This window comes from Chamaea fasciata, unplaced genomic scaffold, assembly GCF_029207755.1.
Source record: "Chamaea fasciata isolate MVZ Bird 193981 ecotype frontalis unplaced genomic scaffold, bChaFas1.0.hap1 SCAF_9, whole genome shotgun sequence".
Classification (NCBI taxonomy): Eukaryota; Metazoa; Chordata; class Aves; order Passeriformes; family Sylviidae; genus Chamaea; species Chamaea fasciata.
This window is the reverse complement of record NW_027094094.1, coordinates 4,697,793-4,841,971: the sequence shown is the minus strand read 5'-3', so window position 1 is coordinate 4,841,971 and position 144,179 is coordinate 4,697,793. Positions and strand designations below refer to the sequence as shown.

Below are 144,179 nucleotides of genomic sequence, written 5' to 3'. Positions count from 1 at the left end.
GCACTGATACATTTTCCACACTTTCATTTTTGTCTCGTCATAAAACTGTATTTTAAAAGATTGTTTTGTGTTAGTTTCCCAGGCTTTGAAAAGAGAAAGGAGACTTGGCTTAGCAGGTCATTCCATCCACATCCAGCTAATTCTGCGGATGATATTGACCTCCTTCAAGAATATTACTAAAGAAATACCACTACAGCTCCTGATTTTTCCTCCATTTTCCCAACTCTCTGGAGAAATGTGGCTTAATCTCAGTTCAGACGGTGCCTTTTGATCTGAGCTTCAGTAGGCTCTGCTCAAATCTCATTTTCTTCACACCCAGCCTCTGCAGAGTCTCTCCAAAGTTACAAGTGGCCATCCGGGCTTCATCCACTCTCAAAGCTGCTGCTGCTGCAGGGAATGTGACACTGAAGGATGTGAGCAGATTGAATTTGCAATACATTGATCTCTGAGTCTGCATTCATTTCCAGACATGGATCAGGTTTTCTTTTTCAGGAACACCCTTCATTTGTAGAAAGGATGTAAGGACATGCTGATATTATGCCTCTTTGTTGCATACAGTTCTCCATAAAATCTCACTGTTGAAACACAGTTCTGTTTCTAAGACAGGTGCCAGAAGAGTTGGAGCTAATTAGCTACTGAGATGTCATTTTACCTTGAGGTTGCAACATAGCAAAATCAATTGCCTCTTTGCTCAATTGTATAGGAAATATTGAGAAATGATTATCTGTGTTTACTTGGAAACGCTGTCACTTTATAAGGTTTTAGACCCTTGAATATCTCAATGAACTCAGAAGGTTTATCAGACAATAGATGTTTAACAGGCTGAACTCCCATTTTACTCACAAAAAAAAAAAAAAAAAAAAAAAGAAACACAAGTTAATAAACCAACAATTGGTTGTAAATCACAGCAAACCAGATGCTACTGTGTAGTGAAGAATAATAAATTTGGCTCTTTTTATTCTTTAAATCTGAGAGCTTTTCCACAAAAGCTGAAGAAAATGACTGACGTTTCTCTGACATTTCACTATAAGCATTAAGCTGTTGCGGAGACATTTCTTAATTTCTTTTGAAAATGCTGGTTTCCGAGCCTACAGATTCAGAGGTGCCCCCTTTGGCTGAAGATCAGAGCTACCTATGGCCCCTGGGTCACTTAAAAGCCACTTTTTTTTTTTCTTTTTTTTTTTTCTTTTTTTTTTTAAGTTCAGATTTGGTGCCAAATCCTGAACTGGGTTCTCTGGGCAGTGGAAACTTTGAGAGTCCAGGCTCCATCCTCCCCAGCTGAGGACTGGTTGAACTGGGAAAAGAATAGGTGTGCATAGTTAGTCAGAATTGCCCATGGAGTACTGAAGCTTGGGAGATGCAAAATATATCTCTTTTTTTCCCCTCCCTGTTCTTCAGAACTGCTTTGGAAGTTCTGCATGTCCAGGCTTCAGCTTGCAGGTGGAATCCTTCAGTATTGCAAGCTCTGCCTGGTGGCTGCTGCCCTGCCTACCCTGAAAATACACAGAAGCTGCCATAAATTTCAGAGATGGAGAAACACGTTCTTTCTTCTCGTTCCCTCAGATGTGATAACTGCTGAATCCATGAGGGAAGGACCTTGTAGGTAATGGGTTTTCCAAAATAGAGCTGAAAAAAACTTATGAGATGCAGATTTGGTCCGATAGAACATTTTCATGAGGAAGATTAGTTTTCACAAAGCATCTATTATGAAGCATTCTTTGGCCTCAGATAGGTTTTCCAGTCCAAACTCAGGGGAAAGAAAGGATCCACTCTAAAAAGTCTTGTTAGAATAACATTCCCCTCTGAATATACCTTCAGATCAAAATTCCATTTCAATCCATTTTGGAAGAAATGCCACGATCACAGAAGAGTTATCTACCTCCCATTTAGGATTTTGGCTTCTCTTGCTCTCCACATGGTGGAGGTGGCTCTGCCACAAGGTTACTTTACCCAACAAAGTTCTTCAGACATCAATATTCCAACCAATGTCGAGAGAAAAGCTGGGAATCCTCTGTGCCAGCGCTTTGGATTGGCTTGATTCACTGTCATGAATACTGGGAGGCTCTGACTTACAACCTCTCCCTCCATCTGTGAGCAGTGGGAATTATTTTCTTGCATGGAGTCAAGCCTAAGTGAATAAAAAGATGTAATACTTGGAATGTACACACACTCCACGGTGTAGTTGGCAGCACAGTGGTTGTTTTCCAAAGGTAAACATCAGTATCTGTTCACCAACCACCAAGAAATTCTTTGAGGTAAAAATGTTTATCTACGACAAAAGTTCTACAGCTGTTTCGGTTTCCCAGGATTCCCCAAATTAACATCTCCCCCCACCCCACCCCAGATTTTCAATTGCATAAATACAAACACTTCTGTCTGCCTTGGCATTGACTTTAAGGTTTAATAGTTCCCACCTTTTCCTATGTGGCTCCCTTAATAAAACACGTTTTGTGTGTTACCAAACAGAAGAGATGACTTGGGAATTATGGTTGGTTGAGAATTGTCAGTTTCCACTACACCACACATTTTGCTGACACAGCACTGGGCAGTGACACATCATTGCTTTCACCCCTCCATCACTTGTTAGCTTGGCTTTCATTTCCATTTAAAATAGAAATATTTTGGTAGTAAAAGGAGAAAATTTGCTTGCTTCCATAAGAGTTTTTTTACAAACCTAAGTATTGTGAAGCATCACTCAGTAGAAATTCTGCTAAGATATCCAAAATGACAACTTTTCCTTGCATTAATCTTTCAAAGGGGTGTTCGGCATCTCTCAAAATTCCTTCTATATACAGGATTAACTTTTTTTTTTTTTTTTTTTTTTTTTTTACCATTTCAGGTAATGATTCTTGAGTTGCCCTGTAACGTGCAGGGAAGTCTGGTGAATGTTAGGGTTGTTTGGCAGAGAGGAAGTGACCGCACCATTGACACTGTCCAGGAGTGAGTGGTGATAAACCCTGGCACAGCGGCAGAAGGAATGGCCCAGCAGAGTGACACGAGGACTTGTGGAGTGCATTCTGCAGTGGGAGGCAGGAGGAACTCTAAACATCACCAGCTCAAATAAACCCAGTCCTCTGCAAGCTGCAAGCAAAGTTCAAGAGTGAGCGTGTTGGGGATTGAAGTGAGATGTTTTCCTCTACTACATTTTTAAATCAAAATTTAAATATGTCAGCTTTACTTTAAGTATGCTACACAATACAATTAGAACTGCAATCAGCTCAGAGAAGTCCAGTTGTAGCTACCATCTTGAATTTATCTTTCAAGAATTTCCTGCTGTTATTATCTCAGGACTCCAGCAGTTTAATTGAGGCTGAATCGCAGCTCACTGCTAACCAAGAGAAACAAGAATGCACCAGATATTTCCCTGGATTCTGATGGGCTGCTCATGTTTTAACTTTAGGTTCCATAAGTTATGTGAAGTTCTACGTGGTGCTCATGCTCCCATGCGCTGTTCATGCTGAATTATGGCTGTCATTCCCCTTTTAGCATGAAATATGAGCCGGTTAATATATTTACCTTATTTCCTTTCAAGCTCAAAATTCAGAAAGGACTGAAAGAAAAAAATTCTGCCTATGCGTGATGAAATATCAAACAAAATATTGGTATCTAAGAATGTATTCATAAATTAAGCCATTTTTTGAGCTTTCATTAAGGAAATATTAAGTTCCAATAGATACTGACCTGCCACGGGCATGAATTCCATCCATCCTAATCTATCCATCTATTCCAAGTAATAGCTTGCATCCCATCACATCTAAGATAAACTTTTGCTAATGAGTTCAAGGGAATCAAAATATTTGCTTTGGCATCCTGGATATTTATATTTCACAGACCCAGCCCATCCTGACATAATCAGCAGCAGGACAGCACATTAACCTTTCCTCAGTGCTCCTAACTCAGCAAGTTTGATGGCCAAGCACCAAGTCAGGTAGTCCAGATAATTATTTAGGAAAACAAGAATGAAAGTCTTGAGACAGCAATGTGAGATCCTAACCCGTGCAGAGAAAGATTAAATACAAATTATATTTAAACTAGAAATGCACTGGCCTAGGCTGGATTTTTTCCTCCTATCTCAACAGTTAACTGTAGTTGTTCGCTCAAGAAATGGCTGATTAAATTCTCATGCCAGTGCATTAAAACAGAAAATTAGGATTAACTTTATCAATGGCAAATAAATGACTCAGACACTGGTGGCACCAATAGTGCAGAAGAGTTTTTCTGTCAGTTTGTGGCATGTAGATAATGTTTATAAATATCAGGACAGCATCTCTCTACTTGAACTTGGCAGTTCCTCATAAAGTAATTTTTTTTTGTGGAACCTCCTCTCTCTTCTTCACTCTTTACAACTTTTTTAAGACTTCACCAAAGAAATACCTGTCATGCACGGAAATACTGTAAAACTATCTCCTTTGTGCAGTCTTCATCCGGGGTCTGTCACAAATTGAAAAAGTATTTCACACTCAAATCTCTGTGGTAGCTTTACAGAGATATGAAATAACAAGTATATAAAACATCAAGACAGTTCCCTTAGAACATCAAAACAAATTATTCCACAGAGAGGCCAGCATTAACCTAAGCTGAGATGGGGTCTTCAGCTACTCAGTCTTTATTTTGTGAATTAGTCTTGGGGATTTTTTTTACTGCTGGTTTTCATTGGGGGTTTTCTGAAGCTATTTTCCGCAGCTGGCTGTCAAAACTTTTTCTGGAAAGTATTGCTGATATAAACAGACTACTGATCTAATTGTGCAGTAGCCCTGCATTTAATTAAACTTACAGTGTGTCTTCACATTAAGAAATTTTTTTAGCCCTTGAAATGTGCATATAAAGCCAAACTCTTGGTTTGATGGAAATTTCTCTTTGGGAAGAAGGTGATGGTTCAAAATGCCATATTTCAAAGAGTTGTCACACAAATAAATACAAAGCTTACCTCCCCTGGGAAATACCATATAATGGATTTAAAAGATGAACAAAATCCCAGTGTTTATTCATTCCAGTGGATAAAAAGAGCAAACTCACTGGCTTATCACAATGGTCAGTTGTACAAAAAGCTGAAACAGACCATTTCTGACAGCCAGTGAAAAGTAACATTTGTGCCCATTAAAAAAACCCCAAAACACAACCAAACCACTCATGTTGTATTTCATAATGAAAAGCCAATAGAAGTCTCCAGCCAAGCTTTTTTATCACTGAACTATCTTGATTTATTCTTTGCTTGAAGTTCTCAAAATGAAACTTTCAGTCTCTAGCTCACTAAAAATAGCCTTGCTGCAGCTGAGGCAGGTAATGCTGGAGCATCCAGCCCTTGGGAGAACAATTGGGGCATTACTCTTTTGTTCTTTGGAAAGCAATCATGTCTTCTACACATTCAGGTCTGCAAATTCTTGGTAATAAATAGTCCATCTGAAGCTGATTTGTGAGATGGATTTGCAGAACCTGAACTTTTTCTGAGAAAACTCAACATTGCTAATGGAAAAATGTGCCCTCTCTGCACATATTGCAGTTCAAATAGTTGTATTTATCTATTAGCAGTTAAACCACTGAGAGATGCTGTGAGACCCTTATAATAAAATAGTCCCGTTCTCCAGCATTTAAAAAATTATTTTATTTTATTTTATTTTATTTTATTTTATTTTATTTTATTTTATTTTATTTTATTTTATTTTATTTTCAATAAGGAATTAGGCAAAACTCTGTCAGGACCAGTTTGCAGTAACTGTCTGCTCTGAGACCAGTTGACCTCTCCAGGTTTCCCCTTACCTATTCAGATTCTGAGAGTTTTCACTTCAGAAAATCTGTTACTTATATAGGTAGGTACAGCATTGCTAGTTTAAATATAATTTATGGAGTTGGTTCTGAACTTGGACAAGGCCAACAAACACTCACAGACCTGGATGTCAGTTCTTGAGCTACAACATAAAGACATTCCTGACCCTCTGTGCAGAAAAGCATTCAAGATAATATTATAATGACCTCCAGGACAAAAGACATAAAAATACAGAGAAAAAATTCTTAATCTTGCAGACACTCCACACATTTCTTTGGATTTACTGTAGCTTCACGCTAGTGCTGTTTTGAGGTCAGGTTTGTGGGGATTCATGATGGCCACATATATATAACTTTGGAGTCAGGTATATATTTTTGCAGCCACTAATGTATTAAGGGAAAATTTCCTTTTTCTTACTTTACAGTTTTCCATGCTTTACCCAATTATCTTTGAACATTATTTCTTCACCCAAAAGCAACGTGGAGTTGGAAAATGAAAGTGGAAAAGCTGCAATCTGTTGGATCCCTCCATGTGCACAGGTCCTGAAATTCCTCATTGTCCTCACCCTTTCTTATACACAGCTTCATAAGCTTCCCAAGAGCCCCACGGGACTATTTGACTCAGAATTTCACACAGCAGACAAAGGGAAGGAAAGAGGATAGAGACATCAGAATTAAAGATTGAATGTTTAAGGGATTCTGTTCAGCAACTGGGCTCATTTTAAGCCTTGGTGTTGACACCGTTAGACCTAAAAAAAAAAAAAAAAAAGTATTAAAAAAATCAGCTGCTGAAAGTTCTTTAAGCCTCAGAACTGGGATAAATGACTTTTCGGCTATGTTGCAAACTGCATCAGAAAAGGAGGACGTTGTCTTGCTTTGAGTGTATTCTAAATTAAAAGCCATAAGGAAAATGTTGTGCTTGTGTTCTGCAGAACAAAGTACATGTTGCGGAGTATACTCCTCAATAATTCAAACTTTGAAAAGTATGGCTTTTCAAGCCTTAAAATAACAAAAGCTACACTCTTGCAGAGGTTATGCCACATGGGGGTGTTCATTTCCCTTTGTCTTAGCTGCATAAAGTCAAAATCTACCCTATACAGTAAATGATGTCTGCCCTATTGTCTTGTATAAACACTCTTTTGTTTTCCTTCGGCGCAAAGCTGTGTTTAAAGAAAGGTCTGTACAAATTCCAATAAAGAAACCAGTGTAGGAAAACTGGATTCGTAAAATGGGCTTAGAACAGCTCTACTGTTACCTCTCCTGGTGCTGCAGAGCCAGCAAAGTCAGATAATATTTTATTTGGAGCTGAAATGAACTGTTGTGAACTCTGACAAACCAGCACTTCAAAGCATTCTGAGCATACTGCCACCAGCACAGGGAAATTTATCGTGACTGGGAGCCTGACTCCAACCCTCCTTGCACCATCTTTACTCGGCCGACTTCAGCTGGGTGGAAGAGCAGCAGAAAATCTTTCAACCCTCTGTTGTCTGTGATCTAGAGAAACATGCCAGAAATAAAGGTGGGAATCGTACTCAACACACCTATTTTAATCCCAAGAAAAAGCAGCTCAGGCAAACCTCAGACAAAAATCTGGGCAACTTCATGGGTGGCCCAAGCAGGACTCAAGAGAACTGATGAAAAGTAAGATGTCAGATTTGGTGATACTGCTGAATCTTTAGAAATTCAAACTTTCTGAGGCTGGGATACAGCCCACATCATTTTATTGTTTTTACTGAGCCATAGAAATGCATCGACATGGCTAAATTATAATATAAACCCCAGTAAAATTATTTGAGGGCTTTAAGAAAAGATACATATTTTTAAAACCTCAAGCCCACTCTGGATTTCATGGAGACTGGTGTGTAGCAACCTGACATTATTACGATGATAATTTATTAATGATCTGTAAATTTCAGTGCCCCTCCGGCTCTCCTGAGACAACATCAAGATTTCTCTCTGCTATGCGTTTCACAGACACAAAGAATGGATTTTTTTTGTCCTCATAAATCAGCAGAATAATGCAATTGCTGAATGCACATAAAGGCCAGAACACAAGAGGATTGTTATAAAGCAGGGAATAAATCGTATTGCCAGTTATCCCTAAATGTTCCCTTTTTGGAGCTTTACAGGGTTTTTTTAATCTATACTGTGCACAGATATCCTCAGACATGAAAAACAGTTGAAAACTTGTTAAATTCCTTGATCACACAAGAGTGAGTGAACAGTAAATACAGCGTAGCCACCAAGAAGAATTCAAAGGACTTCGAATCTTTAGATCTGATGTGCAATTCAGCTGACACATGGCACGTGAAATTTAACATAAAGTAATGCAAATTGGTTACAGAAAAGCAGCTCAGAAGTAAAAAGCGAAAGGGGAAAGAACACAGAGGGGCTTAATAACAGTGGACACCCAATAAAACAATCATAGGAGCTGGCCTGCTGCCAGCACAGCACAAATATTCACATCCCTGGAGCTGATGGAGCAAAAACCCCACCAACACCCCACAGGGGAGCAGGGTTAATCTCAGCCACAGCTATGATGTCATCAAAAGCTATTATTTCGTTCCCATTTTTAAAAAAAATTTAAAGCTTGAGCACAGCCAAGAGGAGTCACACAATGAAACTGCTCTCTCTGTGTTAACATGTGCCAATGGCCTGGTGGTTGGAATGCAGATTTAGGTGAAAATAGGGCTGGAATTTTTAGGGATTTATCAGCATTGTGGACTTTTCAACATGATAGTTTTGGAGTGGCCTGTCAGGGCTAAAAGAGGACCCTCTCTGCAGTGAAGGATCAGACATCAGCCCTGCGCAGAGCACCGCCACAAAGCCTGTGTTCTGAGGTACCTGCTCTGGCCAGTGTTACCTCCCTAGTCCAAAACCTGGCATGATTAGAGAAATACGTGAAATTTTGGGGCTGTAAATAGTGAATTGCTGGAGTCATTCTTTAAAGTTCCAATCAATTTTTTTATTTTTTTTTTTACTTTTTCTTATCACTTCCAACTCCCTTCAAATTCAGATTACGTGTCCCTAATGAGATTGCATTAAACACTCTGGTATCTTTGCCATTTTCTGAAGTTTCGTAGACAAAACACTTTTTCATTTCTCACTGTCCCGCTATCTCTGAGCATTCAGAGACACAAATTGGGATGCCAAAACCAGCGAAGAATCTCACATTTGTACATGCAAGACAAGAGAAGTGCTTAACCCTGCCTCTCTGCAAGTGCAGCTTTGCAAAACCATGCTGCCTCGATAGTTTAAAACTTCCTTTCACTGGCCACTATAATGTGCTTTTGCAAATCTCTTGATGAATCCCAGCTTAGTTGAACTGTTCAATTACAGCTTTATCCTAATCCTACTTGCTAAGCATTAATGCCAGCAACCTCCCACATCCTAATCCTGTCCCACTTGACACTGACCCATGCTCAGTCCCACACGATGTGTGTGTTAGCACAAAGCCATGCAAGCAACATATTAATCAGGAATGCAACAGGAAAAGGAAAGAAATACAGCAGGGAAGAGTTTTTCAGCAAAAAGACACCACTGGCTCCACGCACAGGCTTGGCACACGCAGGTTTAGACGCATCTTAAAAACAACATAAATGCATACACGAATGTGCTGAATGGTTACCAGTCTTGTAGCTAAGCTCTCAGAAGGTCTCTTGATCATGATTTAAAACAAGAGAAAAATCCAGTCTGAGGTCAGATTGAAACTATTAGAATTAGATACAGTCTTAGAAAATGGAAAGACTTTTATGTGTGATAGGCTCCCATCCTCTCTAATTCACTGCAGACTGGGAAAGTGATTCCTTCAGATCTGCTGCTGACAGCTTAATATTCCCAACGATAATGTTGTCAGGTGATAACACAGAGCCAGCCTATACACTTTGATCTGAATGGAAAGTTTGCTTTAACTGAAACATTCAGAGAGATTCTACTTGGGAAAAAAGGTCTCAGCTCAGCTGAAAGATTACCTGAAAAGCATCTAATTGTGGTCAAGTTGGAAATGCATCGCCCTTGAATAGGTCTAAGTTGCCTTCCCTGAACAAACCCTGAACAGCGACCAAAATTCTGTCTCCAAAAACATTACTGAGGCAGACAAAGGCACACAAGAACAATCCTAAAGAACCTCATACCCAGTTTTAAAAGTGAGTGTGCTGTCAAATGTATTCTCTCAAATTTCAGGAACATGAATATATGGCTTGTAGAAACTCCTGGTTTAAATGCCTCTCCACATCTTTCCTTCACTAACCACGAGACCAACCAAATTCCTGTAGGTTTCTACATCCACACAGCTCAATGTGCTTTCAATTATTTTCCTGGCACGGTTAAAGAAGAATTTCGATAGTGTAAGGCCTTTATGTCAGGATAATAAAACTGTGTCTTTTAGAATGCTATTGATACTGCTCTGCTCATGACCAACACTGCAATTGCACCACTGGAAGGCTGGACTGTCCCTGTGGGTATCTGAGCAGGAGGGAAGAGCTGAGCAGCACTCCACCATACTTAGGGATTAAGGACAATTATTCCTTGCCTGTGGGTAAAAAGGGCACAGAGGACAGGGAAAAGTAAAATGATGCAGGGGCATCATTCTTCTCCTCAACTACTTACCAACTTTTGGAAAAGGTAGAAGCACAATTGTTGCATGATTAGTAGGAAAAGTGCAATTTCTCCGTCTTCCAAGGAGCTCTAAATTTTAGGAGGAAAGGCCAAGCAGGAATGGTCAAGTTTTCCACTAGCAGCCTATTTGCATATTCAGAAGTTCTCTTGTCATTGAGAAAATCCTTAAAGGCTTTCAGTGCAGAGAAGCTGATTTATGCTGCATTTGAACGCATGCCGTAATTGATCTGTCCCTGTTTTCCATGTCCTGTTTCTGTTTCCAGTGTAAGGAGCACTCTGCTTGAGGGTTTGCTCAGAAAACGAGAACCTTGTCTCTGCAGCCTTCTAAAATATCACATCCTGAAACTGAGGGATTTGAGGTGGCAAGCAATGTGGCACTAATGGTTAAAATCCACCAACACAAACTGGAAATGGGATCTGAAAAACAACCCAACTGTTTTGGAGATTATTACGCGTTAGAAATCAGGGCGTAATTTGAAAATTGCTTTCAGGTATTATGTTTACTAAAATTGCTTTTCTACCCTGACTGAATTGCAGAGTTATTATCACCTACCACACGCAGCAGATAAGCTGTAGCATTTGTAACCTGAGCATTATTCATATCATAAGGGTTTCATTAAGAGCTTCCATGTGATACTCTGGTGTTTATGTGCACACACACGTGCCCCACTGCTCTGTGTGTGCATCATCAAATTACTTTCCTTTTAATTGCAAAATCCAGGTTGCCTTTGTGCTTAATTCAGGCATCATGGAGAGGGAGGAAAGAGCAGCATAAGAATAAGAGAAACTCGATTTCCTGAAATTCTAAGCACTACTAGCAGTGTGCATTAAATGCACGTAGCGGAGTGGTCAGTAAACTGGAAAAAACATAAAGAAGCAATAACGACTTTAAAAAAAGAAATTCAGTACATCACCTAAGCACAATAAACCACTTACTAGCATAGAAACTTGAACTTCATCAAGGAGAAATACAACAGCAGCCCTTTCAGTTATCAGACCCTTGATTTGGCAGGTGTGACAGACCTTGACAAATTTCTCATTAAGTTGTGAATCATTAATTTTAATCCTAGTACACATCGTGAATGTTTCATCTTGGAAATCTGGACTCAAAAAAGAAATATTGTCAAAGGACTGCACCTACAGCTATAAGGAACAAAGTCTTGGTGAGCTGGAGTCACGGTGCAGTTTTCACACAAAGCAGGGCGACACCAGGACCTTCTTCTCACTGACCCCACGGAATTCATTTCCAGGGGAGTTTCAAGACTAAACCAGCTGAGTTTTGTTTTATCCTCCCCTATACAATGGTTTAAAGTTTCTGACTTGAACATACCTCCAGAGGCAGCAGGATTCTCCCTGCAAGTGCAGACTCCCAACCAGAAAAGCAGAAATGGTGCTGGCTGTCAGCAAGTCTGTGTGGAGATCCTTTTTGAATGAGGCATTCAATCCCCCTCAGATTGCCACTAAACCTGCTGGCCGCCTCTAGGATTTTGCCTGGACTTACACTTTCTTTATTCTCTTGTCACCTTTGCAGGGGTTTTAAGTTTTGGAAGCTACTATATTTTTTCCAATTTGACCCAACAGTGGCCTAAAGGTGGTTAAGCACATATTATTATCAGCCATTGGGGAGTACTGCAGAAAAGGCTACAAAGATAGAGCTATCAAGTCCACGTGAACTCGGTTAAAACATGTTTTATTCATGTAGAGATGATAAAAGACCTGTGGAGTAAGGGTAGGTCATGCATCACCAAAAAAGTACACATGAAAGTTGTCCCTTGCACAGTTCTCCCCTTTGTCAGTCCATTATTTACCATAAATACACCATTTGTCACTACCTATGTCACTACCACTAGCCTGTTTATGTTAATAAAAAGCAGACTGAATAAAAACTGCTCTCAAACACACAGAGAAAGCATCCACTGATTTCGGAGTGGTCCAAGGCTACTAAAACCCCGTGTTTGGTTGAAATATTTACACATGGACATGTGCTGCTCCAGGTTTTCTAGATCTTTTTAAAGGGATTTTTCCACATGGTCTTCTGTTAAATTTTCTGGTGTACAATGAACTTTTCTCAGCCCAGATAAGGTGGAAGCTTAACTCACCAGATAAGGTGGAAGCTGTGCCTTCTGAGCACCGGCAACTCTCACGCTCTGTTGCTGGGTGCTAAAAGTGCACTAAAAAACTAACCAAACAATAAACCACTCCAGACAGTAAGGAATAAACGTTTTCCTGCCTTCTCTAATTCCTTTTACTGCTCTTACTATATATAATGGATGCTATACTGCTGAAAACCACAGAGAAGGTGTTTCCATCTGTGCAGGTCTATAACATATGAAATATGTGAAGTGAATGATAAAAACGGTGGAAGATTTGACACTTTACACTGTCCTCAGCAATATAGTTACTTGCCTGTGTTTATTTAGCATTTCTTGTTAATTTGTTTATTCTTCTTACAGAAGTAAGAAGCCTTTGCAACCTCTTCCACAACGTAAATCTGACAGCTCCCCCTGCCACCCTTCCGATTTTTTTCTTTAAATTTCCCAGCTTGCGCTCTGCCCTCTTTGCCTCAAAACTCGACCACGGTTTTTGGGAGTTGTTTCTGTACATGGCAGGGCTGCCAGTGTCTGGAGGCAGGCTCTGCATGGGCAGGGGCTCCCTGCAGAGAAATGGGAATGTTTTCCCTTTCCCAGAATGTTGTGTCCCCTGGCTGTTCCGCTCAGTGTGCGGTTCCTGGCCAGAGGAGCACTTTGTCCTATGTGTCATATGCTTGAGCCCTCCCTCCTTCCTGCTTGGGATCATGAGATTACTGCTAACAATAATAATGTCAACATTCCCAATTTACAAAATAAAAGGCACAGAGATTAAGTCCTTTAATTAATCCTTGAGGGGAATAATCCGGACATTGCTACCAGAGATACTGATTTTTTTGGGATGAGGGGGAAAAGACCTCAACATAGTTTAAAATAATTTTCAGAACGTTGCAAATCACCAAAAGCTAAGTGGCAACAAACCCTCTCCATTTTCCTCAGCAGGCATTCGGAAGCAGCAACTGCTCAGGGCAATCCCAAATCCACTTTTTGGGCTCTGCTCTGTCCTGATGCTGGATGATGGGGCGTAATCAGCACAAAACACAAACAGAGGCTGTCACAGATATAACAGACGCTTTCCCAAACTCAGATGGAGTTCACTGGAGCTGGTCCAGGCACTGGGGATTTTTCAGTCCAGTCCCATTTAGGAGCACCCTTCAAGGTTCTCAGGGCTATGGACGTGAGGGCACAGTGTGGTACCAGCTCATGCTCCTGCCCAGAGGACGCTGCTCCCTGTCCCCTTGGAAGGAACAAACCAGATTTCACTGGAGTGGACAGAAATCTTTATCCTGACCTTTAATGAGGGCTAAATTGAGTCTTTTTCACACAGCTCCATGACTTGGTATGAGTAAGAACATTACATCTTCTTTTAAGGGTATTTAGTCACTGTTGACTTTTCCAGTATTGGTGCCAGCTTTTCTCATCTTGTTGGAAAAAAAAAAAAAAAAACAAACCACAGTGAAGACCCTGGCAGTGCTACAGTGGAGGTTTCATGGTTGTAGAAATCCTAAAACTATCATGTATTCTTCTAACACATGTGTTTGGGAGTGCTAAAACACTGACTTCACCCACAAGTAGTTCAGCATTTTACCAAGTTCCTCTTCCCTGCCCTCAAGAACTTTCTATCTTAAATGGCAAAAACAAAAGAAGTGAAGAGAACAGAGCAGAACTGAAAAATATTTCTTTTTTAAAAAAGACTCTGGTCCTTTGTTTCATCATTTTTGTCAGTAGTTGTAAACAACTTTTATTGGGACATTAAATGAACTAGTATGTCTATGAGAGAGTACTGAAAACGATATATAAAACTCTGCATAATTACTTTTTAGTAATAAAATCTTTCTTCTGTCCTTCAACAAAGGCCAAAGGTTGAAAATTCTTGGGAATTGTTACCTGGGCTCTTATAGGAGTCAGTCCAAATTCCATTAGCTCTGGTGGGAGGTGGTTCAGACCCACAGTTTTATTCTGTGAAATGAATGGAATAATTTGCCAAGAAGACGGCACTGATTCAGGAAGATTAGTTGTAGAATTAAATATGAATATAGGCATCTTTAAAATTATACCCCAGCAAGGCTGGTGAACATTTCTTACCCTACAGCTAGAATACATTTCTATACTGAAAATGGTTCTATAGCGTCAATAAATATTTACACCAGCCCTGATTCTAAAAATATTAAGAAAAAGATTTTGCTACATGAAATGCAAGGAAACCCTTGGAACATGGATTTATTGGATTTTTTTAATTAAATTAAGTACATTTAGGAGTTTCAGTATTAAGGAATGCGTGATTACTATTGCTGTACTAGGAATAGGAGTTCTACTCAGACAGCGATGTTGATGAGTCTGAAAAGAAATGATCCAAAATCTGTGCAGACATTCCTGGGACAGCAATAGGAAGAGCAGCACCTACAAATTCAGTTCCTGAGAGGAGGAGGAGATTCAAAGAGCTCAACTGATACGGGGAGGACTGTGGGTGAGCGAGGATAAAGGCTGCAGTGGACCAGGCAGGGGTCTCTGGGAGTATTTTGCTCCATGACTGGGAACAGTAGGATTTGAAAGCATTTTTCCATTAGAAAAAAAAAAAAAAATACACAAAATGACAACAGCGCGAGGCCCAGCTTTCAAGTCCGTGTATAAATATCAGTGCTGGGTTCTGAGACTTGTGGTCCTTAAGACCTCCTATTTTATTTCCAAACAGCATACCCCCTGCCAAGAAGTTACATTTTTTCCCTCTTTAAATAAGCAGCTAGGGTAATGGCGTGATGAACAAGTTTCATTTCTTTCTGCTCAGTTTTTTCCATCTTTAATACAGCCTCCAGCAGGCCAGATGGCACCAATGCAATTGCTAGTAAGTCAATACATCTGGCTGCATTCCTGAAATGACAAATCTGATGGATAGAGCCCCAGCCCCTATACAAAGCCTCTTTTCAGAACGCTCTCCCTGGTACTTGTCTGCTTTAAGCAAAACCTAATGTGTGAAAACAAAATAAAATTGAGCTCTTTCACCACCCCGCGCTAACGTTTCATTTGCAGTGTTTTTATTAACGCTGCCCTGCTCCTGTACCTCGGCCCTGCTCTGCCCAGAGCTCACTTTTTGGCACAAGACAGGCTCTGTTCAAAGCCCTCCCTCCTCTGGAGCTGCCAGCAGTTCAAAGCAGGTTACAATAAACACTCCGGGCTTTGCTCATTAGGAGCAGCAAGATTGTTTAGGAAATTGTCCTCAAAGAGAAAACAATCTGAGAAAAGCAGAAATGGAGCAAATGTTTCTTTCAGCCTCAATAATCTCTCGTGGGGCAAACTGGGAGTTAGGAATAGGTGTGACCTGCTGGCATCAGCAGAGCAGGATCAGCCAGCGAGGCACTGTGCTGCTGGTGCTGCTGCAGTCCCAGCCATGCAAGGTGCAAGGACTTGCACAGGATCCCTGGATTATTCCCGAATCTGCAGAGAAACCCCTGGAGGAGGTTGTTCAGACTGACAGGAGGGTGTGTAGGAGAAAATCTACACCAGCAAGTCAGGTGTTACCCATCTCCAGAAAACCGCAGCCTGCTGCACGTCAGGTGTCCTCCACTTCTCAGACAGCATTAGACCTCATCTTATTTTAGAGGTATGACTTGGGAAAGCAACCAGCACCAGATGAAACACAAAAAGCCAAAAATATGCAACTCCACCAAAGAACTGCTCTGTCCCCATGGCTGTTTCACAAAAACAGAGCACTCTGTGAGGTGTGATGCTCGTAATTTGTGTTTATCCATCACTGACAGACTTGTGGAAAGGGAGAATTTATTTCTGTGGTAACTGCAGTCCCTGCCATGATAAATATCAAACAACTGACTGTTTTAAGTCACAGCCCCCATGCTACTTACTCAAGAAGTGGCTCAGTCCTTGAAACACTTACCCTTTAAAAATAGCACTTTGTCTCCTGACTATACCTGCTAAAGGCACTGAGGTGGCTCAGGGAGTAACAAAGCTATAAAGAAATCAGGATACAGAAATCAAGAAACTCATATGATAAACACTAACTGCAGAAGTTAACAACTAGTGAGTAAAATGCTGTGTCCAGTGGGTTGAAGATCCCTCATTCCATCACAAGTACAAGCCATGATTTTGAGTCTGAGCAGCCCCATGGTGAGCATTTCTGTCTGCAACCTGAGCTGAAGAGTCTCAGTCCAGAACATTAAGAGTACAACAGGCAAAAAAATTCTGATTTATTGGGTACAGTCATTGGGCATAGAGACAAAAATGACGACAGTGCAGCTTTCCCAACCTTTGTACTCTGCACCAGGGCTCGGGTTCCCTCAGAACTCGGTGTTTTCTCCTTAAAGGGGCAAAGCAGCTCAGGTGGAGCATTTCAAGCACACCTCCTGCAGCTCAGAGCTCATCTCCAGACAGAGAGCATCGTGTGTTCAGGGGCTTCAAAAACCGCTGCCCTGTTCTTCTTAAGGCTTTTAGGATTCATTCCATCTCAGCTATATCCCATAAGGAGAATTAAGTTACTTGCAGAGGGGCCTTTTGCATAGTTCAGTAATATCAAAAGTTTAAGCCCTATTTAAGCTGATTTCATTGTTTTAACTTTATTTCTTATGAACCACGGAAATAAAAATTATTTTCTGGGATGTACAGCACAGACAAGGACCCATCTGTCCATTTCTTTGTACGACAGCATCCTTGGCCTGGTTCTCCTATGTGTTTGGGGAAGAAAGGAGAGGAGTTGTGAGGTTTTTTAGTCTCTTTGCTAGATAATGTGGGTAGCCCTAAAAATCAGATTCACATTTTTTACATTTTTTGGTGAGCAGCGAAAATAAAATCCTGGGCTTTATCAGTAATTTATGTGTAAATAATTTCAGCATTATTTTAAAAACAGCAGTACAAAAAAAATACTTCACATACCTCAAATATCCTGAATCAGCAATAATAAAAAAAGAAATTTTTCCTCACCACATAAATTAGAATGTAAATATCTATACACAAAGTTACACGTGGAAACACCCAGCCAATGGATTATCAAAAGTTAACACTAAGTTTAGGATACAAGACTGGGTCTTCACAGCATTGTTTTCAGTGGTGAAGACATTGAAATTTCAGACATCAGAGAGATCTATAGAATTATTCTCAAAATGTTTTACCCAAGAGTTAACAAAAAAACCCCAAAAAATAGCTATCATTATGAGGAGTGTTTAGAAGAGGAAAACTGAGAATAAGAGAGCATCCCTTTAAGTATAAGGGGCTCTAGGATTGGAAGAGAGTGAAGGAGTCTCATTCTGCACAGCTTTCTGTCATGTTTCTCTCACTGTCTTACTGTTTGTAGTTCTCATTTCTTAACCATTATTTCACCTTTCAATCTACTGCAGCCATTAATTATTTGACTTTTAGACTCCTTTAATATCTCCAGGTTGTTTGTCTAGCTCTCCTGTGACAAGATACTATATGTGAGTGAATATTTTCTATTTTCTCCACTCGCTTTTATCAAATGACACATTTTAAATTGCCTCATTTTTCCATGCAATTTTTGCCTACCAGTGTAATTGCTGCAAGGACTTAAATCATGTCATATTAGAACATTCTGAAATAGCAGTAATGATCTAAAAATAGAGAACACTTTTGAAACAGCTTTCACTTATGGAGACTCCAAATTATTCTAATTTGGAAATACATTTAAGCAAATTTGGGTATGTTGTGCAGCCAGTGATTTTTCATCACTTTCATTTTGCACGGCCACATTCCATGCTGATCATCTGAAATCAAAACTTCACTGGCCTTGTCACCCTCCTTAACTTGCTTAGTGAAACAGCACTGAGAAATTGCCCTGTTTTTGAATATTTATCCACTGAGTCATGTACTGAAGCCTAAAACACAGTGATTGAGGGGGAGTGTCCACACATTAAGTCACCTTTCCAGGATTTGGCCAGGGAGAAAAGGAGCGCACACTGGCTATGTTTGGAAAGACCCCGGGGAGAGAAGAGGAATCAAAGAAATCACTTTGAATGTGCTGATAGTAACATGAGCATGAAAACCCATGTTTTATAGGCACTTACGTCCCATTGGAGTTTTTTTTTTATATTTTAAATCTTCCCTTACATATTCAGGTGATAGGAACTGTGGAAAACAGATGGTACCCAGCCCTGAGGATACCAATTACTAGAAAATTAGCATAGCTGAAAATTATATAATCCAAGTGAGCATGGAGTGTATGTTAAAGCTCGTGCATTATACAAAATAATAAACAATATACTTGTCTTCTGGTTGAGTGGCTGGGCAGAGGCCCTGGAGATGGTTACTGCTCTCTCCAGATTTGATGCAGGCTCCTTTCATCACTGGGCTTGATGAACTTTTCCAGTCTTTTCCGACTCCTGAGAGTAGTGCAGCCCCAGAATTCCAGCCGTTACTGCAACATTAGTGTTAATAGAAGAGAAATAAGTCCCAACCATATTAGCAATGCAAATGTATCTGAACTTTGGCTGGTTGTATTAGATCCAATGCCATTATGGAGAAAACCAGTAATCCCACAGTAATCTATTCCTAGGAAATTTAATTAGGCAGCTCGGTGTGGGCACTGCTGCACCGTGATTAGCACATCACAGGGATTCACCATCATTAGCAAAGGTAATGACTGTTTATCTCATCCCTCAGGATCATCTACCAGCTCTGAGAGCTTCACCTCTCTCATTTTTCTAGTCTGAGTGGAGTCAGGAAGGTCTGGGAAAGGCTGTGGGATTTGGAGATTGCTGCTTGGAAATCTGTGCTCAGTAAGGAGAGGCTCAGGCATAACTGACACGGTTTTGGTCTGCAGTCTGACCCACAAGGTTTTATTCCATACAGGAAATGATGCTGGAATCACAGTTTGGGTCTTTGCCTGCTTTGGTTGATTTCCTTGGGTCCTGGGTACCTTTATTCCTGTTTTTCAACAAATAACACAGGACTGATAATCAGTTTTGACTGATGTTTTGAGGGGTTCTGAGGTTGTTTCGTGCAGCAAAATGTAGTGGGTAAGAGAGTCCTATCTCTTGCTCTCACTGCACCTCTTCAGATGCGGAATAATTGTCCTGGATTCAGATGTCCTCCTCCATGGAAAGAGCCCCTTGGCACCTGATACCCTGGTGTATCTGTGTAAGAGATACCATGTTATCAGTGCTGCTCAGAACAAAGCAGCCCATTGTTTTGGGTTTACAAAAAGTTATCCGGATTAAATCATTCACCGAAGACCGTGGTTCTGGAAAAAGAAACTGCGGCATATATGAGCATAATAACCAAGTATGTGTCCCCGCTATTTGGGGTTTCGTTTCAAGAGAAAACAGAAAATTGGAGATCATATCTAAGCAAGAGCAACCTGTGGCCATTAGAAATAGAGGTGCTTTTCAAGGTCCATTAAGCACTAATCATACCTGAGATTAAGGCGAAAAGGGGGAACCACGGGTCTAAGATTGTTTAAAGGGTACATTTCATATTAGTAAGAAATTTAAGACAGAGAGACAGGTCAGGCTGAGTTCTGTTTAATTTAAAAGATACTCATCTCAAGCGTTAGTCAGAGGTCTCGGGATACTGGATGTCGTTCTTGTAACAGTGCAGAATAAAAAAGTGAGAAGAATTTCGGGAGAAGAAAGAGGAATACAGTCCTGATTCAGGCCTAATTTTCCAGCTTTTTCCAGCACTGGAGCGACTGGTGAGAGATTAGGAAAGCTAAACTACAACACTTTTGGAGTTATACAGCATAAACAGAACAGACAGCTGGGGATGCAAGCATCACAAAGTCACCCCAGGACAGGGACCAAGGCACTCAAGGGCCCCAGCCAGACCTGCTGCTCCCTCCTCAGCTCCAGCCCAGCCTGACCTGGGCTCTGCATCCCCCTCACCAAACCCTCCCTGGAAAAACCTGACCCCGGTGCACCAGGGCCAAGGCAATTCCAAAATTCCTGCTCCGTTGGCTGGGGGGAAACAACCTCAAAACAAGGTCAGGGAGGGAAAAAGCGTCACCTTTGAAAGAGAAGGAGGTTTCTGTAGCACATTATCACGTCAGGTAAACAATGGTGACACCAGAGACAGCAGAAGTTTGCAGCTGTATTATAAACTTTCTTCCATCCCCCACCCTGCCTAGGAATAAGTCATCCAAACAAGCCCTGGCAGTTTTGACTGCTCAAGAAACTTTATGGCTGAGAGCTGCACAGATGATTTACTGCCACGTCCCCTTTTTCCCCTCAAGCTTGCACTAAACTAGAACGTCACAATTGTTTAATGGAGGACAGCACACCCGCCTTTTTCTTTTTCTTTTTTCTTTTTTCTTTTTTTTTTTTTCCTTTTTCCTTCTCATGAGGAAACTTGTTTTACGGTTCTTGTGAAAGAATCTGTGATGTCTGATTACAACATGGAGCTATAAATCCAGGCCTTTAGAAACAGCGTCTCTCTCTTTTTCTTTCTTTTTTTTTCTTCTTTTATTTTTCTTTTTTATTTTTATTTTTACACTTGTTTAAATGAGCCAACTGTCTAGGTATGAGAGCACACGACTGGGGAGAGAGAGGAGATAAGACAAAGCTCCCTGCTGCATCCCTGACGTAGCTGTGATGGATGCTGCTCTAGCAAGGCACAGAGCTGCTACTTAAAGCTGTTTATAAACTTCAGGCCAGCTGGTTCGTGCTGGTGAAACAGCCTGAAAAATGAAGCCCCAGGCCAAGCCCTGATGCACCGAGGTATTGCAGAGGAGATACCATTTTAAGTATATTGCCTTCACCAGTCCGAGATTTATGGAAATTATACATATATATATATTTACAAGAGTCTTCACTTCGTCCATGAAAATTAACGTAGAAAAAGTAATTGTTTTTGTACTTACTTAAGTAGAAGACAAGCTCAAAGGAAATGCAGCCACCACTTTTATAGGAACAGGTGTTTCACTGAATAAAATGCTTCAAATTCAGTACAAAATATTTCATCTCGGGTTCTGAAAACTGAAAAATCACAATTCTCCTTTCTCCAGTTTCAGGTTTTCTTTTCCTCTCCCTTCTCTTATTCCTTTCCCTCTCCAGAAAGGATGAAGCAGTATGAGACACTAGAAATTCAAGAAAGTCCAACTTTTTTGTTTCACTAAGATTTTTTAGTTAGAAAAAACTGCAGACATTAAGATGGTATAAAAGTGGATTGAAGTGACATGATTTAATGCTTAACCTCTAATTTGAAGCATTGTTTTAAGTCAAACATTTTATGTGTAGATCTCTCAATAAGATATAATCTCTCAAATAATCACAGAACAATCAAAAAATACTCAAGGTGATTATTTTCTTCAATGAAGTTTTCATTCATCTCTAAATACCACCGAGATCTTGGGGAAATAACTTGTTTATGTTTTCGTTCATTGTGACAAAGGCTTGATTACACCATGGGTTTTGCTGTTGATACTAATAATTTATGTTTCAGATTAATATACTGCTGTTTCAGAAACAATGGGGCTGACCTCTTCTGTTAGGAGCCATCAAAGAAACAGCAATGTTTATTTATTTAAAAGGAAAACAGCCTGCTCTCTAACTTGCTTTGCTCGAGATAGAGCAAGATATCAGCAACGATCCACAAACTGCATTTTATATTAAAACCCCAGAGCTAAAATTTAAATGTAAATCAAGGTTTGAATTTTATTTAGAGAAAAACTCCTTAGTATTTTTTTGTTAAATCAGTTCTTCTCCAAGATCAGCTTTCAAACTGAGTTTTTAGCACCTTGCAAATAGGACTCCAGTGGTGTTTACCTGTCACTCTGAACCAAATCCCAAATGACTTTTCAGTTTCACCGTTTAAGATTGAGTCCTTATGAAATTCAAAGGAACTCTAAAACGAGGCTGATACCTGGTGTCTGTATCTGGTTTGGTCTTACTATTTTTAGAACAAAAAGAAGCAGCAGGGGGACACATGATTTTATTTTGAGTCCAATCACTTTTTATAATCTTTTCTTTGATGCCTTGGAACTATATCCAAATGCAGTAGAAAATGAAAAGTCATTTGGCAAAACCCAGCAGAGGCTGCGAGTGCAGGGGCAGAAACTCCCACAGAGCTTTGGAGAGCAGGGAGACGCTCAGATCAAAATTCACTATCTCAAATAAAGACCATCTCTAGTAAGTAACAGAGCAGTGGACTGCCCTTCTCTTCTCTCCCAGCTGAGCCGTTAGAGGGGACATGTGTGAGATTAGATCCACACCCACATCAGGATTTTAGCTGCAATACCGTTGTCCATAAACAGGAGCGGGTAGCAAATATGGATTATTATGCTTCCTGCAAGTTCAGAATCCTTAAGCATTTTATTGTGCTATTATGACCTCCCTACTCCCCATAAAAAAAAATAGAAATATAAATACAAATAGTATACATACACACTATCCAGGTAGCCTCCCAAGCCAGCCATGTGTAAAGTTAAACTTTCCACATTAACGGATTTGTCGTGAGCTAAAATAAAATCTAAGACTTTTCATGTAGACTTATTTTTAAAAAAAAAAAAAAATCAAATAGTTTGCAAAGAGATCAGAAATAGTTATGTAAGGATCCAGGGACACTGTCACTTCTGGAAATGCTAAGGCGAGGAGAAACTTTTCAGGCTGGGAGAACACTGCCTGCCTCTTAGGAAGGGAAACCGTTAAAGTAAACAAGATTCTCTCATTTCAGAAGTATTTGAACAATGGTTAGTTTCAGTTTAGCTGCTGAACTTTCCACAGGCTGGGTGTGCTCACAGCACAAGGTGTACCAGCCCTGGAAAACCATCCATCAAGCTGGAACAGCTCTGCATCTGCTGGTTGAGCTTTTTTGGACTCGGGCTGCACAATTTTAAAGCAGAAAGTGTCAGAACTCTGCTTTTAGCCTGGATCTGCAGCCTTTAAAGCCCAGCACAATTTCCTGCATCCCACCACCGCCATCCCCCTCACCTTTCACAACACACACGCTCAGCTTTTACTCACCACTGCCCCCAAAAATCGCTGCACACACATTTCTGGCTCCCAAGGAAAACATCAGGGAGTGGGTGTACTTCCTTCAGATCGCATTGTGCTCAAAGATAAGCCAAGCACAAAACAAAGAGCACTTTATGAGCAACTGGAACAGCAGCTTCTGAGGTTTCCAGCCCTTCACTAAGTTTAAAGTGAAGTGGATATTAATGACAAACTTTCTTGATTGTCAGCTCTGCCACGGCTTTTTGCTGGGTGGATCAGGGGAGGACAGAGCTTGCTGATAACGCTGAGTTTGTGGTGTTGGCCAGTGAGGAGAAGGTCAGAAATGCTGTGGTGCACATCTGCTGGAGCAAGTGTCACCTAAAATATGGACAGAGAGGGAAATTTACCCAGCTTTGTTACTTTTCAGTACATGTCAGAGCTCCACAAAGCCTCCCAAGAACCTGGCTTGCTGGGGTGGAACATCCTGGGTGAGATGTGTTAGGAAAGATGTGCTCCAAATGGAATTTACCTATGTTGCATTGAATCTTTCATTATAGAGGGATCTAGCAAGCTTTTCTCAAAAATATCCTCTCCCACTTCTGATGTTTGCAAAAAGCTTCTGGCACTTGGCAAGCAGAGCATCTTTGAGTTAGGAAAAAGACCTTTTATTTGTCTCATCAAATTCTTTTTCGGTTTGTGTTGATATGATATTGTTAAAAATCTCCATTTCCTTTCTCCAGCCTGCCAAAATAGCAATTAACTGCAAAAGGTGGCTGATTAAAGTCTCAAAGCAGCACAGAGTTTGGAATGATTTTAGCTCCAAGTGATAGTCTCTGCTAGTGAAACCATTTGTTTTAAATCCTGTTATCTGGAATGTACTACCTAGGAGCAGCTTGTAACACACAGAGATTAGGAGCAGTGCCTTAGAAAAGAACTATGAAGGCTGCCTTTAAATCCTGGGCTTTTTTTTTTTAAAGGAAGAAGAAAGTACCACAGAGAAGTTCTGGAACTGGACTTTACTATGAAGTTGTGTAGAATAACTTGCCATCAGCTGAATAATTTCTTGCTAAGACAGCACAGAAAATCAGGGTAGTTTGGCTTTAGGGGTATTTGTAAGTATTACAGTGGATATACCAGCCCTGACAGACAGGGGAAGGGTTCACCACATTGTTTTTTCCTCAATATAAAATTTGTATAATGCTAGATTGCCACTCTGAAGGATTTGGCTGGTTTAGGCAAGAATACACCAGAATTAACCTCTGGAGAGATTCTATCAAAGCTGTCCCCAAGTCAGTGTTGGCACCGCACATGGTGCAGCATTTCCTAGCGACAACAGCAAATCCAGTGATGACAGATGTAGAGATTTCTAAAATTACTGCAGAAATCCTTCCCCTGAAGCATCACCAAGCCAGTGATACCTGCAGAGTTTTAGGGTCTCTGGATCCATGAGTTACACCGGGTACAAGAAATGACAGAAGTCACAGAAGTAATTTGTTGGGCTTTAATTTTTTTTTTAATCACAGATATTAGCAGGCTCAAGACGTGAAAAATTAGCAGTCATGTGGTCCAGAGCAACTGTGCTGCCCTGAGGTTAAATATAATGTGGAAAAGGGTGGAATCCCTCAAATGGACTCTTATGTTTACATTATGTGTTATCAGAATCCAAACCAGCACAGAAATATCAATACCATGTTTTGATTTTTCTCTATTTTTTTAAATGATAGTTCACAAGCGCAAACCACGAAGAAGAAAAAAGTAGGGGAGAATACAAAAGCTGTCAAATAATTTGGTTACAAGCCTTATGATTGCACATATTGCATTTTATATCTATGTAATTCAGATAATTAAGCATCAGATAATCCACACAGACTCTGCTTCGGCCATGTCACAGGGATAATATTGTCACAAGAATGATTGAGAACAACTGGCCTGGTGTAATACGTGGCTCTTTAAAGCCTGCCAATCCCCAAAAGTGGGGAAAAGACCCAAAAATGCTTATTTAAAATTAATGGCATAGGAAATCTAAAATGACATGCATTTAACTGCATAAGAAGGAACAACATTTCTAATAACCTGTGTTTCAAAGGTCTGCTAGGCTGAGACAAAACCTGACTTTGAGAAGCAAGGTACCACAGAGAATACAGGAAGCAAAGTACTGGGAGTGGAAGGAAACCACTTTTTCCCAACTACCAAACCTGGTTTGTGTCCAATCATTCATCGTGGGCAATCTAGAAAGACTCTTTCTTGCCACCACACTCCAGTTCTCCCAGAAAGCCAAAAAATCAGTGACATGATAAAAGATGTTGGATCTGTCACTGTTAGCAGGAAATCCTAAAGAAAATAGACCTCTGTAAAACTCAGCATTTAAACATGGCTGGGTTTTGAGCTTTCTTTGACATAAATAACTGAGTTCTTTCTAATTTCCTCCCGTATTCTAAAAATTATTTGGTACTTTTTCTAAAAGCATCAATGTTTAGAGTGATCATATGAGAACTTCAGGCTTCATGAGAAGAAAGGTCTCGTAATGATAAACTCTAAAGGTCCAAACCCCAGAATTTTAATTAAAAAATATCTCAAGTTTTAGCTATTCTAGCACCTAGCTAAATATTAGAGATGGGAAGGACAGACAAGAGGTTTTATATATTCAGGTTTAGCAATATCTGCAGACATAATTTTTATAGTCAGAGCAGATGATGCTAGTTTTAAGTTCAGCACTTCACAGTTTAGATCCTCATCATGCCATAATGTAGCAACTTTGCAAAATAAATAGCGTCCTTCCAATAAGTACCCTTACTGAAAACATATACCTGGATGAGAATTGAAGTTATTATAAAGCAGTTAAATATTTAAATCTAGTGTTCTGGGGCTGTTATGGAGTTGGACTTGCATTAATAAGAATAGCTTTGACTCCTTATATATTCATGCAGCACGAACATCAGCCTTGACTCCTGAATCCCTGCTCTGCGCCTTCCCAGGTCCCCTGGAGGGACAGTCAGATCCCCATCTACTGCAGGACACACGGACAAGTTCCAGTCCACTCCCTGAGCACCCTGGTCAGAGCTTGTTCGAAAACCCAGCTCTACAGAGATGAGGCAACGGAGAGGCTTTTTAAAAGATTTTATTCTATGATCAATCTCACAGAAAGGTGAGACACAGTAGATGTAAAACTTAACGCCATTTTGTCAGAAGCGAAACTATTTCTTCTTTACAATACCTTATAAATGTTTTTTAGACTATTAATTTTTGCTAAAAATTAATACTGCTAATACTTCTAACACCAATCACTTATTATTTTACCCCACTCGGTCTTGCTGCAACGCATCTCTCACAGTTCTAATTCTCCAAAATATCTGGTCTGGTTTTGAGGCCATCGTTTGAAACTTGTTTCCAGTTCAATTTCTCTCTCAACAATGTCTTCACTATTTCTTGGCCTTTCTAAATCAGCACATCTTACCTCAGAGTTTGCATACAGATGGACAAGACCCTGTGAGCTTTCAGTCAGGCTTTGAGAAACCTCGACAGAGGTTTTTGGAGGCATGGCCCATGTGCACATCTCCTGTGCAGAAAAGTTTCTTTGTTCAAAGCTCGCTGCCTCTTCTTCCTCTCTCCAATCATCTGCACACAGCTCTAACTCATGGTGCGTGTGCTCTTTGCACATTTCCTCTTCTTAGAGAAAAAAAAGAAACCAAAAGCCTCTCCCAAAAAACCCCCCACCCAACAAAACCACCACTTTTATGGCCATAAGCCAGGTCTTACACTAATAATGGGATTTATATTAAAACCAGCAGTTGGGTACCTCGGTTCCTGTTTTCTAGTGTCCTGTGATGAACAGAGCAGCCATAAGCTTTGCTACATTTGGGATTCAATATTGTCTTATTTCACCGGACAAAGACTGAACGGACCCTCCGTGCCTTGGTACAGCATGGTCATTTTGCTACATATTTATTTCAAGCCCCAGTGTAGCACAGAAATGGGGAAAAGCAGAGCCAAGGATTAAACTCTTAGTATGGAAGGGGAAGTTTTAAGCAGGATCAGCTCAGGAGAGGCTTTCAGGAAGAACAAAGGAATGATCAAAACATGGAACTTCCTCAGGACTTGGTTTGTTAACGTTACCACGGGTTGGTGACATGAGGCACGAAAAACAAAGAGGTCCTTTAGCCATGTGAACAGATTCCACGAAAAATCATCCAGACTGAGCCTCTGCACATGGCAGAGACTTCACAGCTCCACATTACTGCTTCTCCCTTGTGGACAACTCCAGTTTGCAGGAGAAAATATCCACCTCTATAACCCCCTCCATCATCGTCATTCCAAAATTTTATAGGTTTATGTGAGTATGGTGGGATCCTTTATTTTAACTTCCTCCACAGCAAGAATCAGACTTTTGGACGTGGAGAATAGCAAGTTTTTAGGTTTTAGAAACTTAAAGGGAAGTGGCTTTGGGGAAAAGCCTCTGGGAATGGGGTGTAGGTGGACAGTGGTGGTGGTTGCTGTACCTAAACCTCAGCAGGTTCTCCTGTCCCTTCTCAGGTGCCCTTCCCTGTAAGCCTGCAGGAGTCCTCATCCCCAGGCTCAGCTTTCCAAGGAGTCATGAGGAGGACAGGAGAGGAGAGACAAGTACAACTCCTAATCTCCTTTGTGGAGGAATTTTAAGAATTTAGGCAAATATTCATCAGAAACGAACCGGAGAGCTCGTTTCACCTCAACCATTTAGAAAGGGGAAGGAGAAAGGTCCCAGACACATCTGAGGTCTCAACAGTTCCTGAAATATCCAGAAAAAAAAAAAAATTAAAAGGACCTGAAAATGCAGGTCTCAAAAATAGCTGACATATTTTTCTCTTTGCCTATGGTAAGCACAAACCACAGGAGCAAGTTGAAACCCTGCCTTTTCCTTGCCCAACTATTCAAGTGAGGCAAAAAATTTTCTCTCTCCAAGGTGAATAAACTTCAGCCATAAGTAAAGTCCTGCTTAAATATTGACACAGACCAGTATATTCTCCACTACCCAGTGTTTTGTTAGCAATTAAAGTATTAGATAACACGGCACATGTACACAGCTGGATGGAGAAACCTCAAATTTCTGAACAGCGTCCCAGTTCCTAGAGTCGGCGTGGAGTCCAAATGACCTTTATCATGCCAGTGTTAACAAATTTAGATTAAGTACACAGATACTAAATTCCTTGCATGATTTATCGACTATGTAATGCTAATTTTTGCACCCATACCATTAGTACAGGCTCATTTTACTCGGTGCTGTATGAAGTACCGCATCAAGCATGCGGCAGTGTTGAAGACGAACGGGGATGTTGGGGTTTTTTTTTCTTGGACTATTTTCCCCTCTAAAATAACCTGTGAACACCCTGATAAGTGAAAAATCACAGAGCACACCTTGCAGGTCAGGTGGGCAGAGCAAGGGCAGTGCTCTGAGTGGGATGGAGCAAGGACCTGCTTGGATGCTGCCTAGAGGATGAGGCCGAGGTCCTTCTGCATTCTCAGGAGAGAGAAAGAAAGACGACAGATGGAAACAGCAACTTTCATTCTGTAAGTCAGAAAGGAATGAGAAGTCTGACAGTGGAAACAGATCTGTCCTGCTTTATTTAAAGCAATGCTAAGCACAAAACGATTGGCTTTGAGATGCAGGTAAAAGTGAAACTCAGAATGTTGCTCTGCTTTCCAAAGGTTTCCAAGAGTTTAAAGCTCTTGTTAGAAGCCTTGTTACGACATCAAATTCCAAAACAAACGTATCTATTTCCAGATGTCCACCAGTAGTGCTTCAATTACATTTGTGTTTGTCTATGCACATAGATAAACCTGATAACCCTGAATATGTCTTTCTATTCAGTGTTCTGAAATAATTCCATTTTCATTTGTAGGTCGAGTCTGGCAATCAGGATGTAGCAACATCAGCCTTCCTCCAAAAATAAAACCAATTTTAAAGGTTTCTGCTTTCACACCCTCCACACATGATCATCCCAACATCACTGTTCACTGCACCAGTACAGCATTTTGTAGTGGTCTGCTAGAAATTGTATTGGTGAAGTCATAAACGTTATAAAGCTGGAAGCAAAAAACGTGGGTGCAACCATTGTCCAGATCTGACTGTAGACCAGGATTCTCAAAGAGCCCTTGCTGTGATTAGGTGATTTCACACCACTCATTGCAAAGGGAACTCTCTGCCAGCTGATCTGATTCCCCACTAAGGCATAAAACAGCTCCCTGTAATCCAGAATAATTAATCTGACCCTCTCAGCCCTACAGCATTTGAGACTCACTATCACTGTCTAAAAACCCACTCCAGCTCTGTTTCATGGGGTATTACTCTTAAAGAACAGCAGAGCAGCACTGTAGTCAAATGGAATATTTATCCATACTCACACTGATAAGGAGAGGCAGCTGTAAATAACATCTATCCTGAAAATAAAGTTTTTAAGCATGGTGCTTTAGCAGCTGTCTCTTGTAGGCTGGAAGCTGCTGCGTCTCTGACTCTCCTTTCTATGAAAACTCAGAATAATTATTTTTAAAATTAACCAAACACAGGTTTGTATAAAAAGAAATCATTGAGGTATACAATTCCCTGAATACAGCTGTGAGGTCAGGAGGTCAGACACATGCTGTGTGCCAATAGCAAAAGGTTAGAGTGGATTTTTAAATCCATTATGCTCAAGAGTATGTTCAAAATCATGAAGAAAAGGTTTGCTTTTCTTACTTGGCACCCTCACAGCACATGAAAATCCTGAACACTAAACATAGGTTTATACTAGAAGACAGCTCCTTTTTCTATGACAGAATTATTTTTTAATCAAATGCCACAACCAGATACCACAAGAATAACTTAATGATGTAGGAACACAGAGTTGGCACAAAATAAAGTGCAGCTCACAACCTTGGACTGTGTAAACTGATGCAACTTCCTTGGTTATCCATTTATACCCTTTTATTCATTTACTTTGGTAATTCAGAAACCCAATTTATGATTTAATATGATCTCAGGAAAGAATCCATAACCCTCAAACATCTGCAGTGATAGTCAACTGATCAATACAATGATGGCATTCACATGAATTTCAGCAGAGCACAATTGAGGGCTTGTGCTGAGCTCTGAGATATGTGTGATAAAATATTTTGGTTTAAATCACTCTCGTCTGAAAGGTAAACCTAACCTAGCAATTCAGGATTCTGACTTCTCCAGAAGGATAAAGGAAAACAGATTTACAAGGCTGCAGTTGGGAATCTCAGTTTTCTGCCTTACGACAGTTATTCTAGAAACTTAAGATTGCATGTTGGGTTTTGTGCTTACTTAGGAGTTGAATGAACAACCTGATTCCTCAATTGAATGTTAGAGACAATAAAGTGTTTGACAGGTTTCACTTCCTTGAATGAAGAGACTCACTCCATGAACAGATTACAGCCTGTTTGGATGCTCTCCTTAGGAAAACCACAGCAGGAATACTTCTCTTTCATTTCTTCATTGCCTTTTTTAATCAGCTGTTCATAGAACTGCTAAACTGTCTGTGCTGAAGCCATTTTCTCTGACACTGACCCACTTCTGTCTCCCCAGATAAATTTTCCAGCCACTGCTACCAGTTTCTTGTACCCCATTCCCTTACACCAATACCCACATTTACCCTGTGTGAGACAGCCTGGGGACAAACCCTGAGCACAGCTTGCACACAAGCACACAAACAACACCTAAAATCACAGAAACTTTCACCAGTGGCAGCAAAAATCCTGCTGTGGAGCCCCAGATGCCCTTTTCCACTCCCATACCATCACCTGAGATCTGCCTCTCCTTTGGCAACAGAGACTGATTTCAGGATTGGTGTGACCACTCTGCGGATGAAATGCAACCTTCAGCAAAAGGCAGGAACATTTTCTATGATTTTCTATGCATATATTCTATGCTTTTTCTTTTTCCCCCTAAAATCATTCTCCTGCTATGCTTCCAAAGCAAAACTGGCAGCACTATTCCCTTCCTCAGTGTCACTGCAGTGGCTGTTGTGATCAGACAGAAGTGCTGCACTCACTTTTTACTCCTTTCTTGTTGCAGTGTTGGGCTAATATCTGCCATACAAAAGTGGCAAATACAAAACTCAACTTCTGCTGACGCAAATTATTTTAAAGGTTGTTTTTAGGTGTGGTCAGAGATGGCAAGACTGCAATGCTCTTGGTGTGTAAGGTCCAAAGAAGGAAGAAAAAAGCCAAAGTGAATTCACCTCAAAACCCAAGCAAATACTCATGGAATATTTTGGCAACTGTTCACCAGGTCTAGTCTGCATCACATTTTTAATCCGTGTCCATTTCTCATTGCCAAACCAGTGAGACACTCCTGCTGTCTACAGTGTTGTCCAGAAAGGACAACATTTTTGTAATGCAGAATTTGGAAGGGGATTAAACAAACAAAAATCCCTCCAGAATTAGTTGCCAATGGTTAGAAGTGATTTCTTTCTCTTTGTTTTCTCCTCCTTGGGACAAGTTTGGCTTGAGCGTGTCTGCATCAGCATGGAGGTGGCCCCAGAAGGTAACCCAGACCCATCCTGCTGATGTAAAATCAGTTTTGTGTTAAATTCATGAAGCCTGTAGCCACTGAAATAATACTGCTGAGAAAGAACAAGCAAAATATGTAAATGGAGCACACTTTATACTCTAGCAAATATTTTACAGTATGATCAGGGATGACTGAGAGTTAACAGGAGATAATAATTCCCCTTCTGCATTAAAAAAACCCCCATGCTTGCTCTCTCTCCTCATCCTCATGGTTTTGATTACCTTAGGATAAACAGATTGTTCAGTAGGAGATAAACTGAGGACAACACCTTCAAGTTAGAAGTCTGGTTTATATCCTTAACCACTGAGTTTGGCAACTACACTTTGTTATTTATGTCCCCTGATCTCAGTTTGCATGCCAGGTTATAAAAAATTCCAACCAAAACAAACACATATCAAAAACCTTGTCAATACTGTGATGATTGCAGTCGTGGCTAAATAACTTTGGATGCCTCTTTAAATCCCCAAAAGTCCTCACTGGAGTTCCTCTATTGCGGCTGGCAGAGGGGGGTGCTTCAGCCACTCGATCCTTTCAGACTTCTGAGGTTGCTGACATTCTCACTGCATTCTGTGCCAAGTTTGTATTACTGTATCTGTAACTTAAAAAAAAAATATGGTTTTAGGCATCCAGATATCCTGCTGGTCATATGTGAAATTTGGAAGCAAATATCCAATGAGAATAATTTCTCTAAAGGCAGCTCCAGTAAGTTTGCATTCATTTCGGGGTATTTTGTATCTACCCCTTAGATCCTCAATGTCAAAACTACATATTTTTTTATACATTCATTTTCCTCTTTATCTAAAACAAAATTCAAATTGAAGATCCAGTCTTTTCTGATACAAACAAGAAGCTGCTGGGCTGTGTATGGAGATTTCTTCTACCCTAAGAAGGCAATTACTCCAGGCACTTAATTCCACCCTTATCAATTAACTCTTGTGATGGAAGGAATTTTATCTAGTGGAAACTGGACAGAGATCTGGCCTGAAAACTTCCAGCATTTTGCCAATGAACTCGTAGCAGGGACACTACTGTGCATATCCAAGGCCTCCAACTATTTCAACCTTAACAACTCCTCCAACCAAGTATAAATAAAGCACAAAAAAAACTGTCCAGCAAGTTTACAAATCACAGAGCCAGACTCAATGCAACTGAAGGGGTAACCCCTCATCCATTGAACAAGTCACCCAAAATCTTTCTTTACCACATATTCTTCTTTAAATCTCATCAGGGAATCTGAGTAGAAATTAAATTTCTCTTCTAGAGCAAGTCATTGCTCAGACATGGCAGGGATGTTGTGTCAGTACATGGAGCTCATCAGAACCCTCCATAAAGCGTTGGAAAGAAAAAGAAATCCAGGAGGTTTTTGTGCCCTATCTGCAAAGCTAAAGGACAGATGTACCAGCAGCAGATGATGCTGGTCAGAGAGGGCTGAACACGAGTGGGTCCTTTTCACTGCCTGCCAAAACAGAGCAGCCCTGGAATGTTCCTGTAGGAAGGGGAAGAATTAGAAGTGTCGCTCTGAATCCTGCTGCTCCAGCTGCTTCTCAGACTTCTGACTCCAAACTACAATCCAGCTGCTGGTATTTTCATTCCAATTAAGTTCTGAGTGTTTTTTAAACAAAATATTTTCATAGACCGACTATTAAACGATTTCATCATGATCTGATTTCAAACAACAAATGCTTACTGAGCTGCAGAGATGGAGTCTGAGAGATGAAGAAACGTGTGTTTGGAGATTATAAAAATGCTAAAAGGATTTAACTTGGCAAGCAGAGGCCTGAGAGCTCAATTTGACTCAAGGGATGCCAAAGTATTGAGGGCTGTGGTAAACAGTAACCCAGACCTCCTCCATAAGCTGTCCATTAATAAGGGACCTGAGGGACACATTATAAAATTAACAATTGGAAAATTTAAAACGAATCCAAAATCCAGCTGAGTACGTGCAATGCCCAGGTCAATGCAGTAGCTGTCTTCAGAAGGTCATCTTGCAGAGAACCTGGAAGTGAGGTTTTTGGTTCTAAAGTAAAAGTAGGATGCATTTTTTAGGAGGTAAAGGGGGAACCAGTAACACCAGGATGAGAGCTGCCTGCTGCTGAAGCCAGTAGTGCTGCTGTGAGTCCGGCATATGAGTCTTGGGGAGCTTTCACAAGGATGGGGTTCCTTTTCGGGGAAAAAAAGGCAAATGAGGGAGAAGACACTTTTCCCCATCAGCTGCTTCTTCCCCTGGTGCTGCTGCTGCAGGCAGGGATGCTCTGGTGGGGGGTTCTGCAGCAAGAAGCAGAGAAGGTGTTCAGAGAGAGAAGAAATCCTACATGTAACGATCCTGTCAAGGAGCTGGATTTGGAGTTGCAGGGCCCTTCTCCCAATCCTCCAGCAGCCCTTCTGGTGACAGCGAACTGCTCTGGGCATGGAGCACCAGGAGCAGCAGCTGTTGGGCTCCGTGGTCCAAGACCTTGGTCCAGAATTGGATCTCAACCAGAAAACCACTTGTCACAATGTGAACGCTCTCCATCTCAGAGCGCTACTGCAGGATTCCAGAGAATCCAACACCTTTCTATCAATTATGGCAAAACCATCACGATCTAGATGTCTGCGGCCATTCCATCACCAGGAGAATGTTGCTGGGTTTTTTTCAAAGCAGTGTGATTGAAGTCAAGCATTGCACCCTCCCCACCTCTCTAAGAACAGCATAAAGTGGGGATTTAGAGATGGAGACACCCTCTCCACCTCTTTACCCTGAAACCATAAGAAACTCAATCATACGGCCCCCAGCAAAAGGCCTACTTTTAATGGCATCAAACGTCCATGGGCTTGGCTGAGACAGATCCTTGCTCCTTTTTTAATGCTGAGTCTGGAGTACTGGCTCCATTGCAGAATTAGAAGTAGTTCAGATAAATATAAGTTTATAAGGAAAAATAAATACACAAAAAAATGGGAACTGGCCTTTGTTGACTATCCAACACAGAACTAGATGCCAGAAACTCCAAAATATTTATAGAGTGACTAACACATCGAGCAAGTAGAAGGACAAAAACTTATTTTTTTAAAAAAAGTTTGTTTGCTTATTGTTGTGGAAGTTGATTCCCTTTCTTTTTCCCCATTATCAGAAAACTGTCAGGATTTTTTCCTGGGTAAAGCAGGTCTTGGGACATCGCAGCTTCCCAACTGTGTGCAGGAATACATTCTTTTCTTTTTGGTAAGAATCAGCCCAGTATGTGAACTGCACAGGAGCATAGGCTGCTTGAGTGTCTTTCTCTTTTCACATTATATGAAGAGCTCATAGTAATTTACATATGTTTGTGGTGGTAACAGATAGAACAAAAATACTGACAATTGTTAATGTGTGCAAGCTCAAGGAATACCAAGCATTTCTCCTCAAAAGTCGTACAATGGGTGGAAGAATAAAAATTTACTCTTTTTTGTTTCATTACCTGTCTATCACAGCTGCTTTGAAGAAAAAGGATTACTACAAAGAACAAAGAAATAAAAGGAAAAGTAAAATCAGGCTGCTTCTGGTTGATGGTAGTCTCCTGGAAGTCTGCTAGTGGACTAAGGCTATATATAGAAACACAGTGGAAATCAAGAACTCCAGAGCTGTTTAAGAAAGGGTTTACAAATCCAGCAGGCAACTCTGTCATGTTTGCATCGTATCTTTGCTGTTAATTAATGAAGTGGGGATGTTCCCCCCGAAGAGGAACACGCTGTTCATGTCTGCTGTGCCTCTCAGAGCAAAAGCAGACACTGGGACTGCAGAAACCACACAGACTTAGTGACTTGCCACTCGGTCATCTGATGCTCCTTTCACCCCCCACTTCTACCCCAGGACTGAAAGTAAACCCCTACAAACTTCTCTTCTCCTCGGCTCTTCATTTTTTTTTTAAATCCTTTTAGAATCATTGAGGGTATATTTTGAGAGGCTGAAAACACCGTGGAAAAACCTGGAAAAACAACCGTCTCCCCTTTGTTTTCACTCCAGGCCTCTCGAAGCCCCAGCACTAATGACATCTGAAAAGGATTTTGTGAGCAGAACCTGGAACCTTCAGCCCAGCTGATTGATTGTGTTTAATTGCCTTTTGGTTCCATCCACCCAGAGCCACAAATCTGCTCTGTGTCAAACAGAGGGAGTCGATTAACGGGGCACCGGCTGTCCAGTCAGGTTACAAAAGAAATCTCAACAAAACGAGGAGTGTTTGAGGAGGTGTGTTTTTTAAACTCCTGATGCGGTGGGTGCCGTGATGAGGGCAGGAGGTGCTGGAGGCTCCAGCAGCACAGACAACAACTGTGGCACCAGGAAAAGCCAGGGGCTGCTGCCTCTCCCCTCCTCATCTGCCTGCAGGGACTGAAACAAAGCCGAAGGAAAACCACAGCAGGTTTTTCCTCCTTTTTTTACTGTAACACCAAGGGTGAAGGGAGCTCAGCACACACGCTGGGGGACTGAGGAACCAGCTGACACAGGCAGAGAAACAGAGGTTACAGGATTCCAGTCTGCATCCAAGTGATATCCTTCACAATGAGGGCTGTGCAAGAGAGGCCAGGCATTAAACTCTGGGGTGATTTTAAGACTTGCTGGAAGCATCCTGAACGTAAACTGTTGTTTCGCAAATATTAAGTCAGATGAGGATCCAGAGTAGTTGTCAACAATGAAGCAAAAAGTCAAATGAGGGGCAAGTAAGGCACTGCCAGACACTAAGGGAAATAACATTTTTCCCTTTTTACCATTTTACCATCTTAATCTGGTTAGTAATATTTTTATTTTCTCTTTCAGAACCCTGTCGTGACTATGTCATTTTATAATCTATTATGTGATTACTGAACATTTATATAGCATTAGTCTCCTGATGTAAAAACCTGCAAACACATTTTTTAATTTCTTTACAAAATGTCTCGTACAGACCTAGTGTGCATCCATAATTAGAAATAAATATACTATTTTAAGTGAAAAATATGACAAAAGGGCTACTTCATTCTAAAGAACAAATCAACAGATTATATTTCCTTTACCAGTTGATAAATAAATATTACAACTCCACTGACATGACTGAAGTCTTAGATTACATCAGCTGAAGAAGCCCCACCATTTGTTATAACAGCTGTCAGGGAACAGGACTCAGAAATTAAAAGGGAGAGAGAAAATACGGATTTGAAAAAATTGATTGGCAAATTTTTATTACTCACAATTCCTAGCAGAAACCCAAATGTTTGGGGTTTTTTTTTCTCAATTCTCTGACCTGAAAAATGCAAATACTTTTTAAAAAGAGACTTACTGAAAATAACTGAAATGTACTCAAGAAAAATGGTAAGAACGGGGGGTATTATTGAAAGACAAAGCTTCATCTTTCTCACTGCAGGCCAGGATTTCCCCAGGAGCTTTCAGGCTGGTGGCAAACTATTCTCAAGCGCTTTTGGCACTCAGGATTTGGCGCTCTTGAAACTCTGGGACTGCGTAAGAAGATGAAACCCAAATTTCTCCAGCATTGTCACACCCACTCTGTCCAGCCCTGGGTGTAGCTGCTCTTCTGGACACCCAAAGCATCATTCCCACGGCAGATCCCTCACTCACTGGATTTAGCACAGCAGTATTCAGAAGGGAATTTGTGTATCTCTGTGCTGACAAACTTTTGGAATATAAAGTCCTGCACGCTGCTGAAAAACCCTAAAATAAATTATAGTTGTGCCAGGGAAACACGTCTAGACAAAATATTGCACCTTGGCTACTTTCTCTCAGATGTCTTTAAAACAGTCCTTGGGAGTATTGATTTTTGTTCCTGCCATAAATTGTATTTCCCATTGGATCCAGTATAAGGGGCCATAGATTTCCCCAGGCAGCAGTGGCACCAGGGCTCCTGTTTGCTGGCCTGCTTCTCCACCCTCTCAGACAATTCAAAGGTGTGATGCCTCAGCAGAAGAGATGAGCTGCTCCTCTGCCACAGAGAATTTATTATTATTCCTCCCTGGAAATAAGGACTTTGGAAAAGTTTTCCCAGTAATACATTATTTCAAGGAAAACAACCTGGTCCCAGCACCCAGTGCTGGGTAAGGGAAATGGGACCAGGTCCCTCATAAACCATCCCAAAATATCCTGGGCACTGGCCTTGCTCACAGCCTCTGGTCCCAGGGGACAAATGCTGGAGCATCAGGATAAAACCTGTCAAAATACTGGTTGACAGTCTGAGCAATATGAACATCTTTGATCCTTCAAAGTGTATTTGCCAAGGTAACCTCATCTTCAGCCTGAACTGGAGATAAAACCTTTGAAAAGCAGAATTATTTGTGGTACCTGGATGTCACTTAGTCTGTTCTGGTTTGACACAGTCTAAATACTCCATTTCTTACTTTGACTTCATTGTCTACTATTAAATAGCTGCAACATAAAATAACTTCATTTCCTTCACTCTGATAAAGTCAAAATATTCCAACTTCTGCAGGGCACTCACGCTCTAGAAAGCTTCTGACAAAACTCTGCTTTCCACTGCACAGGAATCCAATCTGAAAACCTTTGGCCAGCTGTGATAATCACAAACAAGCCAGGACCTGACATTTAACATCCTTAATGGGGGGGATCTCTCTCGTTAAATGCATGGCTAAATTGAATTTACTGAACAATACATTCCCACTGACAGCCTCCACATGTGCCAGCACAGCTTTCCAGGACTCTGCTGCAGATCTGGGTTACCTTTGGCCAACAGCACAGATTTGCAAAATCACAGAGAAGTTTCAGCTGGAAAGGACCCTGGAGATTGTCTTGGCCAACCTTGTGTTGAAAGCAGGGCCTTAGATGAGGTTATCCTCGGCCCTGGCAAGCCAAGTTCTTGAATATCTACAGCCAGGAAGACTCCACTGCTTCTCCAGGCAGTTCATCCCAGTGTCCAAGTGGTCCCAAAGTGAAGAAATTGCTTCTAAAATTCGGATAGAAACACACTGAAGCAACTGGTACCTCTTCCCCTTGTTCTCCCAGCACTGTCTCCATCTCTTCTCTCTCCTAGGAGCCTTACAGAAAAGCTGGGTAACAGGTAAATCTGATAAAAAGGGATGAAAAAGACTTTCTCCACAGGATCTGTTGCATTTAAGCTGCTTGCAACATTCAGGACTCGTGGCAACAAAAGCTCAGAAGTAACAGACATTTTCACAGGCACAGGAGTGACCGTCTTCCCAAGAACAAACTGTCGGAGGTACCTCATGCTTCATCCCAACAAACTTATTACATTTACTGTGGAAAAATCAATGAAGTTTTTCTAATTATTAGATCAAATTATACAACTACAGAACTTCCTGATTAAGGAATGGAGAGATGACCTCTCAAAAACAGGTGTTGGTTGGCTTTTTTTCCCCTTTTCTACGGCTGGGGGAGGATTTTATGAATAGCAACTATTTGCTCTTTTTTTTCCCCTCAAGTATGTCTGGCTGTTTAAAAAAATGTAAATATAACTAAAACATATTAATGTTCCTAGGATTTGTCTTCTGACAATTCTTTGCTTTTCCTAAACAGATACACACTTAAAATTTCCTGGACTACAGAAAAATCTCTAGAACTCATCACTGGTATTAACCTCCTCTTGGTTTATCACTTTGAGATCACTGAGCCTTTCACTAAAGTGATGCTGTCTAAACCTCAGGGCTCTGTGGAATGTTTTTCTCCTAGCAGAATTTTCTCCTATGAAAATTGCTACACTGTGCACACAGCTTTCTTTGCTCACCTTGCTTCCAGAAATAAACTAGTCAATTTATTTGTCTTTAGACAAATTTGAAACTCATAACACAGCTGAACTCTTACTTTTGTAAAGGCAAAATGAACCAGATATTGGATGGTACAACATCAACAGAAAAAAAGAACAAGCTATATTCTTATCTGATGCATATAGCCTGAGATACTTGGTATATTATAGAAAAAAAATTGCAGTCTTGTCTGATATATGTCATCCCTGCTACCTGCTAAATTACAGTAAGAAAGTGAAAACCCTCCAAAACAGCCAATATGAACAAACCTCATTTCTACCTTATTTTCCCATATATTACACGGAATTGATTCAAATCCATACCTAAAGGAGGGACAAGAAACAAGGAAGTGCTGAAGGGAACAGACAACACACAGGACACACCCCTCATTATCCACATCAAGATAAACCCACTTCCTGACAAAATGCATTCTCCATTACTGCTCCTATTAATAGCAGCTTTATTTTCAGATGAGACAGCAATCCCAAATCCTCAACCCTTCTACTCATGAACGATCCAAAGGTAGGATTTCCCCTTTGAACAAATTTCAGTGTCAGATTTTATTTTCTGCTTCCTACTTTCTTCTTGCAACTCCACACAGAGGCTATTCTGCTTCTCGCCCCAAAACTGGGGCTTCTGTGCCCTGCTCAAGACCTAGGGTTTCCACGGAAGGAAATCAGTCAGCAGGCAGTGGAGAAGAAAGTCTTCAGATGGCAGGAAAGAATAAAAAGTTAATCCAGGGATTACAGTATAAAATAAGGAAAATGGCGTAACAGACTTCAGATAACATTTGTGGAACTGTGGAATACCTCCAAGGTGCAAATCTAACTGTCTGAGAGCTAAAAAAATGAACACAGAAAAACCAATTCACTTGTTTGGAACAAAATCAGGGCAACAAAATAAGCTAACATTGACAAACAGCACCTTTCCACATTTCTGCATGTTTTCGTCCTCTTATTTTAAAAAAGTACCAAAGAAGTAGAGATGCACTTAAATCCACTTCAATACAAGCAAAGCAAGATTCAAGATCTTCTGCGAGCCTTTAAAAAACTCTTAAAACCAGACATGTGTCATTACAAACGTTGTGGTTTCTGTCACAGTAGCCACCATTGCTGCTAATGGTAATAGAGGTTGTGGGGAAATGGAATTACGGCTTCCAGTGAAGTCAGTGGGAATTTTCCAATCAGATAATTCTTAATTGAAAACCACCAGCTTTTAATGGGAACTTTTTTAGGAAGTTTCTTAGGGTTGGCATGGGATTTTCAGTCAGAGTAGAAGGCAGCAGAAAGGAACCCAAGAACAGTTTCGTGTCTGGAGCACTTCCACAGCACGTGGTGAAGATCACAGCCAACATCCCTCTCCAGGCTAACCTGCAGCAATGTGACCACAAAGTTCCTATTTCTGCCTCGAGCACAGGCTGTTTTGGGGTGTCTTCCTTCTGTTTCCAAGCTAAAAACAAAAAAGAAAAAAAAAAAGAAAAAAAATACAACAGAAAACTTTTAAACTCTTGCCATGATGCCCCTTTCCATCTGTTACCATTTTTTTTTTTGAAATCTCCCATGCAAATAGTCCTCCAGCCTCTCCAGAATGAATCAGAAACCTCACTAATTAACAGATATAGCCCAAATAAAAAGAGAACATACTTTGGGTCTACATTATGAACACTTGAAGCCATTTTCCACCAAAGACTGTACATATGTTTACTCAAATAACCCATGCTATTCATGAGTAGACATTTTACAAGGCAGAAGCAAAAGCATTATTCCTGACAGGATTGCTTTGTAACATAGGATCCACGATAACGTCTAAAGGAAGCTTTTATGGATGTGTTCCATCACTTGATGTTCAGGAAACCATTTTGTATGACACAAAGGATTAGGAAAAATAAGCTGCATGACATTTATTTTGTAATTTTAACATTAATATCTGTAGAAACATTTTATTGTCAGTACAAAAGTTAACAGATTTTAATACTTACTTTACCCAATTAAAAATTATTAAAAAAAAAAAAAAACCAAAAACAAAACAGACACACCACCACATAAAACAGTGAAATTTGCATTCATATTCCATGGCCATATCAAAGTGAATGTTCTGAAAGTAAAAATACAAGATTCCGTAAAAAAAAAAAAAAAAAAAAAAAAAAAAGATACAAACAACAGTGATATTCTAGCAGAGGCCAGTGCTACACCTACTGTTATGGAATGGTTCAGAAGGAAATACTGGAGTCAGCATGAATTAATCCCCTAAAAAGAGGCTGATATTCCTATGGCAAGTTGTCATTATAAACAACTTCTCCCTTTTTAACTTACGTTACAATAGAGGGATAAAGGCAAAAGATCCAGGCCAAAAGGTCTGGAACCTATTATCCAACTGAGGCAAGAGAATTATAGATAATTTGATGCATGTGCAAGTCCGGGTAGAAGCTCAGCTCCTTTTAGAGCAGTCTGTTCTGCTGTGGTTATAGACCAACTCGTGTCTTTCCTTACTTTAAGAACCTTCTTAAAAATGCTCTTTATTTTCTTCTTTTTTTTTTTTTTTTTTTTTGGAGTGGAATGACTCTGCTTTTTGGACCTTACACGAAAAAGACTTTTTTTGTTAAAGGGTTTGGTTTTGATAAGAATAATCATCTGACACTGCAGTTTTTAAACACAAATAAATCAAAAGTTTAATTCCCCCAAATTAGTTATATACTGTAAATATTTCTTTTCTTAAAGATCTGAAAACTAGTAAAGTCTGAGCAATATATCTACTAGTCCTCTGTGCTGCCTGCATAGAAATGCCATTTAAATTACAAAAACACAACAACCCTATAAACGATTAACTGTTTTGTACATTACCAATTAGTTAATAAATTAATGATATACCATTTTCCCTGAAAGCAAAGTATTTTCCACCTTTGGATGGTGAAAATTAAGAAATTCTGTGTAAGAACAGCATTTAGCAAATAGCTGTTAAAAAAGAGACTAATTTGCTAGGTGGATTGGGACATCCATTTTTTAAATCAATACAAAAAATAATTCATTGTAAATATATATAATATATATTTATACATATTTTTGAATATATTTACATACATCCAGCACCTATATACGGCATTTGTGCTCTGTAAGTGTGTGCCAACATATATTTTCTCCAAATATTACAAAATAAACAAGAAAGGCAGACCCAGAGTTTGCCTCAAGTCCAACTGGTCCATTGTACAAACAAAGTCTGTTGCAGCTCACAGGAAGCCAGAAAATTGATAGCAATGGGTATCTAGACACAGCCCATAAACATTCTCCTTTCATGGGAACATCTGAAAGCTGCAAGTGACGAGAATCTTTTATGTAGGTTCTGACTGCTTTCCTCCAAATCGGTTTTGGTTCATTTTTTTCCTTTTCCTTCTTTTTTTCTTTCTCCCACATTTCCTATGTACAAGCAGAAGGTCCTGGAGAAAAGCTTTTGCTTTGCATATGTAGCTTGATGTTCTTACAAGCTGTTTGTTCCTCTTTTCATGTTTTCACACTGCCATTCATGTGCTGGTACTTGGGGAGACAAGGTTCGTAAGGCATCGGGTCTGGGGAGAACACGGAGTCGTCCCCCGAGGAACATGAGCTCCTCGTGTCGGGGTAGCTTGGTGAATACTGTTCCAGAGGTCCACTGAGGTCCAGGTACTCCTGTGGCAAGAGGAATAAAACCCATTTTTAGTCAGTGAAGAGAACAACACGTCACCAGCACTCTGATTTTGGGAAAGAGCAGCTTGAAAACGACACTCGCTTCTGCGAATCGACTGCGCTCAAAACTGCCTTGTTGCTTAAATACCTCATAAAACAAGGAGCTCAACTAGGGAAAGAGAAACCAAGCCAATAACACGGTATTTTCTGAAGTCCAACATCACCAGCATTAGCTGTGTCAGTGGGAATAAACATGGCAACCACATCAAAAGAGGGCTTTTCACTCGCAATGATAAAAATGAAATTTCATCCTAAATAGAACCATTTTTCTTTAGCACATGGTAGTGATTTGGAGAGGGAAAGACGCTTCCAACTTTGTATTCCTTTGGTCACTTTGAATCTCTGTTTTATATTCTGTGATATTAAATTTGTGTTTCAACATGCAGTGGCATACGTGCAAAAAAGATCTGAAAGAAAAACAAAATCAAATTCACACGATTCGGGTTTTTTACACCACATATTTGTGTGTTGTGCGTCCCAGAGTAGCCATGACCAAAGCAGTCATTAAAAAAGGAAATATCATCTGCTGAATCCAAGTTTTGGATTAAGGCTTTTTTGCTAGAAACAACAGTTTTGGCAAGAGAATAAAGTTATTTTTCCCCTTGAAATGTTCCTTTTCTTTCAACTTCTAAAGGCAGCTGCATTCATTTAAATGCAATCTCTTCATTTGCTAAACCACAAGTTATGATCGTACTGACGAGACGAGTCTTCCACCTCAGTCAGTATTTTATGCTGCTGTGCTTAGATTTGAGGTGATTTAGTCCTTTGGCTAGCATTACTTTTTTAAGTCAGAGATTCAGTCATTACCATCTTAAAAAATGGTCACCATTTTAAAGGGAGGGCGTGGGATGCAAGTTTTAAAATGCCGGAAAATTCAATAGGGAGCGAAATGAGGGAGTTTGGACCTATTGATTACTGACTATGTGGCTGCCCAGGCTCTTGAAAAATCCATGAGGGCAATCTTGATGCATATTTATGGGTTAGCAAATCAGCCTTACGTGAGCAGAAATAATCAGACGTTTTCTAAATAGATAGAAGAAGAAAGGAGCCCAGACTGAAGAAACAGGGCTTTCCCAGGGGCTATCAGACATGGCTCATCATATCAGAAGACCTGATGAAACTCAAATATGAATTCAGTACTGAAGACAGGATCTTTATCCAGTGTCAACAGCCAGAGGCACACCAAGGGGCGTAAGAACCAACACCAGGTTGGTTTCTGGTGTTGACAAAGCAACACAGCCACGTCCTGGTGACTTCTGCTCACGTGGGTCACAGAAACACAGAAATGAGAGTCCTTTGGGGGAAAAAAACCCAGCAAGAAAACACATTAAAAATCCAAAAAGTGATGATTCAACATGGAAAAGAGCGAGATGTTACTATTTAGGCAGAAATCATTACTTGCACAAAAGCAGAAGGAATTACCGGCTGCCCCAGCAAACTGAGTTGTTGGGTAAACCAGACTGAGCCTGGGCCAACAGTGTGATTCTGGGGGGAAAGAGAGAGCGGGGAGAGGATAAGCAGAAGTGAGTCTAGAGGACCTGCACTTGAGAAAAAGATTGCACAGAATCAGAGCTCTCCAAAGCTGTGGAGGAAAATGGGACACGTTGGAGTTCTCAGGAGACACCAAGATGATGACAAGTGTTCAGGAACATGAAACGCGCTGCGAAGACAAGTGGAGTGATTTGCTTTCTATGTCCAGGGTAAATAGGACAAAAGCAATATCTGATGTTGAAAGATTAGAGATTAGGAAAACAAAGCAACGGGCTGTCAAGAGGCGATGCCGAAATACAGCAGTGGAGATCTGTGAGGACAAGTTACATAAACATCTGTCAGGAATGACAAACGTACAGTGGGCCCTGCCATAGGCCCATCAGATGGACTGGATGTGTTCCTAAGCTTTTTCCAGACGTTTTTTGCTGTAATTCCAGTCTAAAGTAATTTACATAACCCTAAAGGCCTTTTCAGGTTAACTTTGAGATCATTCCAGGTCTATGAGCAGTACAGAGTTGGGAAGGCTCGACGGTTAAACACACGCAAAAAAGAAAGCAATATCCTTTCCCAGGCTTGGAATTGCAGCCCAGAACCTCCCTCCTGAATTTGCAAACATACATCCAGTCCAAGCCACCCAGCACTCCGCAGTGGCAGCCAGCCCACCTCCAACTGGTCTTGTGAAATCATATATGAATTAGGCAGGAAAAGATGCAGGCAGGACTGGACACGGTGAAAATGGTAACAGGACACAGAGCTACATCCATGACTCCACAGGGAGAGCATTGTCCTGCCACATCTCTCAGACAGCCATGGAGGTGCCCCTTTTTAGAGTAAGCCTTAAAAACAGAACCCAGATCAATTTACAGCTGCTACTGAAGCCAAAGAATCGTTTTCAACCAGATCTACTGGGCAAACTCTGATCACAAAAAAAATGCCATCTCTTTACTCAGGTTCTCCTGTCCTCTCCATTGTGAAAAGGCTTTCCCAAAGCTGCCCCACGATCCATTTTTTATTTCTTTGACAACTCTAAAATATTAGAACATATTGTTGAGGAGCCACATAGAGCGATCCAAATATTCTTTTTTTCTCTTCTCTTCTACGAAGAAGCAATAACAAATAGGAAAATCTTGCTTTGAAATGGTCAAATCAAGTTGTTGCAACTTTCCTGTGTAACTGCTTTGTTCTTTTTTTGCTCCCATTAAACATTGCATTTCTCAGAAGCAATAGGAGTTTGCAGAATATTTCTAGGACAACCAAGTATTTTCTCTCAAAAGAAATTTCCACCAAAAGAATCAACATTTCCATCACTTGTGGTTTTCCTCAAAGGTGCACGTGGTTCAGTGATAAGAGGACGGATTCCTGTGTGAATACCCTAATCAGTGTGTTCCTTGCTAAAACTAATAATATCTCAGACCTCTGAAAGAACACTCTTCAAATAAAACCTTCCTGCATTCACATACCCCAACCTGAAGCTAGGCAGGACCTTTGGATAATTGGATGGCTGTTTGCACATCCCCCGTGGGTCCTCATTCCCTCCGCAGAGAGCTATTTCAGTGAACCTAATTCACTCTCAGACACAGCATCTGAAATCTGCCATTGACGATTTCTCCTCTTCTGACCTACATAGCATGGCTGGGAATCAAACTGAGCCAGCAAATGAGAACCACCACGAGCTCCACATCCCTCCCTCACGTGCAATGCCTGCTGAAACACAAACACTGCCCCTCAACCTGCCGCAGGCAGCCCCTCGACGCTAAAAACATCCAGAGATGCAGAGAGAAATAAACAAAAACTCCTCAAAGATGTGTTTCTTTGTAGTTACATAATTCCAGGCACAATGGCAAGTGACCGAGGATTTCACAGGATATATAGTTGAGCTGCGTGAAACCTCAGAGGACAATGACAAACAGAACAAGAAGTGAACTTGAGCAGGATTTCATAATTGAATAAATTCCATCTGTCCCCTGAACCATTTTTCCCCATCAGCAGCTTCAGGGGGGGAGGACAATTTACCTACCTCATTAGTTGTGAGAGTGAGAATCCGATCCAAGTCCTCGACCAACTGTTTGAAGGTGGGTCTGTGAGAAGGCACAGCATGCCAGCAATCTCTCATCATCATATAGCTGGAAGAAACACACATTTGCTGGGCTTAATTAAAATCACGCATCCTCCTCACAAACCTTTTCAAGCACAGTCAGTGCTGCCCGTCACAGGGAAAGCAGAGAGCACACACAGCTCTGCTCATGGACCACTGAATCCCCAAACCTGGGCAACCCTCCCTGCCCTCAGAGGGGATTTCTGCTTTTGTCTCTCCCTTGCTCAGTGTCTAAATTACCTTTTTGTGGCCTAGCAACTTCTAAGGTATTAAATGACAGTATTTTTCACATGTCAGGGATTGCAGTCTTTGTGAAGAAATTGAAATACAAAAAAAATTTAAATATAGCTAAGGTCTGTATTGAAACACCTGAAATCACACTCCTCATATCACCAGAAGATAATGCTGCGTTAACACAGAAGTTCCCAAATGTATTTTGTTGTGTACAAAAGCAGCCTGATGTAGCTCACATTTGATTAGTGGTATGTGCAAGATTTATGAACTTCTATGTTAGCAACATTAAAATCAAACAAATATGGGTGTAAAAACACTGTGACAGAGACTGGCTTGTAGATGATTTCTTCTTCCTGCAATAGGATCCCAGCAGGGTGTGCAAAGAAGCATCCTCTGCCAAAAATTTCCTGAAATCCTTCCCACACCTTTCCCTTACACATCTATACCCTCACAAATATCTACAAGTTTAGAGTCGGGCACTTCTGAAAGTGTTTTGATCCTTCTGGAGGGGCGTTAAACACGTGGATTCAGTACAGCTGTGCCCTTCAGCCCTGGCACAGCACATCAGGCTCCTTACAGTTCATTGGTGCAGTTGGCAGGTTTATCCATCCGGTGCCCTTCTTTAAGCAGCTTAAAAAGTTCCTCCACTGGGATTCCTGGGTAGGGTGACCCTCCTAAGGTGAAGATCTCCCACATTAACACACCAAATGACCAGCTGCAAATCAAAGGGAAAACTGCATTAGTAGATCTGCCTGGCTGCTGGAAACAAGAGAATCCCATCCCTCCCAGAGATGTTTAAACCAGCCTCTGCCCAGGTCTGCCTGCCCAGAACAGGACAGGGATCTGGGAAGTGCATTTAGGATGGGGACCGACCCCAGCCATGTCCCCAAAGATCCTCTTTTCCTCTGTCTGGTGTGCTCTGAGCACCCAGGGGCGGCTGCCCAGCACTGCATCTTCACAGCTTAATGACTTACAGAGCACTCACAGCTCAGCTGGGGGGCAATTATGTGGCAGGATATTTTGGAAAAGCAGACTGTTCAAAACAAAAATATTTTGCGTCACCCTGCCTTTCTTTCTTTTTCTTTTTTTTTTTTTTTTTTTTCCCTTTTGTTGCTAATTTCTGCTAGGAAATGAAGGGGGATAATTTTTAAGCCAGTTTTCCTGCCTCATCATGCCTGGCTGGCAAGCTGGAGCTCTCTGGCAGGCAGCTCTGCCAGGTGAGCACCAGCACAGAGCCTGCACCGGCTCCCCAGCTCCTCTGCAGCTCCCCCAGCTCTGCAGCACAGTATTTTAGTAAACTGTTTGCACAAACTTACAATAATATTATCTTTAGCCATCTTCAAAGCCACCATGGGGCCAAGAGTCTCCAAGTCCCAGCACTGAAATCCTCATGTTCCCTGGCTGCTGAGGAGCTCAGGCTGACTCTCAGTCCAAGTGAAGTGGTTTACTTCACATTCGCTTAAATATTTTGCCAAGATGTTATTTTAAAGCACAAGCTTGATCCACCCTTAACCTGTGTATATAGTTTCCTTTGTAAATGATGTAGAGATTGCAGGAAACGCCTCAGTAAATGATTTTCTTAAGGAGAGAACAGCTTGGAAACTGCACCCAGGTTAAAGAAAGAGGAGATACTTCTTATTTTCTCCATGCTGCCCTTTTCCTTTTTAACCCTGCACTGACTTGCATAACCTTTTGCACTTCTGCTGGGAAGCATCCAGCCCTTTACAGTTAATGGCTTTTCTTGGAGAAATAAAAACCAGGATCTTCATCTGTATTGCATAAGAAATACACATCTACTTCAGGCACAATGCACACAGGACTGTAATAGGAAGCAGAATAAACCCTGAGCAGTTGCATCAGCCAGTGGCTCTGTGCACACATTAAAAGATTCTTGAAGTGTCAGAGTCCAATGATTTCCTATTACATGTGAAGTACTGCTGGGAAGCACTTCTGAAAACCAGAGAAAACTTTTCCAGCATACCCAGCCTATGTTTTATTACACCGAATCTTAGCACAGATTTTTATAAGGAGTTTACAGGAACTTTCTTGGGGTTTTTTTTCATTCTTTTCTCTCTCTCCTTTTTTTCATTTTTAAACCTGAAGGAAGTCCAGAGTATGTCAAAAGGCAAGCAAATTAGATAGACTCTTTGTAGCTGCACATCCGTAAATAAGTTCAAGGGGGGAAACTTCCGCAGTGACAGAAGGAGGTTAGCATTTTCCACCTTTCATGTGCTTTGAAGCTGGGCAGATTAGTAACAGAGCGCTGGTTAGCAGTCTACCATAAAATCCTCACTTTCTAAGGGCAAGTCCTGTTCCATCTATTAATATGTGAAGCAGAATGAAAACTCTTAAAGGTAAAGGACAACAGCAAAACTCGTATGAAATACCCCAAACTTTAACAAACACAAAGCAAAACAACCCCCCCTCCTTCCCACCCCCCAGAACCCCATTGAAATCAGGCCACTTACACATCACTTTGATGTGTGTAAACTCTGTCAAACAGAGCTTCTGGAGCCATCCACTTTACTGGAAGCCGTCCCTGTGAGTTTGGAGGGGAAGAGAAATTAAAATGGCAGCAATTTACAGGATGGTTTCTCTAAGAGTTGTCTGCTAACCCAAACCAGCACATAATTTACCTTTAACATTTTTAGTGAGGAAATAGTAACATGGGCTAAAGTACAGACTGTTATAAAAACGGATATAAGCCTTGAAGATAAAATTAAAAGCATTGAGAGCTCCTAAAAATCTCCCAGACTGCTTGCTGGAGAATGACAGCACAAGCAAACCAAAATCAAAATTGTATCATTCTGCTATGGCTCTTTAAAGACAAAAAAAAAAAACCCCTCACAATTAATAAACTTCTGAGAAACATCCCTGCCTGTAAAAATAAATTGATTACTAAACCCAGAATTTTGTGTTCCTGTTCTTTTTGCAGCGACCCAAAGCTCAGTCAGAGCTGCCTGTTGGTTTGCACACACACAGCCCAGGAATTGCACTGAGTCTGAAATGAAGAAGGTTCAATCCCCTCCAACCCTGCTGCACAGGGTGGTTCTGGCTTTTGGAAGTAGGCAGATGTTACCATTAAAATGCCACTTATTGATTTTTCATAAATAAGCCACTTCACGTGATTGTTAATTAGAAGTCACATTTATACAAATCAAATCTGTAGAACTCAATGAGTTCTGCAGAGTTCTCATCAAAACCCAAGTGCAGCTCAGCAGGACCTTAAGAGATCCCCTGAGGAGGTGTAAGGATTTCAAACCAGGTTTATCTTCTCGACTTGGTACAGGCTAAGCAGCAAAACAGTGACGATGTGGGGAGTGCAAGTAAGTTTTCTCTGTTTCTAGCCCCACTTTGAGGTCCCTGTCCCTGACAAGCTAAGTACAGGAACAGCCAGAAGGCTGAATGGGCCATCACCACAAGCAAACAGGACTTTTATTGTGGTTGTTGCTGGCATTGTTTCTACAGTGTATTTCAAGATCCTAGGCTGGGTGCTAAACCAGCTGGGATCAACAGGAGTATTTCCATTTATTACAACTGACTGCAGTCAGGGACACAATAAAAAGAATAGTTCTTGTATTTGAGCATTTCTAATCCTCCAGTATTCAGCCCCTTTGCTTATCTTTCTAACTAACTATCACTGTAAGAGGAGACAGAAATGCTCATGTCCTTGATCCCTTCATTTTTGTCTGGGATGAATAGTGAGGCTACCGAACAAGAAACCCATTAAGTTCACAACCATAATTCTGAAATGAATCACTGAAAGAAACGCTTGTTTCCACAGATTAGAAAACCATCCACTTACATTAGTAGTCTTTTTATAATAATCTATATTGTTGATGTCTCTGGCTAAACCAAAGTCTGCTATTTTCATGACATTGTTTTCGGTTACCAAAACATTTCTCGCGGCCAAGTCTCGATGGATGCACTGGAAACAAAAAAAAAAAGAAGAAAAAAAAACAGCCCAGTGAAATAAACTGCTGCAAAAGTGGAAGTGCTGCAACACCATAACTAAATCTCCTTTCCAGATTTTAACCTAAATGACCAGGTGGGAAAGCCACACATTCACTACAAGCCTGTGAAATACGATTTTCTTAATTATTGCAATCCATCCCCTCAGCTGGTGTTTCCAAGCTGAACAATGACCCTAAGAAGTGTCTTAGAAAGTCCTGGTCCCCTTAAATCTTATATTTTTGCCAAGGCTGAAAGCTGGGTGGTGACCCAAGTTGTGCCAAGCATTTTGTGATCCACTCTCCTTTACATGTGCCCAGGTACAGGTATTGCAGCTTCATTAGAAACACTGTTGGTGAACATTTTTATTGTGTTGCTTCTCTTAAATTACATTGTCTCACCAGAGATAAGACCTGACAGCCAGTCTGAATCAGGGCAATCGTTTTTAATATTAAAGATTTTAATATAATTGTCTGCAGGATGCTTAGGGTGTGTATAACTACTTCAACCACAAGATTAGAAAAATGCAATTATGAAAAGAAAAAGAAACAACAAACCCAAACAATCAGGGTTTGACTGTTTGTTTTTAAGAGAGCTTTGATACTGAAACTAAATCTATTACCTTCTGAGAGATGTTTCCTTCATGTCAACATTATCCTGACACTGAGGGGACTCTGTGACTGCTCTGGGTATTATTCCTGTGTTCAAGGGGCTTTATTAGGGTTGACGCAAGAGTGCAATGGGGGCACGGTAAGAAACACAGCATGTTGAATCCCAGCAGGATATGTTATTTATTTTCAACTTAAATATATTTTTCCCCCCTCTTTAATTTTGGATAACTCCTGACGTTGTATGTTTTATTACAGACACACTACAAAAAGCTGTACAACAACCAGGTTGTTTTCTTGCTCTATAACTTGCCCCAGGAAACTGCTGAGATCTCTGATCCCACATGGGTAAAATGAAGTCTCTGTTCCTCACTGGGTCAGCCACGGGGAACTGCCAGGGGAAACCTGCTCCAGCAATGCCTTCATGAGCACAGGACCTGACAACAGTGCCTGATTTCAGCATCCCATCAGTCCTCTAACACAGCATCAGCAATGCTGTGGAGGCAGAAACAACACAGGCCAAGCTTCCTACTTTTAAAAAGCATCCATTCAACTTAGGAAATGAGGTACTGTTTCTAAGTACAACTGCTTGTAAGGCAAAAACCTCTTATGAGGCAAAAGGTAGGTGAACAAACATCACCTTCACCTTTTTCTTTATTGAAATCTCAGTGAGCCCCTTATAGGATTGAAATAACAAGAATACTGCCCTTCCCACAGCTCATGCATGATGGGAATACCATGAGAAGAGCAGCTCTCTTATTATTCCAGCTCAGTAAATGGATCCCTAAGGGGAGAAGAAGGGGTGAAATACAAACAGAAGTGGTGGGATATCTGGAGCACAGGAATGCACAGCTCCACTCTGTGCTGCCCCTGTTCTCACTCCGCCTTGGGCAATGCCTCTCAATCTGTCCAGCTCAGCACAGCACCAAATCAAGTGCTTCTGCAAACAAAAAAGGCTGCAGTGGCCCTTGGGAGTGTCCTACAGCAGCACTCCAGAGAGCCTCAGGAGGACACTTGCTCTCAAGATGGCCAATGAAAAGATTTATGTTTTCCTTTCACATCAGCTCTATTTTCTTGGGACGTGGCTCACTGCCAGGCAGGAGTTGCATTAATCTCAGAAAGAGATATCCTGAGGTGTGTCACCTAATCAATACCCTGCTTTACTCCATTAGAAGAGTTTTGCCTTGCTGTCATGCACGTCACCCTGCCAACCCTGCTGTGCTAAGATTTACAGTTTCAAAACAAAAGAATAAAAGCAAAATTAAACCTGGATTCCCTCTCTTCCCCAACCTCTACAAGTGCAGAAAAAACAATGACAGAATCATGACTCCACACAACAGGAATGGAGGGTTACACTCAGCCCTGGTCTTTGGTTAAAAAAACAGCTCCATACTTGGGAGTGGACATGACTGGAAATCAGTATAAATCCCACTAACCACCCCACACCCTGCAGGAAGCACTTATCATTGGTATCTGTGGCTCTGGTTTAGCCTTTGGGTCCAAACATCACCCAGGGTATCCAGGATTGCTCATCCACCAAGCCACAGTGTGTTTACAGAGTTAGCTATACAGGGCTACTTAAGGTTTTATAACTGTAATTTAATCAAAATGCCGGTTAAAAAGAAATGTTGAAGACAGGTTTTAGAAATAAGTGTCTGGGGACATGACAGGATAAATAAATTCTTCCAACAAGCTCACTCTCCTGAAATCACCAGTTTTAAGTAAAATGCATAATTAAGGGACTAATATACTCCACGTATTTTTGCCTCTTCTGCCCACTATTTTTGCCCTGGTGTCTTGGGTCTTCTCAACCCTGCCTGTTGTTATTCTGTAAGTACTCCAGCCACTGAATTCATTTGTTTTATGTCACAGTGTGAAAGGATTTGGTTGGTTTGACTGGAAACAGGAGGCAATCGGAGCCCGCTGCCTCATGGGTGGAGTGATGTGACTTGCGCAACCAAGTGACCACCTGTGCTTATGGATTCAAACTGCAGATACCTGCACAGTATTTACTTTAAATGATCCACTCCAGGCCTCACTTCAGCAATACTGCTAAACAAAGATGAAAAACTTCTCTGAGTGTATGAATTTTCCCACTGGTCTGCAGGGGTGTGGATTACACAACCTGTTTGAGGCAGCTCCTTCCCCCAGCAAAATTCTCGAACACAAACGAGATGGGGACAGTGCTGGAGTCCTAGAAACTTGGAATTTGGGGTTTTAGTGTAGAGTAATACACAAGAGTCAAGATGGAGGATTTTGGGTGTTGTCTTTGTCCTTCTTCTTCATGGGTTTGGGGAGTTTTCTGTAATTGGGTGAAGAAGGTCTGCACTGTGGGCCTTGGGTGGTCATTATTGGGCCAGAAACATAAATAATATGGGCGTCACCTTGGTATGGGGTGATTATCACTTAAAACACCTTGGAAAGAGTTAGAAGCTCTCCATTTCACCTCGTTTCTCTGGCTTGCTAGTTAAGCTCACGGCATATGAGCCTGTAAATACTGTAGATAGACGAGATACAATAAACACTCCAAGTCCAGACTCCACATCTTCATTTCCTGTGTCTTTAAGGAGTTCCACCTACTTTTTGGGAAGCCAGGTACTCCATGCCTCGTGCCAGCTGGTAGGTGCAGGACACCAGGTCCTTGAATGTCATCTGCTCCTCGGGCACCCTGTTGATGTCGAAGGAATACTCCATGCCGGGCGGGCGGCGCGCTCGCAGGTACTCCCGCAGGTTCCCCTTGGACGCATATTCCACTATCACATACAGAGGACCTTGGGATGAAAAGAACCACGGGAAAAGCAGGGTCAGGTACCAGGGTAAAATGTTTTTGGGTTTGTTTGGGGGTTTTTTTTAATGTAAAAAAGCTTTTGCTGTGCACTATAATAAATTAACTGAACCAATAAAATGGGAAAGCCGTAAGCGCCGTTTAAAAAAAAAAAACAAAATAAAAAGTTTGGGTGTGGGGAAGTCACTGACCAAAGCTCCACAGCAGGAGTGGCAGAGCCACAATTAGTGCCTTAAAGTACCAAACCCTGCCCCAGTGCCTGTTCCTCTCAGACCATGTCATGTTCTGAAAAACAACTATGTTCAATCAAAAAAGTACCCTGAGATCTCCAACAAAGGGGAAAAAAAATTCCTCCCTTAAATTAAGAATTAAAATTAAGAAGCACTCCCTTAAAATGCTTCTTGATTTTTTTTTTTTAATTTACAGAGTGTTATGCCATTTTGCATCACTTTATGTGGCATAATTAGCCTTTCCAGGAGTGAGAGTGCTCATTTCAAATTTGTGGGGTGCAAGTTCTCCTAAAGCAGGGCTGACAATTCAGAACAGCAGACATGGGTAAAGGCCCTGCAAAAGGTTATTTGTTCCTTACAGCAAGGGATTAGAGAGTTTTCATATGATGTAGGACCCTTTCTCATATTAAGGCTGCAACTATAATGAGAAACAGAAGTTAAAATATTGCTGTTAAGCTAAAGAAATACCTAAAAATCCTATCACGGCATGACTGCTTCCTTAAAACCTCTTGAAAAATTATGATTAATGAGACTTTCACAGACCTGTTGGAAAGTCCTGGTTTACTTTGTTTTCTCTACTCACCATCCTGGGTACAGGCTCCAAGAAGATTGATGATATTTTTATGCTTCCCAATCATCTTCATCATCTCCATCTCTGACACCAGGTCAGACAGGTCCTTTTCTGTGGCATCATCTGTAGAAGACACAGGTTCAGTTCATATATTTTAGTGTGCTAGCCTGAGCTTCAGTAAGGCTCACCAGTTGGTGTAAAATACGTGTGGCTCAAAATGCAGAATATAGGATTTGTTTTCCAGTTTGCACATCATATATTATGTCTTACCAAGAAATAGTCTCAGCCCCTTTGGTGGACTGACCAACCCTTCAGGGTTATTATGTAAAGAGGCAGCACGGCAAGATCAGACATAAAAAAGCTGTCCTTAGGTTTTAGCCAAACCTCCAATTACACCCCTTTCCTGCAAACCAACCTTACAATTAAATTGAAAATAAATAGGCACCAAGCACCTGGACTGAATGGGCTCAGATCTACACAAGGATTTCATGTCATTTCTCTGACATGAAATAAACTGAAAGCAGAGAGACCCACACAATGCTAATACATCTCCTGGCTCCCAAATACTCCCTGCTCAAGATAAACAGGCTGTCAAGGGTACAGATTTACACGCCAAACTGCTGAAGGCTGAGGTCAGCTATGCGCTCTTTGACCCACCCCACAACGATGACAGAGTTCAGATGCCACAAAAGAAAATCCTGTGGCTGAGAGCTGCCATATCGCCCGTTCTGAACCCTAATCACCCAATTTTCTTACCTTTCAACATCTTCACTGCCACGGTCACTGCCTCTTTGGGCCTGTCTTTGTCAATCCCCACCGCCTCGGCCATGACCACTTGCCCAAAGCAACCTTCTCCCAGGGGTTTGCCCAGCGTCAGCCTGGGGGTGCAAACGGCAGATTAACAACACAGCATCTGGCGAAGAGGCGCAGCCAGTGAAATTCCAGGGCTAAATATAAAAACCTTTCACCAGCTTGCTGCAGTGTCAGGAGTTTATCATATGGAACCAATCAGGGCCTGGGTGCGCGTCGGATTTTATGTTTTCTTAGGCATGGTGGAGTGAGCATCTCAGAGAGGCACATCAGTCACTAAACACAGCTTCTAAGCTCTCCTCAAGGCTGCACTTGATGGCTTTTGGGGAGATGCAGTGTGGAGGGGCAGAGCTTTCCAAGAGCATCAGAGCATGGCTGGAATCGGGGAGCAGCCAGCAACAGGCCAGCTCCTCCTGTCGCTGTCACACTGCTGGTTATCTTTGTTCCCAGCCTGACCACAAGGAGATGAGAGCCAAGTTTCAGCCACAGAGGGTCCAGCACAGTGGCTGTTTCTTGGCTGCAGCCACAGTCTTGGCTGAAGGGACCAGAAGGTGTCTCCTGCCCACAGAGCCCAGGCTCTGCTCAGAGAGGGGAAGCAGAGACTGGGAAAAACAAACTCGGTTGTAATCATCACGGCACCAACATCAAACCCTCCTAAAAGGAGCAGTCCCTAAGTGCATTCTAAATGCAGAATGCATTTTGTGGAGCATATTCCTGGTTGCAAAACCTGCTCAGATCTAACAGACAGAGATGTCGATCTCGTCTCCATGAGGAGAAAGAGATGAAATAAAAAAGAAACTTGAAAGCTTCTGGGCAAAATCTTTTTGATTCCAGCCTAAGTGTTTAAGGGCCAGACCCAGGCTCCTTTACTTGCAGAAAATACCACATGACATCCGGCAGCAGTGCTGTGGCAAGAATCATGGATGATGCTCAGTGAGTGTGATGCTGATGTTATCCAACACAGGGACCAGCTTGAGACAAGCATTTTTATAAACAAATTCTTAAGGGCTTGCCTTTCCATGGTCAACAGGAGGATTTCACAGATATCACAGACATAGGGACTCATTCTTAAAAGCATGGACACCTGTCTTCCACCGCGAAGTAGAGGGAGAGGCTGTCATAGCATCAGCAGAAATGTTAGATGAGGGCTCAGTGATTTCAAACCCTGCTTATCTGCTGGGCCACGGGGCAGAAGTGAGGTGGCTCCTCCCGAGGGCAGCCAGCTCACTCTGTCACACGTGGGCTCTGGCTTGGTGAGAATTCCTCGAGCTGTTTTGGATTGGTTTCTAAAGCAAATGCAAGTTTTAAAAAGGTGCAAAGACTGAAGGGCAGCATATGCTACGCTGAGGTCACCCTGCGTTTTCTCCAGGACTAAAACTGAATTTAGGGTCTTGGCAGAGAACAAACATTTGCATTGGAAACTGGTTAATTTATGTGCTATTGCCCTGCTAGGACCAAAGTAACAAACCCCTCATTGTGCGCCTGCTGCCCCCCAGCCTAATAAACTGCCTCTAAATAGCCTCCTTTCATTGCAGATCTGCTCCACCTACATTTGTGCCGAACACTGGGTTTAAATGTTTAGCAACTCTAAAATTTTCCGCATTTGGAGAATCCCCCCAGGGCATGGGCTGACAGGAGCACATATACAGGCCCCCACTGTTGACCAGAATGCTGCAGGTGGCAATTACAGCCTTTTACTCCGGTTTTCAGCTAAACCAATAAAATAATTTCCAGAACAGTTATCAGAGGGATGAAAATTACAGTTGGTATATTCAAAAGTTACAAACCCCAAACCTTCCAAAGAGAACTGTCCGTGATAAAAGGTGTTATTTTCTCAAAGCCACCTAAAGACTTCTTAAAGCCAGCACTAATTCTGATAAATAATCATGGTTCTACTTGTGATAACATTATCTCTCTTTTGCATGACTTTTTTTATATTAAGCAATATAGTTACAGTTTTAGTCAGATTATCCAAAAGCTCATTTTGCATGTTAGTCAAAAGGCTTTGAAGAAAATATTATGTAGCCACATGAATTTGAATATATCAAAATTCAGTATGCTCTGCTTGAAACCCAACACTTTCAAGCCACAGAGGTTGCACATACATGCACCCAGCATGCAAAATGTTCCCCTAAGTTAAAAAAATTCATCTCCATACATGTCAATACAAACTCAACACCAAATACTACCCAGAAATGTGACAGAAAGATTGTCCAGTAGCATAATTTAGACTTTCTCTATCTCCTACATATTGTATTACTTGTTTTTTTTAAATATTAGCCAATTAAGTAGTTGACTAAGAAACATGGTTTAATGTTCAGAGGTATTATTTGGGGGAATCATCATAGCCATTCAACAGTGCTTGCATGCGGATGTTTTTCCCACTCCAGATCACACCCAGTTTTCCTAACTCATCTCCTAACTACATTTGAGCAGAGCATCTGAAAACCTGCAAGAAATCTGAAAATACAATCGGGACTGCAGGCAGAAAAAAATTTAGTTTCTATTTAACCAAACTTATTTCAGACAATTGAACTGAATCTTGATCTTCAGAGCAGCTTCAGCTAACTGAGATTTTTTTTCTTTAAACTAGAGAAACCCCGGGAGACATGAGGAGAGATGCCTCCTCCTCCCTGTTTGTTGTTTGAGGTTATTCAGACATGCAGAGGTGGTGCCAGAGGAAGGAAGCTACGTACTTATCCCTTGGGAACTCCCACTTTGGGTCTTCTGGCAGTTCATATTCCGAAACTCCAGCCAGCATGGGGGCATCAGCAGTGGAGGAGAGGCGGGTGGTGATCCTCACCAGAGGCGTGTTGGAATTCATGGAGGAGCTCGAGTCGGCCGACACCTGTGGTTGCGATGCAAGATGCAACAAGGAAAAAAACCAAAAAGACGGAGATGTAATCTTGGCCCAAAAATCTGAAAACCACCAGCAGCACCTGATACCAAGCCAGCTCAGAATCATGGTGTTAGGAAGTGGCTGAATCTACAGTCTTGGTTCTAGTGCTCTGTTCTCACATTTAGCCTCCCCTGTAAGCACATTCTCACGCTAAGGTTTGCCAAGGCTGTCAGTCTGTCCCCTAAATCAAAAACCACCTAAGCTTTAAATTTATTCCCTCAGAAGGTATTTTTGTTTATCATATTAAGATTTTATTTTAAATAAACTGGCAGTATTTACATCACTACCCTCAGATATCCAAGTGGGCAGCTTATACCATGAGCAGAGGTGACAAGTAAGTTCTTTTCTTCCACTCTTAGATGTCCATGTCACCTCGTTTTTTCCCAAATCAGCACACCCAGGTGAGGCTCCATCTCTTCTCCCAAGGAAAAGCAATGGCACAAGAGTAAATGGCCTCCAGAGGAGGTTTGGATTGGATATTAGGAACAGCTCCTTCAATGGAGGGACTCTGAGGCTTCCCAGGGCAGTGATGGAGTCACCAACGTTGGAGGGATTTAAAATATGTGTAGATGTGGCACATGGGACATGGTTTAGTGGTGGCCTTGGCAGGGCTTACATTTGGACTCAACAATCTTAGAGGTCTTTTCCAACTTATATGATTCTATCACTTTCTATCTTCCAAATATTCAATGCTGAAAGCATCAAAAAGCTATCACGATACTTCAGTTTTCAATTAACTGCATTCTTAGCTAAAGATTCTACAGGAAATGTGGGGGAGAGGTCCTAAAAATAACTCAGTTTTGAAACTTTGGAGTGGGATTTCTCACCAGCCCCGATATTTTCCTTAGAATACCAAGGGAACTTATTGATAAATGTTTTGAAAAAGGAGGCAGCCACTCCATCCGTGTAACAAAATTTGTTGGTCCTGGCAGCCAGGCTGGGATGAAAGTTCTCACAAAGCCATCCCTGGCACCCATCCTCACACCAGGCAGCAGGAGGTTCTTCTCTTGGACCCATCTGGAAGCCTGGAGCAGCAGAGTACCCACACCTTCATCACCTGGATGAGGATTAACTTTACCACCAGGTTTGCTTATGTAAAATGTCACCAGGCTACAGTTTTGTTCCATGGGTCTTAGATTAAAAAAAGGCATCTTTCTAAAACCAGAGGTTAAGAGGTTTCATAAGGAAAAAAATGTTAAGGATTGCTATCAAAAAATTAATCTTGGTAACCAGATTTGCAGCTGACAGACCTTTCCTGCTATCAGAAACAGCTCCTGCACGCAAGATGCGGTGTCCATGGAAAGAGTGAAACTGCACAAACACAAGGCCACCATTCAAAAAAAGAAAGGTGGACTCCTTCTGCCTCATTCATCCCACCATCACAAATGTTAATATTTACTTTCAGCAAATATAAGTACCTGGCACATTCCTCCAGGAAAATAAATCCAGTGACCACTTGGGATGCAAACAGGAAAGTACTATTAAGGCAGACTATGGAGTTGTAAATAAATTAGTGAGAGAATACTGAATGGAGTCCTGAGAGAGAGAGGTGCTGCCAGGCCCAGCCTGCAGAGGGGAACTCACCTGCTGGACCAGAGGGCTGGAATCTGATCTGCCTTTTTTTTTTTTTTTGGGTCATTTTCATGATTTCAGTTCAGTTTGAAAATGATGCTTCACAGAATGAACCAGCTCAGCACCAAGAAATGTACAAATCTCCAATGAGGCAGCTCCTCTGACCCCAACGCTACTTTCCTGAATTCCACTTCTCTGTTATTTCTGGCTTCCATTTTTTCATCTCTCACCACAAACCTATCAATACTCTATGACCACTTCCTTCCAAAATCTACTTACTATTCTCCATCATTCTACCAAGATCTTCATTCAAGTCTTGATTCTTCCACTCTTTATTAATTAACATTCCCTTTACTTTCACGTCTATCTTTGCCATTACAGCCACTGTTTTCAAGAGACAGAAAGGCACAGGAGTGAAGCCACAAAATTTAGATACCTTAGATATCAGAAATGTCCAGAATTCTGGGTTCTGGGGTCTTGTTTTTTGGGGTTTCTTTTTTTATGAATACAATAATTGTACTAGACACTGCCTGGATCTCTTCCAGGGTTTCACCTTTTCACTAGTTTTTACACTCACCATTCAGCAGCCTTAGCCTGGTTAAAGCCTATAAATATAAACTTGCAATAAACTGAAATACTCCGGTGATGCATTTTAAACACAGAGCTTAAATAGCAATAATGTATAGAAAAAAGCAGATTAAAGGCTCTGCCAGTTTCCCTTTTAACACTACTCGAAGTGTTTACTTCACAGCAGAACTGTGTGATGGGCCAGAGACACTGGAGGTAACCAAAAAGTGCATTAATGTGAATAGGAATGATGAGAAATCCAGAGGAGCTACCCCGTGTCTGGGAGAAGACAAATGGACTGTACTCCCAGGGAATATTCTCCTGATTGATTAACTGGAGCAGTACAAGGAGTTACAGGAGCTCAAGGGCTATAAAAATCTGCTCCAGAAAAGATGAAGCCAACCGAGCCTGGCCTGTGGCTGGGGGAGATTTTCTGTTTGGAAATGGCCTCTCACCTTTCCTGCAATAAGAAAGAATTAACCTTTGGTCTCCTCCCTCAAGCATCCTTTTTTTTTCACTGCCTTAGAGCACACTATAAAAGACTGAGGAAAATCCTACCTATTCCAAGGTCAGTAGACATGGTCAGCTTTAATCTACATTTAAGTGGCAGCTTTCTATATGCTTATTTTCCTTTTTTTTTTTTTTTCTAGCTTGCCACATGCAGCTCTGCTCTCCAACCCCTCACCATGGAGGTTCACCTGCTGTAGGTGAATTAAACATCTTGGGGGGCCCCCTCAGTGTGCTGACACCCTGTTTTAAGTGATGACACTGCACTAGGGAGGTGTTTTGAGCGCTTAATTAAAGCAAGAAAGGTCAAGGTCAGCTTGAGTTGAGCAGAGCACTGAAGGAACCATTATGGTACGTGTTAACCTCAACAGGAAGGCAGAGCTCCTCCAGAAAATATTCCTTGTGTGCTTCTTTTGTGCTTTTAGCAGGCCAGGAGTGAGAACAGCACCAGCCTCAGACACACCTTTAGCTCCGTATCTGCCCTCGAGAAGGAGGAAAGCTCACTGCGCCCAAACCTCACCCATCAGTGCATGATTATATCCCTATTTTAACTCCATCTTCTTCCTCTGGCCAATACACTGTGTTTAATCAGCTCTCAGTTAATGCTTTACAAGCATTTCTAAGCAGCGGAGCATTTAAAACAAACAAATCTTTGCTGGAATCTTTAAATGCCATGTGGCAAAATCAGCTGCAGAGCAGTGTGTAATTGTCTGTAATTGATTATGAAGGGTGTTTTCCTCCACTGATAATTCATACCATGTCCTGGAGCCTAGATCTGTCAGTTCTGGCATTCATGCTGGGACATTTTAGCAGGCATGCAGTGATTTCCTATAACTGTCAGCCTTTTTGAAGGCTCTGCTGGAAAAGTTAATTTGAAATCATATGCATATTTGTATATTATAATTAGTAAATAATGCGGCTAGCAGCTGGTAGAAACAGCCCATCTGAGTGACCAGATGCAGGAAAATATAAGGTTAAATGCACTGCACAAAACTGAGTAATCCTAATGTTAAGTGCTGACATTTTAAACACATGCACCACCCCTCCACGAAACGCTTTTGGAAACTCATTTGGAAACACTTATACACAAAATAATATCCAATAAGTAGCATTAGAAAAGACAGCGATTTCCATATAGAAAAATCCAAGCAGAGAGAAAAAAGTAACATGAATACTTAAGGTAGATTCCATTCAACAATATCTTACTGACAGTTGTGTATTAATCTTTGTACTTAAGTCCATTCCTCTAAAAAAAATGATCATTTTACTGCTCAATATTACATGAAATACTACACTACTTTCCTTTTTCCTGATCACTTTTCTTTTTTTTTCACATTCCAGCTGCCATCATCATTTTGGATTACTGAACTACCATTTTGAACTCTTCTGCTCGGCAAGCTCAAGCCTTGCTTTAAACCCATCAGTCTTTGTTCATCACAAACACACCCATTACATCTTTATGAAGGATTAGACTCCACAACAACAATAGACATAAATTAACGGGAGTGTAATACTAAGCATAAAAAAGACCATTACTTCCTATTTAAGAAACACACATGTTGAGGGGGTCCAAATTTGACAGATGGACTGTGACAGCCGTAACAAAAACCTTCAGTGACGACAAACATTTGTGCTTGACTTTGAGCAAGTCACAAGAGACGGGACTGTCTTTTTGGCTGCTTCAATTATAATTTATCTGTTAAAATAAAGGTTCTACAAAATAGGTCTACATGCTATTGAAGGCTCCTCTTGACTCTTTTGGTTCAGTGGCCCTGTCACTTAAAACCTGTCCCGCAAAACAGCTTGTGAGGCTCAATCCCACAAATTCTTCATCCTCTCCCTCTCAAGCTGGTACCTCCATGCAGACCATGGGTAACACTTGAACTGCTTTGATGAAAAGAGCCTGCTGGAATTTTCTGGAAAAACCTGAAAACTGAGCACCAGATCCTGGTGAGGATGAGGATTGTAGGGGATGGGAACTGATAATTCCTGACTTCATCCTGACCCTTCCTACAAATGTGAAAAGAACCGCATTTTGGCAGGAGAAAAACGCCTGCATGTGGGGAATGATAAAATCCTGTGGTAGCTCAGGCTAAACAGTGCAGGAGGATCCAAACCGAACCATATGTCACTCAGCAAGACTCTTCTCCTGCTCAGACAAGATGGCATCAGAGCCGTGCAAACGTCTCTCTGTGAAGCAGGATTATTTTCCAACCCAGACCCTCAGGGACCCTGACCCAGCAGCAGCAGCAGAGCTTTGAAAACAATATCAAGAATTTCCCAATCTGTGGCCTCATTTCTCTGGAATTCCAGCAAATCCCATCACCCAGCCCTGGATCCCTGCCCCATTCTCACAGCCTACCTGCCACGAGCATCTCCCACCCTCCCACCTCATCCCTCCCACACACAGCACAAAGGGAGAACTTCTGTCATCCCCAGATAAATAAAGGCTTAGTGACAAAACCCCACCAAGTTTAAATACAATCCTCTGAAACACAAATAAACTGAAACAAAGTGAGCTTGGTGGCACAATAAAACGGGGTTGAATGATCCAGAAACACACACCCCTTTAAATAAAACATCTGGATTATTTTTCAGCTCTTCATCACTTGTGACAACAGCCCTGAAATCCAAAGCTATCTTTTTAAAAGATGCAGAAACTAAAGAGCTGCTGCAGCCTCAGCATCAAGGAGAAATTAAGGAATATTCACAAGCAAATCTTCAGGGACTGCTTGTCTCATCCTGCCTTTGCAAGCTGTCCAGTGAAATAATCAAACCAGAAATACAGATTTCAGACAATGCTTACAGTGGTTACATTTTCTTCCATGCAGACACAAAAGCAGAGAGACCTTCAGTGAGCAACTGCTGCTAACAAAACAGTACCAGGAACAAGTGGGAGTAGTGGGATTTTTGCTTAGGGGTTGAAACAGCATTTGCACTTTCAAATATAAATCTTTTTCCAAAACAGTATTCCCAGTTTTAAAATCGAAATGCCACTTCGGCTAAAAGAAAAAAAGCAAAAATACTGAAATAAATTGATCAAACCCAACGTGACAAACATGCTGTAAGACAGTTTCTTTCCTCTGTGAAAACAATAGCTTTGGAGAAGGTCCATATTGCATCATTTAAGGATAAATAGCCAAACTGAGGGCAGTGGTTGGCACTGCTGTCACACGCAATGAAATAACACTCTTCTCCCTGAGGAGCCACTTCCAGCTGACACAACTGAGCCTGCACCAAACCCTAGATATTTTTTATACCATCAACTTATCTCTGAGTCATTAGGCTTTTATATTCAGGCAGAAATCTAATAAATGTCTCCTATCTAAGCAGTTGATCTCTCTCTCTCTCTCTGGCTAAGCACACAACATCTGAAAGGCTTTCTTTGTCCAGAAAGCTACACAGATTTCTAGCCAGAGAGATGAGTGAATTGAGCTGAGGGCTTCTCATCACTCTTTCTGACACACTCAGAGTGAAAAGTCCCTCTTTGTCCCTGTGATACTCAAGCAAATGAGTAAAATCATAAAATTACAGAAAACAAAACCAAAAACAAACAAACAAAAACCCAAAACAAAACAACGTAAAGTGGCAAAGAAAGTCGGGAAAAAATAAGAATTAACATTTTTTGCTCGTAAGACAAACCAAATATCTTTCAGATTGAAAAAAGTTCAGGTGCCCCACCTCAAGATTCTATAAAATACTGAATTCAGAGGAAGGCAGCTAAAGTATTCCACTCCCTGGAATTTTATCCAAGGAAATTCATGCAACAAGGGTCCAGAAAAATGTAATGCTGTTCAGGATCACCCACTCTGTGTGCCCATGTATCTCATTTCGAACACTTACCCATGCTGAAGAACCCTTTCTAGGGTACATGCATTACTCTGACAGTGACAATATTCTGGACAGGCTGTAAAAAAAAATCTGCAGAAATCCTGCACCACTTACTCATGGTGCAGATGGGCACAAAGTGAACCCTCATATCCCAATTCCCTGGCCAGCCCCACTAGACAGTGATTTTTTGGCTGTTGAGGTGAACCACAGCCTCAGATTCCAACATCCCTCATCCTGCAGGGCTGAAACCTGGGGCTGCAGAGGTCTGGCCTCAAGACCTACTGCAAGAAAATCAAAACCTATTAAACTCCAGCTTCTACTTCTACAAGCACCACAAATCCTCCAGGAGAGGACAGTATGTGGGAATGGAGGCTGTTTTGGCAAGTGGTGGCCTGTGATAAAGCCAAAGTCCTGTTACTTGTACAACTGGTTTGTTGCTCGTGGCATCACCCTTCTCCAGAAATGCTCATTGCCAGCTACAAGCAATTGTAAAATACATTTCATGTGATGGTGTTGTGTGCATTTTAAATCTGGCACTTGCTTTTGTTTCTTGCTCAAAAGCATCATTATCTTAATCGAGCTGTCCAAGATTTGATATAGTATCTCCCCTATTTTTACTTTACTACAGTCTTTTTTCTATTTTGGGGTGTTTTCTGGATGCCTGGCTATGAAACTCCCTCCCCTTGGTCTTCAAATGCCTTCCTGAAAAATACCTCTCTGTATCTGGTACCTAGTTACCACAATAATAATCACCTTAGAAACATCATAAATATACAATTAATTCTGTTCCAAAGCCCATTAAGGCAGTAACATTTTTTCCATTGACTCCAACAAGCCGTGGGATCAGGCCCCAAAACACTGGAAATACAATTTTTTTTTTCCATTTACAGACTGTTAATATAGTTTTTACATTTCTCTCCTCATTAACAGCCCTGCCCCGATTTACTTGAGACACACATCGCTGTGCTAAGACGTTCTCTCCATTCCACCCCTACCCCAACCTGATACAATTTATTGATTTCCTCATTTCCCTTTCCAAAGCTCTCAGCGGAAGGACGTGCTGGCTTGGTTGTCGGGGTTAGGAAGAAAGTTTTTTGAAACTCTTTATCTACTTTCTGTTACCTGTCTGCGCAGGGGGATTCGCTTGGTGAGCTTGTGCACGGCGGGCTGGCTGCTGAAATCCGGCTTCTTGGTGGTGTTCTTCATGCGGCACAGGACCACCGTCAGCACCATGCAGGCTATCAGGAACACCCCGATGCAGTAAATGGCTATTTCCACGTAGTCTGGAGAGGTTGGGTATTCCTTTTCTTTCTCAGGAGCTGGATGGAGAAGGTTTCAGGAGGGGAACAATCACGCCACAGGGTTAGCACAGGGAACGGGCAGCGTTCGGCACTTGGAGCAAGTCATGGTAGAATAGAACCAGTTCTTGTGTGGTATTCAGAACACTGAATGTTCAGGCCATCTTGCAATCTAAGAGCATTCTTTTTTCTCCAGATTACCGCTTTGATTTCCATTACAATTCCTCAGTTTGCACTGAGTGTGAGCTTGTGCAACTACGTATATGTACACAAACATATACATGTGACTGCCTAGGTAGGTACTTAGATACACATTGAAATATTGCATGATCAAGGATCATTTTAGAGGGAAGTAAAAACTGTTCAAACTAGGCTCAGGTTTATTTTGTTGCTTGAGACAAACTTTAAAAGTGCTGCAATTCTTGTGAACCACACAAAAGCACATCAAAAGATAAAACTGTAAGTTAGTTAGCCTGAATGAAATGTGTCTAAATTTGAAAATAAATGTTTGGGCTTGAGTCTGCCTGTCCATTCAAAATTTTCAGTAGGATCTCAAAATACAGAGGATGAATCAGTCCCCCAATCACATCTATAAACTCAGTTTAGGAGTTTCAAAAGGGTTTCAAGGACCCTGGCTGCTTAACCAGCTGTGCTTAATGCTGGGTGCCCAACTCCCCTGAGGTCCTTTGAGGAGCCCAGTGCTGGATTAAAAAGCATAATTGAAGTGAAAAAAAAAAAAAAATCCAAATTGCCAGCAACACGTTAATTAACGAGCCCTCTTCTGTGAGGACTGCGGTCTTTCAAGTAACCTCATCAGTGGTTACTGGCCTATGAGATTAGATTTTGGAGGGAGTGGTTCTGCAGAGCTGTTACTCTGATTGAAACCATTTTGAAGCTATCTTCAAGACAGTTATATGTGCAAACAGTGTCCCTAATCCCTTATCTGGGATTCAACCCCCGGATAAACAGCATTCCACAGCCATCAGCGGTCACTCCGCAAGCAATGCATGTTTCAAGCCGAAATTTTCTCGTGCCTTTCCAGGCTTATAAAAATACTTTGTTCAAGAAAATTGGTTAAAAAAAAAAAAAAAGAAAAAAGAAAAAAAAAAAAAAAGAAATGCTGTTCAAGCACTTGCAAAATGCAAACACTGCCAGCAGAAGCAAGCTCTACACAAGCACTGCTCTGCCTGCTTGGTGACACCTCACAGGCTCGGGGCTCGGTTCAGAATGAGATGGAACAAAGCTGCCTTGTTCAGGATATTTCAATAAAAGGTAAAAAATTACCTGCAGACAGTGGGAACGTTTAAGTCCCGCACCGTGAACCTCACCAATATGCACATGCAGGTTTTGTACCTCTTACTTAGGATTAACAATTAATAAATGCTAAGCACAAGATGACCCAGCAAACCTCAGGTGGTTCATGTTTTTTTTCCAAAGGAACTCCTGAGGCAGCTGCCAACAGTTATAAATGAGAAAATCTGACCAATGTCAAAACCAACTATGGTTACATCTTCTAACAGCTGATAACAATTTTCAGGCAATAAAGCACATTGATGTTTGTTTCTTTTAAGGACAGAAACATCATCAACCCCAGAACAGCAAGACATGCTTTGCAGTAAAAGCAAATGACTACTTGTTCTCTTAGAGCATGCAATGTTCAAAGATGCACCGAGCCGATTCCCAAGATATGGAAGGCACTGCTTCTGTACATGATCCTCTGGCATTGAAATTGGAATTTCCATGAGAGATTTGCATGATAGGTAAAACAGAATTGAAGTACACTGAATAGCTCAGGTATTTTAATGAACCATTACATAACTATTGCCAAATTAGTTCCAAACTCCATAACGAACTGAATTTCATCCTCTTGAAATGTTTACAATGATTTATGGGCTGGTTTTCAGTTGTCTCATTGAAGCGCTAAGGAAGCGCAGCTCCTTAGCATTTCTGATGATGTAAAAACATTTCAATTAAGTGCAATAGCCACACATTCCACTCCCTTTTTCGTTCTTGTTGCTGTTTGGTTTTTGGAGTTGCAAATACGTGACAGAACAACTCACTGGCTCGAGACAGCTCCTCTTAAAAAGCCAAAATCATTGTAAAAGTCCTTTTTTTTTGAGACAGAAGCCGTGCTAATTCTGCAGCAATCAACAAGGGGAGGGGGAGGGAAAAAAAAAGAGGAAAAACCACGGAAAGAGAGCAGTGTATACCTGGCAGAACTGTCAACCATGCAGTGTGAAAGGATATCCCAATAGAATTACCCGCCAAGCATGTATACTCCCCAGCATCCTCAAAAGTTACATTCCGTATATAGAGAACCTCAATTTCTTTGTCCGTGGTGTTAACACCGGCAGCCTAAAAAAAAAACAAAGAGGGAAGCAAGAGAAAAAAGCTAGACACTGAGAGAATTTTTGTGGATAGGGAGGTGGAGCCACAGGGCTTTGCACTTGGTAAAGGCAGAGGTGGAGAGATGCAAAGCTCCTTTCCCCATCCACAATCCCTCGTCCAAAAGGCGTTTACCAACAGATCCCAGCTCACCTCAGAAAGTAATCAACACCCTTCACCAGACCTAAACTCACCACCTAAACATGCATGCAATCAAAAGACATGGAAAAATTCACCCACAAATGTTGTTTGTTTTGGTTTTTTTTTCTCCTTCTTCTTTTATAACAAGAGAAAGTGGAAAGAAAAACAAAGAGAAAATGAAGTAGGACAGAACATTGGATCCTTCACGTGTAGATACCTGTTTCAGAAGAAAGAATCTGCCATAAAAGCATACACTAAAATGATTTTTTAAAGGGTGAATTCTGCTCCAAATGACAACTTAGTAGCTGTCTTAGACTGTGTATGATCCTTGCATCACCCACTGCACTAAATTTTCAAGTAGAAACTACTACTGTACATTGTGAAGAGTTGCCAAATCTTGCTTAAACCTCAAATCTGGAATTATTTGGTGGTCTGCTTAGAAGCACAGTGGAAAGTATCCCAACTCTTGCTCAAAAATCAGAGATCTTGCTCAGTTGTGGCTCTCACAGGTGGGAGAGAAAGGACTTCAAAGATTTGAGAACCAGGAGATGGAAATAAAATATATTTTTCTACATCTTAAAGATTGAGGGGAAAAAAACTCTGCAAGTTTTGAGGTTTTTACATCTTCCAGACTTCTTGTCTTGACATTGTGCACCAATCCAGGTACCAGTGATTATCCAAATTCATACAAATGGAGTAAATCTTAGGTCTGGTGTCATCCTGATTTTTTAGCCTTCTGATAACTGTTTACATATTTCTAGTGGAGTCTCACACGAATGTAACATAAACAAGTCGATTGTTTTCATTCCAGTCTGTGATGGACTGCTGAACTGACCACTGGGGTCGGAAAGGTGTTCCTCTCATCTACCAATCCTTGACCAAACTCCAAATCCTATTTAAATCACAAATAATAATAAACTTTCTCTCTCTCTGCTCACCTCTGAACCTGAGTGAGTGTGGTTCTTTCGTGTCCCTACCGGCGACAGTCTGGAACTTCCCAGCTGCCCCAAGATGGGCACATCAGGTCATCAGCATCAAGGCCTCAGTGATGGAAGTTTAGAGAAATTAATGTTTGCTACTTTTGATCTCTGTTCCATTCAAAAATGCTACTTTGAAATACACAATTAGGCAATAAAAACGTTTTTATTGGACCATTCTGAGGTAAATTTAGTTGTGGGCTGTACTCACACAGTTGCCTGTCTTTATTGTTACTGCTGAGTAAAACCCAGTTAGTAATGGGTGAGTAAGCCCTGGAAAAACCCTCCCACCTGCACAGTCACAGGCAAGGTGGGAAGTTAAAGTGACTAAACTGACCTGATTTATGCTCCAGTGGGTATTTATGTGAGCAGGTCACATATATACACACCTATGTGTATACATAAATACACACTACTGGGGTGTAATTACCTTACTCTGTGAGTACCCTCTGTGTGAACTGCAGAGTATGCAGAATTAACAACAAAACTGGACACACACACATGCAGACACAAAGACACCAAAGAGAGAATAAAGATCAGCATCAGAAACCAAAGCAGTGCTTCTGGTACACAGAGACTATTGTGGGAATTTTTCCATGGCTGCTGGTGTAACACCAGCTGCATCACCAAAGGAGGATTACACAAATACCACCAAGGCCAGAGAGTATCCTACAAGCTGCCTGCAGTCTCCCAAAGCACCATTTTTTTTCCAGCTTGCTTTAAAAAACGTTGTTACCTTGTAGGCTTGGCAGAACAGAGAGCCAGGCAGACTGGTTGGCCTCCCCTATATAATTGGAGACCTTACAAATATATTCTCCAGCGTCCGCCTCTGTCACATTGAACAGTGTCAGCACCTCAGCATTGGAATTATTTATCCCCGAGTGCTAGAATAGACCAATAACACAGGAGAACAACGTCACTGCTGCCCAGAATGGACACCAATCTGTCTATGGTCCCACCACCAACATGTCACCAGAATATTCCACATCAGCCTCTAAACATTGAAGGGTTTGGGGTTGGAATATGTTGGGTTTTGGGGTTTATTTTGGTTTCCTTTCGGTCGTTGTTGTTTGGTTTTCTTACATCCGAAGCATCGCACGAGGAGTTAGAAAACAGCAGCATGGGGGAAAAAAAAATCCACCTAGGCAGGTACTGCATGGGACAAGCAGGTCCAGAGCTGGCTGTCCTGCCTGTCAGAGTTTCGGCAATGCCACCCAGCTTGGAAAACTTCAGTTTCCCTGGTCAGGCTTGCTCCACACTGGCAGGAATGACAGTACCAATACACTGCTCCAAACCAGACATCTCTGCAGGCTCAGCATCCAGACAGCCCAGTCCTCCAGCAAGCTTTTGGCTGCAGCTGCCACGTTACTTTGAAATCAAGAGGCTGAAGAAACATGAAAGAAATGGAGCAGATTGTCCCATGTATGTTTTGGATGCTTTCTGCCCATACAAAAATGTCAGTGATGTCCTTTAGAAGGATTTTCAATTTTTTTCTGGAGGAGTCATGCCTGAAAACATTAAGATATAAAGGACTTTTCGTGGAAGCAAAAAGGAGTAAACAATGTCTATAAGCTGCACAGTTAGCATTCAGGCAAGCAAATGTTTATCTATTTATAACATAAACATCTCCACTTTCAAAAGAAGCCCAGAACTGGAGATCCTGGGATTCACACCAAACAAACACTGCGCTCTAAAGGACGCTTCACCACTGCCGGCATCTGCGGGGCCTCACCTTTAACACCTGCAGGTAGGGCAGCCCATCTGGCCCGTATTTACTGCCATTCCTCTCCACGTGCTTGATCCACTGGATGTGGGGCTGGGCATCGCTGTAGACCTTGCAGACAAACTCGACATCTCCCCCGACCACGGCCGAGGCGTTGGCGGGGAGCCCGGCCTGCAGGATGGGCCGGTGAGGGGAGCGCTCTGCTCCGGCAGGGAACGGGAGGGAAGGAGGGAGAGAGAAAGGGAGAGAAATAAAGATGCATAAATAAGCAGGGCTGCCAAGAAAACTGTAAGTGAACCCCAGCCAAAAAGCCCTGTAAGCTTGTTGGCCGACTCCTCCGAAGTAACGCCGCAGCCAAAGCGCGTAACAAAACCTGCGGTTCAGAGGAGATGGCTTGAGTGCTACACTTGTAATTTAAAGAATTGACATTTTTGGGGGGAGGGGGCGAAACCCTGCTTAAACACTTCACTCACTTGTTTAACTCAGCCCTAATTAGGTAAAATATCTCCTTTTGTTTGTTTTGTTTTTTTGGGGTTTTTTTTGGGTTTTTTTAAGCTACTGTACTAAAGTTACCTCTGAGTTCTAAAACATCTTGATTCGACTAGGCCTCCACCTATTTGGAAGAAATATTATTGATTAATTTTAAAAACGCGTTAAAATAAACCAAAGGCAGTTTCCCAAAAGTAGCAGCAGAAGCCTCAGAGTGCAGGACGCACAAAGCAGGCAGCTCAACTTCCTAAAACGCTCTAATCAATGCCACCGCCACCACTGCTCCCTGCTTCACCCAGACACAGCAGCAGAAACACTGCTTCATTCTTATTCTCACCAAGACGCAGGGAAATATAGAATTCTCTGGAAAAAATGAAGTGTGTTTAATGTGAGCCAATTCAGCTTCTAGTCTATGCCCATGCATAAGCATTTCTCACACATTTTCAGTCAACCTCTCAAGGGGAGCAGCTGAGGGACCTGGGGTTGTTTAGCCTGGAGAAAAGGAGGTTCAGGAGGGACCTTCTCACTCTCTACAACTCCCTGACAGGAGGTTTTAGCCAGGTGGGAGTCAGGCTCTTCTCACAGGTGACAAGTGACAGGAGCAGAGGAAATGGCCTCGGGTTGTGCCAGGGGAGGATTAGAGATCGGATATCAGGGAAAATTCCCTCGCCAAAAGGGTTGCTCGGTTTTGGAACAGGCTGCCCAGGGAGGCCATCTGAAAGTCATGTGTGTAGCTGTGACACCTGGGGACGTGGTTTAGTGGTGGCCTTGACAGTGCTGGGTTAATGGTTGGACTCAATGATTTCAGGGGGCTTCTCCAATCTAAACAATTCTATGAATCAGAAGTGAAATGCTCACTGCCCATCCCCAGCCTCAGCTCCCTGTTCTCTCCTGCTCCAGGAATTCTTTCAAAGATAAGTAAAAAACAGCAGACCTAAATATTTATTTTTAGAGGCTACACACTGTAAAAGCTCTGACATTACGAGCCAAATCAGCTGAATTTCAAACCAAGCGTTCCTTCTTAAACATACTGGGCTCCAATAAATTGTTTCACAAGCAAACATTGTGAGTATAATAGCAAATAATGATGCCATTGAACAATGGGATCTTTTATACAGTCCAATATATTTGGCATGCAGCAAACATCTACTGGGAATTTATTCACTGAGGCTATGCTGGCAGCACACTACAAAGCAGCAGTCTTATTTTACTTGTGGCAAAAGTGCATTTGCATTGCAGTTACTAAATTATTCCATGGCTATGTGTGCCATTTTCGAAGATCTAGGAACGGTTTCATATTTTTTAATTTGTAAATTGCATTAGAACATATATATTATTATTTTACAGTTCTGGAGAGAACTTTTAGTTTCTCACCTTATACTAAATAAGCTCTAATTCCATCTCCCTCGTTCCTTCATTTGGGTACAAAAACAGCAAGCAAAAATCTCTCTCTAATAGAAACCTTACACCATCTTCCAAAACTTATTACAGCTGCCTTCGGTATAAAATGAAACCTTAGAGAATGTTATTTAAAATGTTTTTTAGAAGTCAGTAGGCCTCATGTTTCATTTCTCCACATCAGGGTTTGATTTCCTTTGTGACCTTATTCTCTGCCCTTTAACAAACCAGAGAACGAGGCCTGAAACATCTTGGAAAAGTTCCTACTATGCCAGCATCCACACATGAGATGTGTTTAGTTTATCCCAATAGCCATCAATGATTTAATCTTTCATTGACGACTGTCAAGCATTTCCTCTACCAAAAAAGAGGAGCCAAAGCAAAGGAGTAAAAGCAGAGTTCTCACATTCTTGGTCCCCAATTTAATTTAAAAAAATTAAAGCGTGTGCATATGGATGGGTATATATGCATGGCTGTTTGTGAAATTTCTTCTCTAAAGGCAAATGTGTTAAAAATAAACATTGGTTGCCCTCCCACATATGGATCAGTGTCTACCAACTCCCCCACTTCAGCAGAGGGGAGTCCTGTGCCCGCACAGGCAAACAGCACAGGAGAACAAAACCATCACCATGCAAATCCAGCAGGGCTTCGTGGCAAACCTGAGGTCCAAAGAAAACACAGAATACACTCAGGATTGGGGAAAATAACTACAAAGAAACTTCCACTAATTGCCAATGACCAAGCTTAATTTTGTACAGCGCATTTTCTTGGAAATACTAATTTCATTATTAGTTAATTATCCCAAAACATCCTGAAGTTATCCTATTTCTCCGCAAACCCACGCACATCTAAGGACTCTGTTAAGCACAGGTACTGTCAAAGCCATATTCATAAATCTCACATCACTGTTCAGCATGTAAAATACAAGCTGTACATTTGTAAGCAGATATCATCACTCAAACAACTAGCTGCATTAACTAATAAATAACTCAAACCAATATTAGATGGGAACAGCGTGTTCCTTTTTACTGAACACCAGCAAAGGAGTCAAAGTTGCCTTTGAAAAAAATCTTAAAGGCTGGTGAAAGTGATTTTATCATTACCTAATAATTATAATCAGGATCATCACTAAAACATGGTGACCATATACATCTCTACTTATTTAAACAGTATTTTCATACAAAACAAGCTGGCAACAAATCTCATAGCTCTGGAACCTGATTTCACTATTCCTCTTGTTCATTAATATTGAAGAACCACCTTGAGAAATAAATCTTTGCTGCCTGAACACTGAAATTTCAGTGTTACCATCTCACTGCTGACACAGTTTGTTATAAAATCAAGTCAAAAACATATGCTATAATACAGAAAATCACCCCCAGCATGCTTCGTGCTGGATCCCACCATAAGAGACAGACACCAGCTTGCAGCTAAACCAACATCATCCCCATGTGCGCAATCAGTTATCTACAAAAGACAGAGTCAAAATGATTGCTCACGTGAGGAATTATCAGATTCAAGGCCACAAGCACCTAAATTTTACACCACCATAAAAGTGCCCAGGGCTTGAGCATTTCTGCTCACTTATCTGCAGACAAACAGAGTCGCTATCTGAAGGGATGAGACCTTGCCCAAAAGCTTAGAGTAAACTGTCATTTAGCCTGTTAATGTTAAAACTTCAAAATACCTCCCTCCAAGAGATAAAACTACAAAGAATCCAGGAAAGCTGGAGAATTCGAAGTTCCAAAAAACCTGGCAAAATGGAAGGAGCTCCCCAGGGAGTTCTAAGCACTGCAGGACCCCCAGAGATGGTGGGAGCCTGCCCTGCTGCTGGAAATTACTATTGGAGCCCCAAGGAATCCTGAGAACTGGCTCTTCAAGGAATTTAAGCCCCTGAACAGATGATTCCTACAAAAGGGCCTCATCTCTTCCCCATCCTTGGCTTTATTTCCAGGTTGTTTTGCTGGCCAAGGGAAAGGAGAGAGGAGAGAAAGAGGAAAGTGATGCAACCCTACAAGGTGAAGATGCTGGGGTGTGGAGGTGGGTGACAGGGGCCAAACCCCAATTCCCACAGCCAAGGGAGACCCCAGAAGACACCACCCCATCCCTCCAGCCCCAGAGCAGGATGGAACAGCCAAGGGAAGGGAGGCTGCCCGCCAAGCAGCACAAGGGAGACGTGGGGCAGGAATTGCTGCTGCCAGAGGCCAGTGGAGAGGGATTGTGGCTGAGAGAGTGGCACTGCTGCCACCAGAGAGCCTTGGCAGGGGGAGCAGACAATAACCCCGGAAGGGGGGAGCTCCAGGACTCCGGCCAGGCCAAGTCTCCTTAGCAACCTGGCTGTGCCAGGGGCTGAGAAGAGCTCTGGGAATTGTCTCTCCAAGCTTCCTTGTCACCCTAGCACAGACAGTTCAGGACCTTTCACAGGAGCTAAAAGCCAGAACCAAAACCCATTGAAATCAGGGGGAAAACTCACATGGAATTCAATGGGCTTTGCATAAGGCATCCGATTCATTGAAAAAAAAAGAGAAAACGAAAACTACTTTTATTTTCTGCTTTTGAATGTGCTTGTTTCCTCTCCTTGCAAATGTGTGACTCAAGAGTGGGCTACAAAAATAAAAGCTTAATAGCAAATGCAAGACCAAGCACCAAGCATGAGTTCTGGGGACAATGGAGGGATCCTCAATTAAGGGGGGAAGAGAGAGAGAGAGAGAGAAAAATTACCTAATTTTTAGCTAGACACATTTATCAGAGCCTTTAATCAAAGTTTGGAAATGTTACTGACTTCTAAGGACTCATCTTGATGCCTGCCACTGAGCAGCTACAGAGGGATCCCTGAAATGATGCCTCTGAGCACCAGGTCTGGATCAATAGTCCCTGGTAGAGGTTCTGTGCATTCGGTCATCACTAAATGAGAAACGAAGCAGTTGCAGCTGTCACTGTATTGACTGAAAGCACAGACCTGCCATACCCTCTTCTTCCCTTGCCCTGCTCAGCACAGCACTCTCAGCTCTAGTTGCTTATTTTGCCTGACTCCAAGCTTGGGAAATATTCAGCAGCAGCCTGGACCCTGCTTGGAGAAAACACTATCCACTCCCAACCACCTTCCTTCAGATGCTGCAACATCTGTTGCTTTGGAAGATGCTAATTATGCTGTAAATTATGGGTCCCAAAAGCATCCTACAGCATTTTAGGCCAGACTGTAATCACAGCCTCTTGCATTGGCTTTGGCTTCACATTGTAAACTTGCAAGACTGACTTGAAAGCCTTAAAAAAAAATTAACCACAGCCTTTCCATCGCAGGCTTGGCCTGAAACATTCCTCCCCCGTGTTTCAGCTCCACCAACCAGCAGCACTTTCCCACCATTTCCACTGGGCCATTTACCTAACCCAGGAGATCTCAGAAGGCTGCTGGGGTCTGGGAGCAGCATCTCCCAGAAACCTCCTAAGTGAAGCTTCAGCTCCCCACAGTGCACCCCACAACACCTTAAAGCTGTAACACGATTTCCTCTCAGAAGTGGCACTTGTGACCATTTCAGACACAGTCTGAGGGAACAACTCCCTCCATCTGTGCAAGCCACTCTGTCTCTGTGCTCCTTTTTTGACATCCCTGTTGAGACTGTACGTGTAGGTACTATTATTGCTGCCTCTGATGCTGGTTTTGGTGATGTGGGTACCTGCCACGGGATTGGAGCATTTAGTAAAGCCAAGAGGCCAGCCACAGGATATCAGTGCCTGATCAGCATCTATTTGGGTTAAATATCAACCATTAACAGAAAGATTATAGGATTATTAAACCCTTAGTCTCCAGTGAGTTTCAGGCTTCTATCCTGTGCTAGCTGACTGCAAAGGAACCAGTCTGCAAGGAGAAACACAAGGGTCGTCATCCTTCATAAAAGATCCCACCTACACTAACTGCAAATCCATTCATAGGCACTCAGAGGCTGGATTAATCATTGTTCTCTGAATTAGAGAGCCTTTCTGAGGTGAGTTCCAGGAGCAACTCCAGCATGAGGAATTGCAGCTTGGGTTTCTCTATAAAGCCAGAACTGTCTTGAGCTCCTACAAAGGACCGCGTTTGGAGCTACACTTGCAGCCCACACCCCTATGTGCAGTGGTGTGGGAGGGGTCCAACAAAAGAGATGCCAGCCCCCAGAGGAATTTCCTCCCTCAAGGTAGCTCTCTGCTCATGGGCCAAGCCAAACCTTGGCTTCCTCTCCCCAGCACAAAGCCACTGCTCAGGGGAACCTGCGCTCTCTGAAACCCTGGAAGGAGAACACTCCTAGCTCCACCCTTTGCTCCCTGGCATGGAGGAGGAAGGTTGAGTGCTGGCAGCTCTTTCAGAAGATCAGAAAGAGCCAAGCAGGTGTAGGCAGAACACCTCTCCTAATTAATGTCACGTGGCAGACATCCCTGAGCCAGGAGCTGAGCAGCCTCCACCAGCTGCACGTCAGTTTGGGTTTCTCTCTGCACAAGATGAAGCACTGCGTGGTGTTCATGGCCAATTCAGAAGTGCTGCTGAACTGTCATGTTCTGTTTAAACAGACACACACACACAAACCCCTCCAGTCATCACTTCCTGGGTAATTTACACACGCCAAGGTAGAGCCCACAGCAAGTCAGGGATGATGCTCTCTCCCTAAACCCTGCAAAATCACAAGATGCTTGAAGGCTGGAAGGATTAACATCACTGTCATAAAAGAGGAAGAGATAAAGAGCATCCCTGGCAAGAACACTTGATAAAAGAACAGGAGCCTCTCAGGCAGGCTTGCGGAACAGCTTATGGATCAGCCCAGCACTAGCAGTACTGATGGTATCACACCTTACAGACTTTGGCATCTTTTAACCAGTAGGTATTCGCCAACAAATGGTTCATGCTGCTCCACGTTCCAGTACAGCAGGAGTCTCCACCTGCAGCATTTCCTACTGGCCCAACACTACTTGAAGAAATCATTTTGGTGGCCAAAGCTCAAAGGGGCATTGCTGCAGCTGGAGCTCCAGTGAACCTGGCACAGAGACCTGGGGCCAAGCTCCATCACCATTATCTAAGCTCCCTTTGTCCTTTCATTTAGAAGCCTTTTGCACAAATTTGAGGCACTTCTTGCTGCTGTGTCTCTCACTCCATCCTTGCCAACAACTGGGCCCCACCACCCAGCTCTGCTCTGGTTTTTGGGCAGTACCAGCAGGCAGCATGGAACCAGACTCCACATACCCCTGCTGTCACTGAATACTTTCACAAGTTAAACACTTGAACACTGTTAAAGAATTTATTGCTGAAGATTTAAGCCCTGTCACATATATCAAAGCAGCCCCATTTGTTACCCACAGCAAAGCCTCTGCCATTCCATCCAACCTCCTTGAGACACTCAAGCCCTTCTACTCACCGAGGCCAGCCAAGTAAAAGGCAGTGTCTTTAAAAAATCTTTACAGAAGTTAAACAGGTGTATTCAAACTCTTTGTCCTTGGCTTCACCACCTTCACCTCTAATTTTAAGTAATGGAACTGTTTCCCAAGCAGGCAAAGCTCCCACTGATGTTATCCCATCTGTCTCCTTGGATAGCTCCACAGCAGAGCTTCAGCTCTCTGTCCTATCTACATTTTAGCTTAAAATCCATCTCTGCACACCCTTACAGCAGAAATGCATCTGCACTCCTCTTCCTCACAGGGCAGCAAGATGGGGAAAACACAGCAAGCAAGACTGACCTATTTGGCTGGATACAAAGCCCACTGATATCAATGAAAACAACACCCCAAAAAAAAGAAAATCAGAATCGGAACTAGTTAAAAGCTGTCCTTTCAAATCACACTTATATCTGAGGGTTGAAAAAGACAGGAACATCCAGCAAGCCTGAGGCTAAGGCAGGAGACATGAATGCTCTTGTTTTAAAACATGGATTTATCAACAGGGTTTTAAGACCAGTTTGTCCTTAAAAGCAAAGCCCTATTGTCAGGCTGACAGCGTGGGTTTCATCAGCCCCAAGGAGCAGAAAAAGTCGTAGCAGCAAGAGTTGTACAACACTAATCTTGGAGCTCCCTTGCAGTGTCCCTCTCACAGTGCATGCATAAGCAAATGCTTCATACATGTCTGAACAAAGGGTGGAGAGGCCTTATTTTAGTCTGAAAAAAATTATGGGAAACAGAACAATGGGAGGCTACAATTTTCATTGATATTCTTTTCAGTGTACCCTAAAAGAAAAAGGCTACAAGAGAATATGAAAAACAGCTTGTGACTTCTCACAGACAAGTGGTAAAGTTTTATTGTTCTGGCTGCTCCCAGAGACTGCATTAATTTTTACACCCAGAGATATCATCCTTTGTAACTGTGCACAGCTCCCAGCACTCGGCTGCTGTATAATAACCAGAGACAATGCTGGGTCCAGCATCACTGGAATGGGCTCTCCAGTAGGCTCTGCCAAAGGTTTACTGCATGCCTGGCAAACAGCATCCCTCCCACAGGGATGATGTCCTCTCCCAGCTGCAGTGGCTTCAACTCCCCAGCGCACCCAGTGATGCCATAAAGCACACGGGGGGGAGTTATTATTTCTGCTGGTATTGTGACCCAACTACATATTTCTCATCGGCCAAATTTCCTTTCCTGAAAACAGCTCTCTGCCTTTAAAGTAAAATGGAAAAGATTATGTAAAGCTTTAAAAGCGCTCCTTGCATTTCTACACTTCTCCCCCCCTTTTCTTACACAGCACACTTGCTCTATTGAGCAATGCAGGTGTGGAATTATCGGAAGCACTGCAGGATTGCCCCTTCCCCAGCTCCCTGCCAGACACAGCCAAGCAGCAGCTGACTGACCATACTGACTGTGCAGGTCTCAGGGCAGAAAAGAAGCTCCAGCACCCAGAATTTCAGTGCTGGACAGTCCTGGCTCAGCCTCATGATAAGTCTTTGTCAGCCCTCACTCAGCCCTTTGGGCTTCCCTTCCCTGGTGATGAAGTCCGGAGACATCCCTCCATCAGCACCACATCCCCTTCTGCAACATACAATCCACTGCTCTGAAAGCTGGGCCAGATGCTGAAGAAGACAGCTCATGAGAAGACGCTGATTATACGCATTTGCCATTATATTTCCATTAATTTGGGTAAATCCAACTAAATTTCCCAAGATGCTGAGCAGCTCTCACACTCAGTCAAGGACCTGCCAGCTCCTCCTGCTGCCCTGCCAGGGGAGATACTGGGGGGCACAAGGGGCTGGAGGGGACACAGCCAGGACAGATAAAGAGATATTCCAGACCAAATACTCAGTGTATAAATTGTGGGGAGAGCTGGCCAGGAGCCACTCAAGGAACTGGCTGAGCACCAGTCAGCCAGTGGTGAGCAACAGTTTTTCATTTGCACCACTTGCCTTTCTTGAGTTTTATTTCTTTCTCTTTCCCTAATTTTCTTTTTCATTATTACCATTATATTTGAATTATTAAACTGCTCTGATCTCAACCCACGACTCCTCAGTTCTGCCCTTCTGATTCTCTCCCCCATCCCACAGTGAGGAGTAAGCAAGAGTCGTGTGGGGCTTGGTTGCCTGTTGGGGATAATCCACAACATTCCTGCACCCCCATTTTCCTGCCTTTCTGCATAAATGGACAGCTTCCCAGGAAGCAGAGACAGGAGCACCAGCAGAAGCCTCTGGATGAGCAGCAGGTGCCAGAGCTGCTTTCTGAGAAAATGTCACTGAAAAGCAGTTGAGGCAATAAAACCCATTTGCTGGGATATTCACTCAAATATAGACAGAGGTGTGCTCACAAACACCCTAGGTGCACAAATATCAAAGCAAACCAACTGCTGCAATGAAATCACGTTGCACATGATCCAGCTGAATAGCAGAAACAGTGCTGCAGGTATAAACACTAACAAATGCATGGAGATTCATTTATAAATGCAGAATACACAAAACAACTGATGCTTTGATCACCTTATATGTGATAGTGATTTAAAACCCCCTAAAAGTAATGTAATTTTAAACTTTTATAAGCATCTTGTAAAAATGATAAATTGCTTTATTCCAGCTGTCATGTCGGGTTCTTCCCTTTGCTAAAGTTCTGACAGTATCAGTGTTTTACTTCCATGAGAAGTGAAAAATTTCAACACATTCATGCTATTTTCCAAAGAGCAACCTGAAAAAAATAAACTCAGTTTATCTTTACATCTTAAATTTACAGAGCAGTTCAATATCCAAATGTGTTCACCAAACTCTGATTTTTAATGTGCCTTTTTACGTTTAAATGGAACAACAGCTGCAGAGGCTGCACCACGAGAACAGTAGCATTCCAAAAATGACATAACGGCTTAAAATCCTCAAAAGCTGTAAATCGCAGGCACCTCTGGATGTCAGGTCACACAGTGGTCTGCAGAGCAGAGAGGGGAGAGGAGACCAACACTAAGGTTCTAGTTGTGACCTTTTTCTTTAACAGACACAGAATTTTATGTTTTACTGATTTGTCCATGCTTTTTTACTGCCAGATTCCTCACCCTCTTACCTTTCTCACCCTGGTAACACCCCTTCATTTTTTTTTTTCTCTTGGATTGTAAATCTTGTGTTAGTCTTCAAGATGTCATCATCCAACCTGTATCATAGTTCATTTACAACTTTTCTATACTCACAATCATATTTTTTAGGTTGGGGTGGGGTTTTTTTTGTGTGTGTTTTTAAAACATAGCTTTACCAATGAACTGCCAATTACACTGCCATTTTTCCACTAATAAAGCTGTGAGAAAAGGCTGGATCAGGTCAGAAAGCCCCTCTCATCAGGCACAGATACGGCTTTCAGACACATGCCAATTGCACATTAACAAGGCAACAGTCTTGTGTTTGCATCTTCAGACAACTCCTGCAAATTCCTACTTGCACTTCCACAAGTAGGATAGAGCACAAATTAGAAGGCATGATTAAAAATGATAATAACAGAGCTGAAACAATATCCTGTTCATCACTCATCAAAAGAAAAGAGAAATAACTGCCTTGGGGCTGTAATAAGACAGAAAGTGGGACAGGGAGACCAGTCCTCCCCAGCAGACTCTGCAGGAAGCATTCCAAACATGACAAATTCACTGTTCACCCAGCAGATGAAGTAATGACACCAGTATTTGTCCATAAAATGTAATTTAGCCAGACTACTCCAATGAAATCAGAAGCTTTAATGCTATAAAACTACGGGGTTGGAGTATTTTTACCTTATTAAGGAAGAGGAGGGGGAGAAACCCATAAGCTTTCAGTTTCCCTGAGCTGAACCATCACAGTGTGGGCTTTGTTTTCAGGAGCAAACCACACAGCCCCCAGCACTAAACAATTTGTGTAATTCCTCCTGCGATGCACACACCTTGCCAAAAGCCTGGTGCCAGGTGTAGAGTCCACACTCTGGGCTTATCAGCACATTAAATAAAAGCATCTTCCCTCTCAGCCTAACCTGAGGGCAGGCATCAGCCTGGATTCCTCCGTGCTTTTCTGTCCCTGCCTCATCTTGTCCCAGCCTGGAGCGCCAAGGTGAAGACATCAAGCCAAAGCTTGCCCTTGTAAAGAGCCAGTCAACAACTACAGGAACATCTGCCAGAAATGCAAGTTTAGGCTTGGTTGTAATACCTGCCCCCCTAACTCCTGCCAGACATTAATGATGCAACACCCAAGGCATGTTATTGAGTTGGTGTCTGCTCCTTTTTCGCGTGTAACCCGAGTCCTAAAAACAATTCTTTGGAAATTAAGGGAAGAGCTATACTTGAGTCAAACTAATTCTGAACTTCATTTCAACGAGCCTCAGCAAAAAAAACGAACAACAATCCGTATGTTTTTATGAATTCGGGAATGACCAAATGGAAACATGTCTTTAAAAAAAAAAAAAAAAAGTGCTCATGCCATGTTTTCAGCTAGAGACTGTGAGAGCACATGAAAGTCCCAAAATAAAACTTGACTAGAAACAAAAGCAGAAGTTTTTCCTTCTGTCTAAACGAAGGGAAACATAACAGTGAAGTACCAATAGCAAAATGTCGATTCCATTTTAGTAAGATTTTTAACAGCGTGCCGTAAAAAAAGCAAGAATAAAATTTATCCTATAGCACTCTAAAACCACCAAAAGTTCAGAATAAAAGCGTTTTTCTGCACAGCCGTCAGCAAAACCACTCATACATGAGATTTCTGAGGCACAAGCTTTAAACTGAGAGTCATTTAAAATGCTTTCTGGATGAGAAGTTACTCTCACACCGATTTTATATGAACGTATGAATTACTGTTAAGGGACAGCTGCGTGGTGCTCTGCCACCCTGGAGCTCATTCCTCAGCAAAGAGAGCCAAAGGCATGGCTATGAGGCAAATTAGGAACTGCTCAAAGTACTGCTAACCTGGCTGCAAAGGCGCTTCTTTTGAAAAAAAAAAAAAAAAAACCTATTTGCAACATGTTCATTTTTATGGCAAACAGCAGGGTCCTCAGATATCCTTTGCAGAGGTGTTGTGCTATAGCAGCTGCTTATAAACCCCAGTAAAATGAGGTAACGTGGCAAACTTCACCTGAAACCAAACCATCTTTGGTCTCCCCGGATGACAACATTAAATAGGGCAGAAACAGCTACCTGGCCCAGGACTGCTCGAAGAGTAACCTTTTTTTTCTTTTTTCCTTTTGCCATTAAAACCCAAATTCAATTAGTTCCTCCATGCTCAAATAGAACTGCTGCTGCTGAAATTGTACTCCAGCAATAATTGCCATCCAAGAGTGATCTAATTATATACAAGTCTCAGTGGCTGCATTCCCACGTTGCTTCCTACAACCCGGATTCACTACAATGCAAACTCCAGTGAAAACCACATCGTTTTCATTCCTTCTCCCTTAAGATTGCACGACTTTATATACCTTTAATGAGAATGGAGTTAGTCTATTAGTAAGCTTACCATAAAAACCCAAGTTTCTACCTACTGTTAAATACAAAGGAGGAGAAAAGGCACTTCAGCTGCATGTAAAAAAACCAGCTGATGGGCTAAACTATACAAGGGAAAGAACATTCTTTTAATTAAGGTACTGGATTAGGATTCAAAGACCAGCTTTGCTTCTTGGCTCTGTCACCAGCTTCCTGTGTGACCCAGGGCAAGAAATTTCATCACTCCACAGCTCGGGTTTTCATCTCTAAAATGGACAGTGACATTTTCCTCTCCTGGCCTTGCTGTATTTCTGTTGTAAGCAATTACTGTGCGCTGGCATGTTGCCCTGGACAATAAGTATCCAATATTAATTGAAGCCTCTAGGTCCTACTCTAATAAAAAGCTAAAATCGACTCATCTCCCTCTCACAGCATCCTGGTGGAGTTTTGTATCACCACCATTTGCCACGGCTGCAACCTAACACATCTGAGTCCCCGAGCAAAGCCCTGCGGCAATCCCCACTTGGAAAGAAATGGAGAAGGAAGGAAAAGGCTGTTGATTGGGGTATCCCAAACATTCAGAGAATAACTTTGTCCTGGCCAGCTTGAACGAGCCATTCCCTGCTAACACAGTCACTGTGCACAAGTATCCTGTGCAACAAAAAGGCTGCCAATGACTTGCTGCTTTTTTTTTCTTCTGCATTTTCTACTCCCACTGTAAAAAGAAAAAAAATCAGTGCAAGGGTTTTGCCAGGTCTGTAAATTTGAACAAGACCATCTGAGCTGACTCTTAAGAGTTCTTGCAAGTAATTACAAGGTAAAAATGAGAATACTTCACACCTACATTCTGACTGAAAACTTCTCAGCCCTGCTGGCTCCAGGCTTTTTAATTGTCAAAAGAGTTCAAGGTTTGGAAAGTTATTGGCATATTCCTAACTAGCATTGTGTCACTATTTGGCACGACTTCTGCTGGGATACCTCCCAACTCTGTGACATAATCAGAGGGTTCTCTACATTACACCATATAGTCAGATGCTCATGTTAGTGTAATATGTTACCATGTTTAATACCATTTGCTATTACTTACACTTAATCAGCTCTGGAACCAGTTAAACCATATAGGAAAAGTAATTTCAGAGGCTTTCAACTGACAGTTTTCTACACAGAACTCGACCTAAAATTACGACCTGAAGTTTGTAAGATGCGGTCTACGTACGCAATTGCCTCTAAACAAACATTCATTACTCTCCACAACCCTGTGGGAACTGAAAATTCATATGAAAACAGAAAAAAGGGCATAAAGTTAACTCTGTAGAACTGTCTCAGCTAGAAAAACTGTCAGAGTTTCCCCTTCTGGCCAGCCTTAATTTACTGCTTCAGCAATTTTATGCACCACAATTACTGCAAGCCTCCAGCCACACAGGAATGGCTGAGCACTCCAACATCAACCCCCCTTTAGGTTAAAACCCCAATCTTTTGAGAGATTCACACTAAACTCAAACCAAAGTGCACATTCCCATGCACAGGTTTTCAAACAGGCTCACAATTATACCCTTGAACTCATCAAATGAAATGGAAAAAAAAAAAAAAAAAAAAAAGAGTGGTAAGATTACTAAGTATGCAGGACTCCAAAGTGCAGGTTGTAATGTGCAAAAGTAATTTTTGGACTTCTGGTTTAATTTCTTACAGGACACAAGCAGGGTCCTCTGGGTGCCATCAGCTGGGTACCCAGCACCCCAAACCTCTCACCACTTTTGAAAACCTCATTATTTACTTTCCTCCCTCTCTATAGGAAAGGACTGGACATTTAAATAAATGACATAATCCTTACTCCCATTCCATTCATTCATGCAGGTCGCTATAATTTACTGCCAGGAAAAATAAACTCCTGCAAAATATTCCTCAATGCAAGACATTCAAAAGCCTCAAAGCAGGAGAGGAGGTGAGAGGGCTTCTGACAAATATTTGCTCAAGTGACCGCATCATCCATGAACATATTCGCTAGGAAAAAAAAAATGGGTGAAGAAATTTATGGTCAACACGAAACATGCCAGGCTGGGACAGGAAAACGAAGAGGGGGTAGAGAAGGGGGATTTTTAACCAGCTTTCTTTCAGCAAGGAAAGGTTTCAAGTCAGGCCTAGAGCCCAGGGCAAGCCCCTGCAGCAGCCTGAGCCCTGGGTGAGGTGGCCAGCAGAGAACCACAGCATGCAGAGCACAGCTGACCACAACCACTGACATCCATCCCCGGCAGCCGTTGCTGCTGCATCCTCCATAAACTTTGTTAAGCAAGTGTTCAAACAAAAAAATGGCTTTGCCAGCCACCCAGCTCACCTCAACCATACCCAGAGCTCGCTCTGTGACAAAATATTGCCAAGGCTGTGAAAACCCTCAGTGCTTTCAGTGTTGACTGCCCAAACTCAAGTACGGGTGAGCTGGGCGGTTCACGGGCTCTGAAGAGTTAAAAGCATGAGGGCTGGTGGTGGGGCTTTAGTCTGATGGCATCCTCATCACAAAGTGATCCCTCTCCTCCTCTGCCCCACAAAGGCTAGCTCTCCTTGGCATTTTCACAGGGAATGTTTTCTTTTTGTGCCACCCAAGAAATTGGCACTTTTTTCTCCTGGATTTGAGTGCTTCCGCAGATTTAGGCGGTCTCAGACAAAACAAGACTCTACTTTTAAGGACCATCCAAAACAATGCAAGGGATATATTTTTCCTCATGTAAAACCAATCCAGAACTAGGGAAATGAGCATTTTGTCACCATTTAAATCATATAAGCCCACTTTTTTCCTATAGGAAAAGGCACACTGGTTATTTTGGACACCAATGCCTTCAGAGCCAATAAAATTGCTCACACCCATCCAGGCTAATCAGCAAGACTAGAGGTGAACAGAAATTGTTCCTGAGATTTCAAGCTCTAATTTAGCTAACCACTTAATAAATATCTGTAAGCCTCATTAAAGTCAACGGGATTTGGGTATTAATAAGACAACATTATTAAGCCTGTGTTTAATAGTCCTGCATAATCACAGCTTTGCTACTGCTCAAAAATTCACGCATCTGTGTAGAATTTTTCCTCAGGTAAAACATTTCTTCAGAATTTTTATCATCTGTGTTTTGGAGACTGCTCAGAGGCCACCCAACAGGCTCCAGTCAGATCTCTGTCAGACTGCTGTGAATGCAAACTGCCTTTCCTGAAGCTCCAGACCTGCTCTAGTTGCAAAGCCAATACCTAGTTTTTCATTACAAAAAAAAAAATCACTTCAGCTATAATAACAGGACTCTAAAGGATTGCTTGACAGTTCTCATAACTGCAGTTATTAAAGTCTGTGTTAGTACAATTGTACAAGTAATAATTAAATTGCAATACTAATGATTAAAATTGCATCAGCACTTATTATTTGGTCGCCATGGCAAACTTGTGGGTGGATATTACACAGGGATATTATACTTTTTTGCCAAGGCAGGGGTAGCTTAATCCTACAGACACGAGTGAGACAGATGAATACATCAAGTTACGAAGCAATTGGCTGTGCAGTGTAACCTTATCTTTGGAGTGCTGCGAAATCATCTCCAAAATAAACGCGGGATGTATCAGCTCAGTTCTAAAGGCTTGAATAGAGAAAGTCCTCAGTACAAAACCTTGTCCTGCCCATGACAGCTTCACTTACCAACCACGTCGAGGTGGTAGGTGTGGTTGATGGAGCCGTACTGGTTCTCCACTATGCACGTGTAGTTCCCTTTGTCCGACGGCACCACGCTCTCCATGATGAGGCTCCAGTGCTGGGTACGGACCTGGGGGGTGGAACCAGAGAGGTTGGCATCTTCTCAAGCAGAGTTTTATCCTCCACCCCCCAAAAGAACTGTTCCCTGAATAATTAGCCTTGTGTAATCCGCAGCTGAAAGCCTCTTCTGTGCTCGTTTGACAGTTCTGGACACTGAAATGATTTATGCTCGAAACAGAACAGTACGGCTACAGCAGTGAAAACTTTCACACCTCCTGTTATAAATTTACCTGGCCCCTGCTCCAAGCACTGCAGATGTCAGTGCACACTCCCAGGCTAACCAGGATGGCACCAATTAGCAGCAGCTGTCTTACTGGACTTCACCTTTCAATCCACTCTAAAGGGAATTCAAACCCCCAGGATATTCCCCACCTGCCTCCAGACAGACACCTGATAATAAATACCCATCAGCAACACAGGATGGACATGATCCCCTGACATCCAGGTCTCCATCCTTTCTAAAAGCTCAATTACACAGCTCATGCTTTAGAGAAACTGAGGGGTGATGTTGGGATTCCTCCCCCAGGCCTCCTGCTGCTCTGGGGTACCACAAGAAAGAAATGAATCCTAGAACCATGCTGCCTCACGAAAAATGCCTGAAAAAAAATCCTCATGGAAACAGAACGTAAGGATATACATTCATCTCACAGAATCCCTCTCAGGCAGAATTTATTAAAGGTACTGATTCTGCTCCCATTTGAACTCCAAAGGAGTGTTGGCATTGGTCTCACAGAAAATAGGATCCAGCCCAGTACTGGAAGGATACAGAGCCATCCGGTACACACATAGATTTCCTGCATCAGAAGTTGGCTCCCAAAATGACCTTTTGCTGGCTGTGGACTAATTCCTTGTTTTAGCATTACATTTTTGACAAAGTGCTCAGAAAGCTTAACATTCTCTGTAGCTGCAACGTACAATTCTTCAACTGCAAAGTACATATTTCAGCAAATGGAATAAAACACAATCTGGTACAGTCATTTTAATCAGCCAAATGGAAAGCAGTAATTCAGTGCTGTACACCAGAAGAATTTATGGACCATTCAGTGATGCTTCCAGTAACTATGTATTCTTAAAACATCATTACAACTATAGCTATGAAATCCTGCATCGTGCCTGACTATTTCGTAGGTCCTTATCCAGCAGGAAAAACTGCACAGGGCGACATCCCAGTGCCACGAGCACTTGCTGGAGGTAAAAATGCCTTCAGTTCAAAGCTTAGAAGAGAAGTTCCCTCTATAGACAGCTCCTGGCTCTCCTACCTCCCCCAGCTAGTAATTATCTCAATACCTGGATATGTCTATTATTGCTCAGTTGTGGATTAATAATATTAGCTAATAACTGGCCATGTGGGCTTTGAAAAGCAAAGAAAGTGTGGGCAAGATTCCAGCAGCAGGAGAAGAGAAGATGCTAAGCCAATATCAGAGAAATGTGTGACACAGCCTCAAAATCTCCCGCCCAAACTTAAGGCCTCTCTCCTCAGCCCCTCATGTTGATGGTCAAACAATTATATTCATTTCATCAAAATGATATCTTGCTTTTTCTTCACACTGTGAAGAGCTAAGGAATAAGTTTATAGAACTAGGAAGAGCTTATCAGTGTTATTTTAACATCTCATTCTGCTAAGCAAATCTGAAAGTCAAAGTTTGGGGCAGGAAGAACCATGGTCATAAACTGTTGGTAAATAACAAATACAACAGCTACATATTTTGAGTATTTTACTCCTTTGTGATTTATTTTGAAGGACACTTGGTCAAAGCGACCTGAACTTTCTGCATCACAAGTTAAAGCACACTTCTCAGAATCAGAGCAAGAGTTTTTAACCACTCTGACTGTAAAACAGGAAGAACAGATCATAGCTCCAAAAAAAGCTAAAACAACCAAAAATTGTAAACAAGCTGCAGGTAATTAATTTGACAGGAAAACACAAGAAATTGTTTATGTTCAATTAGAAAACATAACTAACTTACAGCCACAAGTGGCTATACTGGATGGCAATATTAAAAAGTATTTGTGCAATTTCCCTTCTTGCAACTCCGTGGACATAGATAATATCTTTATAACAAAACAACAGCTTAAGCCACTTTGGTTTAAGCTAAACAACAGTTGTAGATTCCCAAAGCAGTTATGACACATTGTCAGACAACAGGATTTATGTCAGGGATCTGGATCCAACGAGACTGTTGGCTTAGTGCTTTGTGGCTGCAAGTGCAGAATTGCAAAGTCCAGGAAAAACCCCCTTTGCCGGGGATGAGCAGCCGCTTCTCCCACTGAAGATTTCCAAATTCAACATTGCCTTCTCAGACATGCAACAGTCCTGACACATCCCTGCACCCACACAGCCTGAAACACCAGCTTTGGTAATGTGGCCTTTTTAAGTGAAATGCCACGTCCCTTAGTACAGGGTTTTTCCTGATCAGTTATGGACACTTCTAGCAAATTACTGACAGCTTTTTTTTTGGAGGGGAAATCCTCTCCATCAAGTTTTTAACCATTCTTCCAAACAATCTTTCCAAAAGATTCAATTATTAAACTGAATTATCAGTGTCAAATGCGTACAAACTGCACCCTTAAGTTATAGCTTGGAGGTGAGAAACAAACTGGAATCAAAATGCCAAGAAATATTGGTCAGGAGTTGGGAAAGGGCAAGGAACTTTTCATAGGAATTTTTCATTTTTGCTTTTGGAGTATTCTGTAAAGAACAGTGGACGGTTCTGTTCAGTCTTAAAATGTGTGTCTTCGCTGAGGAGACGATGTCACGAAAATTTGTCACTTAGCTAAAAACGGATCAATTTTAAACTAATTGCAAAGGAAAGAAGGATTAGAAACCAAAACACAACTCTCCACAAAATCAGCACAGTTCAGACAGCAGCACAGTGAACAAGTACAGAACACAGAGAACAAGTATAGAACACCCCTGGAAAAGGCCATAGGCTTCTGCAGTTGTTCCTATAATCAGAAATTTTCTTACTCTGTATTTACCTAGCTGAATTTAAATGTGTTTAAGACAACTGCAGTGATGAAGCTTATCCAAATGCATAGGTGAAAACACCCATGTGTTAATGCTTAAACAGTAACAGCTGATAGAAGTACATTTGCTTTCTGGGTGGTTACAGGAAAGAAAAGGCTCTTGTGGTCTCAGAGAGGATTTAGATTATCAACTCAAAGAAAATATAAAATGCCTCTAAAGGTACAAACAAGAGTTATCATCACTTCAAAAAATCAGAGTACAAGGGATTTAGATATTCAATAACTGATCCCGTTCTCTTTATTTTAAGGAGGTTGGGTATATCTTGAAAGATCATAAAAGGATCAATTTTGAAATTCACCACGCAGAATTAGTCACAGTGCAGGAATTCCACCCTGGAAGCTATCTTGGCCAGCACATACACCCTCCTGCTAGCCTGCCTGAGAGCAAATTGACTCAAGACATTCCCCAGTCTGAGGGACAAAGTGCTACAGGCCACTATCTGATTTAGATAAAAACAATACACACCAAGGGATTTCTCAGCTCTTAGCAGGAAAGAGGTGGCTGAAGGATTACTGGGAAACTTTACCTTTCCCTTCCCTTTGTCCCTAAAGGCTTCAAGGAATGATTTTCTCTTCTGTCAGATAAGGCCAGGTTTGATTCCAGCCATTCTACCCTAAAGTATTGTGAGTATCCCCAGCAAGAATGTCTTGCAGAGAGGAACACCCAGATTCAAGACAAGCTAACCGCAAGATTTACCATGAGCTGCTGTGATATCTGGCTGAACACAGACCAACGCTGATAGACTCAGTCCTTCCTGAGGACGCCTTCATTTAAAGTTCATTGCAATAGTGGTGTCAAGAAAATGCAATTCTCTCTGTTCTAGTGAAATTTTGCCTAAGCCCATAGTGACTTCATCCTGCTCCTCTTAAGCTGAGGACAGGTTCTAAAAGTTCTGAAGGCCTCACTCTTTAACACCCATTCACTGGGAACTAGTTTCCATCTTCAAAGATGATCATTCAAAATGACAGAATATAGAAGATACGTGGATTTGGTTGATTTGACAATGGTAAGTAAATCCGACAAGATAATTTAAAATTTAATGTCTTTCTGAGCAACAGGAAAGTCTGAAATCCTCAGCTGTGTGCCCTCTTTTTTTCCTTTGGACTAAAGGGATATAAGAAGTTATGATTTAGAATTAAAGGTATAGCCTTCACGTATCCAGCTGGCTTTAGGAACAGGCACCTGTGGTTCCTTCCCAGAGTACATACATACCTAGGAAATTGCATGCGTTTAATACACATGACCAAAAGTTTAATTTGTGCCACTTAACGGGCACGACTCTAAATGATCTCACCCAGCTCCCAGCATCGAGCCCCACACAAGCTGATTTACCCCACCAAAGATCCCCCTCCCAAAGCAGGCACCAGGTATCTCCATCCTGTCTCTCCAGACACACATTTTCCTTCATGGTCTTCAAGAGTGATATCTTCATTTCCCCTTCATCAGATGCAAAGTGTTCAAAATAACAGCCTGGTTACTACCAGAACAGTTACTATTATTTTCCAAGACAGGATTAGTTTGGTTGGGGCTTTTTTTTTTTTTTTTTCCTTAATTGGCACTTTTTTTGTTTTTTAAAAAGCACTGAGAAGGGCAAAAATCACTGAATTGGAGCCAATTCGTTAACACTCCACAGCGTTATGAAAGGCAGAAGGTGTTGCCAGGTGTACACTCATAAGCAACAGAAATTTATGGTGTAAGCAAACATAGATGGAAAAGTCTACTTAGATAATTAGTGCTCATGTGGGTAGACTTTCTGGGCTCTGCTCTCTGCTAACACAAATGTTGGAAAAATTGACACTTTCTACAGTAAATCCAGCTAGAGAGGAAAGGAGGCTGAGGCTTGTCCTCCTCTGCACTGGAAAACAGATTTTTTTGCACTGAACAGGACCTGAATCAAGAGCTCACAAAGCAATGGCTCTACCAAGGTAGCCCCCCCAAAAACACTGCAACCACGGGGGCAAGGCAGTGGTGCAGGACTGGGGGGCAGCCTCAGGACTCAGAACTGAGCTGTCTAGCAAAGACAGTTAGTTTGTGTCTAACAACAATTGCAAACTGCTGGGAGCAGCTCAGCACACACTCCAAGCTGGGGATTCCAACGCCAACACAGGGTGACCGCCCCAGAAACTTCTCCTCTTTGGGGAGGAGATGCCAAAGGTGTCGAGGACATGAGGAAATCACTGAGAGAAGACCCACAGGAGAGGTGAAGGGAAGTCAGAAATGGTAATGCTTGAACAGCAATTTGCCACTGAAGTCACGCATTCCCAGCTCCTTGGAGAAGAGGGATCAGATGACCGGATCCTGACTTCTGACCTGACCCAGGCAGATACCACGAGGTTAAAGGTCCGTGCACTAACACACAGAGAGAGCTGGCCTCCCTAAAACTCTCTCTTAATCAGTAACCACCAACTCGGAATAAGACATCTAATCTGAAGCTATTTAAAATTCAAACAAACCCTTCTAAGTAATTGCTGTTACTTTCCCTCAAATTCTCTTCTTCCCATTTCAGTTTCACAGGCCATAAACTCTATAGAAAATAATAACTTTTGACTTCCAAGGCTTGCTTTACTAAACTGCTCTACACTCACCAAAGCGGATGGTCATGTTTTTAACAAAGCAGCCAAATTTGAATAGAGCAAAACAGTCTTAATCTGCTTTGCTAAGTCAGTCTTTAGTTTTCCAAATACGTCTCTATAAATAATCCTTAGCTGCACTGCTAGGCTAGAAGCTTGAATTTCAGAACGAAAAAACAAATATAGAATTAGTGCTCAGTAACCGCCAAAGAAACCACCCACCCTTCCCCAGAAGAAAACAACCACCTCTTTTTGCTTCCACGTTTGATCCAAGGCCATTAAAAGATTTTCTGTTGACTTCAGCAAGTTTTCGGCGGGTTTTTGATTTGGGTTTTTTTGAGGGGGAGGAGGGCTGGCTTTGGGTTGTTCATTTTGGCTTTTTTTTTCTTTTACAGCTTTGGTCAAGAAGAGAAATTACAAAATGACATTGTAAGCCCTTACCTTGTAGCCACCAATGCGATGCTCCTGCTTGAACTCCTTCCCGTTTTTCAGCCACCGCATGGTTGGCGTTGGGTTTCCCATGGCCGGGCAGCGGAACTTGACGGTGTTGGCGGCCGGCACGGCGTGGAGCCTCTTCTCCATTTTGTCCGTGTGTGTCCAGTAAGGAGCCCCTGTTCCAAAGGGACACATCCAGAAACGTCAGCACCTGGAAACCAAGCCCCATCTCCAGCCCCTTCCTCCAGGCTGCACGATCCCATTTTAAGCATGGTTTAAAAAGACTGCAGAGCGTGTGCTGCAAGTGTCAGCCAGGGCTTTGCAAACAGCTCAGGCTGCTGCTCTGGGTGTTTAATTTGGGACAAAATTGCAATAATTAACCACAGACAACCTTTGTTCGGCGTACATCAACTAAGACACAGGGGCCAGGTTCTCATCAGACACTTCTGACCTCGAGCTGAGTTACTGTGATGGTTCAAACTCAGAATTTTTGGCCCTCAGCTGTGAAGCCAGACAGACCGAGACAGAAGATGCTTGGAAGCATCAGGCCTCCCCTTTCCCCTTCTGTGAGAAGGGGGATAAAAGCACCCACCTGTCTATCAGCATGCTAAAGCCTGAGTGTGAGATGATGCCAAGGTGAACTGTATTGCTACTGCCATAGAAACCATTGAAATGTATTTACAAATGGAACGTATTTCTGAAATCTTAACCCAAGCAGGGGAAGCCAAATGAGTAAATGTGGATCAGCAAAAAACTTTTATCATTTTGGAGGGGTTTCCCACACTAACGAGCCTCTTGAAGTCCAACGGGTCAGTGACATCCAAAAACATGGCATAGAATGAGTGTCTCTCTCTCAACCCACATTTTCTGAGGTGATCGCTTTTCCAGACCCTGACATGGTTCTCCTGGCTCTCACTCACTCCTCACCATGTCCTGGCCCAGCCTGTGCCCACATGAACATCATGAGAAGCACACTTGTCATGTACCAGTAGAGGAAACACAGCAGAACAAAATTTACAACTACCCATTATATGTTTTTACCCTCACAGAAGCAAACTTGGATACAGAGACCCAAAGACAAGGTTATCCCAAATGGATCCTTGCACCACTTCATCTACATTTCTCAATGTCTTCACGGCATTGCTTCAGTCGTCTCACCGTAACAGTTTTGTTTTTTAAAGTTAAAGATTCAAGATCTGTTTAATAGTAGGAAACATTAATTTCTTTTACAATGGAGTTTTCCTGAAGCAAATCAGATTAGCCTGGAATTTTTAGGACTAGAGGGGTCCAGAAAAATAACTCCAGTTCTTTCAGCCCTGTTTCATTTCCTTCATTAGCAGGCCAACACTCCACTGTAAATAAACTCTTCCGTTCCTCAAATATTTATAGCAGTTCTTACAATCAGTGCAAACTCAGAAATCCTGCTACCCCCCTCTCTAAATAAAAATACAGCTGGGCAGAAAATACAGGAATAAATCCTTTAACAAAGTCTCTCTCAGTATAAAGAAAACATTCTAAATGCAAGTCCTATAATGATGCTATGAACGATAAGTGTTTGGGTTTGGTTTTTTGTCTTTTTTTTTTTTTCGCCCGAAGTGGCAATTAGTGTTAAAATTAATGAAGTAGAAAAGCAAAGCAAATTTGTGCATGTAATCAAAATAGAAAATCAAGTAACTATTGAAAATTTAACTGCAACACTAAGAAATTGTTACACAGACTAAAGTGAATTAGGGATGCAAGGAAAATCACTGTTAACATTATTTGCTAAAAGCAGGATCACATTAATGCAACAGAAGACTTTAAACAAAGCCAACCAGAGGAATTAACTGCTACACGCAAAGGCCAAATTACAAGTACACCAGGCAATGGCAGAATTACACGCTGGTACTGAGGGATTAAAAAGCTGTTTTCCCTGGACTGCTACAAAGTCTTCCACAAGGCAACCACTGCTGGGCCCTACTCACAAAGCTCTCACAAAAGGGCCAAGCTCTGGGAAGCTCCCATCAGGACTGGGACCAGAGTCAGTTAGGATGCAGCCACCAGCAGCTCTCCAAACAAAGCTGCTCCATGCAGCCAGGTTTGTACTGTGCTGTAGTGCAGCCCAGCCTCTGGTTTTCTTGAAAATTACTACCCTTTCCACCAACAATCTGCTCCTGGAAGAGCTCCAACACAACAAATGCACAGAGGAAAATCTCTGACAGAGATGGGTGCAGAAAAGAGGCCAGGCAGGAACAAAGAGAAGCAGCTCAGGTTTGTCCCACAGGAGGAGAAAGGAAACAACCCAGAATGGGAGAAAGGTCTGTTTGGAAATCTCCCCTCACACAACTCTCAGCATAACATGCAATGCTCCTAAATTACAGGTCAGCTTGGAGAAAAACATGCAGACATCACATATGGAAAACACCATCTGAAAATGCTCCAAGACATCCTACACTTTTCATTATTGGCAGCTCCTCAGCGTGTTCAAGGAAAAGAGGAAAAGGCAGCAACATCCACAAATCATCACACTTGCCCTCGAATTGTGCTTTCATCCAGTGATTGATCTGATTGACACACAACATTCTTCTTTATAGATTAAATCATCACAACCTGAAACACCTTTTAGTGCTTCTATTTGTCTTGAGAGGACAAACACGGAGCTTCATTAAAATAACGAACAGAGTTAATGAGAAGATACCACCAGGTGCTGACTGCTCTCACGGGCCATGTCCATCACATCCCATCACTGCTACCAGGACAGGTGGAAGAAGGTGGCACCACTGCTCAGAGTTCACAGTAACCACAGGGCAGACTCCAGCATGGAGCAGTAACGAGCAGCAGGGGAACGGGTGGGAATTCCTGATTGCCTTTAGAGTTCTCATTAGCGAAGAAAATATCCTGCTGACCCCCACTGCACAGACATTACATCTAATCAGCCAAATCTCCTGCATGTGAAATTGAAATTAGGAAGCCCAGGGGACCACTTCACTTCAGGACTCTTCAGTTCTTATTTGGACTTATCTGATACAAAGAACTACAAAAGTAGTCAACTCCAAGCCTGCCTGACAAGCACCTCAAGCAGGCAATAGAGCGCCATAAGTGACCACATCAAACCCCTCCAAGGTTTTCAGTGCTATTGTATTTGACCTTCAATTAAAAAACACTTCTAGGCAACATCCAATTTTTGCTGCTCCCCTGAGTGGGTTTCCACTCTACAGGATTTGATGAATTTGAACCTTGTTTCATCCTTTCTGAAACTCTTCAAAGCATGAAAGGAACAGCATGTGGATTACATTTAGATACTTTTTGTTCTTGGTGCCAATTTACCATTGCTTGGCCCAGAAGAAATTGTTTAAAGGGCGATAAGAAGAAAAAAATTCATAAAGTTTCCAGTTGCCTGACCAGAATTCAAGGCAGAGCAGCAGCATCTTCAGGGCTACCCAGAGGTCTACAGAATAAATGAGTTGGTGGACTTGATTGCAGCCACCACGACAGCTGCTGCCTTGCCAGCATCAGGTCAGGGTTATAGAAAACCCTCAAATTAGGGCTGCCTCTCAAAATCACAACGAGGACGAGGCAGAAAGCCACCAAGGTCTTTTCTCCTGCTGCCAGAATGATGATCAGCACCTAAGTTCGTAAAATAAAGTCCCTAGAGATGACCCTCCAAGAACCAAGCAGAGGCCCATCTTTAGGGTAACAAAGGGGAAAACTCGAGTTGCCAACAAAGCCATTTTGTGGAGAAAGGGGACTTTTGCAGTGGAACCAATCCTGCACCTTCCCCACCAGCACTAATCCCTTCAACAAAAGCTGGAAGTAATAAAAAGCTATTCAGGATGCAGTCTGGAACAAATCTACCACAGTGTTTTTTCAGACAGTTAAAGTATCTGTCAAGCTAAAGGGACAGCAAGTGAAATCTGCTCTGCATGCCTCTTACTGAAAAATACACACAGGGCCAGTCAAATGCACATGGGTACACACCAGTGCCCTCCTCTCCCAAAGAGGAGCTCCTCCTCATATCTACAGAGTCACCTGCAACCTCCACTATCTTCAAGAGCAATTGTATTTTCTGGGCAGCCTTGAAAATTACAGTGGATTTCCTCAACAGCCTCTTCCACCTGCATTTGGAAACCCTGGCCTCTGAAATATGTATTTGCAACGGACGCAAAGAAAATAAAACAGCTTAAAAGAATACTTAGCAGTGTAAATGAAACAGCTCTAAAAGGTTTGTTTTAGTTTTGAGTATGCAGGAATGAGAATGCCAAGGTTCAGCTTCCTGTTGAAGGCACAACAGCCATTTCCTGCCTCATCTCATCATAATTAACATGCCAAGACAGCTGGACTTTATCAGAATTGTTTCATCAAAAAGCAACAACCTTTGAAGACCATGGCCTTTTGTTTCCATCAGTAAAGGCATAACCAGGCCAATTTCCATTGCTTATCCTTAATGATCACAGCTGTAATTTGTATGTAAATTATCAGTTAAATCATTTGAGATCTGCAAAGCTCAAACCATGATTGAGGAAACACTTAAAAGACTTCTGTAAAAGAGCAGCAGCCAGGGACTCTTGTGAGGTCGTGGACTTCCCCAGGCTCCACATCCCATAGGAAGGGAAGGTAAAGGGCATTTGGCCATTGTGTTTCACTGCCTGGCCCACAGCACACACAGGGGAGACACAGCTCCTGCTTCACCCTTCCATCTGCCTTGGAACACAGTATCATCAATAAGATGTGGCATCTTGGGGGCAACAGAACATTTGGAAGAGGAAAAGAAGGCTTACAAGGCACCAGGCACACCACACCAAGTCCCAGCCCTGACTTTCACACATATCTCAAATCACAACCGTCTTTCAGCAGCCTCGTGTAAACCCAAGGGAGTTACTATGATGCAACCTTTCACTGAACACAGAACACTTGGAGGGACACTGTGCCGTGAGCCTTCAGTCATTGTCCTGCTTCCAGCTCAGCCCTGGGGAGGCTGTGCTGCTCCCACAGCAGACGGTGGGCACCTTTTAAAGATCAGTCAAACAAGGAGCTGCCTGTGGAATGCTCTGCTCAGGCCCAAATCTGTTTTCTTGGAGTTTCCTCCCTCCCATCTCCACGGCTGCGCTTTGCCCGCCATCCGCGATGTTTAAACGTTGGCGCTTGAGAGGCATCTTTCACTGAGAGCAGGGAAAGTGTGCCTGGCCCCTGCTGCAGCACACGCCCCTGTCCCAGCAGATGGACACTGTCAAGGGCCTTTCACCAGCTCCCCAATCAAGATTGATTAACAGTAGCTTAAAATGATAGCTCGTTTTACAAGAACGTCATTAGCGCAAGCACTGGGCACCGCTCCCCGTTGCTGGAAGGGCAGGAACCCTTCTGAGGCCATTACAGAGCACAGCTGCCTCGAGAGCAGGTCCTTTACTTATTCCAAAAGCCATTTATGCTCACAATGCATCACCAAAGCCACCACTGCAGATCAGAAGCACAATTGTCACCGAAAATATAGCAAGCCCTTTTCTGACCAGCACCAGTAAAGTTTTTAAGGAAGAGCGAACATTGGAAATGTTTCCTAAAAGGAATTTCTAACCATGGTTCCATTGCAGGGCAGTGCTAACACTGCCTGGATTGGTGGGTTTTGCCTAGACAACCTCTTTTAAAAGCAGTGTCCCTTTCCCAAGCTCTCCAATTCTCTTTGCCACCGCATTCCTCTGTCAGGGCAGCCTCCAGCCGCCTCATCTCAGCCCCTTCCAGAGGCACCTATGCATCAGCCCAGGGTTAATCACATTAACAGATGGCAGAGGCCAAACAGGCAGCTAGGAACTTATATCACTTTAAATAGCATCTAATGTTTCACAGCTTCAAGCCAGGGGCAGCGGCACACAAAAGGCACTAACCAGGGGAGCCGAAATCAGGCTCCTGCTTTATCACCTGAACAAGCGTTCCAAGCTGCAGGGCAGCTGCCAGCTCCTGATCAGCCTGGGCAGCAAATACTCTCCCTGCCCACTGTGGGTGCCACTCACTGACATCTCCCCAGAAGGATTTCTCTGCTCTCTGTGTTATTGACTTTACCAGGCACCAGCGATAGCAAACCAGTCACCGAGGGGGTTTTGCAACACTGCACAGTGGCATAAGGGGCCAATATGAATTTTATATACTTTTTTTTCCTCTCTAAGAGTGTTCTATTTAGAGTTTATTAATAGCTCCATGAATTCTCTAACGGGGACGAAGTTTAACACATTCGGATAGGTTTAAGAACTCCTTTAGTCAATTTTCATCAGGCATAAGTAACATAAAATGTGGGTTTAGCACTGAATTGCCTCCTTTGCAACAAACCTTAAGGTCCTTTACAGACAAAAGAACCTCATTGTCTCCAAATTCATTCTCCCTGGGGAGATTTCTGCTGAGATTAGGGATTGAAGGATTTTTCTTATTACAACTTCATTTTTTTTAAAGTTTTCATACCACCTTTTAACAAAATGAACTGGATCTTTGTTTCTTCTGTTGAATTTCTGCTCAGGTTCAGGAAAAGTTAGTTTATCTGTGAGAGTCTAAATTGAGAGACAAAGACCGAACTTTGATTCAGGAAGAAAGGAAACTGCAGAAACGCCAGGAAGAAGGGAAAAAAGAAAGTACAGACCAGAAAAGCACGTTCAGAAGAATATTAGTTTATTTTTGTTTTTCTTTTCCAAGTTACGAGCTACATGAGACAGAAAACAGAGGAGGACAAAGACACCACTATTGGACAGTACATGCAGTTAACAATCAAGAAGCTCTGAAGACAGGAGTGCAAAAGATGAGGCACAGTTTTCCACGTGGATCTTGCTAGTGACTTCTGGCAGTTCGTTGTTACTTACTCATCTGGTTGCTGTCATTCACAAAGTCCTCGGACCCATCATTGTCGTCTTCATCATCCCCAGAGGAAAGAGCATCTGCACATTAAAAACAACCAAGTCTTTAAACCAGCCTATCTTTTTTTTTTTTTACAGACAAATAAATCGATAATGCTACATCTTTTAGACTTTAGAGTATATCGAGGAGAACAAGTGTTTGTGTTAGTTGTGCAGAAGCTAGAGAAAAAGAAAATCCAGCCACAAAATGTGCGATTCCCACGTAAAATTGTAAAAAACTAGCTAATAGTCCTTCCTGAAGTGCTACAAAGATTCTCAAGGGAGTTTGGTAATTGCAAAAATCTCTTTCCACTTAATACTTTAACTTCCGTTACAGAAATGCAGTTGAACAGAACTGAGCATCTCCAGAACAATTTATCTCTAAACTTGAAGGATGTAGAGCACACATTTTCCTCTTCTGATACAGGGGGCAAAAACCTGTATTCATTCTACCGGCTTTATCATCATCACAGATGTCTAGTTTAATCCCGTCCGAGTGGCATAAAACAGAGAGCTCTACAGCAGCTGTTAATGACTGTAGAGCCCACGGAGCAAAAAGCAGACACAAACTAAGCCCATTTCAGGGTCAGGACAAGGGGAAAAACGCCCAAAACAGCTACAGAACTCAACTCTCTGCACCCAAGTGGACTGTTACATGTTAGGTCACAACGTGTCTTATCAACATTTCACAGGTTCTGCATGCAAAAACCTGCTGTTTGACTCACTCACCTGTAACATTTACAATGAAGTACAGAGTATCACTGTCTAGGGTCCTAACAGCAGTGCAAGCATAGAGGCCCGAATCCCTGGCCGTGGCATCCTTAATTTGTAAGTACTCCCCAATAATCACTGTCCTATTGTCAGGCCCCAAAGGGAGCCCGTCCTTAGTCCAACTGATCATGACGGCGTCTCTCAATTGACAGCGCAACTCAAGCGGCTCTCCTGGCAGCGCCGAGTAAACATCTGGCTGAGAGATTTGGTATTTGGTTGGCGGCTCTGCGAAGGTGGAAGGAAAGGAGGAAAAAAAAAATAGAAGAAAGAGAAAGGAGAGAATTTCCAACACAGGTCAGTGAAGGTCCCTTTTCACAGAAATCAAGTTACGTTCAAAAAAAGGTAAGTTATGTTTCAAAAAAAAAAAAAAAAAAGTATCATCCAGATTAGCCCAGTATGCTGTGCTGTAAAACTAAACCAACCACGTGCAGGTTATTTTTAAAGAAGTTCACCACAGGTAAAGCTCAGGCACTACTGATCAGTGTCTTGGCGTGTCCCTTGTCCCCAGTGCCACACCAACACACGGCTCTTCTCATCAGTCACAGAGAGCAGGGGACAAATGAGGGTTGCAGACCCTGGAGGCTTCAAAGGGCTTGTAGGAACAGGAGGGGTTCAAAAGGCAAACTCCATTTTCTATCTTAGCATTTGGGTCCACAATTCAATAATTATCTTTCCCCACCTGATTTTAAGTTGCTTTTTAAGTTTTAAAACCAGAGAAGTGCTGTTTTGAAAGAAAAGGACACCCAAAACCCCTTTCACTCACTAAGCTAATCAGCATGAGTTCCTCCTATACACAGCATATAAGGATGTCTTTTATTTTTCTCCCTGTGCCCATCACAAAGCTTCTTCATTTGCCTTCTACAGTACCAGCACTTCTCTCCATGACAGTAACTTTTCCCTTTAAATTCTTTTTTTGCTTCCTTACTTATTTCACAACCTCCCCCAAGTGGAATACAGCAGAAACCCAGGAGCACAAGGGAAGCTTTCAAAGTCAAAGTATGCACAGAAGTCCAGAACGAAATGGCTCATCCTTCAGCTCCCTTCTGTAACCCAGTAACGAGAATGTCAAACCACAGCCTTTTTCCAAAAAAACATTCTTGGGAAACTACATCTGCCTATAGTTACTAGAGCTTCATCCCTCCCTTGCAGGGCCAGCTCTCAGCAGGGGGAAGGGAGCTGCAGCCCCGGGCACTCCAGACTGTCTCCACAGTGCAGAGGGAAGGCTCAGCACACCTAGGATGAACTCAGGCTGTCCCACCTAACAGGCACTGCTTCTGGAAAGGGTTTCTCCCTACCACCACACCATCCCTCTCCCAAGGGCCTCGCCAAGGGCGGCAGGAATGGTAAATAAAGGAAAAAAGGACAGAGGCATCTTCTGTTTGCTCACGGGGAGGGTCAGAGTGCACAGACAGCTGCTCTCCGAGCACCCCGGACACATCCTGCCCTGCACAGCCACCAACTGTGCACCTAGGAATAAATAAAACACCTCTCTGTCTGCTTGGGACTCTGAGGGAGTGCTGAAAGGTGACTCTTTAAGTCCACACTCCCTTCAAAGAATGCCAAAACCCTGAAACCAGCACTCCTCATCCTTGGGTTGTCATTTTCTGTATCACACTTTTCAACAAGGTGCTTGCCTGGAACAAGCACCAGGTCTGAGCAGGCCTGTAGATGGGAGTCTGGAAATGCTGAAGTTCTGTCAGTAGCTGAGCTCTGTGCAAGGAGCAGGGAGTAAGACTTGATGGTCCCCATGGGTCCCTTCCAACTTGAAATATGATTCTACGAGCACCAGAGGGCCCAGCACGGTGGGGGCTCATGCCTTTAGATATCAGGTTCTACTGATGGACTTGGAGACCCAGTTTCTCTCCCTGCAATCCTGTCATTACAGGAATGTGCCCTATCAAAGCTTCTCCTGCCTTTTTCATTCAGGCAAACATGTTTTCTCAAAGAAACAGATTTGACACACACGTCACGTCAAGGTGGCACATAAAACGCACCCCAACACAACCAGTTACGGAGACTGTAAAGCTTCTTGGATTTGGATTTTATGACAAGGCCTCTAAACTTTCTAGCGTGCAAAGTTCCATCTCAAGAGTCTAGGACAGGCTCCAGTACAGATTTATACTCCTTATAAATTAATTCAGTCTTGCTGATACAGTCACCAACCCACAGATCTGCAATGCAGGTGTTTCACTGAGTGCTACATTATGCTCTTAGAAATCGAATTTCCAGAAGGAGCATGGACTCCTTTCTACACATATATTTCATCACAGTAATGAGTGTGTTTGAGTCTGCTTGAGAAATTTTTTTTTTAATTAGATTTCACTGTCAAATAAAAAAGGTACCTGAAGCCAGTTACCTAATTTACTTTGAAGTTAGTAAGACTTCTTTGTAATGCCCTACCTGCAAAGAAAACTTATTTTACAGAGTTTATACAGTGCCAAAAATGTAGCGGAGTCTAAAAATGTCTCTGTTTAAACTTTTATAAAAGCCACCTTGGGTGATGATACCTCAACCCCTCTTTAAGTGTACTAAAGCCTCCTGCTTAACAGTGCCAGGAAAATCACAGGATGAGCCCACACACAATTAAAAGGAAATGAAAATGAAAATAATTTTTGACATCACATCCCTGATTTCATCTGTTTTCAAACTACTAACCCCAAATTCGCACTGAATCTTTCAACACAAATCCAAATCCAAACTTGAGAACAGTAATATATTTCAAAATTACCATTTAAAAAAATGCCTTTTACAAAGAAAATCACTAGTACACTACAGAAAAACAAATTTCAAACAGGTATTAGCATTTGGTATATGTTATCCTCTTCCATTTCTTTCTCTCTAGAGTATCAGGGAAGATGCAGCAAAGTGTTGTCATGATATAATGAAGTCATGTTTGGAAATTGTGAGTTATTTCAGGTAAGCCTTTGTGTTGCCAAACTAGAATGTAGCAGCACTTAAGACTGTCACTTTTTATAATGTTTGCCTATAAACTTTTTTCCAGTGTGGGTTTGAAATAGTGCCCAAAAGCAAACAGAGAACAGGTGGGATTCTGAGGCATGAATCCGCCCAACAGCTTCACTGCGAAAATCAACCAGTTCAAACTGTTCAGAAATTCCCATCAGCACATAAACAACCTAAGCTGCAAAGTTAACTCTCCCTGGGACACTACACATGGATTTTTGCGCTGCTCTGAAATTCAGGGACAAATTTTGAACTCATGTCCATGCTGAACCATCAAACTAATAGCTCCCCTGTGGCTGACAGCAGGATTCTTTCCCTGCTCCCCAGGCAAGGCTGGATGACCAGCCATCACATCCAGCTCCTCCAGCCCTCTGGGAAGCTCTGCCTCGGAATTGGATCCTCAGCCATCACCAGAGGCCTTTCACCAGTGAACCAGCCCTTTGCTGCGTTTGTCAGATTAGATAGAAAGAAGGTTTTACAACGAGGGTGGCACTGGCACAGGTTGCCCAGAGAGGCAATGGGTGCCCCATCCCTGGAAACATTTCAGGCCAGGCTGGACAGGGCTGTGAGCAGTCTGGTCTGGCTGAAGATGTCCCAGCTCATTGCAGGCAGGTGGGACAAGAGGATCTTTAAAGGTCTTTTCCAATCCAAACCATTCCTTAATTCTAAGGAGGCACAAGATTCCTTTTGAAGCAAATCCAGCAAATCCTGTAAGTGTGGCATTGGTTCCTCCTGCAAAGGTGCACTACTTGATGTGAATTACACCTGTCTGTCACCCCTTAGAACACCAAACAAGCAACAAAGGCACGTGCAGAACGACTCTGGGTGTTCTTAAACACTGCAGGACAAGGGACACTGCTTCTGCTATTTTCTGCTCTCAGCTACATCCTTATTCATAATAGTGGTGCACACAATGTATTTAAACTTTATAGGTGGAGCTGCTGAACAATACTGCCATGGAAAACCAAGCTGCTGTTAAATAAACAGCTGTGAACTTTTTTCTCTGCCTGCTCATACAGCCTCACAGCATGGTTTATGCCATCCAGCCATCAAGGGGAGTAAAGACTGTTTGTATAAATGCCATGACCACAATAGAGGACTGGGGACACTCTGACTGCTCTATTTCAGATTATTAAGATACGCAATTGTATTCCAAATCATGTTGCTGTTCCAGATTCGGTCACTGAGAGATTTCTACTTCCTTAGGCTTTAAATTGTTATTATTATTATCATCATTATTATTATTATTAATTGTCTCCATCTAATAAAATGTTAACAAAGAGCTGCTTATCTTAAGTCTCAAGTCATTTAGTTACTTAGTTACAGAGCCAAATAATGAAACAATCAGCTAATAGCTAACCCCAGCAAAGACTCTCACAAAACTCTCCAGAGCACAAAAGCCTCAGACCCCATCAAGCCACTTTCACTTCAAAAGGCTTTAGTAAATAACTAAACACTCACCACAGTGTGCCCAGAAGGGTCAACAGACCTGACCTGTCAAGAATCCAAGAGGTTCATTGCAAAATTGAATGTCCCCACAGGGAACACCAGGCTGCCAACCACCACCACCACCGCTGCTGCTGCTGCTTCTCCTACCCCTCCTCATGCCTTTCCTGCCATTGAGGGACGTCCAGCAAGACCACACTGAATGAACAACATGGAATGGGGATGTCAAATAGGTCTCATGACTCTGCAAGTGTCTTTAGGCTCTCTCCAGGAGGCAGCCCAGGTATCACCAGTCAGGTTTGCAGCCTTCCCTCCCACCTCCCAGGGACAAGATGATGGGATTCTCCCTTAATTTAAGCTGACCAATACTAAGAGTATCTCCATGTCCTCTTCTGACAATGGATGATAAAAACAGCCTGCAAAAGACACGGCCACCAGTTTAAGAATGCAGAGAGTCATTCCTGGCCGTGGTGACCATCTCCCATTAGCCAACAGCAAAACAAAGGCTCCTTGGACAAAGGGGTACAAAACAGTGTTTGCAATTCATCCATCAGCTGCTCCAAAGCCACTGGATTCCTGCTGTCCCATTTGTACTGTTACAGTCAGCCAGCTGCCAGCTCTGCCCAGCTCTGCCTCTGCCAGGCACCATCAGGAAGTCTCTGTTCTGATAAAACACTTTCCTTTCCAAATTGCTACAGTTCCTCCCATAATTTTAAAACACTAACAGTTTATTTTTTTTTTCTACATTTCTTGTCCTTGAACAAGACTCCAAAGAGCACGAATCATTTCCCCCCATCTAATGTATAAAAACATTAGTTGCTCAAATCTCATGAAAAAGATCTGGGCTTAGTAGAAAAGCTTTAAACACAAAACTTGGACGCGCCATCCATGATGTTACAAATATAAATACGTGGCAGATTTTAAAGTCTTTACTTGTTCCTTAAACACAAACTCCTGGGCTGCTCTATTTGATAGACTTTCACAAAACAAAATGCCAGATTCTTCAAAATATTTTTTTCCTGGCATGTTCGTTAGCATTGTTATCCTTATAGAATCAAGACATAATCATCTGATGGGTAAAGAGACAAAACCAGACCAAAAAAAAAAAAATTACGTAAGGAACAGGAATAATAATCCTCTTGCCCTGGAAATGAACATTTGCAAAATAAAGTTGCCACATCATACATGGCTGGTGCTCCAGCAAGTGTGGAGCGTCCAGCCACACTGACCTGCTGGAGCTTGGACCTCCACACCATGTCAACTCCTATTGAGTGCTACATATAATAAAACCATCTCAAAAAGTGAATCTCCTCCAATTGCAATAACTTGCCAATGTCATCACGGGTAAGGGAAAATATTACACTGCACTATATCTTGTTTTCCTAAGCTTTGAAGGCTCAGAAAAAAATAAAAAATTCTGGTGACCAACAAAGCGTTTTGCCACTTGTCGGAATCCTTGGACAAGAAAAGAATGTCTCTGCATAGGCCCCCAAAAATTATCCCCATGTGATTATATCCCATCTGTCTTGGGTCATACCCCTTGGCAGCAGGTAACAGTCCCCAAGACGCATTTGGCCCTGGCTACAGCCACCAGGCCCCATCACACCCAGCATAGAAGAGCAGTGGGATGAAACCTCGTGAGGATGGTCCCCTGCTATGTTGGTTGACACGGGGTGAGGGACATGGAAAGTTTCACCAGGACTTTGATGGCTGCCAGGCAGTTGGGTGGATGTGTCTCACTCACCCCTTGGTTAAGAAAGACTCATTCCCAAAGAGAGAGAAATTATACTTGTGTCGGATTATGTCCTTTTCTGACCCAGAGATGGGGCAACTGAGAGGCATTTTAAAAACTCTTATTCCGTTTTCAGTCTCATGTGAAGGGTGAGACAATATAGATGTTACAATTCACACCATCACAATCAGAAGCCAACTATTTCCTAATTACAATACATTATAAGCGTTTTTTGGCCTATCAGCTTTTGCCACACGATGCTGCTAATGCCTTAAATCCAATCATCCAAAATCACCCCTCGTGGGTCCTACCACAGTGCACCCTTCGTAGTCTTATTTCTCCAAAGTATCTAGTCTTATTTGCAAGGCCATCATTTGAAACTTGTTTCTGGTTCCATTTCTCTCCCAACAATGTCTGTCCTGTTCCATGGCATTTCTAACTCAACATTTTCTATCTCGATGTTTCCATACAGATACATACTATGTGAGCCCTCTGTCAAGCTTTGAGAATCCTCAACAAACCCACACACTTGTCTAGGCTTCTTGCAGAGATTAAAAATTTGTACAGCTCTTAGCCTGATTGCTCCTACCTGAGTTTACAGACGTGACTGTCGAGTTAGGGCTGCACAACCTCACAACTTGCGTCAAAAACACCAAGTATCACATGCTCCTGGGCTTGGCCTGGGCTTTGTGCTGCTGGAAGCCAGGCCAGGGAAGACTCAGAGCATGCCAAGTTCAAAGTAAACAGCAGAGAGACCAGCGAGGCCACCTCCTGCTGCTGGGAACTGCCCTGCCACTTTCTTCCTGTTTGTCCCCGTCCCTCACAGTCTTCTCCTTGCAAGACGAAGAGTTCTTTACGCAGCAGCACCAGAGGACTGATCTCCAGATAGGGCCAGAAACAGGAAAGCACCAGGATGGTTTCTGCATGAAGACTTGGCAACCATGGAGGGAAAGAGCACTCCCAACCTCGAGAAGCCAGGCCAAACCCCCTAAAACTACTGTGCTGCCTTTTGTAATTTCATCAGTTTGATGAGAAACTAAAAGCCATCTTTCAGGATGTGAATGTTTGGTTCCAGGCTCCAAATCTTGACCATTTCTGTTCAAGTCATAAACTCCACCATCCACCTAAAGTAACAGAGTGACAGTCTCTCTGCTAAGTGAACTGAGGAGTACAACAAACCTAACACATATGTAACACAATCTCAAAAATAATTAACTGCTCTTCCAACTCATTACAGAAGAGTCTTCTCATGTAATCTATTATACAATACAAAGGGGAAATGAATCACGTTTTGCCACAACCTCAAATGAAAAGCTGAAAAAAAAAATTAATCTTCTCTTTCTAAAAAAGCAGAATTCGAAACTAGGAACATTTTCTTATTGTTTCTTCTTTCAGCAAGAGCAGAACTCAAAATCTCCCTGATTGAATTCTGCACGTAACCAAGTGGCAGAGCAATTAAACCAGCTCCTGTTGTTCAACCCAGCCTTAAAGTTTGCTTGGGAAAGGCTCCATAATAAGATATACAGCCTTGGGAAAGCATACAAGCACGTATATTTGGTTGCAAACGGTTTTTCTTGGGTTTAGAATTTTCTTCCACCTATTCCAATCTGTAGCTCTTCTTCAGGTTCTTTATTTACATTTCAAGAGCAATATAAAACCTGAACAGAACGTAGCGTAGTAGATCTAAACATAAAAACAGAACCTTTTTCTTCCAGGTTTGCCAAAGGCCATGCTCAAGACTATTACTGCTCAACGTGCAAAAGAAATAAATTACAACTGGGAGGTTAAAAATTGCACAATTCAATGTTGCAGTGTTAGTTCTGGAGGCAGAGAACATCTATTCAGATTCCCTACAAGCAAGTCAGCAGTTGTTTCTTTTGTACACCGTCCCATTTTTACTTGACTATACAAATCCTCTTAATTTTAGCAGCTCGTCTGGAAGTCTCATCTTGCCTGTTCCCCTGAAATTCATCTCCCCCCACTTCCTAAAGCGGGATTTGAAAATAGTCACTGGAAACAATATCCCCAAAACATCCTCTCAGCACTTTTGAGAGTCCCATCCACAACTCACAGGGATACAAACTACGGGATATTCCCCAAACACTTCAAAGCCTCAAGGCATACCAGGCTCCCTTTCAACCGAGCGCAACATTTAGGCAAGAGGCATCGTAGCTTGTTTAATTCCAGCTCCACACAGAGGACAGTCTCCAGTGGGAACAAAGAAAGAGCAGCACAAGCCCTGAAGTGAAAAGCCAGGCTGGCTACCTGCCCTTGCAGGTGGCACAAAACCACTCACACAATGCTCCACTTGAACTTCCAGACACCTCCGTCAGGAGTGACGGTGCCAGTGGCTCCCGGGCACTTTGCCATACTAATGGAAGAGGGTTCAAATGCTCCTGAATTGCTAGAAGAGCTATTACTGAGCTGTGGTTCACTGCAGATTTATTAGAGAGTCTCCATGTTAATCCTGCACGGCTGAAATAGCTGTGCTACCCTACTGAGTAAACAATATCAGGGAAATCTGGGTACTCCAATACTGTAGTATCTCAACAGCATTATTTTTCGTGAATAAACAATGTTTAACAGAACCATGATCAAGAAGTACTCAAAATTTGAACTGGGTGTTTAAAATTATTTTCAAGAACTGTCGGGTGGCATTCAGAACTAGAAGTCGTATTACTTTCCTTGAAACAAATTAAATATTGCAACACTGAGACACTGAGCTTTCCAAACCTGCAAAGCCAGTCTCCCAAGAGAGAGCAGGTTCTGCTCCTGCCCAGCAGCAGGTCCTGCCAGCAGCTCACCTCTCCACACAGCCCATCCTAAAGGAAGTGCAGCATGAACCTTACTGAGGTTTTTCTACCCCGCAACTTTTTACCGCAGTTTAAAAACTAAGTTCTTGCGTGCTGTAACGATCAATTCCTGTCCATCCAACCACAACTGAACCTCCTGCAGTCCACCAAGGCATCCCCAGCCACAGCATCCCACTCCAAACGCCACTCAGAAACAGCCACAAGTCCCCTGGGAGGAGGTCACCAGGTGCCTGAGGCGTCACCAAACTTTTTTCTTTCATGTAACAAAACTCTATTCAAAAGTGAAAAGCTAAGAGGAGAAAAAAAATTTCAAATACAACCAAACTATGATTTCCTAGTCCTCAACCAGCCTCTCATGCTCATTTTATTCCCTTCCCATCCTTCAACACGTTTTCCTTTCCAGTAAACCCTCACAAATGCAAGCCATTTCCTTGGTACAAAGGAATTTTCCTCCCTTCCCAGTTCTTGCGGCTTTGCTTGACACGGCGAATGTCCCAAACTGATGAGCCAGTTCTTTTGTGGGGAAGGAAAAGCAATAATTACACACAACCTGCAACGTGTGAGGAGGGGAATGAAAGTAGGTCAGGTCTCAACTCCTCAGCTTCACTGGGGTTCACCAAATGCTTTCACTTACAGCCACTTTAAAAATACAATTAAAATAATAATAGCACAGCAAGTGAACAAAGCAGCACTGTAGAATTCAACTTTCTGTCCTTTTCTTTGATATGGATAATAGCATTTGTGTGATGACAAGAGGCACAAAAACCTGAACCAGCAGAAAATGAAGCCTACAAGACACATCCCAGTATCAGGTGCTGTGATACTCAGAAGTCAAGGAAAAACAAACCCATAAAAAAGGGCCTCTTTGGAAAAAAAAAAAAAAAACAAACAAACCAAACAAAACAAAGAAACCACCAGTGATAATTAAGAGATGGGAAAGGACAATCTGGAGTCATACATAATCGGTTTATAAATTACAAGCTGGTTTGGAAAGTTTTAAAAAAAATCCACATTAAAAAAAAAAATCCACTCCTCTTACAGAATCTCCTGTTTTGCAACTGTCCTGGGAAGCACAGTCCCCAAGGAGCAAATGCCAAGGCAGTTCTGCTGACACTCCCAGCTCCGATTGAAACCCGAAGGGCCAAACTTCCAGAACAGCCCTGGCACTCCCAGCGCACGTTTCGTAATTAGAACAGGAGCTGTTGGCTGCTGCACTCCTGCAAATCTGGTCCTGATTTAAGATCTGACTCTTACAAAGTCGCTCCAAAGTTGCTCAGTTGCTCCAACTTCTCTTTCAATCAGCTTAGAAGTCAGTTTAGTCCCTGGTACTGCAAGACGGCATCTGTGATTTGGGAAGCACGCTGTGCCAAATCTCCCTGAAAAAAAAAAACCCCACTGCAAACACACACTGCAACGTGCTGAGCCTGAACTCAAAGGTCTGAGTTCCAAATCAGTCCCCAAGTTGCTCAGAGGATGATTTTACACTGGCAGGCTCCGTGCCAAACCAAATACTGCCCCGTTTCCCACCGCCACCACTAACACAAACCAGTGTCCTCGGCAGAAGATGCTCCCACTTGTCCAGCTGGGATTCACAGTCTCTTTTCAGCCTGAATTTTGCACTTCTTTAACTACACTGAAATAAATTTTCTCCTCTCGTCAAGCCAGGTGTGCTATTGCACACAGACAAGACGTAACTTGCCAAAGTGGGTGATGGTTCTTTTAAAAACACAAGATTTAAACTGCTCAGGAGCGCTGCTTCGAAGAAAGTCTCTTTCACTCTAAAGCTTCAACCTCAAAGTGCCTCAAAATGTTTAACACTTTAAAATCTGACACTTCCAATAAGAAATTTTTCTCTATAAACAACAGAAAAAGCCGTAATTAATTATTTTTCTAGCATACCCATCTGATCCTAAACTAAACACTCACTTTAAGAAAACACTGATCTCTGAATGTTTTTGTTTAAAGCCATTTAAAGATCATTTCTAGTGAAGCTGGGAAGCTGGATATAGAAATAAGCTCATTAGGAGCTACGCTATGGGTATTATTAAAACTCCACAATAGTCCATCGTCTCATGCATACACAGCCTTGCATAACTGGAGATGTCAGCATTTTCATTGTAAATTCTGCTTTCAGAGGTTTCAAAGTTGCCTGTAAAAAAGTTGCTACGGCCTGAAATTTGTTGCTATTTCCCTGCCAAGGAAGAACTATTTTAACATTAGGAAACTAGGCATTCATTGGAGTTGGCCACTGGTTTGGGGTTTTATCTATACAAGTGGGTTTAAAAAATTATATATATATATATTAAAAAACCTCACAATTCAGCATCTTTGAAAATCTTCTGGCTCAAAAAAAAAAAAAACAAAAAAAAACAAAAAAAAAAAAAAAAAAAAAAAAAAAAAAAAACCAAAAAAAAAAAACCTCACTAAAGGAATGAAATTCCTGAATGTTAATAATTATTACACCCTTTCAAAAAGCTTCAACTGTATGGCAGATCTGCCTAAAACACGCAATTATTTCTTCTACTTTGCAAAATAGTAGCCACACTGAGAGACTACCAACTCCCAGTGTCTCATCAACACGGACGGTAAATAACAACCCGACCCACGTCCAATTAGTTTGAAGCTCAAGACCATGCCCCTGCTAAAGGGCTGCAGATTTTAAACACAGAATGGACACATTTAGACTGATTTAATCTGGCTGCTCGTACAATTCCCCAGAATCTCAGCTGGCAAATCCTGTACTGGGCCAAACAATTTACTGAACCGGATCCCTGAAAGGGCATCCAGCCCTCACCCGAAGCTGTGGGGATGTCACATTCCTCCATAATGGGCTTTAATAATTGCCCTTCCTGGAAATAAAATTAAAAGGAAAATAAATTAAAAAGATAAAGTCGATTCTGGTTTAACTAATCTGGTTTGAATTCCTAATTTAGCTTGCAGATATTAAAGTCGCTGTTGTCATTTAAAAAAAAAAAAGAAAAATCCAAAACAAAACAGTCAAAAGGGAACCCTGGGTAAACAATTTATTTTTTCCTACCAAACTAGAAGCAGCCTTCTGGTGCTTGAACACCACCTCTGTCCCAGGAAAACGATGGATGTGCAGGGTCCCCCCAGCCCTGTGACCTCTCAGCAGGGTGGCACTGGCTGGAGAGGAGCCATGGAGACACCCCAGGATGGGGAGTGGGACAGGGGACATCCCACCACCACAGCATCCCTCCTCCACATGCTGGAGCACCTCAGAAAACCCCACATCCTGACCCAGGCGGGTCACAGAGGCTAACGAAGGATCTCCAAGTGGACAGTGCTGACCACCACGACCACAGGTGACATCAATCTTCAAGCACTGCCAACATTTTTACAAAAATGAAGGCACCTTGCTCATATGACTCCAGGTTTTTGCAGAAAGGAAGGTACTGTGCTGAACATACTTATTTTTGGATGTTGTTTAGTGTCAGCAAGTGGCTCTGACTGATTGAATCCCGAAGAAAAACTCGTTACTCGCTTCCACACATCACCCCCTAAAAGGGGTCTCTCCCCTTCCCTGCTACTCCTGGGAATCTCCCAAATGTAGAACCACTCTGAACTACTGTGTTTTCCACAGGACACAGAAATAGGCTGTCCCTTGTGGAAAGCTTAAATTAATCCTTTGAAATTTGACCTAAATTAAAAGAACTGAAACGCGTTGTCAGGGGCTCCGAGTAGGTGCTCCAAGGACGGTGTCAAGGCATTGCATGTGGGTAAGAGACCAAATTAGCTACCCAGCAGGATGATAACACACAGCCTGGGCAAGGAGAGGTCAAGGGAGAGCTCACTATTTATCAAATATACGTCTAAACTAATTATTCAGTTCACAAAGTAACCCTTCAACCCATGTGTGCGGTCAGAGCCCTTGTGAAATGCTGGCCATCATCAAAGGCCTGGGCACACACAGGCTGAGAGAATGGTGCCTTTGTACATGCTGGGGGAGGCTTATTTCTAAACATCTAAAAGCAGAAAAAGTCTTTCTGCTCCCTAGGACAAAAAACATGTATGCAAACACTGGATGTGAGATATAATTTGAGAGCTGACGGTCCCCACAGAAGTCCCACAGGTCCCATTTCTGCTCACACAGCACAACAGCCTCGGGTTTTGCCATCACTGCTAGGGAATGAAGCACCACAGCTGAGATCCACCACTCTCAGGATCCTCAGGGAGCACCCACAACATCAGCACCAACCTCATCACTCACAACGGGTCAAGATGCCATTTTCAGTGTAAACACCTTCACGTGGACCAGAGTAATATCCAGTGGTCATGGAGGGATATTTACTTACTCAAGACTGACTGAGAATAGCCAAAGAGCACCTTAATTCATGACATCTTGCACATTTCCATGCAACATGATCTTACCCTGTTAGATAAATACTGTTTGAACTGAAGCACTCACTTTAGTATTTTTTATACATAGCCAGATGCTCTGAAGAAAGTTACTGCAAATGCCCCTAAAATTACGTATAGCTGAGAGAAGGTATTTTCTCTGTTACAACCAAAGCAACAAATCTCAATTCCTGTTGGTGTTGTGTACAGCTTTTCCAATAATCTGAGTCACTAAGGCAATAAACAATAACAATCCGAGCAGCTTGTATTGAAAATAAATAAATAAACACAGACAATTCAGGGCATGTCCATGAAGGAAGACTCGGGAACAGATCAGTGAGTGTCACCAAAGGTCATGGCCCTGCCGACCTTCCCAGCTGGCATGAAATGTCATAGCTCTAATGACTGCAGTCAGCAGCCCCATTGAAAATTTACATTATTAGAGCACCTGACCACTCCCAAATTAGCTTTGCCCAAAATGTTTTGGCATTTACTAAATTAAAAAAAAAAAAAAAAGTCTGCTTTGTCTTTGAAGAGATCTTTTGAAGGGTTTTTTATGGTTTGGGCTTGGAGAGCTTGTGGGTGGGAGTGATAGAACCCAGAGAAGGTGATTGTGTAAAAACTTGGTTTTGTTTTGGTTTTTTTTTTCTTATCAAAGGGTTTAATGAAATACATAAAGGAGGTTTTATTTCCCAAATCTCAGATATAAATCCCACACAATTCCCTGTATTCTGCAGCATAAAAGCTCTTATTATGCCATTAACTTCGAAGCGTTTTCTGATTTTTTTTTCTTGTTTCTGGTAATGATTTGGGTTCTCACATCTAAAATTGTTTCACACCAGTAACATTCCTAGCCAGGAAAGAAGTTTGAAATCTTTTTTAACAATTTACTGCTTGATAAAACCCAGATTCCACCCCCCACGTATTCAGTGTATAAGAGACAGATATTCTCAAACTGTGCTTTCCAAAATTAAAAAAGCTATTCTTTCCCTGAAAAGTTGAAAAATTATTAGTCACCATCCAAAAAATACTACTCTTCTCGCAAAACACTTCACCAATCTTCAATCACATTCTTTCTGAATTCACCCTAAAACTAGGCGACCTCACTACAAAGCTAGTCTGAAACCAGAATTATTCATGATTTTGACATTCCCCTGAAAAGCCAAAAAAAGGCACCAGATGTTCAATTAACAAATCATACAGTAAGTGGCAACAAGAGTTGGGCAGGTTTGTTTTTTTTTTTTAAATCTCAGGTTACTTTCAGAAGAAAAAAAAACCCAAGCATTTTTGCTATCAACAATCTCTCTGGCTGACAGATGACAATATTGCCATTCTTTGACAATTTTTTTCAGGAACGCTTGCTAGGGAAGAGGGCTCATCATCTGTAAATAGTTCATCCCCTGCCATCAATAAAAATGTACTTGGAGCGGATTCTAAAAATGTGTTAGCTGGTGACGTCTATTTTTAGAGGCAGTGGATAGAGACAAAAAAAAAAAGTTTTGCATGAAGAATTATTAAATAAAAACGAAGCTGCATCCATGGACACGAGTAGTAGAATGTGTAAAGGCCAAACTCTCGGCAGCAAGCTTGCCCGGTCAGAAATGCTCTGTGGACTATTAGATCAGCTTGACAGCTGAGTTATTAGAACTGTGATCACTCCTCCAAAAGACAGATACAACCTTATGAAAGAAGCCTCACTTCCTCCCCCAGATGCTCAGAGAGCAGGACTGATCCAGCACAACACAGTAAAATCATTCTTCAACGCAATCAGCTCACAACAATAAAAAAGCAGCCCCTCCTGAGCTCTCCAGAGAAGAAAAGGAGAGCTTGAGAAACAGATAAACCTAGAAAAACATAACAACAGGTGCAGGCTCAAAATAGGAGATTTTATCAAAACACCTCTTTCAGCGTGAAGGTCTAGATTGGCCTTTGCTCTCACAGCAAAAAGCTACAGCCCTTCTGTTGAGAACTCCACATTTACACCTCCAGAACTTGTGGTCCAGACACTGCGCCCCCGATTGTGCTTGGATACTAACAGCAACAGGGAACTGTTTGCCCTCAGTACAAACACCAACAAAGCTGCAATAGCGTCTTTGCAGAGTGCCTGGCAAAACCGAACGTTCACAAATAAAAACTACTGAGATTCGTTTTTCTCTGGACTCCTCAGGTTAAGACAATCCCAAAGAGCAGCAGCCACTCGTCCGCTTCACTCCTTGAGACAGCAACACGGAACAGCACAAAAGTGCCGCAGACTGGTTTCCTTAAAGGCCCATTCCTGAAAACTTTCATCTGTACACTTTGATTATACAACGTGATGACAGTCCCAAGTGAAATCACTGACACCACTGGCTTGCACAAGAATAAACAAACGCACGCTTGTACAAACACAGCCCAGGCGAGAGCAGGGGAAGGCAGAAACCGTAACTCTCCAGGGCTGGTCTGTTACTTGCCTTAGATTTACCAGAGCACATGGAACGATGTTGACTTCTATTTCAGACGTCCAAGCATTTAAAATTAACTTCTTTTAAGGAATTAAGTATTCTAGAGTGATTTACCTTCGGGTTCCACCGTGGTGTCTTCAACAACTAAATTAAAGGAAGGTCGAGCCAGGCAAAGTCCAGCCATGGTGACCACCACCAGGCAGATAAGGCAACCCGAATCCCAGCTGACCATCTTTTTAGAGTAAATTCCTGGTCCATTTCCATATCTCCATGTGGACTTTAATCCCATCTGAACTCCTCTAGAGAAGCATGGAGAGAAAGTCGTGCCTTCGGCCAGGGTAATGCCTCCTCCCTTGGAACGACGGCGGCTGCTGCGGGGAGGAGAGAGATTGAACACTGTCAGCACAAACATCTCCAAACACAAACCAAAAACCTTCATAAAGCCTCGAACAGAGCTAAGGTGAGAGGGAGGAGAGGAGGAGGATGGGAAAAATAGCTTTCCAGCTTCAAGAATATGTGAAAAGTGAGTGACTTTTCATCTTCTGTTAGCAGTTTCCATCATCACCTGAGGCGTAACCAAGTCCTCCTTGTTTTCACAAAATCACTTCTCAGCACATATTGAGAGCTATTTTACTGACAGAAAAACATACAGGATTTCAAAAATGAGAGGCACACACATGTGCAGGCACATAACCTGTAATGCTGCAAAATTACCACAATTATACAAATTATATTCTTGTTATTGTTTGAAGGTTTATGTAAGTTTGCCTTGTTTTTCATTCCTCCACCTAGGCAGTTCTGCAGCCAGATGAATTTGCAGGAATTCAGTAATTTTCCACAAGAAAAACAGTTGAAAAATGTACTCCTTTGACTTGGAAAAATCTGTAAGACCATTTCAGCCCAGGACCTCCAGCTCCCCCATGGGTGTACCGTCTTCTGACACAGTTTAGTGTCTTTTTGGAAGCTCCCAAGTCCTGGACAGGTGAAAGACTCAAGTCTTTGCAGTGGTATTTGTTTGCTACACTGCATTACAGGCAATTAAAATCTGTACAAAATACCGAATAGACTGCAGTTTCACAAGAGATCTCCCCAGCATCACTTTCCATCCATACATGGCAAGCTGTGTGCACGAACCTTTCTTTTCTCAGTCTCTCAATGATGCTTATGGAGATATAATTTTCAGAGGTGGGGAAAAAACAAAAAGTCTATTTTATTCACAATAAAACAAATGCAAATGAATGGAGTTAAGTGGTAACCCAGGCACGGTCTGACAGAGAAGTGGCACCTAAGGAACTGGCACTCCCTTCAGGGGACCCTGTTGCCTCCACACTGAGATGCCAGGTGAGGGTCAGAAGAGCATCCTCCTCGCAGGGTGATTTAACAACTCAAGCAGAAAATTAGACCTGATTTTCCGCTTCAGAAATAAAAGACGCTAAAACCTCAGTAAATGGATAAAACAAGTAACTGCAGCAATTGTTCTAATCTGGTCAATGATTCATCTTAGATGTGATGAAACCCAACTGAAATTTGGAGAGCCCCTCGTCTGGAAGTGGAAAAAAATAACACAAAACCTCTTTTTCTCTCCTGCCCTCAGTACTTGAAAATCTGAAAAAATAAAATAAAAAGGGAATGTGAAGATAAACTTTTCCAAACTCCTTGTCATTGGGATTTGGTGTGGTACCTCAGCATGCAGAAACAAGGATACAGATACTCCTTTTATAAAGCCAACCATTTAAAAAGTTGATTCTGATTTTCATTACCCTTGTGCTACCTGCTACAAAGTTCAAAAATGCTGTTGAGGCATCTTTTATCTTGGGTACTGTACACAGTAACTTCTGGAGTCCGTAGAAACAGGCTTTGGACAACATAAATAAGCCACTTGAGGAAAACAATTAATACATGGCATCCCAGGTGAATCCCTGCTACTTCAGGGCAAGCTTTTTACAACTCCATTGATATCACCTCAAAGCCCTGTCCCTTCTGGAGAGATTTCAGCCTGGCCCGAGCATCCCACACCACAAGCTAGCAACCACCACTAAATTTCCAGTGAAAACACCACCAGACCACTGCACAAACATTTGCAAAGAGCCTGCCCAGCCCTTTTATAAATAAGCACAGAGCAGGTGTAGAGCTGAAGAGAGCTCAGTTTGTGTCTGGAGCAGGACCAGAGCAAACCCCCCTGGATGCCGCCACCCAGGTCCACTGCCCACCTCACTGCCTGGCAGCCACAGCCCTGCAGCTCAGTTTACCCAGCTGGAAAGTGGGTAGAAACCCCTAATTAACAGCCTGGATGTAATGCTGATTTAATTTCCATAAATCATCCTGTAAACTCCGATTAAAGTCAATGTTGATAAATGCAAAACCCTATCATGGCTTTGCAGAAAGAAAACATACCAGAACGCCAGCAAGTATTTCAGACTCCAAGAGCATTAATTCCACTGACATTCCTGCAGTTTCAGATTTTCAGACTACACTAAACGCCACTGAAAGCACATTTGTGGTTCCTATCCTCATCCTAAACCCTGGAGTGCGGCGGCACAAGGCTACTTGGCCACGCGTCTCCTCACCTGAAGATTTTGGTTGGCTCCTGCACCTCAACATCTGCCGGCAGAAAGAAGAGATTCTCCATCCACAGGGCAGCAGCAAGCTCAAAATCCAGGCTCGAGAAGGTGCAACAACGCAAAAATCAAAGCACTGCGCCCATCCATGGTGCCAAGCCACTCTTTACCACCAGGGCAGCAAACAGGCTTGCAAGGATCGCCCTCTCCCAAAAGAAGTGGAGCCCAGCGAAGACGAAACGAAACCAAATTCTTTTCATAGTTTAATTGCCACAGTTGCTGGGGGACGAGTCCCTGGAAAGACCTCCTGCGCTGGATAATTATGTACCTCTATCTCAATGTTTGGAACACAGCCTCAGCATGCTTTTTGGCCTCCACAATTCTGGCTTCCTGACTACAATACCATAATCCCTCCTGGAGTCTCAGACTCAGTGAAAGCCACACGTAGTGTTTATTTTTCCCCTTGAAAGGGAACTCTGTCTCTCTTCTCAGCCTACACTTTGGGGAGGAGTTGTCAGCCCCCAATGATTGATGGCTCTCCTTGCCACTCGCTCATCAAGTCAATTTTCACCTCGTCACATACCTGCCCAAATTTTCTTTGCCAAACTGACAAGCATGGGAAAGCAGACTGGTTTGGGAGCCCAACCAAATTCCTCCAAGCTGTACTTCAGTTTAAACACACTCGCACACACAAACAAGTAGTACTTGTTCAGCAGTGGCATTAATTAAATTCGATGCTCAGTGTTCTTTTTAATCTCCTTGCATTGTTGTTTATAAGATGTTTATCACTCCCCAGAGACAGTACGATTTGTAGAGTATGCTAACCAAATCAATACATTGCTCACTGTATAACTTTTCAGCATCTTTCTCAGTTAGGCGGGGAATAGCAAAATCTGAGTGAAATAGGGATCTTCCCTCCACAAAGAAACCTCAAGAGCTCTAAAAGCCCAGTAGCTTCGCCAGAAAAAGCCAGGTACATGAAGCTTTAAAGCTAACAGCTTTATATATATGACAGAGGAATCCTGTATGGACAGAAAATGCAGACATATCCATCCGTCTATAAAAATATATATACACATATACATCTAACAAGACACTTCAGCAGAGTTCTATCTCCAAGCAAATCTGAGCATCACAGCTATTAAACATTAATTCTGGAGGACTAATGGGAACCGGCTGGCAGCTTCAGTACTTTTTCATTGTTTGAACTTCTTTCATTTGCTTTCCAGGACTATCCTGTTTTTCTCAAGTCTTTTGCCACCAAGAGATCGGGGAGAGGGGGGGAAAAAATCTGCATTTTAATTGACATTCCAGAGAGCGGGAGAAGTCCAGAGGCTGCTGATTGCTGCTATTCAGCCCAAACAGGCTTTTCAGATGAAAATGAGAAAAGGCTAGTGGAAGATTTACAGGGATTTGGTACAAAGGAGACAATGAAGTTTTAAATGTTGATAGCGTTTCACACCAAACGCATAATGGGTCCCAGTTTGAAGGGGCCGTTTTGCATTTAAATCTATATCTCACTGACGATTTCTCTCCCCCCCCTTATCTCAGACGGGGCGGTTGTGGCCCCCGGCCCCGCTCCCGCAACACGGCGGGGCAGCACCGGGCTCCGACCCGGGGCCGGTACCGAGGCGGGTCTGCTCCTCCGGGGCCGAGCCCCCCGTCCCCAGCCCGTGCTGCCGCTCCTGCTGTCACCGCTGGAACCATCCCCAAAGACACCCGCGGGGATGCGGGCAGGCAGGGCAACAGCGGTGCTGCTCGGGCTTCCTCCGGTGTGAGTGACCACAAACCGACCCGCAGCTCCACCGGGGAGCACAAGGGAGCTCCGCATGGGCACAGCCGCCCGGGACACCCCCGAGCCCCGCACCAGGAGACCCCCGAGCCCCGCGGAGCGCTCCCCCGGCCCTGCCCCGCCGCCTCCCCGGGGCCGCCCCTTCCCCCGGCCCGCCCGCTGCCTTTTACCTGCGGCGAGATCGCCGGGCGGGCTCCGCTCCGCGGCGGCTCCCGGGCTGGGGCGCGGTGCCGAGCGGCGGCGGCGGCTCCCGGGACGGGGCCAAACTCCCGTCAGAGCGGCCGCGGTCACTGCGCGGGCGGCCCCGGCTGGCGAGCCCGCAGCGGCGCAGAGCCGCGCATCCCCCGCGGGACGCGCCCGGGGCAGGCAGGAGGGCGGCGAGGCGAGGCAGGAGCCGGCCCGGCGCCCCGTCCCGTGCCGTGCCCTGGCTCGGCCGCAGCGGCTACCGCCTCAGAGGGGCGAGCCCGCCGTGCCCGGCGCCAGCTGCCTCCTCCCCCGCGCGGGCATCGCCGAGCAGCGCGCCGCGGGTCCCGCTCCGCTCCATCCAGCCGCCCGCCCCGAGCCGCCGCAGCTTTGTCACGCCGACAGCCCCCTCGGGTGGGAGGTGGGTTTTCTCTCCCCCCTTTCCCCCTCTCGGCGCACTCCTCCGGCTCCTTCCTCCTCCCCCGGTCACTCCCCCCGCTGCAACCCGAGCCGTTTCCTGGACGGCGCTGCCGGGCTCTGCCAATCGCCGCCGAGCCCCTTCCCCCGCCCGGCCCTCGGAGGTGCGGAGCCGGGAGCCCCCACCCCGCCCGAGGGTCGCGGATGTCCCCGCGGCGCGGAGCCGGCGCGCTCGGCAGCACCGGAGAGGGGCAGGAGGGGAGCGGGGGACTCCCCGCTCCGGGCGCTGTCTGCCCGGCGGGACGGGACAGCTCATCCCAGCGCCACCGCAGGGCTGCGGGGGAGCAACCCCGCACAGCTCCCGGACGGGTGCTGCACTGAAAGTTTTCCAGCGGGTTGGAAAGGAAAGACGGGGAGCGCGGAGAGTACCACGGCAGTGACTGAGCCTGGGCTGCGGCACCGCCACCGCGGCGCTGGGCAGCATCTGCATCCTCACACACAAACGGTACCAGCTCAGCAGCGGTCGCCGAAACCTCTCCTGAAGTGTTTCTGGCTCAGAAGCCATGGCTGGCCTGTGGCCAGTTCCATCTAGAGAGGATGGTTGGATAACACCCGCTCCAAAAATCACCCTCAGGAGCCTCTCAGTTCAGAGCCTGGTTCCAACTGCCCCGTGAATTGGTCTGACACTGCGCTTTCAATACCTGTCTGTGTATACTTTTCCAAATGGGAAAAGTTGTCGAAAAGTTATGCAAACATCATTTGCTTGGACACACGGATTTAAAACTGCATAATATGGGTATTCAGAATTCAATGTTGCTCAGCCTGATCCTTGCTTAATGAAACATTTGCTTTAGACACCATCAACTAAAAGGGTTTGAATATGGAATCTGTGTAATGCTTGCTTGTGTAGAGTCAGCTTGACAACAAAATCAATAAGTGGTGGTTGCCTCAAATTTAATCAGTGTTGATCAATTTAATGTTATTTTATTTAAGGTCTACTGTACATTTTATATGTTGTGTGCAGTATTGATCAAGGGGATTTTCAAGGACTGAGGCCACACATAGTGTAACTTTATTTACACACACCTAGACACCAAAAACTTGGAAACAAGTTTTCTTTAGAGTATGTGCTTACCTCCCAGCTTGTATTTTCCCACCACTAGCACAGTCTTTATGAGGAATGGCAGACAAATTTGTAATTGATTGAAAACACAGGTTTAGTATTTTTTGTTGTTGTTGTTCCTCCTAAAGCAGCAGACATCTGAATGTTCTAATTGAGAAGCTGAGATGTCACAGTCAAGATCCAATTTTCCCAGCACCGGGCATGTCCATCGCCCATTGAAAACATTGTTAACACATTCTCACATAAATTATTGTCCGGCACAGGAAGCTGCAATACCTTTCCCCATTCATCGATATCTTTGCATACTCTGAAAGAAAAGGAAGCATTCCACTAAAAATGACAAATCAGAACACCTATTTCCAAGGTCTGGAAGCACTTGTCAGAATTTATTCTTTTGGAGGATGAAAAGATAGCAGTCTATCAATAGCAGCCTTTTCTCTTAAATGAGCCACATTCTCCTAAAGTGGCCCACAACAGCCCAGCTCCTCAATCTGAGAAAAGCAGAAGCATGTTTGGAATTAAAGGGGTGGGGGGGTGGGGGGGAGATCAATTCTGTCATCATATTTAGGCTTCAAGAGATCTCAGTGGGCCCAGGGAGCCTTTCATAGCAGTTAGGCTGCTGAATGAGAGCATAATCTCTTTACAGTTTTTTCGTCCTCCTCTCAAAGTGGCTGGGATCTTTTCTGTGAGCCCTCCTGCACGTGAATGGTGTGGCTAATAAGCCTATTAATGAGGTTCCACAGCAGAGTGTGAATAGGTAAATAAGCCCCAATCTGTTGAGGTTCAGGAGCAAGGGCAGTAAAGCCATCATGAACTAAAGGTGACAGTTTGAACTGAAATAGGAACAACAGCTCCAGGTTTCAAGCGAAAGAATAGACAGACAAGGCACACATTCAGGCTCCTTCTACCCCCTACCGAGTCCTATTTTCTCTCCCATTCTTCCTCCTTTATAAAATGTCTTGAGTAGTCACCCATTTTTTCAAAAGCTCTTGAGACGTCCTTTTTCATCCTGGCAATGATACATCAATAGGGAGGAAGGAAAATGAGGACACCAATGCTCCTTTGCCCCGCAAGTTTCAAAAGCAGGAACAGCGCTGTGTGCCCTCGCATATGGAAGCGGGGGAGGAGAAAGAAAGTTAAATTGAATCTTTCAGCCCTGCCAGCTCTTTGTCGCTGCTGTCAGCCGAACTCCGGTCCTCCCTCTGCACGCAGGCAGGGATGCAGTTAATGTTCAACGGGAGCAGGGTCCAAACCCTGCTCCAGCTGCAGCCAGGGCACAGCTGGGCTCGGCCAAATCCCCAGCGAGGGGCACGCAGAGGTGAGGAGATGGATTAATCCCCTCCCGACATCGCTTTGACCCGGCGGGGTAAGGGGAAGATGCGCCTGACTTCGGGCTGCTCCTGGGCTGGACCCAGCAGAGCCCAGCTCATCCACAAAAGCCCGGCTCATCCATAAAAGCCCAGCTCGAAGGGATGAAGGCAGAAGGTTCAGCAGGTGACAAACAGCTCGTGTCTGCGGAGGGATGGGGTGAGATGGGCAACCGATGCCTCCGAGTGATGTGAGAAAAGTCACCTCGGAAAAAAGCACAGCACAGAGCTTCTGAGCACTCTCAGTTCTAGTCCTTGCAGACTCTCTGACATTTCTTTTAAGTGCTGGAGATATCAGGGCAGCCAGGGCTCCACGGGAACCGGCTCCTCCATGGAATTCCAGCCCCAGCTCCTGGCACGGTGCAGACAGATGGCAAGGGAGGCCATGGGTACCTCGGGGAGGCAAGTTCTGCAGCACTGATCTATCCTCCGGGTGCAGGACTTGCTAACATGCCACAGTTCCATCTGATGAAGACAGGATTAGAATACAGGGAGTTAAATTAGGGGGGAAAAAATGAAAGAAAATGAAAGCCCACACGTTCAGTTCTTAGGGGGCTGTGGGGAGAAATCCTCTAGATCCAAATTCAACCACACATATTACCAAGGGTTTTTTCCACAAAAGACAATGGGAATCAACAGTTTTCCCCCATTATTCCGGCTTTCCCATCCAAAAATTTCTCCTGTCCACGCTGGTTATGATTAAATGCTTCTCTAAGATTTCTTTTTTTTAATTTCTTTTTTTTTTCCTTAAAGTTTTTCCAAAGCTAAGTGTCTAAACCCAGACTTTGGCAGCTAAAGTATTTACCTGGTTTCCAAAGTGTTTATGGTTTACTTTCCAGACAGCTTCAAACTTTTTTTTAGGGTACCAAAGAGCAAATCATAGAATCCCACTTCTGAATTTTTTCTTTTTCAAAGACAAGCAAAGTTGCTCTATGGATTTTCCAGTGTCTTATGGAAGAGTCATTTCATACAAAAACAACCCTGTTCTAAAATAAAAGCTGCTACAGAGAGGCTTCCATCACTGGTTCTCACCAGGTATTACTTCAAGATGCTGCTAAACTGAAAAATTGAGATTACAATCAATTATTTTAATGGCAATAGATCCAATAATTATCCATGAAAATGTGAAGCAGATGGGCTACCGAGGTCTTTTGCAGCAAAATGTGTATGCAAAGGGGGGGAGGCTGCAGTTTCTGGCCCATCAAGGGATAGTTTTACTGGGTGCTTATCAAACAAGCAAACCTCATTTTGGTTAAGCCAGACGAGGGGGCAAAATATTTGCTTTTGTCTATCAATTTTTGATCTTCCTCTGCATTATGAGCAGCTGAATATTCTAGGAAATTCTTCAGGCAGTGAGGCCAAGCAGTTGAGAAAAAAATCTTATTTTCACTGCTACTGTGTCAATGTCTTGTAATGGCATTTGAGTATCAACACTCCCCTCGGATTGTTATGCCTCGTAGCCATGTAACCTTTCTGCTGCTCCTCTCATTTTGTGCGTCTTAAGGAAAATATTCCAAACAAATATTTGTTGTTTTCATTACAGTGTTGCAAGATGTATTTAAACAGGAAATGTGGTGTGTTTTGAGCAGGGTATTACACTGGGATCCTGGACATTCGATGATTTCTGCTCTTCTCCACTGGCTTTCCTGGGAAAGGCACTTAATTTGTCTGTGTCCAAGCTCTCCAGCTATGAAATGAGAATAATAGATGCTTCCTGTCTCCTACCCTTTATCCAGTTCATCTATTTAGATGGTAAGCTCCTCATCTCTGACCATGTTTTTATGCATGGCTTAGAACAATAGGACGTTGATCTCAGCTGGAACCTCCAGGCACTTCCATAATGCAAATATTGAATACTAAATAATCAAAATAAAGGAAAATCCTCAATTTATTATGTATTCTCTCATAAAGAATTTGTCACACGCTGTCCTGCTAGAGCACCCCTGGCTCTCAGGGAACAGTATCATTTTTAAAAGAGTGGAAAGCAGCATCCATTGGAGAAGATCTTTTAGCAGTGAGCTCCTTTAAAGCAGACTGCAGAGAAACCCTGTGAATAAATTCCTTCTGAGTGCTGAGCAGGGCACAGCAAGACAGAGCCAGACTTGTAAAAATGAGAAGACAAAGGCTGCAAAGAAAATTTCTCTTTCTGTTACAGAACTCGTGTATATTTTGCTTGTTGGCCCGAGCACTTCTCATTTCTGTTTCCAGCTGATCAATACCCGCTGGTTTTTTTCTGCTGGAGCCCTGTGTCTCACTGGACCAGCTAGTGGTTGTGGCAGCTTCCCCTGCAGTGTTACATCAGATCAGATTCCTCTCTGGTGACACCGCAGGGTTCAGCAGAGGTGCTCCAACTTCCAGGCACAGCCTCAGAGCAGGAGGTGTGAAGTCAGCCTTACACCAGGGTTCCTGTTACAGCTTAAATCCTGGAAGGAGCAGGAAACTGGAAGGCAGAGACCTACAGTGTGGGCAGTCTGTACTTTCTGTGTCCTGTGACCCAGCTGTCCCGCAGCACCAAATCCCAACAGATCCCTCCTGCTTCCCAAATCTTCTGCTGCAGTCAAGCTCTGCATTTCCAGTTCACTCTCCCACAGGCCTGGGTCCAGGCACAAGCAGGCACAGTCACTCTGTAGCAGTTAAAAATATAAAATAAAAATAATTCTTCTACTTCCCACCTTGGGTAATAAAGCACTAAATGCCTACAACTATTTCCCTGCCTCATTCTTCTTAACCCTCAAACATCTTTCCAGTCAGCATTCTCCAGGCAGTTAATATTCTTTCTCCTCTCCCTATCCTTTGCACATCATTTCCCTTCCCTATCTCCTACCAGAGTTTTCACAGGAATTTGCTTCTTCCTTTATGTGTCTCTCTCAATGAAAACCATGCCTTTTATCAGCTCCTGTAAGATGACCTCCTCCTCCTCCAGTTTGGGTGATCGTGGTACCCACGATTTCGCTTGAGACACTGGATTGCCTTGGAGAGCAGCCAGTGATCTGCCCAAGAAAGTCTCCACATAAACAGAGATGCACCGAGGTTTAACAGCCCTCATTTGTTAACTCTGTAACCACGTTCACGGGCTGCAGTCCCCAAACATGGGGTGGAAAGGCAATGGTCAGGCAGATAAAATCCAAAGACAATTTGATACAGGCATGGGGAGTTCTTAAACCGAAGTCACAGAAAGGTTTCCCACACACAGACCCAAATTGTCCTTTTTCCCTGCTCCCACAGACCCAGAAACACCCTTTGCTCCTTCATTCTTCTCTATTTTAAATAAAGGGTTGCAGGGAAGCTTGCTTTGCATGAAATCCAGACTTTCATTACTGCATATTCTTATGCATACGAATGAATATTCATATATGTCTAAACACACAGCCATATTTCAGGGCTTGAAGAGAAGGCCTGCTTTTGATTTAGATAGCCAAGCTGAGGTCAGATTCCATTTCTTAAAGGATACCAAGGCTTGTGTTGGTGATTGCTGGATGAGAACAACCCAACAACCCTCATGCTGCTTTCCTGATGCCAATCGAGCAGAGATCCTGCTGGAGACTCCCAGGGCTGCTGAACTCAATGGGTCAGGAAATGTTTTGCACTGTGGGTACAAGTAAAGAGGCCAGAAACTTGATTACAGGGGAGACTTAGTTAAATATTCACTGGGATTCATTATGTGAAAACCACTAGAAAGGAACAAGTTTCTACAAGAAGGGTAGGGCTGTTTTATTCTTGCTTCTGCTGTGAAATGCTCCCGGTGGCTGCGTAGCCCAGCTGCTGTCCTCTAGTGGGAGGAATACAGCAGGTCCGTGAGGATGTGCAGCAAAGCTGTCGCTGGTTTTCAGCCCTGGTGCTCCTTTAATTTGCCAAAGGGAGCCTTGTAGACCCAGCCCTGTCCCACGGGTGTCCTCCACGGGGGTTTCATGACAAATGGCCTCTCCCTACCTTCCCGAGCTGGATGGGTCCCAAAATTTTGCGGGTCCTTTGAAAAGGGCCGTAATGTTGGTTGGCGACAAATGCTGAATCTCAAAAAATCTCTTTTAAAAAGGAGATTTTAAACAGGGCTCCAAATTTTTACTGGAATATTCAGACTCGTTACATGCAAATCAGAGCAATTGAGCAACGCGTCCGAAAACAACAAATTCAGTTTTGGTCACAGAGGACAAGCAAAGAGCAGTAAGGAGTGAGCAGCTGGAGAAACACTGATCCCAGATTTACAAAAATCATTAGCTCTAAAAAGAGTTTTTCATGGCATGCAAAGAGTGAAATCCTATGTTGGCTGGCGAGGTAGCTGTGCCTTAAAAACATACAAGGCAATTTCTCTCCTGTAAATTTTATTCCCTGAAGCCTTACATTCAGCGAACTACTTTCTGAGGGTAAAAAAAAAGAAAAAAAAAAAAAAAAAAAAAAAAAAAAAACCAAAAAACCACCCCCAAAAAAAATAAAAAGAAAGAAAGGCATCAGCAGTCCCGCCCTGCTCCACATGCAGCAACAAGCTCCTGGTTAATTCTAGAAAACAGAGAAACTGAAGCATTTTAAACAGAAACTGCTGTGATCGCCAGAGTACAACCAAGGGGAAGGGGGGGAAGGAGGAACAAGTGGTGAAAAATCGAGTCAAAAGCAAAGGAGCTGCATTTGTAATTGTGTTCAACAGGAAAAAACATCATTTACAGATAAGAAAAAACGCAGGTTTAACCCTGTCTCTGCAAACAAACAGGCAGGAGCAACTACAAGCAATGGGTCTCTTTCCATGTCACAGGGGTGCCCAGGGGTCAAAAGAAGGGACAAAAGGGAACAGAAGCTGAGGGAGAAGAGGAAGGGGCTCATATGGTGCTCTCACTAAAACTGTCATGGAGCCACAACAGGATGGGGAAATACAAGGTTTCTTTGGGGAATACAAGGGTTTTTTCTTTCTTCATTCCTGCCTTGATCCCCAGGTTACTGATGGTTTAAGGGGTAAGGAGCAGACCAGGAGCCTTTTCCAGAGACATGTGAAAAATGGGGTTAACCCCCACTTTCCTCAGGGAGCAAAGATCCCTCAAAAGATCCCAGAGGAAAATCATGCTGTGACCCCATGTGCTTAGAAACATCCAGTTGCTTTGTACTCCAGGAAAATCTGTCTGGTCACTGGTAATGTTAAATGCTGGCTTTAGTACGGAGGCTTCCTTTTCTTGCATGCTGAGAAGATCACCAAAGTGGCTCAGCAGAAAATACATTCTAATGCCCTTGCATCCAAAACTCTGACAGATTTGCCACCCATTTGGAGCTCCTCTGTTAAACGACAGAATGGTGGGAGAAGGGAATTAACTTCACCAGAGGGGAAGTCTTCCAAAATCCTCGTATCCATGTTAGAAGCATGGAATGGTTTGAGTTGGAAGAACCTTTAAAGGTCAGCCATCCAATTTCCCCTGCCAAGGGCACTTTCCATCGTCCCAGGTTGATCCGAACGCTGTCCAGCCTGGCCTTGAACATTTCAGGGATGGGGCAGCCACAGCTTCTCTGGGCACCCTGTGAGTGCTGGGTCATGTCCAGTTTTCCTCCCCCTTTCCAGCCTGCAGCACAGAGCTCCAGGAAGGGAAAAGCCCAATGGCCTGATGCTGGAGGAGAGGCAGGAGCCTCCAGGCATGGCACACCCCACTCCTGGGGGGCTGTGCTGCCTCTCCCTGTGGGATCTGTGGGCTGGGAGCTGAACCTCATCACCAGAGCAGTGAGGAGAAGCAGTGCACAGCTGTTTGCACGATACATATCTTGTGAATAAATAAACCTCATCTCCAGTGCTGCTGCTCTCTAAACATCTATAGAGACATGCATTCACTCAAAACATTCAGAAAATAAACAGAAAGAGCGGTGCTCAGTGAACCCTCCTCCTGCCAAAACCCAGCTCTGCAAAAGTGTTGCCTCTCAACAGAGTCCAAAATCTCATCAGACCCTGAGATTTGTCTTTTTCAGAAGTGCTGTCTCCGTTTTCTGATGCAGAGACACCTCAGAGGCTATAGGCTTAGGTTTCCTAAGCCTGATGAATGTTTTTCCACAAATACCAGGAGGCAGAAGGGGGTAAAGAATAGTTAAATGCAGCACAATTGAAAATTAGCTCAAAATGCCGCAAGCTGCAATTCAGATGGATTACAAGATAACCTCAGTAGTTTCAAGAATGTAACAAGAACAGCCCTAAATCAACATAAATACTTGCTCAACAATTTTCATCTCAGGATTAATGTCAGATTTTTGTTGTTGTTGTTGTTCTTTTCTCCTGTGGCATTAAAACCATTTTCCAGCTTTTTTTTTTAAGCAAAGTATTTGTGGTTCCTAAGAAAGGAGGATGAGAATGGTGATGAGGCAGGGGGAGTGGGGTCCAGACACCCTCTAGAGAGTGGGAATGGAGCTGGGTGGGTGCACCTGGGGGATTTGCTGGGGTTTGGAGGGCAGACAGGCAGATGCCTCCTGCCAACCCCACTTTGGTTTTGCCTGCTCGGTTTAGTCACAAGGCAGCTGTGGCCATTTTCAGTGTTTTCTTGAAGGTTTAAATCCTGGTGGGCCATGCCCACACCACGTTCCCACTCAGCAGCACTGACAGCCTCAGAAGCCCTTTCTTCTGGGGTAACTTCTACAGATTTCTTTACAATCAGAGAAAAAAAAAATCCCCAGAGAGCCACCTGTGGCCTCTGGGATAAATTTCTGCTTTATGGTCACCCGCAAGCTGGCTGGGAGACACACCCTTGCTTGCTGGAGTACAGATAAGCTTCCAAGGACTTCAAAGGGATCGCTGAAGCAAACTGCAGTGGATTTCTACAGAAATGTAATGCACAGCATGTGTCTGAGGGGATGGAGAAGAGCTGGGGTGGTTTAGATTAGAAAGCACTATTTGGCTTTAGAGGGGCTTGAGGAAGTGAAAGACACGTAATTGTCTTTTAAAGTGCAATATTTGACTTCGGTTCACCCAGCATTGCAGAAGAGCTTGTAGATAAGCAGTAGAAATTATTTCTTTGTGAGGGCTGGGTACCACTTCCATCTGATGAATCTCCCTTCGAGCAGTTTTCCATGCAGGGTGTCATTGTGCTGGGGTAAGGGTCAGTTATACACCTGTCCAGTCCTAGACATTTATTATTGAATTTGTTACATCTTCCTTTATTCTTTATGGAATTACAGAGTCCTAAAATAGTTTGGGTCGGAAGGGACATTAAAGATAATTTCATTCCAATCCCCAGCCATGGGCAGGGGCAGCTTCCACTAGACCAGGTTGCTCCGTCCCCGACCAACCTGACCTTGAACACTTCCAGGGATGGGGCAGTTTCACTGTGCCAGTGTTTCACACACTCATTGTAAAAAATTCTTCCTTATATCAACCTTCTTTCAGTTTAAAGCCACCCCCCCTTGTCTGATCACCACCAGCCCTGCTGAAAAGCTCATCCCCATCCATTCTGGGCCATTCCACATTGCCTCATTTACTGGAAGTTTGCTGATGGTCTTTATTCATTGTTCGGTTCCAGCTCTGCTCTGTGAGTACAAATAGACAGGATTTTACATATTTGTCAGGAGATTGCGGTGTGCTCTCAGTGTTTTTTCTTTCTATTTAAAGTCAATAACAGCTTTTAGGAGTTAAACAGAAGGATGAGTTTCTTCCCCTGAAGGAAGGTACACCCAAAGAACTAATAGCTAACCTTTACTTGGTTCCTCCTTAGGTGAATATTCCCTATTTGATATCAAGATTTATTTTCCTTGAAGAAATGTGCCAGACCATGCCAACAACATGAAAAATCACTGTGAATTTGTCAGCAGGAACATTTTCTCTGGAGTGAGTACGAGCTTGAAGAGCAGAGCCAGAGTCAAGGCTGAGACTGAAGATTAACTGTTTGTTCCATTAAATAATTTACTGTCCAAACACGAACCATTGTAAAGCGTGTATATCTCAGACCAATAAAGAAATATCTGCCCAGCAAAATTTACCTACATGTAGTTCTCAATTCCAGGCTTTGAAATTCCCAGTATAAATCTCATCTCCTTGCCTATCCAGAGGGTATTATTCCCACTCTCCTGGTGTATTATTCCCACTCTCCTGGTGAGCTACAATCTCAAAATGCCACCCGGTGCATCTCTGCTGATGAAAGTCACAAAGGCAGAAATATGCAAGAACTTTCACAGCTGCCAGCTCACAACCCACCAGAGCTTTTCAGGTCTGTGCCTCACCACCAGCACAGAAAACCTCTGTAAGGAAGATTTTTCTGTCTATTTTCAGTAAACACAGGGAGATAAACATATGCAGTTTTCCCCAAAACACTCTTCTGCAAAGTACTGGGTTTGCTTCAAAAAGTAAAATTCTCGCTGGTAAATAAGTTTGTTTCTCCGAAGTGAGAACTAAACTAAATGAAAGCATGAATTTTTCTGTTCATTTCAATAACTACTGGGCAGTAAGGTTGAAAAAGCAATAATTTGTGAAGTTGTGTTGTAAACAATGAAGAATAGTTTAACACCAGCAAAAGGATGAATCCTGGCTTTAGCATGCTGACAAATGAAAGAGTAATTTTCCAGTATTTTATCCCTTGGACATTTTCACATGAAATGAATTGGTATTTCAGTTCTCCTCTAACCCTGCTTTGCTCACAGGTTAAAAAACCTAACAACATTTATTCGAATGAGCTCCAAAAGCACAAGAGAGGGAGTCTGACTGATGCCACTGTGGGGACATGGTCTGATGGCTCATCAAACCCACTGACTGAATAAATCAAAGTGTAAAATCATGGGAAATACTGGAATCACTACATCTATGTCCCAAAAACCCACTTTCTTGTTTACCTACAAATTCCAGAGTATTAAGAGGACTCATTATTCACAGACAACACAATTAAGTTTGGCATTCCCTGTAGGCATTCATTCACCACTATCATAGAGACAGAGAAAAGTCAAGTAGATCTCACATACAGGCCTTTTTTCATTTTCTTTTGAGAGCCTTGTACGGAAACAGCTGAAATGAGTACAAGGGTTCATCTAGATCACGAACATTGGATTAATTTAGTAGATTTATACAATGCTGGAAGAGTTTGTAGGGTACTCATGGGTTGTAGGGGTGGTTTCTATGGGACTGTATCAAAGGTCCTTTTCTCACTTGTCTTTTTTTTTCCCTTCTTGTCATAGCCTGTTGCTGACTGTTCAGCACCTAACAACTTCTGCCAGCCCAGATGTTCCCAGGGATGTAGAGATTTTTCCATGCCCATACTCTCCCCAGCTCATCTGCAAGGACTCATGGGTTCAGGAGTCATTTGGGCAGGTAGCAGTGGTTTGGATGTCACTTCAGTTCAGCCACAGATCCTCTACAAGAGGCCAGGAGGAGAAGGAGAAATCCTGCTCCAGTCAGGGAGGTCTGTGCCCTGCCCACCATAGGGGCTTTTGTAAAATTCCCCTCTATGCTAAGGAAAGAGAAGAAAAATATACTTAGTAGCTCCAAAAATCACTACCACCGCTGTATTTTGCATTCCTTAAATATCTAAGCACACAAGGATTGTTTTTGCAGGAAAATGAGTAGAAAGAGGGCTGCTGTGCAGTTCATTGCTTGGCCTGGGGTATTTCCTGGTGAATTATCCCTTAGCAGCGGTGTTCCATCAGGCAAGCGGTAACCCATTCCCCAGGACAAGAAAAGGGATTAGAAGGCTCTCTGAAGGTGAGACAATTCCCTTTAAGCCAAGTTATATTTAATGTCAGTGAGAAGTTATTGGAGGAATAGATACAGAAGTAAAAGTATATCACAGAAAAATTCAGAAAATGCCATTTGTTCTCACTTTTCCCCCACTTCTTCATGCAGAAGAGATTGACTTGACACTTAAAGCATGAAGGCAAGCAAGGCTTTAGTAGGACATTTGAAATATTTTATTTCACCCAAGTGGAGACTTGCAGTGTCTCGTCTGAACTCCTGCATCGCCTGGGTCAGGTACTTGCTACCAGAACCTCCAGCATTAAGACCATAACTTCTGGTTGAACCAGATTGTTTAGAAAAAAATAACCCCATCTTCATTTAAGTTTTCAAAGAGCGAGCTCGTCATATCCCTAGGCAAATTGTTTCAGATATTAAATTCTCCAGTGGCCAAGAATGCACACCTTATTACTGGTCTGAATTCTTGAGCTTCAGCTTTCAGCCACAAAACCTCATTAAAATTTTGCTTCATTAAAGAGCCCTTTCCCCACACCACAACCCTTTTGCAGTGATGGTTTGTCACACAGAGAAGCATGGGGTGATGCACATACTGTCAGGGAAAGACTGCACGCAATAGCCAGTAAACTGTAAATTTGCTACATTTACAGGAATTTCCTGAGTAACCTAAATTAATGCCAGTTATCCCATCTTTTATTTAGGCCAATTAAACACTTGAAAAAAAAAAAATAAAGCATGGTCAGTTGTGCTTTCAGCATGCACAGACACCAGGGACAGCACTGCATCAAATGTCATTAAAATTAGATATTTATGGAAAGGTTTAGGTATAGGTTGGGTATCAATAACAGGTTTTTCACCCAGAGGGTGGTTGAGCACTGGAACAGGAGCAGTGGTCAGAGCACCAAGCCTGGCAGAGCTCAGGAAGTGTTTGACCAATACTCTCGGGCACAGGGTGGGAGAGTTGGGATGTCCCGTACAGGGCCAGGAGTAGGATTTGATGGCCCTGATGGGTCCCTCCCAGCTCAGCACATTCTGTGATCTGTGAAATGGCAATATCAACACAAAGCTGAAGCACCCCAACATGGCATGGCTTGGCTGCTGCCGTCCCCACAACCCCAAAGTGCAAAATTCCCTGGGCTGCAGAGCCACAAACCAGCAGGAGCACGCACCACGAGCCGGCCGCTGCCGTGCCTGCCTGCAGCCCCCAGCACAGGGAATTCCTGCCGTGTTTGGCTCGGGAGGTTTGAAGGCAAACAATGCAGCCCCTGACTGTTGTTTTCCACCGGCCCTTGGGAGGCTGCAGAAGGAGCAGCGTGGCCGAGGCCAGGCCGTGCCGGGAGTGCCGCGGAGGGTCTGGAAAGTTGCAGCTTGATGGCTCCGGCGTGTGGGCCGTGCTCCTCCTCCCAGGCTGGCCTCCAACCCCAAGTGATGGTGGAGCTCAGAGATATCTCCCTGCCTGCTCCTGGAGCACCACACAGGCTGGATGAACGACCCGCACTACAACGGTGCTGCTCCTTCCTCTGGTGAGGTTCAAACACCCCTCCGTGGGCTGCGGTTCACTGGTGGTCTGTTCGCTGGGTGAAGTGATGCCTTAAGTTTGAGCTTTCATGTTCTTCACATTCTGTGCTGCCTAGGAGTGCAGTTCTGAGCCTCATATTAAGTGCCAGTCAGCTCTCTTCACAGAGCAGGGAGACAAAGCAAATCCTTTTCCTGCTGGAGACCAAGGACAACTTTCAGGCCCAAAACCACAATGGACTGAAGGGAGGAACAAGAAGGACGGGACCTCACAACCTGGAGCTGTAATTGGACAATTAAACCCCTGTATGCTAATAGACCGAAACTTATAAAAATGTAAGACCTCATGACCGGTTAAGCCATTTTGTGACCATTCTTAGCCCACCTTGGGTGTAGCCCTGGCCAGGCTCCTGTCCTGCCCAAGGTGGATCCTGGAGGCCTTCCAATAAATCCCTACTTCATTCTCTAGCTCTGACCAGTCTCTGTTTCAGGTCAGCCTTCCCCAGGCGTCAGAAGGAGGACAGGAGTGAAAGAGCAAACCCCTGGGAACAGCAGGGGCTCTGGTTTTCCACATGGTGAACGTGTTTGGAGGTGACGACTTCTGCTGTGGTCAATGGTGGTGGCGTCGCGGGTGCGATCAGCATTACCAGAGGAAGCTCTGCTCCAAGGCAGAGGAGTGTCCTCAGTGCAGAGGGCACATCTTCAAGGAATTCAGCTGCGCTGGTAAACAGCAGCTGTGTGACAACACACGAAATCTGTACCTTCATGGACAGCATGAATGGTTCAGTCAAAGCAATGAGGTACTGGGGGCTCTTAAAAACCCAGAAATTTTGCAGAAGGCACAATTCATTTTCTCACTCAACTTTTTATTACTAAGATGTGTTTTGGTTCAGAGGCAGCCCCAGCTTCAACAGTTCTGCTGGTTTTGTTGGGTTTTTTTTCTTTTTACAAGGGCATGTAGTGACAAGACAAGAGGGAATGGCTTCAAATTGACAGAGGGCAGATTTAGATGAGATATGAGGAGAAATTATTTACCGTGAGGTTGGTGAGGCCCCAGCACAGGGTGCCCAGAGAGCTGTGGCTGTCTCATCACTGTGAGTTCCAGGCCAGGCTGGACAGGGCTTGTAGCAGCCTGGGATATTGAAGATGTCCCCGCCCTTAGCAGGGGGTGGAATGGGATGAGCTTTAAGGTCCCTTCCAACCCAAACCATCCTGTGATTCGATGACCAGTACATTTTAAAGAAACGTGCTTTTTTGTCTTCACTCAACTTTTGAGCAGAATGGGCAGAGCTCAGCATTTCCAGTAACTCTTTCAGCAGAGAGCCAGAAGGAAATCCTTAGGCAAGCTGGAGGTGTCATCTCAAACTGAAAGGAGGGACATCAGTATAGAGTTAAACAGGAGAGTTCCCAGACTCCAAGTTATTAGATAATTAGCTTAATTAATATTAGTTAAATATTAGATATTTTCTTTAATATTCTTGGCACAGGAAAGAGGAGCATGTTGAATTTTGTTGATAGCATAAGACCGGAAAGGACTGCCAAACACAGGAAGATGGGAATGTCTGTTGAGGGAGAACGGGATCAGGACAAGAATAATAAAAAAGACTGAATTCACTGGTACAATGAATAGAGTTGTGCTGCTCAGCATTAACAGTGACAGCTATGCCAAACTTTCCCAGCTGGCAATGACAAGAAAATGTAGAACACATGGAAGTTAGAACATTTTGAGCTATTGAGAGAGATTCTGGAGTAACTTTCTAGATGGTAGTGAGGGAGAATTCCTGCCTGACCTTAGGCTGACAGTGGATCCACAGAGGACTATACAAGGCTATGATGAGCTGATGATGGGGTTCAGCATCTCAGGTAGAAGGAGGAACTTTGAATTGAAGCTGCTCATGTCTGCTCTACAAATCAGTGGGTGCTTTGCAAATTAAACCCTTCTTGTGATTACTATCTCCACTAGCATTTTTTACATTTTTTTAGGGTCACCACTATAATCAAGCTGAACACCATGTCCCCCTATACACATTCTTTGCAAAATATTCATTCAGAAATGTTCAAAGCAGACCACGCTCCAGACTGAGGCCTTTCCTTACCTGACAGCAGAGATCTTCCTCACCCTCAGCAACTGACTGAGGAAACATTTGTCTACAAACAGGTAATTCGGGGTGATGATAGCCTTCGTGTATACAAAACACTGTTGCATTAAACACATCACACACTTCAGAGGGAAAAGGCAAAGTACATCAGGTCAGCAGCTTCTGAAGTTTCTGCAGCAGAGCTGGATGAAAGTAAAAGCCACCCTTAACAAGAGGGGTGATACTGAGCCAACCAAAGAGCACTAAGAGTAGAGCTGGGGTGTGAGTAAAGACAAGAATATGCTCAATTCTAAGCAATTTGCACTCAGTGCATGAAGGCTCTATTTCTCCTCTGAGCAGTAAGATGCTTCCAGCAAAACCTGGGTTAGAAATAGAGATATTTGCAATGCTTTTATTACCATTATAGTTCATCCAAGATGATGTGTCTGGTTTGAAAGTCGCAAAAAAACATATTCTTGTTAAAAATGCTGCCAAGAGGCTAAATGAAAACAGCCCAGTGCTGAATCCCATGTTTGCAGCATTACCAGTGGGTTTTTTCAAGGGTGTTTATATAGACCAAGTTTCATTTAACAAGGCAAAAGCCGGAGCTCTCACATACTCCATTATTTCTCTGCAGGTCCTTCTCACCAGGGTTAAGTCTTTACACTACTTCCAAGCAAAGCAGCCAAGAAAAAGAAGAAACAAATGCTACTACTACTGAGCACAGAGGCCTCCTTTGCAAGAAATGTGATTTACGGAATGAAGTTCCTGGCATGTCTGCCGCGGGCTGTCACAACGTGTGCCTAAAATCCAGGGCTGAAATATGATCCCCGCTCCTTCCAAGATGCGTTGTGGCTTCTAGCAAGTTCTTCTGGAAGCACAGGCAGCCCTTTGCTTAGGGGTTGGGCTTCTCCTCCTGTGTGTCGTCTCGCTGAGAGCTCTTTGGGGGTGAGGACCCTCCTATAATTCCCTACGAAGCTGGTGTTGGTAAGCCCTGCTTTGCCGAAAGTTCTGGAAACTGGAAACTTTTCCATGTAGTTTGGAGAACTGATGCACTTGGAGAGACACGGAGCAAAGCTTGTCCTGGTATCCAGAAGAGGTTTGTGTTTGTCCTGTCTTTAGCTCCCCACGTTTGTACATCAGAAACCCGATTGCTGTGAACTGAGCCGTGGTGGAGACCTCTTTCCATAAGTTCACAAAATGGCAAGAAAGCAACAGCAGCTTGGGAGCTCTCTGGCTTTTGCTGGCCCTGTTGAAGTTAAAGGTATTTTATTCCCTTTCTGCAGTCCTTTGGGTGTTTCTTTTCCTCTACATGAAGGAAATGCCTTTTCACCATTAAGCCTTTCCTCAGCTGCCTTTCAAACCCAGAAAATATTCCACCTCTAGAAAATTTTACCTCCTCATCATTTTCCTGCTGTCTTCAAAGCCAGTGAGACAGCAGGGTTTTAACCACCATTATCTGCCTCAACTTGCAGCAACAGAAACCCCACCACTGTAAGACCCCTTTTTGCCAGCCTTTTCCCAGCCCTTGCCCAGGGGTGATGCCATGGGAGACATCCTCCTCTGGGAGTGGAACTGCTGAGAGTGGAGGTCACCACCTCCTGCTGGACTTCATTAATGAAAACACACTGTGATTTGGGATAAAACCCAGTGCATCAGTTATACAGGGGAGTTGCTAACATGCATTATCTGCTGATGAACAGGTATTTTCTAGGAGTGGGAACAAACAAACCGACGAAACTTTCTGCAAAACAAAAGAGGCAACAGAAGGAGTCAAGCCAAGCCTGCCTGACCGTTGACTCTGTGTTTGCTTCAGCAGCTTCTGGCTCTGGCCCCACTTGAGCCACAGAGTTTTGAAATCCATGCGTTTCTTCGTTCTCATCTTTCAGCTTTGCAGTAGACATTTTTTCCCCCCACAAATGTCTCCGAGGCCGTGTGGGATGTGGTCCAGCTCCCATTAAGGTCAGTGGGAGTGCTGCCACTGCTTCCCTGTGGGTCTCAGCCCTATCCCATTGTATTACATTTCTGACTGCAATTGGATACAGATTATTTTGATTTTTTTTCCCTCTCCTAGTGCCCACAATGGGCGAAGTATTTTCCAAACAGAAAAGGTCCCACTGCATGTCCCTAAATCTCTAGAGGTACTGGAAAATTCTTCTAATTAAATACACTTGACATGCAAGATCATAACTGTTCTCTAATATATTTTTTTTAAAGACTTCTCTCTCATGTAGCTTTTCTTAACTGTACAATAGCAGGGATTAAATCCTGATTCTGCTGAAGTGCATGGGAATTTTTTTCAATTAACTTTGTTGGAGCCACATTGTCTTGCCTCATCTCCATCTTTAACACTACCGGGCCACTACTGAAAATATTCTGACACGAACTGTCACGATAATGTCTGGTTTGGGTGACTGGGTTAATCTTCAGAAATAAGAAAAAAATCAAGTTTCCCCCGGAGAGCAAAACAACAAATAGTAAAATGTTAGTTTCACTGTCTGATGTGAAGTGTTAAGGAAAACAATGACTGCCAGGTGCCAACCTTGACCTTTATATGAAGATTTGGCAACAGAGAGTTTCAAGACATCATGGACATCCCAAAGTAGGGATTTCAGGAAGGAAACACAGATTCACAGAGTTCAGTCTTTTCTCCACAGCGAACTAACCAGGGGACAGTTTGGAACTATTTGGGACTCAACCTAGTTAGGAAGATTCAAGCGATAACCTGGTAGCCACCAGGGAAAAAAAAACCGACAGTGAGTCATTTGGGGAAAGGCTTGGATTTGTTATTGTGCACACATTACAGTGCCAGAGGTGAATCACATCACACAGCAGTGCTGCTCTGTCACCAGTAAGCTCCTCCTCATCTGGAGTTTTTCCTGACTCACAGAGCCTGCTCTGCTTGCAAGGGCTGACACCCTAAAAGCAGGCTGTGATTGATGGCAGCTCCCTGCTGCCAGAGCAGCCTCTCCAAGTCACCAACTGTGTGCTGGCCTCAAGTTTACACACATGCTCATGCAGTATTTACTGAGGTCAAGCAGGCTGCATGCATGCTGTATTTACAAAAAAAAAATAAAAAAATAATAAAAAAAAAATCTGTGTTTAGGTGGCATGAACCCAAAGGAGGAATTCTGAAACTGCTTCCTCCTGCTGCTGCAGCTGGAGAAGGGCAGAGCCTGGATGCCTCCAGTTTGGACACATCTTGTGGGAAGGAGCCTTGACAGAGTTCCAGCAGAGTCACTATGAAGGTGTGTGGCAGAGGCCACTTCTGCACACTGATCTCTGGTCATACTCACGGCCATTTATATCAGCCTTTAGGTTAATTAATTGCTGTGGTAAAAGAAGAAAAAAGAAGAAAAAGAAAAAAGAGGTTTGGGCATATTTGGAGAGACAGAAATAATGCCCTAAATTAAAAGGGATGCCTGGAGCTTGCACAGCAATATCTAAAGTGATGAATATCAATGTGGATCAGTCTCTTCTCCCAAGTAACAAACAACAGGACAAGAAGAAATGGCCTCAAGTTGTGCCAGAGGAGTTTAGATGGGATATCAGGAAAAGTTTCTTCTCTAAAGGGTGGCCAAGCATTGGCAGAGGCTGCCCAGGGCAGTGGTGGAGTCATCGTCCCTGGAAGATTCAAACGTGTGGATGTGGCACCTGGGGACATGGGTCAGGGGTGGCCTTGGCCATGCTCAGTTAATATTGGGCTCACTGACCTTGGAGGCTTTTTCCAACCTTAATGTTTTAATTCTGGGACTATCTGATGTTTATATTAATGGCAAGCCATCAGCCAAATCAGACATCTCCAGGGAATCCGAGAAGGAGAAACACATTTGTCTATTTCTTTCACATTTTTAAGCCTGGAGAACACTACTTTGAACACCCACGGTGGTTTTATCTGTAGCTGTCAGGACAAGCTGGACAAATGCCATTGTTCTTGATCTGAAAAACAAACCTGGAACCCGAATTCAGCAAAGCTTTTATTGTACATAGTTATTGAGCACATGTGTAAGCCCCGTTGAAACTAATAACCTCAAAGATATACTCACTTTGTTTGTTCAACAGGGATCAGACAGAGATGTATTTAAAGTGCTTCCAGGGTCCAAGGAACTGAGCTAAAATCTCTGCTCTGTCTTCTATTCTCATTACTAACATACTCATTAAGAAAATTCTTCACTTTTTCTGCGTCGTCTTTTATAATAAAGGCTCCCCACAACAGCTGTGGACAAAATTCCTCTCCTGTTTAAGGGCATATAATCCTCAGCGTGGGCAATATAAACAGGCTCAGCCACATAAAACAAATACGGATTTTGCTGGTACTTTTTCCATATCTAAGAAAACCTACACTAGGTTGTTTTTTGGGTGTTTTTTAAACATCAAAAACATTCGGCTGCACAAAAGGCCAAAAGTGGTTCTATACTTTGCAAGTATATTAAAAGTCAGAATAGTTGCTCATGAACATACTGAATGGATTTTACTCGTTTCCCATAATGGAGCCCAGGCTGGCATTGCTTTAGACATTTTAGTGCAGAAGAAATGTCAAGCATGCACTCATCCCCTGACTCAAGTTCAAATCAAACAAACCAGGCTAGACAAGCTAATAGCAAGCTTTGTTCACTCCAGAATGGCAGCTATGGAAATATGCCTCATTTTGTACATTATTACATGCACGAGCTGAAAAGGCCACTGAAAAAGCAACCAGCATTGTTTTTCTTCTTTAAATGACCAGTTTCAAGCTACTTATTTAACCAAGAATAATAATTTAAAAAAGCACGTCGTACTTGCACCATGGATGTCTTCATAATTCAGTTTTCTCTGTCATAAATTAGGATTCATGTAAGTAGATTTTTTTTTTTACTACTAGAAACTGGGAACATATATGGAAACCAATATTACCGAAACTTGAAAGTAAATTAGAGCCACTTTTGGAGGGTTAATTTATAAAGGCAAGATGACATGCCTTGTTGTTTGTCACTCTAGCGCCAAAATAAAGAGCAAGAACAATTTATAGTTTGCTTCTTACATGAAAATTAACACTTAAATTTGAAATATTTTGCAACTTCTTTTAAGAGATGGTCTGGAGACAGAAGATCACTGAGAATGCTGCTGCTCTGTCTTCAGGGGTGATTTGCCATTTCCCATTCTGGGAACCAAAAGCCCCTTTTCAGCTGGTGCCTGACAGCTTTGCAAGGTTCCTGACTGAAGATGGGAGGAAGGCACATTCCACTCCATGTGCATCCCTCTGCACTATGGGAAATAAACTGGAAGAGCCCTGGCATGGCAGGAGATGCCTCCAGATGCCTCCACTGGATTCTCAAAACCAGCAACCCCAGTGCCTTGAAGAAGTACATACACTAACCTCTTTCCCTCTAAATTCCTACTCCTACATTCCAAATATTTACCCTAGCAAACATTACCCAGCCTATGGATTCCAGCTGCAATCAGCCTCCCTGTGCCTGGATGGATTGGAGGCTTTTCCCAAGGCCCCTGAATGCCCAAAGCATCAGACCTGCTTTCCTCCAAAACAGCTTCCTATAACAGAAACACAAAAGGTCACAGGAACAGTCTGCAGCCTCTCTCAGCAAAGGGAATAAGCGTGCAAACAAAGC

General features: G+C 42.8%; 1 protein-coding gene across 10 annotated transcripts; it reads right to left on the bottom strand.

Annotated features, from left to right (window-relative positions):
• Window positions 1–41,486: 41,486 nt before the first annotated feature.
• FGFR2 (fibroblast growth factor receptor 2) lies at window positions 41,487–122,884 on the bottom strand. 10 transcript variants are annotated; one of them, XM_066190792.1, is made up of 18 exons: window positions 122,436–122,884; window positions 118,030–118,286; window positions 102,125–102,391; window positions 101,363–101,437; window positions 94,554–94,723; window positions 88,401–88,524; window positions 72,012–72,202; window positions 71,016–71,163; window positions 66,595–66,797; window positions 58,799–58,950; window positions 56,049–56,170; window positions 55,305–55,415; window positions 54,287–54,477; window positions 50,953–51,075; window positions 49,616–49,686; window positions 47,725–47,862; window positions 46,836–46,941; window positions 41,487–43,270 (listed from the first exon to the last, which is right to left on the bottom strand). In XM_066190792.1, the coding sequence occupies exons 2-18, from the start codon at window positions 118,202–118,204 to the stop codon at window positions 43,106–43,108; spliced, it is 2,532 nt and encodes an 843-aa protein (XP_066046889.1). In that variant the 5' UTR covers window positions 118,205–118,286; window positions 122,436–122,884; the 3' UTR covers window positions 41,487–43,105. The 10 variants fall into 10 exon arrangements, with proteins under 10 accessions (XP_066046889.1, XP_066046890.1, XP_066046891.1 ...); XM_066190793.1 differs by lacking the exon at window positions 71,016–71,163 and adding an exon at window positions 68,987–69,131 and having other exon boundaries at window positions 122,436–122,883; XM_066190794.1 differs by lacking the exon at window positions 71,016–71,163 and adding an exon at window positions 68,987–69,131 and having other exon boundaries at window positions 66,601–66,797; window positions 122,436–122,883.
• Window positions 122,885–144,179: the final 21,295 nt, after the last annotated feature.

Excerpts from the sequence above, each read along its gene's own strand:
- FGFR2 (XM_066190792.1), bottom strand. The coding sequence starts at position 118,204 with ATGGGATTAAAGTCCACATGGAGATATGGAAATGGACCAGGAATTTAC. Across the intron at positions 88,525-94,553 it reads ATCGCATTGGTGGCTACAAG|GTCCGTACCCAGCACTGGAG; the intron begins GTAAGGGCTTAC and ends TCCACCCCCCAG. Across the intron at positions 54,478-55,304 it reads TGGAGCCTGTACCCAGGATG|GTCCTCTGTATGTGATAGTG; the intron begins GTGAGTAGAGAA and ends TTTCATCCCAAG.